Source organism: Canis lupus, chromosome 6 (genome assembly GCF_011100685.1).
Source record: "Canis lupus familiaris isolate Mischka breed German Shepherd chromosome 6, alternate assembly UU_Cfam_GSD_1.0, whole genome shotgun sequence".
Lineage (NCBI taxonomy): Eukaryota > Metazoa > Chordata > Mammalia > Carnivora > Canidae > Canis > Canis lupus.
Genome location: NC_049227.1, coordinates 47,368,005 through 47,512,183, shown reverse-complemented (window position 1 = coordinate 47,512,183; position 144,179 = coordinate 47,368,005). Strand labels below are relative to the sequence as shown.

The following is a 144,179-nucleotide window of genomic DNA, read 5'->3' as shown; positions in this document are numbered from 1 at the left end:
ACAATTAAGCCTCAGTAATTTGAATTCCCACTTCATATAAACACTAGTTAACACAAGCTATGTGCTTGTTCCCTTAGTACTTTGAATTAACATTTTGAACACTTTTAATTTTTTTAGGTTCTGGAAAAGGAACATTTTTAAGGTATTTTTGGCAGGTGCTTTGGCTAGCTTCACTGAATCTATTCATTAGTACAAGGGAGCATTTTCCACTGGTCGCAGACCAAACCTGAAGTGAAACTTACTGGATAAACATTTCTGTTTACCTGTCATGGTAAATTATTTGATTTATGGCTGAACTAGTTTACTATACACAATAGTTTTGTTTGATAAATAAATTAAGAAATAAGATATGCAGCCAATATAGATGGTGGGTAATATGTTAAAAGACAATATAACACTGTGAGGTTTTAAATAAAATGGATCATAATATAATTTGTGTAGCTATATTTCAATTTTCATAATTTTATTTCCATTTGAATATAAGATTCTACTACAAGATGAATATGAACATATTTCATATTTAGTAATTATTTTGTTTCTGGCCTTATATTAGGATTCTGCAGAAAAATAGAACCAGTAGGATGTGCATATATATATATGTATATATATTTATATATGTTTATATTTATATATATATATACAAAGAGATTTATTTTAAGAAATTGGCTTACCTCATTTTGGAGGCTGACGAGTTCAAAATCTGCAAGGTAGGCTGGCAGGCTGGATGCCCACTGCTACAGTTCAGGTCTGAAAGCCTTGTCCTGCTTGAATTCCCTCTTACTCAGAGGGAGTAGATCTGGTTCTATTCAGGCCTTCAATTTATTGAACGAGGCCCAACCACCTTACAGAGGGCAATCCACTTTACTCAAAGTTCGCCAGTTTAAATATTAATCTCATCCAAAAAATCATCTCAAACACATAGTAAAATGTATGACTACATATCTGGGTACCATAGCCCAGCCAAATTGACATGTAAAATTAGTCATTGTATCCCTCCTTAACTGTAATCAAATTTAATGAAGCTTTCAAAATTAGGCTAGAAGGATACATACCTGTGAGAAATAGAGTTGGTACAATAAGTCAATACCAGAGAGAAAACCTTCAATGCCCTTCCCCCCGCACCCCCAATCACTTCTGCTATGCTGGTAAATAAGTCGTGTGCAAAACATGCCACCCTGCCTGACTTTGGTCTCCATTCCTACCCTCTAACCCCTACCTCTAATGGAGGAGGCACCAATAATAGCCTGCCTTTGGCCCTATTCAAAAATCCTGTACTGTATTTCTCTTCTCCCTACTTCTCTCCTCCACTTTCCTCCTCTCCCCTCTTCTCTTTGGAGGTCTCCAAGCCTAGGGACTCCCTTCATTTTCCCTACACCTAAGTGGGTAATAAACCTTTGAATTACTTGTAATCACTGGCTCTGGCATCTATTTGTCATCTAATATCTTACAGAGGAGGGAATGCAGACATGACAACTGGTCCAGTCATGCAAAAACAGTAACAACACCAAACTGTTAAGATGAGTATTCCTAGACAAGAGTGCAGAGGATAAAATTTCTGGTTTCTTACTCAGTGGACAAGTGTGTTAACACAAATATTTTGTAATTAAAAAGTATATATTTATTTTTAAAAGTAGGCCATTTAGGGATACCTGGGTGACTCAGCGGTTGATGTCTGCCTTCAACTCAGGGTGTGATCTCAGGTCTGGCATCGAGTCCCACATCAGGCTCCCCACAGGGAGTCTGCTTCTCCCTCTATCTATGTCTCTGCCTCTCTCTGTGTCTCTCATGAATAAATAAATAAAATCTTAGGGGAAAAAGTAGGCCATTTAATTAGAGTAACTCAGATGAATAGTATATAGACCATGCATTTTTATGATACACACCTCAAATATAGTATTACCAATGGCATAAAACAAGAATGAAGTTTGTTCTCACACAAGTTAAAGGCCCTTGCTGTTATGGCATTGTGCTATACAAAGTAATCAGAGGGTCAGCTTCCTTCCAACCTGTGGTTTGTCCATCTCTGTGTTCCCAGATGGCTCATTAACACCTATACAAATTCTAGCTAGAAGTATAAAGGAAAGAAGGAAGGAAAGCTACTTTCCTTTCCTTTAAGGGTATTGCTTGTAGGTGGCAGAGATTATGTCGGCTCCTAAGTCATTGTCCAGTACCCAAGCACATCTAGCTTGAAGGGAGATTGGGAGTCTTTGTGTGTGTGTGTGGGGTGGGGGGGGGTAGAACTGAAAAGTCACAGGGTAATGATTACAGGAAGAAGGGAAAAGAACTGAAGCAAATAACTCAGCCTACCATACACGTAAAAACACCTCCATAGACCTAATTTCCCCCAAATACTGATCTTTTGGGGCATCTGAGTGGCTCAGTCAGTTAAACATCTACCCTCCACTCAGGTCATGATCTTAGGGTCCCGGGATAGAGCCCTGCACTGGACTCCCTGCTCAGCCAGGAGCCTACTTCTCCCTCTCCTTCTGCCCCCCTCCCACTGCTCGTGCTCTCCCTCTCAGATAAATAAATTAAGAATTAAAAAAAAATACTGATCTCTCTACATTAATATATAATCATATATGTCTAATCTTATATCTTATAATAAAAATAAACACATAAAATACATAAATATATTTAAAATACGTATTTAGTTCATATTATGTGATTTAGTGCATATCATGTGATAGGCACTATGGTATGTGTTTGGCTATGTTAATAAATATGTATTATTAATATACATTATACTAATTCCTACAGCATTGGGAATGTTCACTGATTCCATGGTCCACAATGTTAATATTTGTTTAGTAGTTATACTTTTTATGCCATTTTTCTATATTTTCACAGAATTAATTCATGATATAACTATGTAGATACATTAATTAAACCCTTTATTAAATTCTCAGTACCAATTTTGATGGTTTTCATTGTTGTTATTAAACATATTTATAAAGGACTCAGTTTTGTAGACTGACTTTAGTAAAGTTAAATACAGTAGCCATTAGGAGGACATCAATAACAACTAACAGGTTATATATTTGTGTTTTAGGTTCCAAAGAGAATAAGACTTTATCTTTGTATCACAAGGGGAGTTTGTTAACAAAGTATAGTCTCGGGTCTTATTCCAAGAGAGTCTGGTAGTATAGGTTCTGTTATGGGCTCAAAATCACTAAATAGAAATTAGCTAAATCGGGGTGCCCTGGGTGGCTCACTGGTTAAGCATCTGCCTTTGGCTCAGAGCCTAATCCCGGGTCCTGGGATCCAGCACCCATGTCAGTGCTCAGCAGGGAGTCTGCTTCTCCCTCTCCCTCTGCCACTCCTCTGCTTGTGCTCTCTCACTCTCTCTCAAACAAATAAATAGTTTTTTAAAAGATTTTATTTATTTATTCATGAGAGACAAGACAGAGACATAGGCAGAGGGAGAAGCAGGCTCCCTGCAGGGAGGCTGATCCGGGACTTCATCCCAGGACTCTGGGATCAGGACCTGAGCAGATAATCACTGAGCCACCTAGGCATTCTAATAAATAATTTTTTTAAAAAAGAAAATTGTTTAAATCATTCAATGCATATTCTAAAAAAGCAGTCAGGTGATACAGGTAGTCTTGGAATGCACTTTGAGAAACACAGGTTTAGGGTTTAGGAACTCCAGAGAAAAGATATGAAAATATCAGGTAACAGTAGACAAAAATGGTTCTAATTCTTGGCTATTTATTTTTCTAATGTGTACTTTGAACATAAAACAAAAATGCTCTAAGTGAATGTGTTTAAAGCACACCTGAATTGGGTAAATGAAGATGTAGGCTATTTTATATTTCCTTAGCATTTGCAATGATTCTGTGGATATTTAGTAAAATTTTCTAATTAAAAAAGTCATAATGAGATGCTTTTCCTTGATTTTTACTTCGAAGAATTTTAATAATTTGCTTTCTTTCTCTATTATTAAGATGTTCTTGAGTCTGATGACTGATAGCTCTAATTCTAAATATTTTCTAATATATCTAATTTGCTATAAAGAGTTAGTATAGTTGGATAAGCCAGGCAGGTTTTTCAGCTTCCTTGTTGTCAGCATTCTACAAAAGTGAATGCCAGCAATATTCTTAAATTGAGACATTTGATGTGAAAATCTGAAGTGATTACTTAATGAAATATGTAAATCCAACCTTGACTGGATATGCTTAGTGTCAAATTTAACTACAAGATTTAGCTTTCAAGAAAATTTGAAAGTTATAACAATGCAGTAATAACCAAACATTATTAAATTATGGTGAAGTTGATCATTCATTCATTACAATAAGAGTAGCTAACAGTTATTGAGCTCTTATAGGCACTTTACATACATTATTTCATTAAATCCTCAAAGAAATTATTCAGCTTGATATTATAATTATTTTACAGATGAGATTCAAAGAAGTGAAGTAATTTCTCATGATTACAGAACTAATAATATGAGTTTTTCCTTATCCGTTTATGCCTGTGGCTTAATATCATAAACATAAATCTGCTTTTCTTCAATTATCAAATATTTCAGGCAAAAATAATCCAGATTTTTTCCACTAAATTTTAACATCCTTAATTATTTATTCACTTATTCACTAGATAATAGTTGAGCAGTAACAATGTGTAACAAATTACCCTAGAAATTGTGGACACAGACATATAAAAGAAGATATGGTCCACTATGTTCATGAGTTTTGTTTGGCAATTTAATAAATATATACTGATTGATTGAATGGCTGACTAATGACAGTGGACCTACCCATTTTTCTCCTTCAAATTTTTGTCAACCATTTACTTGAAAACACAAAATGAAGGTTTTTAGAATTGTTCATAAACTAAAGATATGTATCTGAATAAAAAAAACTAAAGAAATAACCCAAATAAACTAAATCGATAAATTAGAATTCTTTTGGTTGCAAGTGACAGAAAATCCAACAAAGCTGGATGTTACAAAAAAAGGAGGGATACTGGCTAACATAAAGGAACACTGTTGGGGTAAATCTAACTCCAGGTCAGAAATAAAACTGCACCAGGATCAATTTTCAGTCTCTACTCCTTGTGGAGATTATTATCTTAGGCCATGCTCTTCCAGTGAACAAAATGCTTTACCATTACCAAGCCATTCATTGTCATATCAAGCCTAGTGTTGAAGGGGAGATTTGCCCTAGTATTCACAAAGTCTTGAAGTAAACTTTAATTGGACTGGCTCCTCTGTTCACCCCTGAAATAGACTCAGTGGCCAGATCATGACTGCCTCAAGCCAATGAGTCTAGCCCTGAAGTACCTAGATGTAACTCCATTGAAATCTCCAAGGTGAGAAATAGGAGTGGAGAGCAAGCTCCCCATATGAATATCAAGAGACTTTTGCAAGTATTTTTTTTTATTGGGTCTATGCTTTATTTTACATAAAATAGGTTGTCAGTTTGCTTGATTCTAGACAATTGAAATATTACTGAGTAATTCTACTCACCAAAATCATTCATTCAGCAAATATTGACTGTCAGACTTGTATTGGTTAAGTTAGACCATAAAAATTACCCTAAAGGGCTAAGATACTATCGTTAATCTTAAGAAATAGCTATTTTCTCTGACTTAATAACTGTAATAAACAAGCTAGCTGAAACTATCTAAAATAATCTAAAAATAATTAAAGCTATTTAAAACAGGATAGAAGCAGAACCCTTTAAGCTAGCCTTTCCTTTTTTTCTAGAAGTAGAGAAAAATTACTTTAAATGAGCCTTTGAGGGCAACCCCGGTGGCTCAGCGATTTAGCATTGCCCAGGGCGTGACCCTGGAGACCCGGGATCAAGTATCACGTTGGGCTCCCCAGGCTCCCTGCCTGGAGCCTGCTTCTCCCTCTGCCTGTGCCTCTGCCTCTCTCTCTTTCTCCGTGTGTCTCTCATGAATAAATAAATAAAATCTTTAAAATAATGAGCCTTTGATTATAAAAAGGTAAGTAAAGATCCTATTCTGAAATAAAAGTTTAAAAAGATAAAAAGTTAGTTTTTTAATGTAATTATTGTAAGTGCTTTCTTTACTCTGAAAGGATCTGCATTAATGTGGGTGGTTTTCCTTATGAAAATGGATCTTTGCTAAATTTGGATTAAGACAATGTCTCGGGATCCCTGGGTGGCGCAGCGGTTTGGCGCCTGCCTTTGGCCCAGGGCGCGATCCTGGAGACCCGGGATCGAATCCCACATCAGGCTCCCGGTGCATGGAGCCTGCTTCTCCCTCTGCCTGTGTCTCTGCCCCTCTCTCTCTCTCTGTGACTATCATAAATAAATAAAAATTTAAAAAAAAATTAAAAAAAATAAGACAATGTGTCTGAAAACTATTTATTTGGGGGAGATGTGATATCTATGTGTCTACCTATCCTTACCCAAACTTACTCATCGCTGATAAATTAAAACAAGACACTGGATAAAGGCAAGAAGAAAAAGTCTGACTTCAAAAACATAGAAAAATTGTATAGGGGCAGGACTGAGAGTGCTGGAGCCCAACATAGATTATTTAGCTGCAACTTGCTTACATGGTATGGTTCTATACTGGGGAATTTGCCAATGCAGAATGATCAATGTAGGCAATATTTTAGTTTAGAAGTGAGGTGGTAGATTCATGGATGTCCTTTTTATTATTACTAGGCTCTAAAACATTTATGTTAGAAATATTCTTTTATATTTATATAATACTATATTTTAATGTAAAATAAAGGAAAATAATAAAGGGATTGGTTAAATCCATGCATTGGGATCCTATAAAACATAATATGAAGAACAATGTATAGTTATTCAAACAGATGTTTGGAATACATTACTAAGAGTTACAAAGTAATATGAATGATAATCTTCAATTTTTACAAATACATGTATATAAAATGGGTAAAGGAGTAGAAGGAATATACTAAGATGTTACAGTTTATCAATAGATGTTGAGGTTAAATTTTTTCTTTCTTTCATTTGCCAATCAGTATAGTTTCAATATAAACATGTATTACTTTTAGAAAAGAGTAATACATTCAGTTCAAGTTATAGTTTAAAAAAATACATATATATATGAGTTCTCCGGGCACCTGAGTGGGTCAGTCTGTAAACCCAGGCTCTTGATTTCAGCTCAGTTCATGATCTCAGGGATGAGCTGCCTGTCAAGCTCCATGCTCAGTGGGGAGTCCACTTGAGGAATCTCTCTTCCTCTCTCTCTCTCTCTCTCTCTCTCTCTCTCTGCAAGCCCCAACCGCATGCATAGGTGAACCCATACATGCGTACATGCACGTGGATGCTCGCATTCTCTCTCCTCCCACTCTCTCAAATAAATAAGTAAATTTTTTCTTAAAGTGTGAGTTCTCAGGGTGACTGAATCCGGAATATTTGTGAGACAATCATATATTTGAAAATTTTACTTGGGGGATGCCTTCCTACTAAAATAGCTCAACTCATAAATTCTCAAGTTGAATATAAAATAATTTTATGAGTCAGGTTTGAAAGAGAATACAGATTAGGGAGGATGTAGGAATCAGTGCAAGACTCAGAATTCATGCCAAGTCTTCCCATAATATATGAAATCACTGTACTAAATTTTTTTTTCCCACTTTGAGTCATTTAAACTGAGAAAGATTATCAATAGGTGTGAATTCCTGCCAACGTTGCTTACAGTAGCAAAGTCTGGGTTAAGTTAAAAAAATTAATTTTAATAATTAAATAATTTATATTCCTTTCAATTTAAGCCATTCTAATGAAGAGAATTAAGTAATAGTCACCCTACTTCATAAGCAAAGAAGAAAAAAATCTTTTCTTCAGTAGTTGAGTAGTACTTTACTGTCTAAAAGTACTATTATTCATTTTTACATGTCCACATTTTGAATATATTTTAGTAAGTTTAATTTACCACAGAATATGCATACATCTTTAATCAATTTTAAATTATGGATATTTATAAAATTAATTTCCAGAATCTAAAAAATTTGATCATTTAGAAGTTACCTAATTTGTATGCTCTTCAACAGCTTCTTTTCTTTCTTTTACATCTGATGCCTGCTAATAATTTTGCTAAACAAAAGTAAAGTTGGACAAACACAATAACATTGAACCCAAGTTTCTTTTCCCAAGATGGTATCTTGATAGCTACAAGCAAACAAAAATTACGTGTGGTTCACATCAGTGAGTAACCAATAATCAGGATAAAAATCAAAGTTCTTGCTCAAGAATAAAGAATAAGTAGAAGATATAGAGTAACTCAAGACTCAGACAAAATCATAATGGAATTTTAGAACCAGCAGATATAGGGTTGAAAGAATTAGGAAACTTTTGTTAATAATGACTACTCTAAGAGAACTTTCAAAATACTGTATTTCAATAGAAAAAGCTATGAATAATGTGATAAAGGACTAGTAGAATGACAAATGCTATGCAAGAGATAAGCTAGTCAGAAGGATAGAACATATAATAGAATGAAAAAGAATAAAATATGGGTGATTCTTCTTATTTTATTATTAAACCTTCATCTTCCTATCATCCTGCCAACCTAAAAAAAACCCACATATATGACATTTCCCCCTATCCTGCACTTTCACTCCTTTTGTGAGGCTTAACCCCAGCAAGGTTTGCCTTGCTTAGGACAAGCTTGCCATCTAGTGCCAATCCCTGGTAACTACAGAATATGGGAAAACATTCAGTGGATACAAACAAACGTGTGTGCATTACCTCTCTCTCTCTCTCTTTTAAAGATTTTATTTATTTATTCATGACAGACACACAGAGAGAAGCAGAGACATAGGAAGAGGGAGAAGCAGGCTCCATGCAGGGAGTCCAATGTGGGACTCGATCTCGGGACTCCGGGATTACTCCCTGAGCCAAAGGCAAACATCCAACCACTGAGCCACCCAGACATCCCTATCTCTCTATTTTTTTAAACCATTCTCTTTTTTTTTTTTTTTAACCATTCTCTTTTTAAAGATAATTTGCAGAGTTCCAATTATGAGCTTCAGTCTGGAGATACAGTGGTGAGAAAAAAAAACTAATATGTTTCCTAAAAGTCTTATGGGGAAGATAGACATTACACAAATAATCATCAACTAAATGCAAAAGTGACAACAAATACAAATTCAATATACTGACTCTATGCCAGATTAAGTCATATAATACAAAAAGTATATATGGAAGACATTTTTTCCATTTTACAGATCAGAAAATTGAGACAGAAAGGTCATATAATTTCCCCTAAGTCACACAGCAGAGCAGGAATATAAACCCAGGCTGTTTTACTCTCAAATCTGTGCTTTTAATTGCCTCTGAATATAAAATTGAAACTTGGATATATGCAAGCAAGATAAATACATGATTGGAAAATATTTATTAATTCAAAAAAGTATTTGCTGATCTCCTACAATGTACCAGATACTATTTTTGGCCTGTAGATGAAGAAGTGAACAAGAAAAAGATAAGACAAATATACTTAACCTCGTAAAGCTTGTATCATAAACACACACATCCATGGACACACTTACATATATAAGCATAATGTTTAGGCTGTTATATGCTCAAAATTTAATACATCAGGATAAGTGATTACTGATGTGAAGGTAAGGAGGTACACTATTTCCAGAGCAGTAATGAAAATCTTCTCTGAGGAAAGGATATCCAAATAGATGTTGAATAAATGTGAGGCATATGAGCATCTAGCAGAATGCTAGAAGGGGAAAGAGCAAACACAAAGGCCACTAGGAAGGATTCTATTTTTCATTCTGTGCCTCTGCCCCACCACCCCTATCTTCCACTGCAGCAAGAATGATTAAAGGGGAGTATGTATAAGAAACAAAGTAATAGGATTATATGAGATTACAGAAGTACCTTAAAAGGCTTTAGAGGACAAGATAAGGACTTCGTTTTCCAAGAGTGATGGGAAACCAATTGAAATGTTCAAACAGGGAAGTAACATGATCAAATTTGTATCTTTTAAAGACCACACTAAAAAAATAATAATAATAATAAATAAAGACCACACTAGTTACTATGAGGAGAATAGACTACAGGGTTTATACAGTGGAAATGAAGATATTATTCAGGAGGCTATTGCAACCTTCCAGACAAAACATAATGATGAAATCTAATAATCAGCACCTGGCTGGCTCAGTCAGTGGAGCATGTGACTCTTAAACCAGGGTTGTGATTTTGAACCCCACATAGGGGGGAGAGATTACTTAAAAATAAAATATTTAAAAATTTGTTTAAATATCTAATAATCAAATCAAACTTATAAATAACTATAATACAAAGGAAACTATAAGTGGCATAATAGAAGGTACAAAATATATAGGTCATCAAAGTTTGTATTTGCATGAAGACCAAGAAAGTCATCACCAAGGGGCTGAGAGATGCAGCATATTTAAGTATACAGAGAAGATTATGTGAATGTGTTTGTTTTTTTTTTAAAGAGTAAATACTTCAACTTTCCAATAGCATAAAGTGAATGTAAGGGTAAAACATGAATTAGAGTCAAATAAAGGAGTAACTCAAGAGATTAGGGAGATAAAATTAGTCTCTATTTTCTCTGCTTTCTTACACAGCTTCCTGTAACAGCTCAGTTACATGCTAGTTTTCATTTGTAATGTAGTTGGTCTGTCTTTTTAAATTCATTGAGGGTGTTAGGCACAGAAAATGATGTTCAAAAATGATTAATGAATCTGCTCAAAGACCACGAAAGTATACCACATCTATAATCTGACAAACAGGTTTATTTGCTGCCATAGAAATTTCATATTAGCAGAACTGTGGGTCATTTTACCATAACAAAGGTAGAGCCAGTGGGTGGTCTTCCTTGTTAGTTTGGGGGCAAGGTGGAGTTTAATTTAAAAAAATACTTTTAGGGATCCCTGAGTGGCGCAGTGGTTTGGCGCCTGCCTTTGGCCCAGGGCGCGATCCTGGAGACCCAGGATCGAATCCCACATCAGGCTCCCGGTGCATGGAGCCTGCTTCTCCCTCTGCCTGTGTCTCTGCCTCTCTTTCTCTCTGTAACTATCATAAATAAAAATAAAAATTAAAAAAAATATATTTATTTATCTTAATTCCAGTATAATTAACATATGATGTTATATTAGTTTCAGGAATACAATATAATGATTCAACAATTTTATACATTACTCAGTGCTCATTTCCGTATGTATACTCTTCATCCTTTTCATCTATTTCACCTATCCCACTACCCACCTCCCCTTTGGTAACCATCAGTTTTCTATATTTAAGAATCTATTATTTCATCTTTCTTTCTTTGTTCCTTTGTTTTGTTTCTTAAATTCCACATAGGCACGAAATCACGTGGTCTTTGTCTTTCTCTGACGGATTTATTTCACTTAGCATTATACCCTATGGGTCCACTCATGTTGTTGCAAATGGAATATATCATTCTTTTTTGTGGTTAACATACCATTTTGTGTATATGCGTGTGCGCATGTGTGTGCATGTATATATATATATATATATATATATATCTGATATATATGTGTCTGCGTGTGTGTATATATATTTTTTTATTCATTCATCTTTTCATCATCCTTTTTTTTAAATAATAAATTTTTTATTGGTGTTCAATTTGCCAACATACAGAATAACACCCAGTGCTCATCCCATCAAGTGTCCCCCTCAGTGCCCGTCACCCATTCACCCCTACCTCCCACCCTCCTCCCTTTCCACCACCCCTAGTTCGTTTCCCAGTGTTAGGAGTCTTTATGTTCTGTCTCCCTTTCTGATATTTCCTACCCATTTCTTCTCCCTTCCTTTCTATTCCCTTTCACTATTATTTATATTCCCCAAATGAATGAGAACTTATAATGTTTGTCCTTCTCCGACTGACTCATTTCACTCAGCATAATACCCTCCAATTCCATCCACATTGAAGCAAATGGTGGGTATTTGTCATTTCTAATGGCTGAGGAATATTCCATTGTATACATAAACCACATCTTCTTTATCCATTCATCTTTCGATGGACCCCGAGGCTCCTTCCACAGTTTGGCTATTGTGGACATTGCTGCTAGAAACATTGGGGTGCAGGTGTCCCGGCATTTCACTGCATCTGTATCTTTGGGGTAAATCCCCAGCAGTGAAATTGCTGGGTCATAGGGCAGGTCTATTTTTAACTCTTTGAGGAACCTCCACACAGTTTTCCAGAGTGGCTGCACCAGTTCACATTCCCACCAACAGTGTAAGAGGGTTCCCTTTTCTCCACATCCTCTCCAACATTTGTGGTTTCCTGCCTCGTTAATTTTCCCCATTCTCACTGATGTGAGGTGGGATCTCATTGTGGTTTTGATTTGTATTTCCCTGATGGCAAGTGATGCAGAGCATTTTCTCATGTGCATGTTGGCCATGTCTATGTCTTCCTCTGTGAGATTTCTGTTCATGTCTTTTGCCCATTTCATGATTGTTTCTTTAGTGTTGAGTTTAATAAGTTCTTTATAGATCTTGGAAACTAGCCCTTTATCTGATGGGTCATTTGCAAATATCTTCTCCCATTCTGTAGGTTGTCTTTTAGTTTTGTTGACTGTATCCTTTGCTGTGCAAAAGCTTCTTATCTTGATGAAGTCCCAATAGTTCATTTTTGCTTTTGTTTCTTTTGCCTTCGTGGATGTATCTTGCAAGAAGTTACTGTGGCCGAGTTCAAAAAGGGTGTTGCCTGTGTTCTTCTCTAGGATTTTGATGGAATCTTGTCTCACATTTAGATCTTTCATCCATTTTGAGTTTATCTTTGTGTATGGTGAAAGAGAGTGGTCTAGTTTCATTCTTCTGCATGTGGATGTCCAATTTTCCCAGCACCATTTATTGAAGAGACTGTCTTTCTTCCAGTGGATAGTCTTTCCTCCTTTATCGAATATTAGTTGACCATAAAGTTGAGTGTCCACTTCTGGATTCTCTATTCTGTTCCATTGATCTATGTGTCTGTTTTTGTGCCAGTACCACACTGTCTTGATGACCACAGCTTTGTAGTACAACCTGAAATCTGGCACTGTGATGCCTCCAGCTATGGTTTTCTTTTTTAAAATTCCCCTGGCTATTCATCCTTTTATTTTGTGAGTCCCTTGCTGCATTCTTTTAGAGAAATATTCATTAGTAAAAACTCCTTTTGTGTTTCCTACCTTCATGTTGTCATTTTTAGGTGGTCTTTCCTTTCTACTCCAATAGCCCTCTTCAAATATTTCTTGCAGGGCTGGTTTAGTGGTCAAGAATTCTTTTAAGTTTTGTTTGTCTGGGAAACTATATCTCTCCTATTCTGAATGCCTTGCTGGATAGAATATTCTTTTCCCCCTTCAATATTTTGGATATATCATGCTGCTCCTTTCTGGCTGCAAAGTTTCTGTTGAAAAATCTGCTGATAGCCTTATGAGGTTTCCTCTGTATGTAACTATCTTCTTTTGTCTTGCTTCTTCTAATATTTGTTCTTTATCATTATATTTGGCCTTTTTAATTACAGTATGCCTTGGTGTGGATCTGCTTTTGTTGATTTTGTTGGGTGTTCTCTGTATCTCCTGGATCTGGATATCTGTTTCCTTCCTCAGATTAAGAAAGTTTTATTCCTTCAAGTAAATTCTCTGGTCTCCTTTTCTCTCTCTTCTTCTTCTAGGACTCCTATAATATGAATTTTAATGTCTGATGAAGTCACTGAATTCCCTAAATTTATTCTCATTTTGCATAATTCTTTTTTCTCTCTTTTGTTCAGCTTCATTGTTTTCCATTACTATCTTCTAGGGCATTAACTCTTTCCTCTACTTCTTCCAGCCTGCTGCTAATTCCATCAAGCATGTTTCTCGTTTAGTTTATTGAGGTCTTGATCTCTGTAATACTTTTCCTTACCTGTGTTAATGTTCTCACTCATCTCCTTCACTCTTTTCTCCAATCCAGTGAGTACTCTTATGATCATTGCTTTAAATTCTCCAACAGGTGTGTTACTTATATCTGATGTTTCAGTTAGATCTCTGGCCATGGCCTTATCCTATTCTTCCAATGGGACAAGTTCCTCTGCCTTCTTAGTTTGTCTAAGCCTCTGTGCCTGTGCCTATGTTAGGGAAGTCAGCCATAGCTCATTTTTGAGGGTAGCGGGTTTATGAGGATGAGGTCTTATAGTATGCTGCTGCATAGTGTCTGTCCCCTGTTCCCCACGCTTTGGCACTTTCAGAAATACAGCCAGTTCTGCTGCATGCACTTTGCTTTTCTATCATGGCTGCTTTATCCTTCAAGCCAATCATCTGCAGAGGTTTTCTGTCTGTTGTAGGCAATGTTTGGTCCCTGGCCTGAATGTGGCATGTTTTAACTGGGTGTGTTCTAGTCTGCTTGTAAAATGAGAACTGCCACTGGAAGCAAGATCCTATAAACTCCTGGACTCAGAGATGCTATGTTGTCAGGGGTTTTGGCTAGTTTTCTAGGAGAGGGGGTCCTCAGCACTGGGACTGAAGCATTCATGACTGGGAAGGGTGGTTCTTGCAGAGCATGGGGTACATAAGCAAATTAGGTAAGGAAGCCAGCACTGTACTGGTTCCTGTTCCTGGCTCTGTGTTTATGCTGAGGGACAGGGAGAGGAAAATGGTGCTTGCCAATTCCTTTGTTCCCAGAGGGTTCTCTTTGTGAATGCTGCTTCTTTGGGAAATGCTCCAAGATAAACAACTAACCTCCCCACTCTTCCCCAGGCACTCTTCAGATGCCTGTTTCTATGCTATATGTCTGTGGCCTGTTTGCTTGCCTTCTCTCCAAGAGAAGCCCCAGTGTTCTCGGAGGTCTCCCAGGGCCAAGCATGCTAACCTTTAAAATTCCAGGCTTTAAGCCCCACTGATTGCAGGAACTTAAAAAATTCGGACTCTCTCACTTTCCAAGCCAAATGCTACAGGGATTCATTTTTCTCATGTGCTCCTGAGTGTTAGTCTATCTCTTGACCTTCTCCACAACCATGGCTCCCTCCCACTACAGTGGCCACGATACATTTCTCTCCTAAGCCACATCTTTGTTCTTTCTCTTTCTTCAATGTGGCTTCTTTTCTATCTTTAGTTGTGGATTTTGTTCTGCCAATCTTCAGATCAACTTCTGGAGTACTTAGGATGGTTTGGTAGTTATCTAGTTGTATTTGTGGGATAAGGCCAGCCTAAAGTCCTTCTACTGCCAGAAGGAGGCAGAATAAGTCTGCTGCCATCTTCCCCCTCCAAAACATATTCTTATTATAAGACTAATATATGTTATAATATATAGTCTTACTATGTATAGAAATTAAATTTTAAAATCTTGTAGTACATAAAAATTATATATTCACATGGAGAAGATAGATACTAGTTTTGAGGAATTGACTCCTGTGATTATGGAGGCTGAAAAGTCCCACAGTTTTTCTTCTGTCAGCTGGAGATCTAGGAAAGCTGGTGATATAAATCAGACCAAATCTGAAAGCCTGAGAACCAGGGGAGCTGATGGCATAAATCCTAGTAAAGATCAGAGGTGAAAGATTTCAGCTTAACAGTGAGATAAGAAAAAAGAGGTAGACTTTTCCTTCATCCATCTTTTATTTTACCTAGGCCCTCAAAGGATTGTGTGATCCCCATCTATATTAGATTAGACAAGCTACTTTATTGAGTCCACCAAATCAAATGCTAATCTCATATAATACCACTTTCAGAGACAAACCAAGAAATAATGTTTAATCTGGGCATCCTGCAGCCAGTCAAGTTGATACATAAAATGAACCATCAGAGTGTATTTTTAATCATGATAGAATTAGCTTTGCTATAGTTAAAAAATATTAACCCTAAACTATTAGTGCATTTAACATAATAAAAGTTATTTCTTAATTATGCAAAGTTTGATGGGTATCCAGTAATTTTGTAATGCAGTTGTTATTGACATGGTAACTAGGTATTTTGTTATGTTTACCTGTCTGCCTATGTTTGCCTTATCTCTATAATCTCATTATGTGACCTCCATGATCACTGCTTTCACATCTACTCTTCCATGCTATAGTCTGGAATTGACACGTTACTTTCAGTAACAGCCCACTGACCAGAATGAATTACATAGTCCCACCTAAGAACAAGGGAGTTGGGAAATGAAGAACACATAGAATAACTGTTGAGCCTGATTGTGTCTGCCCAGGGGTCAAGGACAAAAGTAGCATAGCCATGAGGCTACTCCAATTTCACAAAGTTCATGGTGGCTTTGACAGAGTGGTAACAGTGAAGATGGAGAAAAATGGTTCAATTTATTATATATTTTAAAGGTAAAATCAGTATTTGCTGAATGAAGACTCACGGAATATAAAAGATAAAATCAAAATGGAGTTAGAAAAAGCTTCAGAGGGATCCCTGGGTGGCGCAGCGGTTTAGCACCTGCCTTTGGCCCAGGGCGCGATCTTGGAGACCCGGGATCGAGTCCCAAGTCAGGCTCCCGGTGCATGGAGCCTGCTTCTCCCTCTGCCTATATCTCTGCCTCTCTCTCTCTCTCTCTATCATAAATAAAAAAAAAAGAAAAGAAAAGAAAAGAAAAAGCTTCAGAGACTTAAAGAATATCAAGAGCTCAGTTTTAAACATGCTATGATTGAAATTATTATAGAACATGGAGGAGGTGTCAAAGTAAGCACTTAGATTTATGGTTTCAAGTTGTATGGAGAAGAGGTACAGGCTAGAGATATAAATTAGGAGTCATCAATATATGCATGTTTTTTAAAGCCATGAAACTTGTTGATATTGCCTGTAGGATGAATAGAGTAAGAAGAAAAGATTGAATCCTGAGAAATTCCTACATTTGGAGGTCAAAATGAGGAGGAATCAGCAAAAGAAACAAAGATAGTGACCAGAATGGAGGGAAAACATAGAAAGTGTGGTACCCAGCAGTTTTTCCAGAACATCTAGTCACCCAAACAACAGGATCCTTTGAATTGGGATCCAGAAAGGCTTCTATAACCTGTTAACAGGCTTGAGCATAAGATATGAGAGATTTAACAATAGTCAGTCATACTAGCATGAGACAACAAGGGATCAGTAGAAGGTTGTACACCAATAGATACTGGTCTGCCTATGACTATCTCACATGGTATGAGATTATACTTCCCAAATGGGGAACTTCTAACAGTCAGTAAGACCATGGGCAATACCTTAGAACAGGGAAGTCCAATAGTTTTGGCAAGTTTAGAAATGTTCAGTTTGAGGATCCCATTAATTCTCTCAACCTTGTCTGATGATTGAAGTGATAGGGATAGTGATAATTCCAAAAAGTTTTCAAGGTTTTCATTAAGGTTTATATGATTTTCCCAGTAAAGCACAGGTGTCTTGATCACTGGAGATCATGGAAAGTATACTAAGTAGGAAACACATTTTCTAACAGTTTTTTGCCACTGTGAGGACATTAATCTTAGAGTAAGGGAAATCTTCAACCCATCCAGAAAACACACATATAAGAATATTGAAAAAGGATGCCTAGGTGGCTTAGTTGGTTAAGCATCTGCCTTTGGCTCAGGTCATTATCTCAGGATCTTGGGATCGAGCCCCATATCAGTCTTCCTGCTCAGCGGGGACCCAGCTTCTCCCTCTCCCTCTGCCTGCTTCTCGCCCTGCCTGTGCTCTCTCTCTGTTAAATAAATAAAAAAATACAATCTTCTAAAATATTAAATTAAAAAAAAAAGAATAAGAACATAGTGGTAACCCATATTAAGTGACAGTTGAATGAAGTCCATCCAACTGGAGGTGATCAAAGGGACCAGAGGGAGGTGTGAAGCCTCTTGAAAAATAAAACAAAATGGTTTATCCAGGATTATGAATGTGAAATGGTTTATCCAGGATTATGAACGTGATGAGTCAGACATTGTTGGTAGACTATGTTTGCAATTTTATAAAAGTTTTCCCAACAATGTTTATTAATAATTTGAGTCACCTTGAATGCACAAGAGTATATGCAGATGTGTAAACACCAAAAATAAGCCTTGCCTGAGAGCCAGAAAGAACTGCACAGCCATCCTGGGTTTCCCATGGCCCTAACTGTTCATTTAATTTATAATTATTGTTTCTTGTTTCTTTGATTTAGAAGCAGACTGTTGCCATGTGACAAGGACATCAGGATGGCAAAAGTCTGGCACCAAGGGGTCATTTGCTGCAGAAGTAGAATAGATTTCATCCATATGTTCCACAATCTTTACAGATTCTGTTGCTGCTGCCTTTGCATGAAAGGCAGCTAAAGCATTTCCCTGATACTCAGATTTAGTCCTTTTAGTATGAGCCTCAATCTTGATGAAAACAACTTCAGAAGATAAAAGAATAATATAAAGTAATAATGTTATATCAAGTCACATGTGTCTAGGAATTTCACATAATTTCTAGAACTCTTACATACCGATACAAACACAAGGAAGGCATGGTATTAGTTCTTATTTGACAATATTTTCCATATAATTTACCATATCAAGTAAGTGTAATTTGCTTAACAAAACCTTTGGAATGTTAAAGGAAACTTCATCTAGGACAAAAAAAAGACTATTTAGAATTTGATTTTGGTAAGTTCGTCAAAATCACACACAAAGAAAATTTTAAAGTGCTTGTCTGAACAGTATCATAGATTATTATGAGACAATAATTATCTATTAGCAAAATTTAGCTCTTTTAATATTAAGAAGACTCTGTTTTCCTAGGTAATCAAAGAACTAATAAAAACAGCAGACATAGGAAATTATTTTTTAAAACAAAATCTTTGTTTTCTTAAAAGGTAAAGAAATTTTCATAATCTGTTATCAAAAGCAGACCAAAAGTCCAACACTTTGGAATGGGGCTCGATCCCAAGGACCCCGAGATCATGACCTGAGCCAAAATCAAGAGCCAGAGACTTAACTGACTGAGCCATCCAGGAGCCCCTGTCTGTTTTTCCTCTTTAGACAACCAGGCTCATTTTAGAACAAAATTACTTTCTTTTCTATCAACAAAAAAATGCATCTTGATTTCTCATACTTTCTCTTATTGAAAATACATGCTACTTTCTCGGTATAAGGATATGTTTCATTTATTATTTCTAGTAGTTTTAATCACACATATTAAAATTCTTAACCCTTAAAACCTTAATTTGTAGTGAAAATTTTAAGTTAGCAATTGTGAACCATTATACCTGAGAGTTGTAAGTAAGAAACAAGTGGGACCAGGTAGGAAAAGACAGGTAGGGGGCTACGTGACAAGCTCACAGAAATCCCAGAAATGCTGAAGTATACAGAAACCAGAAATCAGGGAATATAATCAGACAGCCTCGTTAAACATTACTGATGAGATATTCAAAGAAGTAATCATGGTGCTTTCAGTGGTGACATCAAGAAGATTTAAGTTCCCTGATCCATTTTCTATGGATCATTTTCTATGGATCCATTTTCTATGACCATTAAAGCCCTAGTGGCAACCCATTTGGGGGCCCTCTCACTCCAGTGGGCTTTCTTTGGGTTCTCATCTTCACTTATAAACTATCACTACACCCTTTTATGTCCCTTCATAAAAGGGACATGATTCATTTTTCAACTCCTAGAGACAAGAAAACTGCAACCCTGTAACACCAGCATTCTTTAGATTGGCAAATTTATGAATACATTTCATAATTTCTAGAAGCAGGTGCCTTTTTCAATAGAGCACTAACACATCCAAATATCTTTTAGTTTCTATGTAAGAAGAGTGGAAAATAGATAAATCTATCTTCAGTAATTAATGTTCCATTATTATCTTATTAGAAAATGATCCTGAAATTCAATGAATTTAACTTAACTCATCACTTAGCAAAACCTTAAGGTTTCAAGTTACTAAGATTTGGGGAAACTATTTTTTAAATGTACCTAAATTTTACTTATTCAATCTACTTGTTCTTAACAATTCTGTTTAGATTATGCATAAAAACTTCATGAGACACCAAAGTCAACTATAATTCTAAATTAGTTTTGCTGACAAACTGAAAATATTACATGAATTTAATTAGTAAATAAATTTAACTAGTAGAATAAATGTTGTTTACCAGAATTATATTCAATGTTGATAACTCTAAAGACATGCTTGTTTTAATTAAACCAATGAATTTATTAAACTCACTAATTTACTGAAGATAATCCCAGATCACAAGAACTTAAAAAACATTTAGGTTACTTTCTATTATATTTCTGAGAACTTTTAGGAATACTAATTTATGTAAAGTGCCTGTTTAAGCCAATTAAGCAGAGCTTTTTGAAATTAATTTTGGCAATACTATCTGGAGGTAGAAAATACCACACATCTACAACATAGATATAGATACACGTGAAATGTATGTTCAGATGCAACAGAGATTTTATAGCTTCTGTTTTAAAATTATTGCCATGAAATTGGTGCAAAATTCACTAGTTATAAAAGCTGGATCTAGGTTTGTTTTTCGGGTAAATGGAATAAGCTAAAATTACCTGTTTAGATGGCTAAAGATTTTTGTAGTATTTGTGGAGAAGACACCTAAGATTTGTTATTTATCCTTAACAAATCAAGTTCTAAATAATCTTTTTGTTTTCACTTTTTTCCTAATAAGAACTATCTCCCCAAAATTTGCTTTTTAAAAAGATGGTCTAGATAAAAGTTTTGGAGAAGACCTTGGGTAAAACATTTATAATTCAAAGGAAAAAATAAAGCAAGATGCTCTTAGAATGTTTGTTCCCTTTGTTCCCTTGTGGCCAGAGGTTTTACAAGTTTTACTTAGAATCTTTTTGAGATAAATAAGGGTGGTTTGGGGATAGGTAAAAAGAATCAGTGCACTGCAAATCGCTTCTGGACTCACACCATTGGTCCTATAAACACTAGATTTGTAAAACAAAGGCAACTATTTCAAATTCCTCAAACAATTAGTTTGGTTGCTACCAATGATATCACAGGACTGATGTACCCATCCACCTATGTTAGAATATCTTCTTTCCTTTTGGTTACATTTAGCCTATGGGAGAATGCCTAAAAAACTTTCTGTCAGGCTCTGAAGATCAGCTTCCACTTTGTCCAAATTTCTGATCATAGTTATTAAATCCTTCCAAGTATCTTGTTAGGTTTCAGCCCTGGCCAATCAATATTTCTGGCAGTATTAAACAACCTCATGGACCTATGAGGTGTCCTCAAAGAGGGTGCAAAGATTGTATCTTCACAAGATCTAGAGTTACTGTCAAAGATAGAGAAAGAACCAATAACCTGCACGTCCCAGGCAGGCAAAAAGACAAGTCAAATTCTTAGGATGCAAAAAGTAGATAAACAAAAAGGGAATAGCTATCCTGGGAGAGAAAGAATCAATAACCAATTGGCCTGGATTTGGAAAGAGAGAGACAGTGTGAAATTTTATTTTCCTCTGTTGACTGGGCTCAGGAGGCAATCTTTTTACAAAAAATTTTGAAGATCCTCCCTGGGTTTAAAAAAATCTTAATGATAGCCCTTAGTTTGGTCTTTGACTAAAGAGTAAAAGATACCTGAAGATTACCTGTAGCATTGAGTGGTCTTAATTTAAAAGGCAACTGTTTAATAGTCTCCTCAGAATGGATACAAATATTAAAATATTTTAGGTACCTTTTCTCTCTTTAATTTTTTATTAACCTTTTGCAATGAACCTTCCACTGAAATGATTTTGGAAGTTTGAAAACTTTTGAGGACTTCTGTGTGCAAATCAAAATAAGTATCCCGTTCTACTTAATTTGGGAACCATTAATTACATGTATTCTTCTTTTCTTTTTTAAGATTTTATTTATTTATTCATGAGAGACACACAGATAGAGAGGGTGAGAGAGAGGCAGAGACACAAGGTAGAGGGAGAAGCAGGCTCCATGCAGGGAGCCTGACATGGGACTCCATCCCAAGTCTCCAGGATCACACCCTAGGCTAAAGGCAACACTAAACTGCTGAGCCACTGGGGCTGCCCTACATGTATTCTTCTTAAACGTTTCTTACCTAATTGTAGCATTCCCCAAAATGGCCATTATAATTTCTGGTTGTTTTTAGTAAAATTGTTCCATCTTGCTAGATATCTCTAACTACCAAAACTATAGTTCTGAGTCACAAAATAAGCAGGTGTGCCAGAGGCAGTGTGCTCAACTCCCTAAAGTATCCTATTTCTTTTAGCTGGGCCTTTTAGCTACGTCTTTTGGAGGCAAACTAACATATATAAGAAAGATAGGCCAAGGGGTTGATATTTGTAGGGTTTTATAGTGTACCTCATTGCATGTAAATTTTCTTGAAGTTGGCAAGTAACCTACCATCAGTCTAAACCATTCCATAACCAACTTATCCTAACATGGGAGTTTCTTGAGGTGGCAAAACCTTTAAATGCTCAACCCATGCCCACCAGTGTTTGCAGCTTTATTTCTGGTTTCTAAGATTCCATTAGCAACTAGTTTTCATTTAAAATACCAAGACCTCACATTAAATGCAGTCCTGCTCAAATCAGACCCAGTTCAATCCCAGACCCATTCTGGTTCTTAGATCCAGTCTGATCCTGAACTCAGTCTGGTTCTTAAGTCCGACCCAATCCAGCTCTGGCTAGTTTAACATGGACTAAGCCAACAAACCCCAATAATAAAGACTGCAGACTGGAACTAGAGAAGGGATTCCAATATGGAATGGTAGTCTAAACTGAGGACTGACTGATGACCTGTTAGTGCTTCCTCTTAGTCTAGAGTGATCTGTTAAACCTGGACAAAAAAGCCAATTAGATCAGAAGCTCAAATGCAAAGCGTACAGAGTTCAAACTGAGAGGAACTCACCAACGGGCTTTGGAAACAGCTAGAAAGACCATGAATTAAAAAGGGTTCACAAGATGCTGTGCTTGTGTTTCTCACTCTCCCTGAATGTTGATGGAGATTTACTTCAGATCCCGTTGCTGCCACCAAATCTGTTAAAGAACAAAAATTCAATTGTTAAATTTAAAGATTCAATTGGTTTTAGTAAGTGATTCATAAACCAGGGAGTATCCCATCTAGCAAGTGGAGGGGAGCTCCAAGAAATAGTACAAAATAAAATGTTTTCATGGGAAGGAGAGTGGAGCAAGTTATTAGTAAAAGAAAAGAAAGGATTTTCCCTGGCAAGGTCACCTTCCCTTATGGGGGAATGGTAGGAGGGCTTATTAGGTAGCTTACCTCATCTTTATTTGGGGGCTGGAAAGGGCCCATCTGACAGATTACTTCACTGATCCTTAACAGGAAATTCCTGACTAATTAAGATTTTATGTCCAGGGGAGCTTGAAACTGTAATTCGGTTACATATTAAGCCTTGTTTCAGTGACTTGACCCAGTGATGTCATTTTGGGCCTGCAGGATTTTTTTCTTTTTAACAAATCTAAAGAAAATATGGGGGAATAAAAGGGAGACAACAAATACAAACCACTATTTCTAGGAGTTTTGCTATAAACAGAAAGAGATGGAGTGGTAGCTGGAGAGGAAGTGGAAACAAAAGCTTTTTTAAATCTGTATACTTGGTGCTATAAAATGTTGAGGTTTGGGAGAAAATGGTCAAGAAAGAATTCTTGAAATGTCCTTGGTGCAAAAAGGTGTTATTATAGTAGGAGGACAGAATCTGAGGGCAGAAAAGAGTTGCATTGGGAATGTAAAGAGTGATTGATTATATAAGACTTTTTATTCTATGGAGAGGAGGGTGATATTAGGGCTCCAGGAAATTGAGTCTATAGGTTTTTGGAGATCACTTTTTTCTTGTAAATCATTAAGACAATGCAAACTAATGGAGTCTCCTGTCCTGCATGACTGTGATCTCTATGAGCTAACCACTCGTTTTTTAATCTTTCCTTAGTTCTAGGCCAGCCAGGGGTGCCTGAGGAATGTCACACATCTTCCATAGGGGTGGGATTGGGTGGTTGGGTGTTAGCTTGTGCTTTGCCCTCATTTTGCCTTTTGCTCCTTCAATATGGGGGTAGAGATAAAGGAAGTTTCAAAAGGGACTTTTATATGTTAAAGAAGACTTATAGGGTTCTGGAGGTTGAGAGATTATCAAGCTAAGGTTGCCTTTTGCCTCTAGCAAAGTATTAACATTAAGGTAGTTGATTATCTGGAGGAAGGTCACTTTGCTTGTTCCAAGAATCTGCCAATGGCTATAGGTCACAAGGAAGTTTAATTTTTTTTCTATATTTCTTTTGCCTTTTCCCCCCCATATTATTCACTTTGCTTTTTTAAAAATCAAAATGATAGTAGCATATATACTAAATTGATTCAGTAGAGTACATGAGAAGGCAAGGGATCTACTTCTGAAGTGAGAGGTTGCCTTAACGAAGGAGGACAAATTCAAGTATAATTGATGGGTATGGAAGTCTTCAAGTTTTTTCAGTTAGAATAAGAAACAAGGTTATCATTTAAAAGTAAAGGTGGAAAGAAGGTTCAAAGGGGACAGAAGAGAAAAAAATGAAGTTGAAAATTTACCAAAATCAGTCCAAAGAGAAAGTGAGCTAGAATAAAAAAAGAGAAATTGTATGTTTTGTAAACCAAGGGAAGATGATGTTTCAAAAAGAATGTGGTCAAAGGTCTCAAGTACTACTGAAAAGCTAAAATGAGAACTGAAAAAGTCCAATCAATTTAGCGATTTGGAGGTAATTGTTAATCCTAGCAAGAATTATTTTATGGACTGATGGGATCAGGAGCCCCAGATGGAAATATATTCTGGATTGAGCAGAAGGTAAAGAAATAAGGATAACTTACTTCTCTTGATGTAGGAAAGATGTTGAGGTTCAGAGTGAACAGCCAAGAAGTCTTGAGACATCTTTGGAGCAAAAAGGTGGTTTTGTTAAAGCACAGAAATAGGACCCATGGACAGAAAGAGCTGCACTGGAGTCATGAGGATTGGCCGATTACATACTTTCAAATCGAGAGGGGGTTACGGACAGTGTAAGTCTCTGAGGAATTTTGGAAGCAAGGTTTCCAGGACCTTGAGGGGACCAGCTATGGTTAAAAAAGGTAATTTATTACTGTCTAATATAACCTGAGTCATGAGACCCTTTAGATGTATATCCATGAGTCATGCTTAGGGGATGACTGCCAAAAAATATCTTGGTAGGCACAGATAAAGGACACTTCCAGAGGTATTTTTAAAAATATTTTATTTACTTATTTGAGAGAGAGAGAGAGAGAGAGAGAGAGAGCATGAGCAAGAGGCTAAGCACGGAGCCCAATATGGGGCTCAATTCCAGGACACTGAGATCATAAAGGCAGATACTCAACTGACTGAGCCACACAGCCGCCCCTCCAAAGGTATTTTTTATGTTTAAGTAGACTTCTAGGATTCTGGAGATAGGCAAAGGCTGCCTTTAAACCTTAGCAAAGTATTAATATTGAGGCAGCTAAGTTCATACAGGAATGTTAGCCTGTTTCAAGGGTTTATTAATAGGCTGGCTATAAGTAGTAATGGAATTTAATTTTTCTTTTGCCTTTGCTTCCCATATCAAATCTTTAAAAGTTTGCTGTGAAGGAAGAGAATGCTTTAGCTAAAAATTAGGAAAAGAATTCATAGAACTAAATTGCAAAAAAAATATACAATAATAATTAAAAATGAGCAGAAAATCTAAGTAGACATTTTTCCAAAGAAGACGTACTGATGGCTAGCAGATAAACAAAAAAGATGCTCAACATTACTAAACTTCAGAGAAATGCAAATCAAAACCACAATGAAATATCACTCACACTTTTTAGAATGGCTATTATCAACAAACAAACAAGAAATAACAAGTGTTATAGCATGGATGTAAAGAAAATGGGACCCCTGTGCAATGTTGGCAGAAAAGTATACTGGTAGAGCCCCTATGGAAAACAGTATGGGGGCTCCTCAAACAATTAAAGATAGAACTACTATATGATCCAGTAATTCTACTCTGGGTATTTAGCTGAAGAAAACTAACTCAAAAAGATATGTGTATCCTCAAATCCACTGCAGCAGTATTTACAATAGCCAAGATATAGGCTAAACAACCTATGTATCCCTGAATGAATGAATGAATGAATGAGTATAATGAAATATTTTGAATTATTTTTCAGAAATAAAAATTTGTGGCAAAACAGATGGCTCTCGAGGGCATTTTGCTAAGTGAAATAAGTCAAACAGAGAAAGACAAATGCCATCTGATCTCACTTATATGGGACTCAAAAACAAAAGAAAGCAAAACCAAGCTCACAGATACAGAGAATAGATTGATGGTTGCCAGAGGCAAGTATGGAAGATGGGAGAAACTGGTCAAGGGTGTCAAAGACATAAACTTCTAGCAATAAAATCAATAAATCCTGGAGATATAATGTATTGCATGGTGACTATAGTTAAAAGTTGCTATGAGAGTAGATCTCAAAAGTTTTATTCATAAGAAAAAAGTCTTGTAACTATGTATGATGAATGTAAACTAGATTTATTGTGGTGAACATTTTGCAGTGTATACAAACATATCATTATGCTGTATATCTGAAACTAATACAATGTTCTATATCAATTGTATCTTAAGTAAAAAAAAAAAAAAAAGAAAAAGAAAACTCAGAAAAATAAAAGGAGTAAATTCTTTTCTCAGATTGGTTCTTCAAGGCATTCCAGAAATAGTAGAAACAGGGCCCAGGAGTTCTTCTGGCTTCATAAGAAAAAATAGGGAACTCAAAAATTGAAAGGAATGTCCAAATAGACACATGGCTAAGTGAGGTAAACTAGAGATATCAACTAAAGGCCAAAGAGGGGAAAGCTACTCTTGCCTGAAAGGGTATGCAGTGATAGAGGGGGAATTGATGAATATGAGCCCCCAAGAAACCACATTAGTAGAGGCTTCCATCACCAGAATCAAAATCAGAGTGAGATAAAGAACCAACATTTGGTCAATGAAGAAAGATACTCCCAGCCTCTAACTTTCTCTCCTACTCTGCAGTGAAGAAAATCAAAACTAAAACATTATATGCTAGTAGAGCCACAGTTTTGAGACTATGTGCTGAGGTATCCCAGGTGTCCCAGCTATCCCACAGGGGTGCTGTGGAATTTTTTTTTAATAGGGTTTGAACTCATGACCCCAAGATCAAGACTGAGCCAGCCAGATGCCCTGCTATGGAGTATTTTATATATTCAAGGGAAACAGCAATCCTATCTGCCAGACACTACATGAAACCCCAGCTTGAAATAGTTTTGGATTTAAAAATTTTTGCAAAGCTGGGTTTTGTTTTTTTTTTTTTTTTTTTTCTGTTGTTTTGATAAAGAACAAATGCCTCTTGAGAATCTGGGTGGAAGAGGAAGCAAGGAGGCACTAAGGGATGCTGTTAAGAAAGCAAAACAAAACAATACTACTAAGACAATAAATGCACCATTACCTAAGGAAGTTTGGGAACCTCTGTGGTATCCCAGGCATCCCAAGAAAAGACAGTGAGAAATGTGCAACACAGAGCAGACCACACTCACTTCTACTCAAAGGTGGGAGAAATGAAAGCAAATTAATCTCTCTCCTCTTAGGTGAAGCCTGATATGTGAAGAGGGTAAAAATTGAGGCCTGAACGTAATCCGGAGTCAACATTTCGAGCCCCCCAGGACTATTAACTGGAAATGACTAAGAAATCATGAAATCTATTGACAAGACAAGGGTAAGACAGATTTAAGTCAGTACAACTGAAAGTAATTAAGTGGAGAGAGAAAATTCTGTCCCTTTACTATCCCGATGAGTTGTGATGTCTCAATCATAGTAGAGAAGGACCCTTAAATTTATTTTGATGGCCTATGAAACAATTCTTGACCAAAAGAGGCAGTTATAAATATTAAAGTTAATCCATTCCCACATTCATTCGCTGAACATATATTTATATGTCTATTATATGCTAATCATTTTACTGATGGTAAAAGACATGGACAAAAGCCCACAGAGGATAGTGTTTAGCGTAGCATGCCTTCTCCAATCAGTTTATCCCTCTATCCTGTCTCTGCTTTTTTTCCTTCAAAGAATATATTAATCTCCAAAGGAATTTACTCACTTACTTACAGGTTACGGTCTATCTAGAGTGTCAGGGCCAAGAGAGAAAGGATTATTATCTTGGTCTTCCCCTCTCCTCCATCTCTCCACATTGGGATGCTTCATAAATCAATACTGGGTCCCTGTCTCCCTGCCTATAATACCTCTTATCTTTGAATATAAGTATTATATGTGTTGATGCTATACGTGTATCCTGTTGATACTACCAAATGTACATCCAGTTGCCTTCTTGAAACACAGGCACTGAATAGGTATTTTAGCTCTAATACATACTCCTCCCTTTCCTACCCTTCACTGCAGTCCCTAATCTGGCTCCCTAGTGCCTCTTCTCATGCCCAACAGAGCATCATCATCCACCCAGACGGTGACAGTCTGAGAGGCTCAAGCCAAAACCCCAGAATTATCCTTAATTACTTTTTTTCACCTACAAGTCTATCAATTCTACTTCCAAAATGTATCTCAATTCCAATTTCTTTTCTCTATATCCACAGTTACTAAACTATTTCAAACAATGTTTTTTGGCCAGACTACTGTAGTAGTCCAACTGTCTTCTGGCTTCTACTCTGTTTTTTGCAACTGTAACCAAAGAGAAATGTTCATGTCCAAAATTTAATCATCACACACACACACACACACACACACACGCCTATTAGAAAAATCTGTCCGTTTCCAATTACTCTCCAGATAATCAAGGCTCCAAACAAACCTACAGGGCCATCAGGGTCTGGCTTTACCTGACCTTTGGGGGTTTTCCCATGTTTTTATCTGTTTCTATTAATGTCTGTCCCTCCTTTGCTTCTCAAACAAGGCGCCACGAAAGCAGAAGTTTGACACAATGTTTACTGTAGCATCTTCAACATCTGATTAGGAAGAAAACCCAAAGCGCGGGCCGAGGCCCCGGGGTCTGCGGGCCGTGGCTACCCGAGCGCGAAGAGCCGAGGCCGAGGGGGCCTCCCCGGGCCCGCAGGCCCTCACTGTACCGGGCGGGGCCGGCTGCGCCTGCAGCTCCGGGGCGATCTCGGCTTCACCGCGGGCGGACACGAGGCGCAGGGCGGGCGGCGGCGCCGGCCGGTCCCGCTAGCAGCTCGGACGTCCTCCTGCCGCCTGCCGGCCGTGCGGCTCCAGGTCTCGGAGCGTCAGTATCCTCAGCGCTAAGACGGGGCCACGTCGGCGTCCTTTAAGGTTTCATGAGAATCAAGTATGTGAAGATCCATCTATCGATTAATTTATCCATAGGATTCTCTGGGCAGCCCGGGTGGCCCAGCGGTTGAGCGCCTGCCTTCGGCCCCGGGGCGTGATCCTGGGGTCCCGGGTTCGAGTCCCGCGTTGGGCTCCCTGCATGGAGCCTGCTTCTCCCACCGCCTGGGTCGCTGCCTCTCTGTCTTTCATGAATAAATAAAACCTTTAAAAAAAAAAAAGGATTGTCTATAGTCATTAGGCTGCCAGTCCGTGAAAGGAACACTGAGCTGAGCCTATTCAACGGCTGCATGCACGACGATTCTTGCTCCTTTAGCTGAGCTCGGCCTGCGGGGAGGGAGCCCGCCCTCTTGAGGCTCCACGCGGCCCCGACGGCGCCCCGGCCCTGCCCGCGCCCTGCCCGCGCCCTCCCCGCGCCCTCCCGGCGCCCGCCAGCCGCGGCCCGGCACCGGGTTCCGACCGACGCTCCGCCGCAGACCGGCCGCCGCGCCCACACCCTCCGCCCCGCCGGCGCTTCCGCTCCTCGGCTTCACAACCTTCTCCTTCACGCGGCCGACGCCCCCTCCTCCTCCCCTGACAGGGTTTTAAATCCCCGCGCTTCTCTGGGGCGACGCTTCCTCCCCAATCCCTGCGCCCGCTCCCTGGAATTTAAGTCACTTCGCGTTCCCACCGCGGTGCAACCTGGTCCTTCGCTTTAAGGAGACCGCCTCTGAAGAGGGGTCAGCCGCCCCCCGCCCCGCCCCGCCCCGCCCGGGCGCAAGTCTCGCGAGAAGGAGACCATCTATCGCGGTACTTCCTTGTTTCCAGAATCCCTAGCGCGAGGCGGAAAAACACTCTTTTCCCTCAGCCTCTGTGGCCGGGCGTGTTGTCGCTGCAAGCTCTTCTCGCGTCGCCGTCGCCGTCGCCGAGGGAAATGGCGGCTCCCGAGCAGCCGCTACCGCCCATGTCCAGGGGATGCCAGAGCTCCGCCTCGCTCTCTCCGCCGCGGGGCGACCGGACCCTTCTAGTGAGGCACCTGCCGGCCGAGCTGACCGCCGAGGAGAAAGAGGACTTGCTTAAGTACTTCGGGGCTCAGTCGGTGCGCGTCCTGTCGGATAAGGGACGGCTGGTAAGGGCGCGCCGGTCCCGCGCTCCGGAAGGCCCGCGGCTGCTGGCGCCTGGGGGGGGGGGGGGCGGGGGGGGGGGCGGCCGTGACAGCTGGAGGCCGAGCCGAGTGCGCCCGTGGTGCGGGGTCGTGCCCGTCCGCGCTCACGTCCAGACGTCGTGAGGCCGCGGGAAGCTGCGGGGGCTGGCGCCTGTGCTCGTCACGGCGCTGCCGGACCGGGCGGCTGAGAGTCGGGGCCCGAGGAGGCCGAATGGCGTCTTCCCTCCCCTCACCCCCCGGGAGAATCTCCACACTCCTCCGAGTTTGAGAGCGTTTCCTTTGGACTCCGAGTACTCTCGGGGATGAGCCACAAAGAAATGTCGATTCATTTATAAGCAGCTGTTAAGACATTCATTAAAGTAGAGGAGAAAGTACAGTAGAAACCTCAGTAAACCGGGTAACAGCATTTCTACTAGATTTTTTAGGAAAAAAAATTCTTCATGAAATTTCTGACGGAATCCGTTGGAATAGTATTTTAAGGTTTCTACGTAGGTATTTACGGGTTTATTCTATTTACTTTCATATCCGAAGATGTTTTAGGTGGATTTCTCTCCGTTACTCTAGTAATGAGGATGTTAAGTTTCTGCCAGATAGTCTGTGATTGTGCAAAATATTAGTGGTTTTAGTCTTCTCACGTGGTTCTGGTATGAACCAGCGTTGAGAAGTACCGGGAAGACTGACCACTTGTGATCAAAGTGTCAAGTACACCAGCAAATACTAATATTCTCTGTCGTTAATGTAAGTACTCTTAATGAGGTCATCTTGGATCAGAGTAGACGAAATTAGAATGTGATATAATTACTCAAGCAACTTGTAAATGCTTTAATAAGCTCTAGTAACATTATCTGTAGCATAATGATTCATTTACTCTCGACTTACCTTTTTTTTTTTTTTCTGATGGCTTTTACACTATTTACAATTTATATTTAAAAATACATTTCTCCCATTGAATCCTTATCACAGGGATAAAGCACAAAGGAACTATGCACTTAGGAATGCTTTTTTGTTGATAAACATTTTTAAACTTTGCATTTGGCTGTACAGAAGTATGCTTAAGATCTTTAGATGTATTATAAATTAAAGATCGAAATATCAGAAAGGGAGACAGAACGTAAAGACTGCTAACTCTGGGAAACGAACTAGGGGTGGTAGAAGGGGAGGAGGGCGGGGGGGTGGGAGTGAATGGGTGACGGGCACTGGGTATTATTCTGTATGTTAGTAAATTGAACACCAATAAAAAAAAAAAGAAATTAAAAAAAAAAAAAAAAGATCTTTTGTATATTGTGATAGTTTAAGGGCCATCCTCTGTGTATAGTAGGGGTTTTTAAACTTCTGGTCTGTTAAACTATTTGAAAACATATATAAAACATGCTGTATAAGTGTGTACACCTTTATTTTTTTTAAAGGTTTTATTTATTTATTCGTAAGAGACACTGAGAGAGAAAGGCAGAGACACAGGCAGAGGGAGAAGCAGGCTCCATGCAGGGAGCCCAATTCAGGACTTGATCCCAGGACTCTGGGATCACAAAGTGAGCCCAAGGCTGACGCTAAACCGCTGAGCTACCCAGATGCCTCTGTGTGTACCCCTTTATAGAAGAGCCTCCATAGCTATCAACTCAAGGAACTCTGATTCAAAAAAGATTCAGAACTACAGTGCTGAAATTAATGAGCAGTTACAGTGATCTCGATTTTCCATGACTTTATTAATTTGTGAAATAAATAACTGTCAGCTGGTAAAATCAGACTTCTTACGAGAAACTGAAATTGTATTAGAAATAATTTGTTCTGGATCCCGGGGTGGCACAGCGGTTTGGCGCCTGCCTTTGGCCCAGGGCGCAATCCTGGAGACCCGGGATCGAATCCCACATCGGGCTCCCGGTGCATGGAGCCTGCTTCTCCCTCTGCCTGTGTCTCTGCCTCTCTCTCTTTCTCTCTCTCTCTCTCTGTGACTATCATAAATAAATAAATAAATAAATAAATAAATAAATAAATAAATAAAAATAATTTGTTCCTTAATTCTTTTTCAGAAACATACAGCTTTTGCTACTTTCCCTAATGAAAAGGCAGCTATAAAGGTATGACTTTATTATTATTATTAAAGTTATCAACAATTTCCTATTTACTAATGTTTGGTCAAAAGTGAGACATTGTTGAACTATGGTTTTCAAAAGCAAAAGTTTCTGTATTTCAGGAGTTTATTCCACAGACTGCATTTGGTTTATTCTCAAATCTTCCCCAAAGTTTAAGTATTTAGATGTAAGAATAGATTAATTTAAAGCAAATTAAAATTGAATTGGAATTTTATATGCAAGTAAAGATAAGTTCTAAAGAATGCAAAGATTAATAACTCTTTAACTGCCACAGATGTTTTCAGTATTAAAAGGAACATACATTAAAAAATAAATCCTAGAGATTCGTTCACGAAGGAGGTGACATTTGAGGTAGACCTTTAATGATTAGTTGGATTTTGAGCAGAAAACAAAGGGAGATGGGCCTGTCAGGTGGAGAGAACACTAACTGAAGCTATAGGGCATGAAAAGCTGTAAGAGCAAAAACTAAGGGTTGAGATGGAACTAGGACATGGAAAGTAGGTTGAATTTAAATTTGGGTGGGAGGAAGGGATTGAATTTTTAGTAGATACTACTTCCGGCATGTGCATACATAGTCACAGTTTGAGCTGCACAATATGGTCAGGCCTGTGAAAGATGTGGTAGATTAAATGTGGAAAAGATGGGAGGTAGGAAGGCCAAGTAGAAATTCAAGATAAGAGAACTCTTATAATGACCAAGGCAAAATAAAGGATCCTAATAAATCAAGAAAAAGGCAAAGGGAAGAAGTAGGTATATACCTGATAGAGATTGAGTTTGCAGGCCTCGTGATCCCTATTGATACACAGCTTAAGAAAGGGAATACTTAAGATTTTTGGACTGAGGTATTGGGTTATTACATTAGCTGACAGGGCAGGATTTGGAGGATGTTTGCAAAGGTAGGTAATGAATTCAGGTGTTAACTTTGAAGAGTCATTGAGCTACTTCTATGGAAAAATTTTTTAAAGATTATTTATTTGAGATGGACTCATAGAGCATGAGCAAGGGGAGGGGCCGAAGGAGGGAGAAGCAGACTCCCTGCTGAGTGGAGAACCCTACATGGGACTGGATCCCAAGAACTGAAGTCAGCAGCTTAACCAACCGAGTATCCCAGGCACCCCAGAATATTTTTGATGCAGTTAAAAAATATGGCTCTATTGCTGAGATAAGGTCAAATATGAAGTATCTTGAATCAGATGAATGGATGTGGTTGTCCAAGGGAAGATGAGCCAGGAAAGGAGAATGAGAGGGAGAAATTCAAAAAGGAAGTAGAACTAGGAAAAAAAAAAATCATGGTTGAAAAGAGAAGAGTTTTTTTACAAGATGAGATCTTGTGATGACACAAAATAGGGAACAAATAGTGTATCAATAAAGGATTTTTTTTTTATTGTGAAACAATAGAAGTCACCCAAATTCTCATCAGTAAGGGGAAGGGATACCTTTATTCCTAGGCTGGACTACTGTTGGAGAATGAGGTCAAATGATTATGTATTAATAAGTAATGTAGCCTAGGTAAAGTACATGAATAAAGTTGCCACACATTATGTATGAGATGTAACATTGGCTTTTTGGAAATCCAGTAGTACGTATGTTGGTTTATGCATAGGAAGAAAATGTAGCAAAGCTGTATACCAAATGGTTAATAAATGTCTTTCTGTCAAGGAGGGATTATAGAAGACTTTCACATTATATGTATTTTTTTAACATACAGGCCCCGGCCCCCCCCCACCCCTAAAAGATTCTTATATATATAGCGTAAGATGTTATAAATAAAATATGGCAATGAAACCCATATTGTTTTATGGTCAAGATTAACTTAGAGGAGAGGGTATGGAGCCAGTGTCTTTGGGAAATGTTTATAGTAGAGAAGGAATGAGAAGATGATAGCATCAATATGGTGTTTAGGTTACAGTGCATGTGACTGATAGATTTTTTTAAAAACCAGGGTTTAAGAATAAAGTAGCTGAGAGAATTGAGGAAATTAGTTAACATTAAAAATGAAAAATCATATATCCTGAAAGAGAATAGGTGTGATACCCATTTTGCAAACAAGAAAGTTGAAGTAATTAGAGCTTAGATGCCTTTTATTTCAGACAATCGAAGATTCACTGATAATGAAGAGGTCTAGAGTTGATTTAGGGACTTGAAAACTATTGAAACATTTTATTTTTTTATTGAAACATTTTAAAATGAAAGAATCAAATAAGGATACATAAGCATAGTAAAACAAAATTATCGTCCCAATTAAGGCTTATAGTTCCATTTATTCAAAAATATGAAATGCTTACAATATGCTAGATGCTGCTTTAGGTCTTGGGATAAATCCATGAATAATATTTACAAAAAAATAGGTAAATAGATACTTATGTCCTCATTGGGGCTCACATTCTCAAAAAAAGATTATAAATAACAAACTTGTTTACTATTTTAGAACATGTTAAATACTGTGAGGTAAAAAGGCAAAAGAGCAATAGGATAAAGAGTATAAGATGGGGATAGTTAAGTTGCAGTTAAGGTGTTTAGGGTCATAGTTGAGTAACAATTTGAAGGAGTTGAAGTTAGCTAAAGAAATATATGGGGAAAGTACATTCCAGTCAACGTAATGACTGGAACAAGGGCACTAGGGTAGGAGAATGCCTGTCGTGTGCAAGTAAGCCAGAATGGCATAGGCAGACAGAATGAGGGGGATGTAGTTAGAATTTAAGGTCAGAGAATAAGAGACCATTTCATGTAGGTACTCTAAATATCCTGGATTTTATGCTGAATAAAATGGGGAGCTCTTGTAGTATAGGGTCATAGTTGAGTAACAATTTGAAGGAGTTGAAGTTAGCTAAAGAAATATATGGGGAAAGTACATTCCAGTCAACGTAATGACTGGAACAAGGGCACTAGGGTAGGAGAATGCCTGTCGTGTGCAAGTAAGCCAGAATGGCATAGGCAGACAGAATGAGGGGGATGTAGTTAGAATTTAAGGTCAGAGAATAAGAGACCATTTCATGTAGGTACTCTAAATATCCTGGATTTTATGCTGAATAAAATGGGGAGCTCTTGTAGTATTTTGAGCAAAGCACTAACATAATGTAACATCTTTTTTTTTTTTTTTAACATTTTTTTAAAGATTTTATTTATTTATTCATGGGGGAGGGGCAGAGGGAGAAGCAGGCTCCATGCAGGGAGCCTGAATTGGGATTCGATCCCAGATCTCCGGGATCAGGCCCTGGGCTGAAGGTGGCGCTAAACCGCTGAGCCACCCGGGCTGCCCTAATCTAACATATCTTTAAAAGGATGTTGTGTTGAGAAGAGATGGGAGACAGGGATGAGTAAAAACAGGGAAATCTGTAAAAAAGTTATGGTAATTTAGCTCAGAGATGATGGCCGTTTAGACTGAAGTGGTAAGAAGTGATTAGATTCTGGATATATTTTGAATGTAGAAGCAAACAATTTCTTGATGGCTTGGATATGCAATATGGGAAAGAAGTCTTACAGATGATTCCAATATTTTTGACAGGAGTAAGTGAAAGAATGGAGTTACCATCAACTGAAATATGAAAGGCTCCAGATAGAAAACATTTGGGGGGATGAGGAGAGAACATAGTGGTTCAATTTCTGAAGTGTCAATTTTGAGATGTTTGTTAGACACGTAAGGAGAGCTGTCTGGTATGTTTTCTTGGAGTTTAGGACAGGCTTGGGCTGAGGTTATAAATTAGGGAATTAGGAGCAATGTGGGCATGGAATTTAAATTTAGGATTAGATCACTAAGAGAGCTAGAAAGAGGACCAATAATAGAACCCTGGAGTATGTCAACTTCCAGACTTCAAGAAGGCACAAACCAAGAGATCACAGAGTAGAAGCCAGTAAGCTAGGAAGAAAATTGCAGGAAGTATGTGTTGACATCAAGCAAACAACATGTATAAAGGAGAGAGCTATCAACTGTATTAAATGCAACAAAATGAAGATGGAAAGTAGACCATTGCGTTGGCAGTACAGAATTTGTCATCTTTGACAAACAGTGCCAGTGGACTGATGATAAGACATAAGACTGATTGAAATGAGTTGGAGACTGCATGGGAGGAGAGGAGTTTTAGGTAAAAGACTTGGCTAACTTTTGTTTTTTAAGATTTTATTTATTTGAAAGAGAGAGTGTGCACATGCATTAGAGAGCACAAGCAGTGGAGAGAGAGAGAAGTGGGCTGCCCATCCAGCAGGGAGCGCGGTGTGGGGCTTGAAGACAGGACTCTGTGATCATGAACTGAGCCACCCAGGTCCCCCGGCTTAGATAATTCTTAAGGAGTTTTTTGTTTTGTTTTGTTTTTTTGTTGTTTTTTGTTTTTTTTTTTTTTTGTATTCTTAAGTTTTACTGCAACTGTAATTGAAAGGAGGGGAGCAAAATGGGATCAATAGATGAATAAAAACGAATTAGTATGGGAGAAGTTAGAAGCATATTTGTATGCTAATATGGATGATTCCGTACAGGACAGAAAATTAACAACGTACTTAAAAACACTCCCCAGGGATCTCTGGGTGGTGCAGCGGTTTGGCGCCTGCCTTTGGCCCAGGGCGCGATCCTGGAGACCCAGGATCGAATCCCACGTCGGACTCCCGGTGCATGGAGCCTGCTTCTCCCTCTGCCTGTGTCTCTGCCTCTCTCTCTCTCTCTCTCTTTCTCTCTCTCTGTGTGTGACTATCATAAATAAATAAAAATTAAAAAAAAAAAAAAAAACACTCCCCATTCGGAGTGGAAGAGAGACTCTTGAGTAGATGGAGGGTGGAATTTAGTATACAAGTCAAACAATTAGATTTAGGTAAGAATTTGGATAGTTAATACCTTAACAACAGAAGGTAGATTCATTTGCTGGTAGATGGGAATTATTGCAATCTGAAGTTCTCATCTGGTTATTTTGATTTTCCCAAAGTAGGAAGCAAAGTCCTAGGCTAAAAGGATGGGAAAGGAATGTTATGAGGTTAATAAACAAGGAGAAAGTACAAAATAATATTCTAAGAGATTAGAAAAAATGAACTAAAAATGTAATAAGTATGGCATCATTAAGTTTCACCCCCAGATTTGCAATTGTGATCATGACTTTAAAGTGAATCTAGGCTGATTATGTTTTTCTAACTGTTTTCAGTTGCATTCACTTTAAAGTGAATCTAGGCTGATTATGTATGTTTTTCTATTTTCAGTTGCTAACTATTTTCAGTTGCATAGGTGAAGAGGGGTTTGGGTTTATCCAGATTTTAGTTTTGCTAAGTGGTAGGAAGCAGTCCCTTAATAAATGACAAAGGCTAAGCATCTGGAGATTAGAAATGATTAAGAGATAGCCAGAGATATATTAGCAGTATTCACAAAGATCATGTATAAATTATTTTGGAGATATTCTCTAACAAATATTTTTTTATCGTAATTATCAAATATTTACTCTTGTTTTTCCAACTAAAGGCATTGACAAGACTACATCAACTGAAACTTCTAGGTCATACTTTAGTTGTTGAATTTGCAAAAGAGCAAGATCGAGTTCATTCCCCATGTCCCCCTTCAGACCCTGAAAAAAAGAAAAGGTATGTAGTTAGGTTTTCCTAATATTTTAAAGTGTTTTTAAATCAGTTGTATTGGGTTAATCAATTGGGTTTCATTAATTGGGTTGTTTTCATACTAGCAAGTAAATAACTTGACATAATAAATTATATATGTTTCTGTTTAATCTAGTATATTTATCTTGTTCCTAATTGTGCATTAAGAATCTGAGTGTTCATTTAATAGTAAGAATTAATCAGTGGGAAGTGGGAAGAGGGTGGGGTGAAAAGCATTCAACTTTAAGTGGAGGAATATAACTATACTTGTTGTATTACAGACAGCAAGGTGTCATGAATAGGCATGGCCTTTGGTTCCCAGCAGTGACTCTTTGTAATTATAAAGCCTTTACAAATTTGCCCTTCCACTAGTGGTTCTCATAGTAGTCCCTGGGCTAGCTGCATTATGTAGGATCTTGATTGGAATACAGATTTTTGGACCTTACCCTAGTTCCACTGAATTTGAAATTTGAGGGGTGGAAGGGGAAGATAAGGCTCACCAGTGTGAGTTTTAACAAACCTTCTTAGTGATTTTGATGCACATGAAAGACATTTGTGTATCACTGTTGTATACCATGTGAACTTCAGGGTTGATTTTTTTTGGCGTGTGTGTGTTTTTTTGTTTTGTTTTGTTTTAATTATTTTTTGTCTGTCAGTGAAATTTATCATACCATCTTCATAGGGTTTCATTGAAGAATAAAAAGAATTAATGAAAATGTGTGCCTTGTATGTCTGGAATAGAGAAGGAATAGTAAAGGTTGAATCTATTTCCCTTTCTTTTTTCTATTTGCTTGAGAAATGGTTTAAAGTTCTATTTATTATGGAACTATTTTCATAATACTCTGTTTAAAAAGATAATATGTCTTTTCTGAATGCAATTTTTTACTCTATTTCTAAAGATAAAATCAACTTTCATTCTGTATTTTCTAGATCTGATGACCCTGTGGAAGATGATAAAGAAAAGAAAGAACTTGGTTGTATAACCATAGAAAATGGAATTGCACCAAACCATGGGTTAGCTTTTTTTCTCTATTTTGTTGTTTCTGTTTTGTTTTGTTTTGTTTTGAGTACGTATATATAGATGTGTATATATATTGTGAATAAGATATTTCAAAGGATATTTTATTATGGCATGTATATTTTCAATATATTGATTAAACGTTTTGAGCTATTAGAGTTTATCACTGAATTTGGGTCCATTAAAATGTTAAGAGAATAAAATAAGCTCTAGTAAGAAATACCTTACTTTTCACTAGTGCAGTCAGAAAACAAGTTTCTTTTTCTTTTTTAAAGTTTTTATTTACTTGAGAGAAAGAGAATGCTCAGGCATGTGCACACGTACACAAACCTTGGGGGACGTGGGCAGAGGAAGATGAAGAATCAGACTCCCTGCTGAACAGGGAGCCCAAAGGCAGCTTGATCTCAGGACCCTGAGATCATGACCTGAGCCAAAGGCAGGCACTTAACCAACTGACCACCCAAGTGCCCCAAAGCAAGTTTCTTCTTAAATGTACTTATTTGGAATTATTAGGAACAAGGTAAAAGTACTGAATTATTTGAGCAGTTATATACTTCCTTAGGTTACCTAAAAATAAGTTATTGATATGAAACTTATTTAAAAGATAATAAGCATTTTAAATATATTTTTTAGGCTGACTTTTCCTCTGAATTCATGCCTCAAGTATATGTACCCACCACCTTCAAGCACAATCCTAGCAAACATAGTAAATGCTTTGGCAAGTGTGCCGAAGTTCTATGTACAGGTAAGTAGAATGCAATTTATTTTCCAAAAATAAATGCTTGAATAGCTTGATAAGTTTTTTTCCATGCTAATTTTTATACTTTTCATAATAGTGTTTGTTAATTAGACTAATTCAGTCAGGCAATGATATTAAAATTATTTAAGGATATCTTCTCAGCTTGAGCTGCTATAACTAAGTACCGTGGATTGGGTGGCTTATAAACAACAGAAAATTATTTCTCAGAGTACTGGAGATTGGAGCTCCGAGATTAGGGTGCCAGCAAGATTGAGTTCTGGTAAGGGTCCTCTCCTGGGTTGCAAATGGCTATTTTCTCTTTGTATCTTCACCTAGCTGAAAAGAGATGAGATAGCTCTCTGGGGTCCCTTTTATAAGAAACCCTAATCTCATTCAGAGGAGTCTATCCTTATGATTTAATTATTTCCCAAAGACCCTACCTTCTGATGCCGTCACATTGAGGGTTAGGTTTCAGCATTTGTATGTGGGTTAAGTCCATTACAAAAGGTAATGAAATTTACTGCAGTCAAGTAAATGTATATATAAACTATGGTGTCAACGTACTAACGTGTAGTATGTTAATACTAATAAACATAAGCTAATTTGGGAAATAAAACTTCTGGCAATTTTTGTTACTTGAGCATATACCTTTAACGTGGAGATTCTTTCTTAAAGGAAAAAACATAATAGATCCCTCAGCAAATGCTTGAAAGTATCAACAGTAGTAAGATACTTTGAAGTACAAAATACAGGTGTTAGTTTCTTGAATGTACTTTTTGTTTCATAATTCCGTAGTAATCAAGGGAAAGACAACATTTTGGTAGCATTTACATTGCAAGAACATGATATTTTTAATAATGAAAATAATGAGTATTTGTAGAACTGACAAACATTTTAGGAAGGGGTAATCTTCTGAGATATACAGGTGGTGGTAATAGCCCTTTTTTGTGATAAAGCGAGAAGTGGCCAGCCTTTGCACTAAATCAGGAGTGTTACTGCAAAGTTTTAAAGTACATAAAATCTAAGATGTGAGTTGAATTATCATTTTACTATGTGATTTCCAATGTTTTGCTGCTTTAAGGTGCTTCATCTTATGAATAAAATGAATTTGCCCACACCATTTGGACCAATAACGGCACGACCTCCCATGGTAAGAAATGTCTTAGAATTTTAAAGATTCATGGGGCGCCTGGGTGGTGCAGTCAGTTGAGTGTCTGACTCTTGGTTTCAGCTGGGATCGTGATCTCAGGGTCATGAAATCTAGTCCTACGTTGGGCTCCATCCTCACTCAGCAGAGTCTGTTTAAGGCCATCCCCTCACACACCCCCACCCCCTACCTCCCACTCCTGGTTAAATAAATAAATCTTTAAAGAAAAAAAATTTTTTTTGAAGGTTCAAAACTTCTCTTCTGATGTGGGATTATTGAGGCTGACCTTCACAAATATTGTGCCACTAACCTTTAATGAGCTTTGAAATTAAGGGACAAATTTAAGTTATTATGATAATTATAGTTGAAGACCTGCAACTGTAGGGGAAAGCCAGAACATGAAAGAGAGGCTTTTCGTAATAGAGGCTGTCATTTCTGCCAGTGTTGTTCAGTCCTTGACTCAGAACATTTTGCTATTTTATAAAATAATTACATTTAACTTAATTATGTAAAATTTCCATTGTTGTGCTTTTATTGCATATGGAGTTTCATTTGCAGAAGACAAAAGAAAGATAACCAATAATTTGTATTAGAATATACTATGCAGATACATCAATTTTAGATGGCAATCTGTGTCTGTTATTGAATCATTCTAGTTACTATTTTGTTATAGTCCTTACTACTTGTTTAGATAATAGCAATGAGAAAGTAATTTGAGTCCTGACACTTAAATAGAAAATTTGCTTTTCTATTATGTATTGCATATAGACTCCTTTTCTAATATATATACCATTGGCTTCATAATTTTTCTTGTATTCCCAACACCTCAATGCCTACCTAGTACATTACAGGAATATTCATTAAGATTAGCCTAACTGCTACAAACAAAAAACTCAAATCTTAGTCACTTAAGTATATATAGCAGTATAAGTTACTTGTGCATGTCAAGTCCATTCCAAAAGTAGAGCGGAATGATATCTTACTCTTAGTCATTCAAAAGACCTAACTTTTCTTCACTATGTGCATCCCCAGATTGATGAGGGCATTACCATATATCCTGCAGATCAAGAAGGAAGAGAAGACTATGGGTAGATTTTTTTTTTTTTTTTAAATGGGATATGCTTTTTATTTTTATTTATTTATTTATTTTTTTAATTTTTTATTTATTTATGATAGTCACAGAGAGAGAGAGAGAGAGAGAGAGAGAGAGAGGCAGAGGCAGAGACACAGGCAGAGGGAGAAGCAGGCTCCATGCACCGGGAGCCCGACGTGGGATTCGATCCTGGGTCTCCAGGATCGCACCCCGGGCCAAAGGCAGGCGCCAAACCGCTGCACCACCCAGGGATCCCTTTTTTTTTTTTTTAATGTTAGCATTCTGTTGGCTAAAACTCATTTACATGGTGAATCTAACTGTAAAAGAGGTTTGGAGATTTATTCCAGCTAGGTGCCAAGGAAGAATAAACAAGTTTTGTGATCAACTAGCGGTCTTTCTGTAGCAGGTGTTCCCTTAGTATGTGTTGAATGTGTGAAAGAATATCATTAGGGAGAAAGATGAGAATAACCTATCTGAACAGAAGTGGTTTTTCTATCCTATAAATATCATGGATTACCATACGAATACCATCTTCTTTTAATTAGTATGAAGACTATATGCCATTGCATGCACCTCTTCCACCTGCATCTCCTCAGCCACCAGAGGAACCACCTTTGCCAGATGAGGATGAGGAATTATCAAGTAAAGAATCAGAATATGAAAGCAGTGATGATGAAGACCGACAGAGGTTTGTAATATCAAAGGATATTTGTTTAGATTCTAAGAACAGATATGAGAAAAAGATTGTTTTTGCTCTTCTTAAATTTTGCCTGTAGTTCTTCATAATTTGGGGTCATTAGAATTTTTCCCCAACTCCCCCAACCCCTCAAGCATATATAATAGGAATAGGTATAGATTAAGATCTGATGGGGGACGCCTGGGTGGCTCAGCAGTTGAGCATCAGCCTTTGGGTCAGATCATGATCCCAGGATTCAGGATCGAGTCCTGCACCCAGCTCCTTGTGGGAAGCCTGCTTTTCCCTCTGCCTATGTCTCTGCCTCTCTATCTCTCATGAATAAATAAAATTAACAAAAAAAAAAAAAAAAAGATTAAGCTCTGAGACTATGCATCCAGACCTAAGGAAAATTTTAGATTATGAGTAAGTTTTTAGATTGATAATTATGGTATTATAAAATGCAGTTGATCCTCATAATTTGTGGATTATGTATTTGGGAATTTGTCTACATGCTAAAATTTATTTGTAACCCCAAAATCAATACTTGTAGTGTTTTTATGGTCTTTTGCAAATGTGGGTATGCACAGAATGGTGAAAAATTGGAGTCACTTGGCATGCACATTCCTAGATGAGGTAGAGCAGGGTGACATTCTGTCTTCTTACATTAGCCCCCATACTATAAACAAGTATCCTTTTTGTGGTCTGTTTAATACCAAGCCTTTCACATTTTTATGCTGTTTTTTGGTGATTTTGCTTTTTACAGTGGTCCCCAAGCAGTGGTCCCTAAGCATAGTGTTAAAAGTGCTAACGTTTCCAAAATCAAGAAGGCTGTGATGTGCCTGACAGAGAAAACATGTTAGATAAGCCTTGTTCAGACTTGAGTTATGGTGCTGTGGATTATGAATTCAGTGTTAGTGAATCAACGATACATAAAATAAGGTGTCCTTAAGCAGAGACAGATATGAAACAAGGTGTGTGGGGCACCTGGGTGTTCCAGTCGGTTGAGTGTCTGCCTTCAGCTCAGGTTGTGATCCCAGGGTCCTGGGATGGAGCCCCACATCGGGCTCCCTGCTCAGCGGGACCCCTCTTCTCCCTCTGCCTCTGCCGTTCGCCCTGCCGGTGCTCCCTGGTGCTCTAAATAAATAAAATCTTAAAAACAAAACAAAACAAAAGGTGTGTATTGATCAGTTGGTGAAATTCTAGAGCATAGGCTTGCAGGTCCCAATCCTGACTTTCCCCTAGGGGCATTGATTCATTATTCACTAATTATTTATGGAGATTTATAAAACACAACTATTTCAAATAATAAGAATAAGAATAGATTATATTCATATTTTTCCAGCTTATTCCCCTAAATTTTATTCACCTCAGAATAAATTTCCAGAGCATTTCTTTGGGATTTTATACAAATCAATTCGTACTAATGCAGATTAACTTTTTTATCAATGGTTCTTGACAACCTACATATATTTTATTTAAATATTCTGGTGGGGATCCCTGGGTGGCGCAGTGGTTTGGTGCCTGCCTTTGGCCCAGGGCACGGTCCTGGAGACCTAGGATCGAATCCCATGTCGGGCTCCGTTAATGGAGCCGGCTTCTCCCTCTGCCTGTGTCTCTGCCTCTTTCTCTCTCTGTGTGACTATCATAAATAAATAAAAATTAAAAATAAATAAATAAATAAACAAATAAATAAGTAAATATTCTGGTGAAAAGCAGTAAGTTATTAATAATGTTTAGATGTATAATCCACAGCATAGCCTAGAACAGGAATTGCTAAACATTTTCTGTATAGGGCTAGAGTTGTTTTAATAGGAAAGCAGCTATAGGCAATACCTAAGCGAGTGAATATGGCTGTGTTTCAGCAAAACTTTCTGTTTACAAAGAGGTAAACAGAATTCAGCTGGCTAAATTTGGTCCTAGGGCTATAATGATATAATTGATATCCTCTAGCCTAGAAGACTACTCTGGGCATATGAAGGGAATCCTTTTTTTTTTTTTTTTTAGATTTTTTAAATTTTTAAGTGATTGTTAGACCCAGTTTGGGGCTCGAAGTCACAACTCCAAGATCAAGCGTCACCAACTGAGCCAGCCAGGCACCCCAAATGATGAGAATCTTCGGTAACTGTATAGAAGTCAGATACAGGAAGTGGTTGATAGGAGTCAAAACCCAAGCAGAGAATCCAGGCAATATTTACAAATAATCAGCAACAATGTGGCTATTATCTCGTCACTGTTAACTTAAGCACTGGCTCAATAGACATTCCTTTTGGAGAAAGAGTTAAAAAATATAGGTGGTGCCAAAACTACAAAAATGGTGTGAATAGAGGCGTTTAGGAAAGCTGGCAGTTCTTGATAGACTGTAACTTTAACTTGTTTCTAAGTAAACAACATTATAAAGTATTGCGTTGGGTTAATTACATAATCTCTATGAATTTTACTTTCTTTATAAAAATAATGATAGTAATCAGGAATGCTTTATGCAGACTGGCCAAAATATTTTTTGTTTTGCTTTGTTTATTTGGGTTTCTGTTTAGGGATGTAGTGAGGAATTCTGCAAGTAATTCATCTTAAGTAATGAGAATAGAATCCTTGCAAGAAACAGTCTCTGGTTTCATGCTTTTCTACTATCTTCTGGAAATTTAAAAAACAAAACAGAATATTCAGCAAATATTTATCTTTGTTGAGAGACTTAGTATATTTTGGGTGAGCAATTCAGGAGTAGAAACATGTTTTGTATAATTGGATTTCTTCATAAAATTTTGGGTAAACCTTGATGGTTGAAAAGCCTTACAAATGTATAACGTGTTTACATTTTCTTTTGTCATTTAGTTTAAAGCTTATTTTAACCAAATTCATATGTTTAAAGCTCACTTGGGTTCCTCACTTGGGTTTAAAGCTTATTTTAACTACATTCTCCTTTCTTGCATTTTGTTTGCATGTTTATTTTGCTTTTAAATTCCACAAATGTAACAGAAATAGAGCTGTGACTACTGGTTTTGAGCTTGTGCTCAGTGGAAACACTGTATCTGATTCTGTGGAAGATACAAAAATGCCTAGACAAGATCTATTTGAAATATCATACATAATGAGGATAAACTGGGTACAATGTATTAATTATCACACCTTGATAATTACTTATAAAAAGCAACTTCAGAGTATAGTATTGAAAACTTTGTTCTTAAGTAAGTTATGTTGTTTGTGTATTGATTCATGTGCAACAATTCCGAAAATGCTTTAAAATAAAAATAACTTCAGCTTAGGCTCTTTTTAATTAGAATAAGAATCAAAATAATCATACTGTATTTGTGAGGTATTTTGAATATCAGTCAAGAAAAGTAATAAAGTTACATATGTTACTATATCCTGTTCAACTTTTTGGCATCAGATGCAGCCATTTTAGTTGGACAACTAATAATTTTCATAATAATACATATCTTTAACAGATAAATGGAGAAGCACCTGGGTGGCTCAGTTGGCTGAGCATCTGACTCTTGATTTCTGCTCATATCATGCTCTCAGAGTTGTGAGAAAACTTCTCATTGGGCTCCGGGAGGCTACTTAATATTCTCTCTCCCTTCTTCTCCTCCTGCTTGTGTTGTGCGCAGAGTGCCGTGTGTGTGTGTGTGTGTGTGTGTGTGTGTGTCTCAAATAAATCTTTAAGAAACAAAAAGATAAATTGAAACCAAGTAAATGACCAGTTCCTTTTAAAGTAAAATGAAAGTTGGCCAAGGAAATTTAGAACTTGAGCTTATTTTAAATTATCTTAATTGATGGTTTAGAAACTATACTTCTATGTAAATCCTAACTTACGATGTAAGATGTATAATTTATATTTATAGTTTAATTATACTATATGCTTCTACATGAAGAATTTCTGTTTTTACTTACTCTTTTCATAATGTAGAATGACCAAACTAATGGAATTAGCAAATCTTCAGCCCAAAAGACCAAAAGCAATAAAGCAGCACCATGTGAGAAAAAAGCAAAAAATAAAGGATATGTTGAAAACACCTTCATCTGCTTCACATGGGTAATTTTGTTTTGAATTATGAAATAAGATTTTTCTGTATAATTTGTCTATTTGCTTAACTTGTGTCGTTTATAAACAATTACGGCAGACATTTTACTTGCCTGTTTGCCATGGAATTCTATATACTTTAATAATCACATAAAATTAATATTAATTGCAATTTTAATTTCATTTAGCAATTCTACAATGTAAATTTCACTCGAACTTGTAAATAACTTCATAAATTGAGAATGGGTTTGTTAGAAATCTTTTTTCCCTTTTAAAGTAATGTCTTTAATCTGTGTTTTTTAAAATTTAACATTAAGTATAAATATGATCTATGTTTCTCATCTGTGTATGTCTTAATACTGCAATCCCATGCTTTTGATCTCTAGCAGCACTGAACAGTTAAAAATAATGTGAACCAAATTCAGTTTTCCAGTAGCCACATTAAAGGAGTAACCAAAAAAATAAAAAAATAAAAATAAAAATAAAAAATAAAAGTAACAGGAAGCAGATGAAATTAATTTTGATAATATATTTTATTTAACCCATTATATCCAAAATATTTCAGCATATAATTAATATAAAAATTATTGATATGTCACCTTTTTTTGTACAGAGTTGTTATAAGTCTAGTGTGTATTTTATGTACTTATATTTTAATTTAACAGCTATATTTCAAGTGCTCATTAGCCATACATGTGGCTAGTGGCAATTCTTTCAGAGAGATAGCTTTCTTATATAGTACACAGTACATAAAAATGCTTATATTAAACATAAAATGAATGTCTTTGTATATTGGTAAATATCCTTAAGTTTGGATTCAGTAGTCCCCAGGTACTGTTTCTGTCATTAGTGAGTGATATCCCTTAATCTTATAGTCTTCTAGTCTAAATAGTAATTTAACAGTATTCATATTAGAAAATTTGTTGGGATTTCTTGAAGTGGTAAATGTAAGTTTGTGCAATGCCTATAGTATTATGAATACTTTGTCAGTGTTAATTTAAGGTAAATATGAGTAATGTTTTACTCAAGATTTTATTTGCATTTGCAAAATAATGTTGTCACTATTTATAAACAGCAGTTTACATCCAGTGCTGTTACCTTCGGATGTATTTGACCAACCACAGCCTGTAGGTAATAAGAAAATTGAATTTCATATATCTACTGACATGACATCTGCATTTAAGAAAGATCTAGAAAAAGAACAAAATTGTGAAGAACAAAGTTATGGTAAGTATATTCTAGTTGTTTATATGCTATGTAAAAATTCTTCTCATTCTGCCTTTTTGTTAGAATTAAATTTTAAAAATACGCAGTTAGTCTTTTTTAATATGGAATACTGTCCATTTTGAACTTTTTCATATAACTAAAAAAATGCTTAATGATGAGACCATCACTGTTGCCTTTTGCTAGTCATGAACTTGAGGGTGAAATTTGGTCTGGTTTTTGTTGTTTACACTAAAGATGCAATAGAACAATTATTTTTTTTTTCATTGTTAGATGTCATATTCTGTGGCTTTATTAGTATATTTATATTATTGATAAGTAAACAAGCAGTGTGACTATTGTGTGTATTGTAGATTTAATGTAATTTTTTTTTTTTTTATCCAAAAGACATAGATTATTTACTAAGATACTATTCTTAAGTTTAAAGACAGCTTATTGGGCAGCCCGGTGGTTCAGTGGTTTAGCGCCGCCTTTGGCCTAGGGTGTGATCCTGGAGACCAGGATCGAGTCCCACGTCGGGCTCCCTGCATGGAGCTTGCTTCTCGCTCTGCTTGTGTCTCTGTCTTGGTCTCTCTCTGATTCTCATGAATAAATAAATAAAATCTAAAAAAAAAGAAGCTTATTAAAATTACAGGTATTTGTTTTAGGCATTAATTTGATACTATAGTGGCATTCCTTTGTTTAATTTTAATTTCATAAAACATTTCTAGAAACAGTAAAACAGGAGCTTATAGAGTAAAAATTTAAAAGGTTAACACCTCAAACCCCCCTTTCCCCTATCTCACTACCATTGTTAATAATTTAGAATATAGCTATTCATTCCAGATCTTATCCCTATACATGTGTAAACACATTTTCTCTTCTTGTTTTAAATGAGCATCATGTTTTGTGTAATGTTTGTCATTGACTTAATATTGACTTATTGAAATCATACAGCATAACAGCTTTGTGCTGGGCTCTAAAGGACAAGTTAGATGTGGTCTGTGATCTTTAGGAGTTTAAAGTTTACTTATCGATAAAAAATATATACCTTATTTTTTTAATGGCTGCATTATACTACATAATATAGCTACATCAATCTTTAATTATGCTCTGTTGATAGAAGTTGAGGTTATTTCTGTTTTTTTACTATTTGAGAAACTACTCGTTGTACATTTTGCACATATATCTTTGACCATTTGTGTGAATATGAGATTATAGAGTTCCAGTAAGTATTGCAAATGTAGCGAGTGAAAAACTAATTTTAATTTCTTTCTCATGGTTAGAATGCATTGCCTTTTCAGATAGCTTCTTCTTTTTTTCTCTTTCTTAGGGAAATAGATAATTTATTTAACAGCTAAACCTTATTTGTAACTTTACAGTATTTCGCTGTATGGTATGAGGCTGCCGTTTGTACTCTTGTCCTGGCCCTATTGGCATTAGAGATGGACTCGGGTCAGCCATCGGACCATAATCTCCTCCAGAGGGGCAGCATGTGCAGAACCTCTGCCCCAGAGCGCAGTGCCTGTGAAGCATATGACAAATATTGGCTGTGAGACAAGATGATCCAAGTAAAAATGCATGGTGCAAATGTCTAAATATTAGCTATTATTTGTTTTTTAAGATTTTATTTATTTATTCATGAGAGACAGAGAGAGAGAGAGAGAGGCAGAGACACAGGCAGAGGGAGAAGCAGGCTCCATGCAGGGAGCCCGACATGGGATTTGATCCCGGGTCTCCGAGATCAGGCCCTCGGCTGAAGGCAGCTCTAAACCACTGAGCCACCCGGGCTGCCCTATTGTGTGTTGAATAAATGAACAGTACATAGGGCACACAGATGACTCCATTTTTGTTTCAATATATATGTATTTTTTTTTCTTTTTGAATATTTTTCTTCATTTCATGTTAATCACCCTTAGACACAATATTTTTGTTTTTTTAAGCTTAAATTACTCAAGGGTCTAGGTGATTTTGGCAGGGTGACAGTCCTCCCATTCAACATCAGTGTCAAGTAGCAATGTTGAAGTAACAGTAGAAGCAGTCTTAAGTTTTTCTCTTATGGATGCTTTCAGGCTACAGGAAGGAGATCGGTTTCTATAACAATTTTTTAACATTATTAAGAGACTTACAATCTTAAGTGTAGCATGTTCTTTGCATCATGCTCATAGCTTTTTAGAGTGTTTTTTGTTTGTTTTTTGGTAGTATGACGAATTTTTCTAGTGAACATTTAACCCTATCCTTGCTGTGCCAGTTTAATTTCTGCAGTGTTTTTGAATTTTCCTAATTGAATAATTTCTTAAGTATAAATATTTGTTTTCCTTTACTACTTGTAAAGCTTTTATGAAACTTTTTTGGTATCGTCAAATGGAAATGACATGATTTCATCATAGGTCCTGATCTTAATCTTTCAATCATCTTTGATAAGATTGAAGGCTGTTTGATAATATTTTGATGTAGCACTCTGAAGTCTTCAGACCCATTGTATAAATAATCTTGAATGATGACATTCCATTACAGTAATGAAGTACAAATTTCTTTCATGTAGTTATTAATAATTCAAAGTGAATTAGGTTAAACAAAATATTTATTATTGACCCCACCAACCTTCATTCTGCCAATCTTGCCAATACATTTTATTTTTTTAGGTGCCCCTCTGGCACCTCAAACTAATAAATACGTTGAAAATGAATTCATTTTCTTTCCACTTTGCAGGCCCTATAAGTAGCATCACAAAGCAGCTGTTTGGCTGTTAGCTTATTGTGTGGCTCTTTTCATATTATTATGGCAGAGCTTGATAGCCATGACAGAAACCATATGGCCTACAAAGCCTAAAATATTTGCTATTTGACCTTTTACAAAAAAAGTTTGCCTACCCCTGTTCTGAAGCATTGAGAAAAATACCAAAGTTTTAGTGCCAAAAGATACCGACTTTTTTTTTTTAAGATTTTATTTATTCATAAGAGACACACAGATAGGCAGAGACATAGGCAAAGGGAGAAGCAGGCCCTATGCAGGGAGCCCAACATGGGACTCGATTATCACACCCTGGGCCGACGGGAGGTGCTCAACCGCTGAGCCACCCAGGGGTCCCCACCAAAGGATATCTTAAAGTTAAAAATGGAAAACAAAGCCTGTTTTAAAAAGTGGGAATTTTTAATGGCTTATGTTAATGTTAACTTTCAGATTTGCCTGCTCCTGAAGGTGATGCCCCCAATGTAGGATTTGGAAAAATCTTCCCCAAACCTAATTTGAACATCACAGAAGAGATTAAAGAGGACTGTGATGAAATGCCATCAGAATGTATATCTAGAAGGGAGTTGGAAAAAGGCAGAATTTCTAGAGAAGGTAACTAACTTCATGAAATGTTTATTCCATTTCCTTGATGTGTCAGAAACAACAAATTTCGTGTTCTTTATTTTGATTAAGGCATGTATTTCAACACATCTTTCCGGTTAATGTTTTTAATCACTGCTTTTGGTTTTAATACCCATATTTTGTAGGGAGGAAATTCTCTCTCAATACAGTGTTTTCAGTTTATTAAGAAAAAAAATTGTTTTCATTCCTAAAACTTTTTATATAACATTAAAAAAAAAATCAAGTGACCCATCGTCTGGAGTTTTGTGTTCCAAATACAGTGGATATATCATCATAGTTTTGTGTTTGAGATGCATGCAATGCAGTTTAAAAAAGAATAGTTTCAATTATTTGGTGGTTAAAAGTCTGTGTTTAAGGATTTTATATCCTTTTTTTTTTTTTTTTTTTAATTTTTATTTATTTATGATAGTCACAGAGACAGAGGCGCAGAGACATAGGCAGAGGGAGAAGCAGGCTCCATACACCGGGAACCTGATGTGGGATTCGATCCCGGGTCTCCAGGATCGCGCCCTGGGCCAAAGGCAGGCGCCAAACCGCTGCGCCACCCAGGGATCCCAGGATTTTATATCCTAACGTGATAGATTTTTTTACTTCTAAAGAAATTTTCTGGGCAGCCCAGGTGGCTCAGTGGTTTAGGGCTGCCTTCAGCTTAGGGTGTGATCCTGGAGACCCAGGATCAAGTCCCACGTCGGGCTCCCTGCATGGAGCCTGCTTCTCCCTCTGCCTCTGTCTCTGCCTCTCTCTCTCTCTCTCTCTAATGAATAAATAAAATCTTGAAAAAAGTAAAAATAAAGAAATTTTCCTGTTTTGTACTTTTTAGGAAGTTATTTAGAGATTGACATGTAACATTATAATTTTTCCCATAAAAATGGGGAATAAACTTCCATTTAGCATTTTCACATAGAACATCAGTTGCCAGGAACTGATTATTGAACTAGCAGTAGCTATATAGGGATCCAGAAGCCACAGTTTATATGAAGTACTTAATTAGGTTTGAGTAATTTATTCTCCTGTTTGACCGTTGGTGCCTGGTGGTTTGGGAAATTGACTTTAAGTTAAACAGTGACACAAATGGTTGATAAGTACTTATCTGCTTCATTTTTTTTTTTTTTTTGCTTCAATCTTAATAAAGTAAAAAGCTTTTATTGTAAAGGAGCTTCAATAGTAGATATTTTATTGAACAAATTTTAGTTATGCTAGATGGCCTGAAATTTTTAAGCTTATTTGCATATTACCAATTCAGATTTTTAATTAGTGTTTTTATTCATGACATTGCTATTAATGGTTATTATGGTTGTGACAGTTTCATAATGCTTAATTTATTTAGTGCTTGTATTTGAATGTTGTTAAAGCTTTTCTTTGAGAAAATTAATGAAAAAATCCTAATTTATATCCTCCTTTTGTTTTGTTTTTAAATAAGAAATGGAAACACTGTCAGTTTTCAGAAGTTATGAACCTGGTGAACCAAACTGTAGAGTTTATGTAAAGAATTTAGCTAAACATGTTCAAGAAAAGGTAAGTTGAAACTTGTAAATTGGCACTATTGTTTTACCTCTTTTTTCCTGAACCTTCTTACTTGTCTTTTTCTTATTAAAATTCTAGGACCTTAAATTTATTTTTGGGAGATATGTTGACTTTTCATCAGAAACACAACGGATAATGTAAGTAGGAGTCATATTCTCAAATTATGTTTTGTTTTTATCCGTTATGAATTAGCTCTTAAATCCCAGCACTTTCCCTTTAGAGATAAAAATTACAGGAAGAAATTGCTCTTATCTGTTACATGATTTTTAGATGTCTAAAGCAGTAGTCCGCAAAAATCTTTGTAAATGGGAAGATGGTAACCATTTCATATTTTTATTTTATTATAGGCCGTACGGGGTCTGTTGGATCTACTCAGTTCTATCTTTGTATCATGAAAGTAGGCATTAACAATATACACACTAACATTTATGGCTGAGTTCCCATAAAATTTTATACAAACAGCGTAAATTGCAGCCCTAATCCCTATTTCTAAATTAGTGGTTCTCAAACTTTAACCTGCATAAGAATCACCTGGAGAGCTTGGTACCATTTCCTAGGCACATCTAGGTTAAGGTAGGGCCTATGAATTTATATTTCTAAAAAGTTCATTGATCATGCCAAAAATGCTGGTTCAAAGATTGCACTCTGAAAACTACTGTTTTAATGACTCATTCAGCAGTATACACAGCAATCCAGCAGAATTTTTCAGATTCTTAACCTTGACAGTAACTTCCCTTCGTTTAATTAGTCTACATTAAGCAAGGCTCCCGATTTTATGAGTGCAAAAGATAGGAATATGATCTGTAAATGCTATAAAGCTAATATTTAGAGTTACAATTTTGTTCTTTAAAATGCCATAGTTAGTTAGCTCCAAAGTATATAAGATCCTTGGCCATATAAGTTAGAAGTAGAGAAAAGTAGAAAAGGTAGAGAAATAGACTTGAGTGGTGGTAAAATGGAGGAGTAACTGGAACTAGTTAGTTTTGTTTTAATCTTTTAAATCTTAGCTAGCCTGTTTATACTCATTAGTGGCAGAAATCTTTCCTTATCAGTCTACCAAAAGTTTCTTTTGCTAGGCATGCAAAATACTGGCCCTTTATTTTTGTTGCTACCTTTAAATCATGATTATAAGAAACAGAAAAAAAGTATATATGAAATGTTTTACATACATAAATACATACTAGTTTACGTCTGTTTTTTAGTATTGCTGCAATTAGTATTTGAGGGGGAAAATAATTTTATATGGAGAAAGCTATATACATCAAATGATAAATTATAGTTTTCCCCAAATTTTTGAAAAATGAATAATTATGGAATAATAGAACATTATACCTGGAATAAAAAAAAAATCTGGCTTGTATTTCTGCTCTAGTTTTAGCTGTCTGTATTACCTGGAAGCAGTCACTCATAATCTGTAGACGTCACCTGTAAAATGATGATTTTTGACTAGATGATCAATAAGGTCCTTTCCCTTTCTATTCTGAAGTTCTGTGTCACTTTTCTGAAGTTCCTTTCAGCCTTTCTATTCTTGGTTATTTGGTTTTTTGTCATGTGAGTAAACAATATTGAGTTGGCTGTATGAAATTTTTTAAACAGAGATATGAAATAAAGGTTTAAGTTTGCTTTTGTAATTTGCAGTAATTTTTAAATTACATAAATACATTTAACATAGCTTAGAAGGATAGATACTGAAGGTTATTATCAAACTTTTATTACTTAGAATCAATTTTAGAACAGAATACAGAACATAATTTTATAAAGTCTAATGTTTTATTCCGACACAGTCAGTTTTACTCTGAAATAGCAAGCATTGGGCAGCCCTGGTGGCTCAGCGGTTTAGCATTACCTTTGGCCTGGGGTGGGATCCTGGAAACCTGGGATTGAGTCCCATGTCGGGCTCCCTGCATGGAGCCTGCTTCTCCCTCTGCCTGTGCCTCTGCCTCTCTCTCTCTCTCTCTCTCTCTCTCTCTCATGAATAAATAAATAAAATCTTTAAAAAAAAATGAAATAGCAAGCATTTTAAATGTTTAGTACATTTCTATTCCCATGATCAGAATTGTTTGACATTCTTTAAATCAAAACCTCTTTTTCTTCCTTGACTTCTAGGTTTGATATACGTTTGATGAAAGAAGGTCGCATGAAAGGACAAGCTTTCATTGGACTTCCAAATGAAAAAGCAGCAGCAAAAGCCTTAAAGGAAGCTAATGGATATGTTCTTTTTGGAAAACCTATGGTGGTTGTATCCTTTAAATAATCCATTCCAAAGAAAATGTGTTTTTTAGTAGAAAGGTATACCTGAAACTAATTTTTATGTTATCTTTTAGAAATCTCAACCACTGGTATTCTAGCTTGAGATACTCCGTTATAAACATACTTAGCTGAGTGACATGGCTGTTGTTTAGACTTTTATTAGAAAATAAAAGAACCTTAGCAGCATGAGATTATTAGAATATCTAAACATTTCATTCATATAGCTCAGAAGTACATTTTTAGGCTAAGCCTAAAAGACTAAAGTATCTACAGGCACATTTGTAGTCATTAGAAAAGATACAGTTCATTGTAGTTTTTAATGTTTTATTGTAGTATAATTCATACTTCTATTTGGAAATTTTAACAACCAAAATGTATACTTGGATTAAAGATTCTGCTTCTAGTAGTTAATGCAGTTTGCAAACTAGAAATCAGTGGGATAGATGAAGTGAAGATCCAGGTGTAAAAAATGATTATAAATAAAAAGTAAATTTTTTACTTCTGCAAATCATGGGCAGCAGACAGGAGGCGCTCAAAAAAAAAATATTTGATAGATGGCTGAGAGTAGGAAAACAAATATAAGAGTTAAATTTTAAAAACTACTCCTATCCTACATTAGGAAATTCTTATTTATCTAGAGATTACTGTCATGTTTGTGAAGAAACCTTAATTTATAAATATTAGCAATTCGCTCGATCTGCTAGACCAAAACAAGATTCTAAAGAAGGAAAAAGGAAGTGTTAAAAATTAGTAAAGGTAAGTGTGAATCATAACAGAATAAAAGAACAAGACTTTCTTGAGATAAAGTTAAGGATAAACCTTGATAGAGTGGTAATTCAGGTATCTTCTGAGGTTTTTAAAAGATAAGATCAGTTGTTCCATCTATCCATCCATGTCTTTTTCACTCTATGTCACTATCTCTGCAATCAATTCCCAATAAATTTCAGAATTATAACTACAGAATAAAACCCATCTGTTTTTAAAAGGAAGTTTAGAGAATGAATTTATGAGGGAACTATATGTCTTTGTCTTAAAACTTTTTCAGTTTACAGTAAAGCAATGGTTCTTAAACTTTAACATGTCTTACAGTCACCTGAAGGGCTGATAAACCAGTTTGCTAGGCTTCCCCTCACCCTCACCCAGAGGTTCTGATTCAGTAGGTCTGGAGTAGGAGCTTTGGGTCGTCAACCATGCCAGTTTTCCTGTGCTGAGACTGGAAAGCCAAGACAAATTGGTTGCTCTTAATGGGGCCTAGGAATTTGCATTACTAATTACACATGTCACAGAAATGTTTACATATTTTTTGTGGAATGAAATCTTTTGCTTTTTATAGGAGTAATTTAAATGCATACTTATGTAATTTAATGATTAAAAATAATAGAATTAACCATTTTAAACTTCTAAGTTTGTGTAATTGACTTAAGAAACGAGTAGAAATATACTTTTTGTTTTATTTTAAATCTTTCTACCTTTATAAACTGGAAAAACATGAAGTAACTCAGTCAACAGTACTGATGTTAAGCTGAAAAAATTATATAACTAAATAAAGGAAAATTTTGCTTAATGTTATTCCTTTTGTGAAATGCCTTGAATATTTGAATTTTATGAAGTATCTATACTGATTGAATCAGAATTCTTACAAGTACCTTAGTGGAACAGTTAAAATAACAATTTTCAGTGTGTGTTTAAAAATATCATTTATAAATCTAATGTAAAAATTGAGAAAAAAATTAAACTGCATTCTGCTGTTCTTCTTTAGAAGCATTCCTGCGTAAATACTGCTGTAATACTGTCATACAAAGTGTATCCTTTCTTGTTGTATCCTTTTTGGGGCAGTGTTTTCTGTTTTTCCTAGAAATGTTTTGTCCCCCATTGATTCAGATTAAGCAATATTTTTTTATAATTTATTCAGAAGAGATATTTCTAAAATTATCAGTGTTGATTGGACAAATCATTTATCTCCTTTTTAGATCTGCTGTGAATTTTCTGTGCTATTCTTAGGTTATGTAATTTTTCCAGAGAAAGTTAGTGAATCAGGTCAACTTATTTACTTGGAGAATGTATTCATCTGTTTTAACACAGAATTTAGTCTTGTTTCTTATATTTATGTATTTCCTAAACCTAATTCAGTAACACATGCTTTCTGTTTTATGATGTATCTGGCTTAGGTGTTCTATATAACATGTTGTAAAATTTGGAAAAAGGACTTTTTTTCTTTTAAAAAAGTATATATACTGAAAAAAACTGAATTTCTTTGTAAATTCCAAGTAAGAGAGCAGACCTCACATCTGAGGTTTTATTATTGGTATCTCCTTTGAGATAACAAGTAGAAGTATTTTTTTTCCCTCTTTTTCTAAACAAAACTAAAGGAATAAGAAAAGAGGAACAGAGGGAAGAAGACATAATGTTGACTCAGGGTAGCACATTAAGTGGAACAAAAAAAAAACAGTCCTGGTAGGTATATGTAGTAACAATGGTTTCCAGACTGGTTGATTACCGGAATTCCCCGAAACCGTGATTCTTAGTCATGGCCACATTTTGGAATCACCTGGGAAACTTAAAAAAAAAAAAAAAAAAAAAAGATGAAATAAAGGCTAAAAAATGTACTAATGCCTAAGTTTCTCCCCATTTTGATTTAACTCGTCTGGTGTACAGCATAGATACTGGAATTTTTCAAACCTCCTAATGTGTGACGAAGGTTGAGAACCACTGAAGAAGGATTTTTAGATAGATTCCTGGACACTCTCCTAAAACTAATAAATCAGAATTTCTGGTAATGGGACCAAGAATCTAATTTGAAAAGATTTATTTAGTAATTCTAAGGGATGACCAGTTTGGATACTAGTTTGTTAGAGTAAAATGGTTAGATACTTAATGCCAACCTAGTCATTCAACCTCCTGTAAGTAGGAAAATCAAGAATTGGAGCCTCTGCACTTCTTGCAAATCCTGCTATTGCTAATACTATGAAAACAATGAAAAATTCTGTTAGTAATTATTGTCACATTAAGAATACAAAAAATTACAGATACTGAAATTGCTATTTTTATAGAAGTTAAAATGTTTTATTTTTTAATGTTTTAATCAGTTTCCTTATAAGCAATTTATTTAGACAATTAAAAGTTTGTAGTACTGACATGATTCACTAATTTTCTAAATATGAATGCTTTTAGTTATTTTAAAACCAATTAACTGTTTTATAATCATTATTATTTTTAATGAATTCTTATGGTGTTTTAGGTTCCTTTTGATTCCGTGTCTTCCAACTGCTTTCCAAATTTAAGGAGAAGAAAATGACACCTGGTCTATGGAACTGTGCGTAACAGCTTTTAAAGTATATTTAAAAGTTAAAATCTATATGCATTAAATCAGTTTATTGGAGATATATTACATGTATTTTAATCATCTTCCTCATATATAATAAATTATTTTCTTTCCAATAAAATATTGTTCTTAATTTTTCTTTATGTTGTTTAATACATTTAGAAAGTATAATTTGATAATCACATAAAATTTTTTGAGGTAATTTTATAATACTAAATAGAAATTTTCTCTTATGATTACAGATACTGCCCTTTTTCATTGCCTGGATACTAATACACTTAAACATAGTCTTTTATAGTAATGTTATTTCTTATATTTATTTATGCAGTTTTATTTGGCTATGAGGCTTTTGTTTTTTTGTTGTTTTTTGTTTTGTTTTAGTAGTAGGAGATTTTCCCCACTTTGGGAAATTTGTATTCCTGCCCTAATTTAGTCTTTTATTTTGGTGCTCCCAAATCTATTAGATTATCATGTAAAGGTGTAAGTGTTTCTCATACAAAAGTATTGGTATCTTAGTGAAATTAGTTTTAGCTATGTGTTAATAAGAAAACTTTGCATATTAATAGTGTCCTATGAGTATATAATAATTTAACCAGAATCAATGCCCAAAGATTTGGTCTTTGTGGGAATGCTGTTGTGAATCACAGCTTCTTCCTCATAGCACTGTGAAATAAGGAAATTGGGAATTTTAAAGATAGGAATTAGGAGTATGGAGAAGTGAATCCTGTAACAGCTCATTTTTAGATGTCAATATATAGACTGAGGAATAGGTAGAAACCAAATGAAAATATCTCAAGTAGGAAGGGGTGGTGAAATACGTCAGATCTGTTCTTGACAGACCTCTCCTTGACAAACTGGTTTGATGGAGGGAAGAAATGAGAGGAGATATTAAAGAAAATATTAGGAATTTAATATAGTGAGAATTGAAGACAGCCGTGTCAGAGAGCAGCCTTGTTCTCAGGGACATACAGTATCAAAAAGGTTTTTTTTTGTGTGTGTGTTTTGGGGTTTTTTTTAAAGATTTTATTTATTCATGAGAGACTCAGAGAGAGAGGCAGACACATAGGCAAAAGGAGAGACAGGCTTCTTGTGGGAAGCTTGATGTGGGACTTGATCCCAGGACCCTGGGATGGGCATGTAAACGGCTCATAATTTTAAAGATGGGCATGTAAACGGCTCATAATAGCAATGGGAGAAAGGAGAGATTGTGTAGGTCTAGATATTTGTAGTTTGCTAGGTACATAGTAGGGGCATGTAAAACTTACATTTTTTTCAGTGAAACACAAGCAAGGTCACAGAGGGAAAGAGTGTTGGATTGAGGAAAGAAAAGAAAGTGTAAAATAGATACTTGGGAAAGTGGTAAAGACATTCTTACAAGGATGGCTAGACAATACTTAAAGTGGTCATTGAAGTCTGTTGTTAATTTAAGTGATAGTAGACAAATTACTTTGTGTTTTTCTCCAGTTATGTTTAGCCTTGATGCTATCACTGAGTAGACAGTTGAATTTAATCAAAGTTGGAGTTTACCTAGATGAAGACAACAAAGCGGGAGAAAGGAAAGGGTGTTGATGTATTCAAGAGAATGATTAAAAAGAAAAGACATAGAGCTCTGGGTAAAGAGCAAGGTGAGAAAATGAAGGTTGAGATACAGTGGAGAAATGATAATCATCAGTTATAGATTGTAGTATGATTGAAGATATATTGGAATTATTTACTAGAGATAGGATGTAGAAATTTGGGAGATTGAAATAAGAGAATAAGGTGACAAATTGACAAAGGTAGAGAGAATACAGTAATTAATGACGAAGTTCCAGGGTGTGAACATGGTAGTTGAGTGAAAAGAGTCATGGAAAGAGGTGAAATTAAAGAAATTGAGAAACTTGAGTATTAAAAGGATCATCTAAGTGGATTTTGAAATTATTAAGAATTATGACAGGAATAGTGAGCCAAGATCTAAATAAAATTATTCCTTAGAACATGTAATTCTGTTAGGTATGCCAAAACCCGTATTTAAAAATATCAATTTATAAAATCCCTATGTGTCTCCCTCTTTCTACAGAGACAAGCAATTCAGCCTAATTTACTGAAAACTAGTGTATGACAGTGGTTTTGTAGGTGTAGATTCTAACATTAGATCTTGTTTCTAAGGTTTATTGCTTTGTGGCCTTGGGCAAGTTCTGTCAGTGCCCAAGGAGATAGTCATGATACTTATCTTAGGGTTATTGTAAATATGATTTGATGAATGTAAAATACTTAAAACAAGTATGATAATGTGTGTATGTAAGTGTGTGTAGTCAAGTTCTTTAGTAAATATTAGCTCTTGTGATGGTTGTGGTTGGTTCTCAACTCATACTAATTCCAAAGGTGGTATAAAGATTTTGGTGTCTCAGACAAGATTTCAGTCATTTTTCCACTGTGATGACCAGCACTTCTCTTGGTTCTGAGGGAGGAAAATTTTCCTTGATTATTCAAGGTTCTTCAGTCTAAAAATTAAACTGACATGAGATATAATTCATAATTTCAAGATATGTGCTTCTCCCAATAAATCTTTCAGTAAAGCACAAGAAAATATTTACTATCAGATCCAAATTTATCTTTAGTTTCTCTGCAATAATGAAGCCAAATTTGAACCTATTATGTTCAATAGTTAATGTTTGGGTTTTTATCATATTTGGAAGTGATCTGTTAGACTTCCATGAATTTAACTTACCACTTAGTAAAACTTTTAGGTTTCAGATTACCGAAAAGGTTTGAGATTCATATTTTAAAAGTTTACCCAAAACCTTTACATCTACTTAATTTACTTGTTCTTAGCAGTTATGTGTAGGTTACCTACAAAAACTTGATGAGACATCAGAGAAAGTCAGACATTATTGTAAATTTGTTTTGTTTGGGGTTGACAAATTTTGCTAGAGATAATTTGAACTTACTTTCAGTAAACCCAGGCAGAATAAAAGTATTATTTTAATGCTGATAACTCTAAGGACATGTCTATTTTAATTAAACCAACAACGTTGTTAGCCTTAATACTGAATATTTTCCTAGCACACAGGAACTTGAAATTCATTGAATTGAGTTTCTTTTTTTATTTTTGAAAAATTTTAAGAATTCAAAACTTTATATAAGTGCTTAATTTTCTTTAAGCCAATTAAATAGAACTCTTTTACAAATTAAGTTTAGCAATTCTAACCAGAGGTGGAAAAATGCCTAATATCCACAATAGACATACTGACAGATGCAGAAATCTTACTGTTATTAATATTTGAGGAGAAAAAGGGCAGGAGAACCTTTTGCAGTTCGTATTTTTTTTTTTTTTTTTTAAGATTTTATTTATTTATTCATGAGAGACTCAGAGAGAAGGAGAGGCAGAGAGACACAGGCAGAGGGAGAAGCAGGCTCCTCGCAGGGAGCCCGACGTGGGACTCGATCCCGGGTCTCCAGGATCAGGCCTTGGGCTGAAGGCGGCGCTAAACCGCTGAGCCACCTGGGCTGCCCTGCAGTTCGTATTTTTTAAAAAGACCTTCCATCTTTTTTTTCTTTTACTCAAGCAATTATGGGCTGTGTTTATACTTCAGAGATAGAAGATTTATAACTTTAAGGGACAGAGAAAGAATGTAATATAAGTTGTGGGGTTTTTTTTTCCTAAGAATTATAAGGTAATTGCTATTTAGAATTTACTTTCCTTAAGTACAGGATAATTTTGTTTCAGTAACCTGATTTTTTTGTAATATCTATAAGTGTTTTGAGACGAATAGATGAAGTTTTGGGATTGATAGAGATGTGGGGGGCTTTGATTTGCATTTCTGGTTTTGTAGAGATTTGCCAGGCAAAGTTGTTTCTAATTCCCACGAAGAGCTGATTTATAGCCTGAATATCAAGAGATTGATCAGCCTTTTTAGAGCAAGATTTCCAACTAATGTAGAGATCAGAAGGTTTATATCTTTGTAAAAAAAAAAAAAAAAAAAAAAAGAGGAATCTGTATAAAGCATTTTAACAAAAGCCAGTCCGGTCTTGGCTTCTATTCGCCCCTGAATATCAACCTAAGAATAAGAATGCCTAAAACTGGCAGAGCCTGATTATAGAGCTTTGGAAAGTAGGAATTGTAAGAAATAGCAAAGTAAGTCCTATTACTTGTCTTCAGTGCTTCTATTAAATTTACTTCATGAATTTTATTTTATTTATTTATTTTTTTAAAAGGTTTTATTTATTTATTCGAGAGAGGCAGACACACAGACAGAGGGAGAAGCAGGCTCCATGCAGGGAACCCAATATGGGACTTAATCCTGGGACTAGGATCACGCCCTGGACCAAAGACAGACCCTCAACCGCTGAGCCACCCAGGCGTCCCTCACTTCATGGTTTTTAGCATTCACATGAGTAACCTGTATACTTTAAATCTAGAGTTTAGGCCGGCGTGCTCTCTCTAAATCTTGTAAGGAAGGGTAAGTTAAAACAGGCAGATGGAGCTGGTTTTTAAGAAGCGAATTTACCTTGGATGTGAACATCAGTTTTTCTCTTAAGTCTAACTTCTGGTCTTTCACCTTGTCAAGGGAGTCCCTAAGGCTAGTAGATACACTAATAAGACAATTGAGAGCTCTGTATAAGGATTTTTTTTTCTTTGAAATGTAGCTAATTTAAAGGATTTATTGTCTGACCATTGATAAGTAGGATCTTACTAAATTTTTTTTTTACATTTTTTTAATTTAAATTCAATTTGGCAACATACAGCGTAACACCCATTGGTTATCTCATCACATGCCCTCCTCGTTGCCCATCACCAAGTTACCCCATCCTCTTCCCTTCCACAACCCTTTGTTCATTTCCCAGAGTTAGGTGTCTCTCATGGTTTGTCTCCCTCTCTGATTTTTCCCACTCCGTTATCTTCCTTTCCCTTTTAATCCCTTTCACTATTTCTTATATTCCACATATGAGTGAAACCATATGATTGTCCTCTGATTGACTTATTTCACTCAGCATAGTACCCTCTAGTTCCATCCACGTCAAAGCAAATGTTGGGTATTTGTCCTTTCTGATAGCCGAGTAATATTCCATTGTATATATAGACCACATCTTTATCCATTTATCTGTCGAAGGACATCCTGGCTCCTTCCACAGTTTGGCTATTGTGGACATTGATGCTGTAATCTTTGGGGTGCCCATATCCCAGCATTTCACTTCATCAGTATCTTTGGGGTAAATACCCAGTAGTGCAATTGCTGGGTTGTAGGATAACTTTATTTTTAACTTCTTGAGGAATCTCCACACTGCTTTCCAGAGTGGCTGTACCAGTTCGCATTCCCACCAACAGTGCAAGAGGATTCCCCTTTCTCCACATCCTCTCCAACATTTGTTGTTTCCTGTCTTGTTAATTTTCACCATTCTCACTGGTGTGAGGTGGTATCTCATTGTGGTTTTGATTTGTATTGCCCTGATGGCAAGTGATGCAGAGCATTGTTTCACCTGCTTGTTGGCCATGTCTGTGTCTTCTTTGGAGAACTGTCTGTTCATGTCTTCTGCCCATTTCATGACTGGATTGTTTCTTTTCTGTTGAGTTTAGTAAGTTCTTTATAGATCTTGGATACTAGCCCTTTATCTGATAGGTCATTTGCAAATATCTTCTCCCATTCTGTAGGTTGTCTTTTAGTTTTGTTGACTGTATCCTTTGCTGTGAAAAAGCTTATCTTGATGAAGTCCCAATGGTTCATTTTTGCTTTTGTTTCCCTTGCTTTTGTAGATGTGTCTTGCAAGAAATTGCTGTGGCCAAGTTTAAAACGGTTGTTGCTGGTGTTCTCCTCTAGGATTTTGATGGATCCTTATCTCACATTCAAATCTTTCAATCATTTTGAGTTTCTCTTTGTGTATGGTATAAGAGAATCGTCCAGTTCATTCTTCTGTACATGGCTGTCCAATTTTCCCAACACCATTTATTGAAGAGACTGTCATTTTTTCAGTGGATGGTCTTTCCTGTTTTGTTGAATATTAGTTGACCCTAGAATTGAGAGACAATTTCTAGGTTCTCCATTCTGTTCCATTGATCTATGTGTCTGTTTTTGTGCCAGTACCACACTGTCTTGATGACTACAGCTTTGTTTGTAATACAGCCTGAAATCCACCATTGCAATGCCCCTGGCTCTGGTTTTCTTTTTCAATATTCCCCTGACTATTTGGAGTCTTTTCTGATTCCACACAAATCTTAAGATGATTTGTTCCATTTCTGTGAAGAAAGTCCATGGTATTTTGTTAGGGATCGCACTGAATGTGTAAATTGCCGAGTAGCATTGACATTTTCACAATATTTATTCTTCCAATCCGTGAGCATGGACTGTTTTTCCATCTCTTTATGTCTTCCTCTATTTCTTTCAGAAGTGTTCTGTAGTGTTTAGAATGTAGATCCTTTACCTGTTTGGTTAGGTTTATTCCTAAGTGTCTTATGCTTTTGGGTGCAATAATTGTAAATAAGGTTGACTCCTTAATTTATCTTTCTTCAGTCTCATTGTTAGTGTGCCCAGTGGCATTTCTGGGCATTGATTTTGTATCCTGCCACACTGCTGAATTGCTGTATGAGTTCTAGCAATTTTGGGGTGGAGTCTTCTGGGTTTTCTATGTACAGTATCATGTCATCTGTGAAAAGGAAGAGTTTGACTTCTTCTTTGCCAATTTGAATGCCTTTTATTTCTTTTTGTTGCCTGATTGCTGAGGCTAGGTCTTCTAGTACTATTTTGAATAGCAGTGGTGAGAGTGGACATTCCTGTCGTGTTCCTGATCTTAGGGGAAAGGTCTCAGTTTTTCCCCATGGAGAATGATACTTACTGTGGACCTTTCATAAATGGTTTTTAAGATATTGAGGAATGTTCCCTCTATCCCTACACTTTGAAGAATAGGTGGTGAAATGGGTGCTGTATTTTTTCAAATGCTTTCTCTGCATCTAGAGTGGACCATATGATTCTTGTTTTTTCTTTTACTTAATGTGCTCTATCCTGTTGGTTGTTTTACACGTGTTAAAGCACCCTTGCATCCCAGGGATAAATCCCATTTGGTTGTGGTGAATAATCTTTTTAATGTACTGTTGTATCTATTGGCTATGTCTTGGTGAGAATTTTTGCATCCATGTCCATCAGGGGTATTATTCTATAATTCTCCTTTTTTGGTGGAGTCATTGTCTGGTTTTGGGAGCAAGGTAGTGCTGACCTCATAGGACAAGTTTGGAAGTATTCCGTCTCTTTCATCCTTCGAAACAGCTTTGTAGAATAGGTATTACTTCTTCTTTAAACGTTTGATAGAATTCCCCTGGGAAGCCATCTGGCCCTGGATTTTTGTGTCTTGGGAGGTTTTTGTTGATGGCTTCAATTTCCTCACTGGTTATACTGCCCTGTTCAGGTTTTCTATTTCTTCCTGTTCTAGTTTGGTAATTTGTGGGTTTCCAGAAATGCATCCATTTCTTCTAGATTGGTAACTTGTTGGCATACAGCTGCTCATAATACATTTTAAAATCATTTGTATTTCCTTGGTATTGGATGTGATCTCTATTCTTGTTTGTGATTTTACTAATTTGAGTCTTTTATGTTTTCTTTTTATTAAATCTGGCTAGGGGGATCCCTGGGTGGCGCAGCGGTTTGGCACCCGCCTTTGGCCCAGGGCGCGATCCTGGAGACCCGGGATCGAATCCCACATCGGGCTCCCGGTACATGGAGCCTGCTTCTCCCTCTGCCTGTGTCTCTGCCTCTCTCTCTCTCTCTCTCTCTCTGTGTGTGACTATCATAAATAAATAAAAATAAAAAATAAAAATAAAATATAAATCTGGCTAGGGGTTTATCTATCTTACTGACTGTTTCTAAGAACCAGCTCCTGGTGTGTTAATCTGTTTTACAGTTTTTCTGGTCTCTACTTCATTCAGTTTTGTTCTAATCTTTATTATCTCTCTTCTGTTTGGTTTAGGCTTCATTTGCTGTTCTTCCTCCAATTCCTTTAGGTGTGAGGTTAGTTTGTGTATTTGAGTTTTTTCTGATTTTTTTGAGGGAGACTTGTATTGCAATGTATTTCCCTCTTAGGATCGCTTTTGCTGTATCCCAAAGATTTTGAATAGTTGTATCTTCATTTTCATTAGTTTCTATGAATCTTTTTAATTCTCCTAATTTCCTGGTTGACCATTCTTCTTTTAGCAGAATGCTCTTTAACCTCCGGGTTTTGAGTTTCTTCCAAATTTCTTGTGATTGAGTTCTAGTTTCAAAGCATTATGGTCTGAAAATATGCAGGGGACAATCTCAATCTTTTGGTATCAGTTAAGACCTGTTTTGTGACCCAGTATGTGGTCTATTCTGGAGAAAGTTCCATGTGCACTTGAGAAGAATGTATTCAGTTGCGTTCGGATGGAAAGTCCTGTATATATATCTGTGAAATCCATTTGGTCCAGTGTATCATTTAAGGCCCTTGTTTCTTTGGTGATGTTCTGCTTAGAATATCTCTCCTTTGCTGAAAATGCCATGTTGAAATCTCCTACTATTAGTGTGTTATTATCTAAGTAATCTGTTTACATTGGTTATTAATTTTTTTTTTAAAGATTTTATTTATTTATTCATGATAGTTACACAGAGAGACAGAGAGGCAGAGACACAGGCAGAGGGAGAAGCAGGCTCCATGCAGGGAGCCCGACGTGGGATTCGATCCCGGTCTCCAGGATCGTGCCCCAGGCCAAAGGCAGGCACCAAACCGCTGCGCCACCCAGGGATCCCTACATTGGTTATTAATTGATTGATATACTTGGCTCCCACAGTAGGTGCATAAATATTTGTGATTTTTAGGTCCTCTTGTTGGATAGGCCCTTTAAGTATGATATAGTGTTCCTCTTCATCTCTTACTACAGTCTTTGGGATAAACTTTAATTTATCTAATATGAAGATTGCTACCCCAACTTTCTTTTGAGGACCATTTGAATGGTAAATGGTTTTCCACCCCTTCATTTTCAGGCTGGAGGTGTCCTTATGTCTAAAATGATTCTCTTTAAGACAGCATATAGATGGGTCTTGCTATTTTATCCAGTCTGATACCCTGTGTCTTTTGAAGAGATCATTTAGTCCATTCATGTTCAGAGTAACTATTGAAAGATACGAATTTAGTATCATAGTATTACCTATACTGTTCCTGTTTCTGTGGATTGTTTCTTTGGGCTCCTTCCTTTGCTTACAAAGTCCCCCTTAATATTTCTTGCAGAGCAGGTTTGGTGGTTACATATTCTTTCAGTTTCTACCTATCCTGGAAGCTCTTTATCTCTCCTTCTATTCTGAATGACAGCTTTGCTGAATAAAGTATTCTTGGCTACATGTTCTTCTTATTTAGTACCCTGTATATATCATGCAGCCCTTTCTGGCCTGCCAGGTGTCCTTTGATAGGTCTGCAGTTAATCTGATATTTCTCCCCATATAAGTTAATAATCTCCTGTCTTGAGCTGCTTTAAGAATTTACTCTTTATCTTTGATATTTGCAGTTTCACTATTAAATGTCAAGGTGTTGAATGTTTTTTATTGATTTTGGTGGGGGTCCTCTCTGTCTCTTGGATCTGAATGCCTGTTTCCTTCCGCAGATTAGGGAAGTTCTCAGCTATGATTTCTTCAAATATACTTTGTGGTCCTCTCTCAGCCTCTTCTGGAATCCCAATTAGATGTATAAGCTTCCTTCTCAGGCTATCATTTATTTCCCTAAGCCTTTCCTCGTGGGCTCTTAATTGTTTTTCTGTTTTTTCCTCTACTTCCTTCCTTTCCATCAACTTGTCTTCTTTGTCACTCACTCTCTTCTAACTCAGGAACCCTAGCAGAGCATCCAGTTTGGATTGCATCTAAGTTAAACTATTTTTAATTTTGGCCTGATTAGATCTCAGTTCTTCAGTAACAAAGTCTCTGGAGTCCTTTATGCTCTTTTCCAGAGCCACCAGTAACTTTATGATTGTGCTTCTGAATTGAATTTCTGACATCTAATTGAAATCCACATTCTGTAATTCTATGGCAGAGAGTATTGCTTCTGGTTCTTTATTTTGTGGTGAATTCTTCCTTCTAGTCATTTTGTCCAGTGCAGAGTGCAAGAGTGACCTGAGTCAAAAAATACCAACCACGACCTATGTAAAATACACCCTAGATGATTCCGAAGAGATCAGAGACCAGAAAATAAAAGAAAAAGAAGAACAGAAGAAAATAAAAGAACCACTAAAGTGAAAAAGTAGTAAGAATAAAAAAAATAAAATAAAATAAAAAAGAAAGAAAAAATGGGGGGAGATGGTTGTGGTGAGGAAGTGGTAGTGGAGAATGAATGTAGTCTCCCTGAGGGGATCTAGAGGGTGATCCTCTGGGTTCCAGTTGTGTTCTGTTTTGTATGTTAGAAGATGCTCAATCCTAAATTTATATAAACCAGCAATACTTATAAGAAAGCCCCTACATTGACCACAAAAACATAAACAAGATAAAAGAAGGAGGCAAGATGGGAAGGAAGAGAGAATTTAATCTCATAGAATGAACCAGTGTGGTGTTCCACTTGGTTCTGGGTGTGTTTTGGTCCTGTGTTAGAAGGTACTAAACTTTCACCATCAGAAAACAAGACAGAAAAAACAAAAACAAAAAGCCGTATCTGGTATATCTACCAAAATTAAATTGAATATGTTGAGGGGAATCCAGAAGTGCAAAATAAATATAAGATACGTAATTGTAGAAATATGAAAGTCAAAAAGGAAAAGAAATTAAAAATGCAGAGTTGGTAAAATATTGTAGTTAAGATGGGAAAAGAGAAAATATATTGGAAATTTTTAGCCTGATAAAAAAATTGAGTCATAATGGGGGGGGGGGGGAAGGGCCCTCAAGGTTCTATATACTATTTTCCCATAGTCCTGGAGCTTTCCAGTGCTGTTTCTTAAGTAAACTTGCTTTTCCCTTGTACTTTCTGCAGTTCTTCTGGGGGAGGGGTCTGCTGTGCTGATTCTCAAGTATCTGTGCCTGGGTGGAGATGCCCTGCCCCTTGCCAGGTGCTGGGCTCAGTATGAGCTGTTTATCATGTGGGGCGTTTGTTCCATAGATGCCCCTACTCTCCCAGATGCAAGGTGAATCGAAGAGGAAAAAAAAATGGTGGCAGCAAGAGATCCTGCTCTGGTGTGGAGTTTCCAAGAGTAATTAACTGCAGTCTTCCAGTCCACACTGGCCTAGCTGCTCCTGGGGGCAGGTGTGGGTCCTCTGATCTGCACAGCTTGCGGGGTGCCCTCAAATCGAGGGCTCTGTGCCATTGAACCCATACTCCTAGGGTCTGCCTCTCCCGAAGGGAATGGAGGGCAGCCGTCTCCATCGTTGCTGGGCTCTGGGGTAAAGGGAACTCCAGGAGTAACCGGTTTACTTCTGCAAATGCCCTGGAGGGCTGTGGCACTCCAGCCCTTTACTGAGATCGGACTGCAGTTTGGGGTGAGCTTTTTCCTGGGTGCCCCAGTCATACAGTGTCTCAGAGAATCTTGATACTTCACTGGCCCTCCTGCAGTTCTGCCCATTTTCCTGCTACGCGCTTTTCATCAGGTAACACTCAGGTGTGGATTTTTAAAATTTCTGTTCGTACGGGCTGGGCTTTTGTTCCCTGAAAGCATTCGCCACTCCACTTCAGCCATGCTAGTCATGGTTCCCCTCTGCCACGTTTTTTTTTTTTTTTTTTTCTTTTCCCTTCAAAAGTTTTTAGAAGCAAAAGCTTTCCTCTCTGTAGCATTCTAGCTGTTCTCTCTTCACATCTCACAGCGAATGCATAGGTATTCAGGATGTTTTGAAAGTTATCTAGGTAAGTGTGGGACCAGGTGAGTTGAGGACCCCTGCTCTTTTGCCATCTTGCCAGTCTCCTCGGATCTTACTCATTTTAATAACAACTCAAACCAGTATGCCTTTTTTTTTTTTTTTTTTTGGAAAGACCCAAAAGCAAGTTTCTAGGCTTAGACCATGGAAGTAAGAGGCATCCCTGGAGAGGACATGGATGATACAGTCCCCATGATCCAAAAGTTTACTCCCAAAAATAGTCTTAAGAAAGCAAAAGCCTTTGTTACACAGGCAGTAAGTATGGGTTAGTGAAAATCGTGTCTTTGATTACCCAAAAAATCCTGAAATGCCTCCAGTCGCAGATCTACTAATGTGTGGCATAAGGTGGGTGCTACTGGAATGGGACTTTTCAGTACTAATAGGCAACAAAGGTTGAGAGCATAAAAGTCCCTTATGGACTGGTACCTCTTATTATTTACCTTTCTGAGAGCTGGCATGGCTGGACAAAGAGTGCTGCTAGCAACTTTAGGTACCAAGGTGGATCCCAGTAAGTGCACTATCTGCCTGGTGGAGACCAGATAATATTTTCACTGGTCACTGGTCACAAAGCAAGTTCTCAGGACAAGGAAAAAACTTATCCAGATTTCATATGTGAGACCCACAGCAAGGTTTGTGGGAACATACTAGTCTGATAGGAACCATGAACTCAGCAGTCTATAATGTTAATTTGAACAGTAGGCATATAAGGGTCTATGCTGGTATTCTTTCCCTATAGTAATTCCTTTTTATAACAACACAAAAGACAAAAATAGTGACAATCTCTGGGTGGAAATGGATCAATAAAACCAAGATTACCAAATTTATCAGAGATGCTGAGCCAAAGGAACTATTTCCAAAAATATTTTCTGCTCATCTTAACTTAAAAAGAAAAAACACTCTTATACCACTAGGTCTTGCAGACAATTTCCAGGAGTGTGACATGGTAAGAAATCATACCTTTTGCTAGCTGTTTGTCAAATGTCCCAGTATTTCTTAACTACAGCGATCTCAGAGTGAGCAGTATTTAGCCATTTGAAGTTTATCCTGCCAACTAGCCAACTGTTAGGGCCGAAAAAAATTTCCTTCAAGATTCTTCTAACTGGTCTAAGAATTAAATTGACATGGGACAGATTAATAGTAGGAAAAAACATACTATAATTACATGCACATGGAGGCCTAATATAAATAGTCTCAACGAAACGTCCAAGTCTTGTGCTTTTATTGTATACATTTTAGACAGGTGAACTGGGGAGAACCTGGGCCCTGAGTCCTCAACCCAGCCCATCTTGAAGTAGTCATTAAAAGTTCTCTCTCAAAAAAAAAAAGTTCTCTCACGTCTTGAGAAAGAATTCAAGGACAGACATGTAACAGTGAATAAGTGACATAAGTGTGAAAGTTTAATAAAATGAAAAGTACACTCTAGAGATATGAGAGCAGGGGGGCTCGAGACAGCAAGAACTGCATGCCCTGAAGGTTCTTTTATTGACCATTGTTAACTAGAGGGTGGAATATTTATTACTTAGAGCAGGAAGCAGGGTTTTGTACTTTTTCTTCCTATTTTGGTCAGGGTTTCTTTTTTTTTTTTTTTTTTTTAAGAGTTTTATTTATTTATTTTTTAAAAAGATTTTATTTATTAATTCATGAAAGATACAGAGACAGAGAGAGGCAGAGACCCAGGCAGAGGGAGAAGCAGGCTCCATGCAGGAAGCCCGATGTGGAACTCGATCCCGGGTCTCCAGAATCGCACCCCAGGCTGCAGGCGGCGCTAAACCACTGCGCCACCGAGCCTGACCTGGTCAAGGGTTTCTTGTCATGACATCCATCATCTTGGGCCTGATTTGATCAGGTTTCTTGTAGAATGCTACCAGGACAGGCCTCTGACTTTCTTAATAGCTGGCCTCCAAGTATTTTATTAGAACCTAACTGCCTACTCCAATATGAGACATAACGAGGAATTGACAGGATAAAGAAAACTTGTTTGGGAGCTTTACATAGTAAAGGATTTTAAACAATTTGGACTAAGATTATAAATTATTAAAATTAATAGGCTTATTTATATAACGTTCTTACCTCTGAGTTTCCTGTCTTGTGATAAGGATATCTTAGGGAGAATGCCTTTCACGTGGGAGATTTATTTCCTGCTTTCTGGAAATGAAGTGGGAAGGGGAAGAGCATTCTTAATCAGTATGCCAAAGTGGCACATTTGGGACTGTCTATGCTCAGCCGCTACATTTCCTTGGCACAAATGGACCATGAAACTTTAACAAGGGTAAGAATGTTGGTGTCTAGGAATTAACTATTCGTGAATAATGCAAAACCATTCCACTCTATTTCATAAATTGAGAATGTGACCCAAATAGATCCAATTAGAGGAATTTCCAGGGCTTGTACAGATTTTTTTTTTTTTTTAACTAGGTAGAGCTATGCCTGGTGCTGCTAATAAACATTATCCTGATAATTAGGATGACAGTTCATTATCAGTTTTTTAAAAAAATTCATCATGAAGAAGTGCTAATAGCTTAAACCAACAGCATAAGCCCTAGCAGCTAGTGTATCATGGATTTTTTTTTTTTTTTTTTTTTTAGTTTAAATGAAGTAAACTTGAAATAAGTTTTTTTTTTCTTTTGCTGGAGGGATTTGGCATAGGCTAACTATGGGTCATATATGTCACCCTTACGGTATAAGGAGTGAAGTTTCATATGGACCACGTGAAGTGAGAGAAAGGCCTTGTTCCCCAAAGGAAAAGCATAGAGCTATTAAGAGAAAGTAGGTACTACACAACCAAAAACAAATGTGATACTAAAGTATATAATATATAAAACACGTATTTCCATGTAGTGGTTTTTCACTTGTGCCTTCTATAAGAGCTGGGAATGGTATGAGGCAAGTGAGGCACATATAGTATAAAATTTAAGAAGTAATTGTGAGAATAATGCAAGTGCTCTTCATCCCAGTCTAGCATGGCTCTGCCTCCTATACTGTTAGTAACATGAATAGAATCAGCATAATACTGATTAGATAAATCAAACAAAAGGCATTAGCATTCAGGTTGCTGCTTTAGATGATTTGGAAAGTATTTGCTATGCAAATGAAACTCCTTTAAAATCAGTATCAAGAAATATCAAGGCTTTTAAAGAAAGTAAGGGAAAATATTAAGCACCTAAAATTCAAAAGGCAGTGTACTGAGTACTTGTAGCAATTTGATCTTAACCACTCTATAAAGAAGAGAATACTTCCATTATGAATAATGGAGTTTTTTTAATAAACTTTATCTGTAAGTTAATAAAATACTTGGTTATATTTATAACTTATTAATTCATATGAAACAAAAAATACTGACCTTAAATGATTGTTTAGGATTGATGAGAGCCAACCACATCACTTTATATCCTACTTTGACATTTCCTAAAAGTAAACTATTGTAGAGGTATAGCATTCACATAAAGGCCAGTAGGTAATCTAAACAAATAAAACTCACTAAATTTTGAAGAAGAAAAAAATACTAGGAAAGAGAGACCCTGTACTCAACAAGCATAATCTTTAATGGCTTGAGGTGAAGCTAGGGGATCAAACAAAACTTCAGAACATCTGATTAAAAGGAGTTATATCTACTAAAACATTACATCAACTGAAATGAGAAAAGGTATTTGACTACACAGAAGAAATTTTAATTTTTTCAAATGATGTAGCACTTATCTTCCAGGATACTTGAAAATCTTAAGAATTCAAGAAGAAAGTCTGAACAAGAGATTATTGTATGAGGCTTCTCAGAGCTTAGAAAAAGATATACAAAGTACCATTAAATATTGTTTATGGAGACATTTAATATCTTGCTGTGTAAGAAACGGATGGAAGGGAAAGAAAGATTGAGGTTTGAGTGGGCAGCTCTGTATATATTGTACATTTCTTTAAAAAAATTATTTGAAGGATATTTTGATAAAATGTTAACATTAAATCTGGGTCTTGGGAAATGGGGCTGATAATTTTGGGAGGCTGATAAATTTTTCTGTATGACGTAAATCACAACTTGAATGAAAATAAAATAGTGGAACACCTCTAATCCAGTGTTTTGCAGCTATGTTTTCATATTGTCCCCCAAAGGAACATTTTTAGAATTTTTTTCACTACTTGCTCTACATGAAATTTTAGTATCACAGTGTATTTTTTTATTTTGAACTGTATGTGTATCTGTCTTTTTGGATAAAAATAGGAAGATTTTCTTCCACCCAAGAACTAAACGGTGAATACATGATTTGGTACCATAAGACATTAACAATTTCAGATCATATGTTCTCTGACCTTAGCTGAACTAAATTATAAATTAGGTGTCAGTAATACATTTGAAAAATGTTTAAATTTATGAATATTAAATAAAATTTCTAAATAACATGAAGCAGGGCAGAATTCTTAAGGGAAATTAGAAAGTTTTTAAACTGAATTAAAGTGAAAATTCATCAAAAATTTATGGAATACACCAAAGGAATGTTTAAAGGGAATTTGCTTATATTAGAAAAGAAAAGTCACAGATTGCTGATTCAACTTTAAGGAACTAGAAAAAGAAGAGCAAATTAAACCCAGAGCAAACAGAAAAAGGAAGTAAAGCATAAGTCAATGAATTTGTAACCAGAACAGTAGAAAATATTGTAAATAAAACTAGTTCCTGAAAAGATTGATAACATTGAAAAAGTTTTAGCCAGAGGGAAAGAAAAAAAACGCCCCTAAAATTGTAAGAAAATATTTGGAATATTTTGAACAAATGTATTTATATAAATTTCTAACTTTGATGAAATGGGCTAATATCATAAAAGTGACAAACTACCAAAGCTTGTTTGAGAAGTAGGTAACCTGAACAATCCTATGCCACTTAATAAATTTACTTTGTAGTTAAAAATCTTCCTGCAAAGAAAAGGCCTAGATAAATACTTTCACTGGTGAATTTTGCTAAACATTAAATGAAAAAACCAACAATTCTACAAGACAGTACTTCCAAATTCATTTTATGAGTCCTGTACCCTGATGCTGAAATAAGGTAAGACACAAGAAAACTATTTCTCATGAAAATAAATGTAAAAATCCCATCAAAATATTAAGTTGAATTGAGTAATATGTGGAAAGCATATTATAAATCATGATCAAATGCAGTTTTTATTGGGATATGCAGGCTAGTCCAACCTTTGAAAATCAAATGTAATCCATAGCAACAGACTAAGGAAGAAAAAGCATATGATCATTTTAATAAATGAAAGCATTTGATAAACATTCCTAATAACTCAATAATACAAGAATGGAAGAGAGCTTTCTTAATCTGGTAAATAGTATTTACAAAACTTACAGCTATCCTAATGGTTAAAAATGGAATGTTTTTCTACAAAATTGAGAACAAGTTAAGAAAGTGCACACTAATCCCTCCTATTCAACATCTACTGACAGCTAGTACATAAAACAAAAAGCCATTGTAATTAGAAATGAAGATGTAAAATTGTCCCCATTCAGAGATGACAATTGTTTATGTAGAAAATCCCAAAGAATTAAAATGACTCCTATAACTAGTAAGTGAGGTAAGCAAGGTTGCAAAATAAAAAGACAATAACTGGATATTGAATTTTTTTTCTAAAAATAGTACTTGCAGTAATACCAAAACAAACCTATATAGTCTACCAAAATGTGTACTAGACCTGACACCCCTTCACCAATTTTGATAATGAAAGGTGAAGAAGATCTAAGTGGGAGAGATACTGTGTATGAGTCAGAAAACTCACGATTTTTAAGAATATCAATTTTCCAAATTGACTCATTACTATTTAAAAATCTTAGCAGTATAGTATTTTGCTTTTGCCAAGCTGAATTAAATTTCTCTGGAAAAGCAACAACGAGAATAGGCAGCACAATTTTGAAAGAAAAAAAAAATTGGATGACTTAGACTACCTAATTCTAAGACTTACTACAAAGCTAGAGTGATCAAATGGATTTGGTATTGACGAAGAGATGGACACATAGAACACTGGAATGTAAAAATCCAGGAATAAACCCACACATGAACAATAATTTTTTACAAAAGTGACAAGGCAATTGGAGAAAGGATAGTCATTTTGACATATGATGCTAGAGTAATTGGATATCTATATGCTAAAAAAATAAAAGAAAAAACCCAGTATGTTGCTCTCATGCAAAAACTTTCAAAAATGAGTCGTAGTCCTAAGTATAAAGTGTAAAAGTATAGAATCCGAGGGAGAAAAAAACAGGATAAAGTCTGCATGACCTTAGACAAGTTCTTATATACAACACCATTAAAAATAAATGTGCCTTCATCAAATAAAAACCTTGAACTTTTCAGAAGACACTAGTAAATTAAAAACGCAAATCACACAGTGAGAAAAATCTTTGCAAAGTATGTGTTTCAATTTTATCCAGAATATATAAAGAACTTTCAAAACTCCGAAAATAAAAAGGACAATAGATTTGAATATAATTTACCAAAGACTTAGAGATAGCCAATAAGCACGTGACAAGATGCCCTAGCCCATTAGTCCTTAGACAAATGTAAAACAGCCACAATAATACAGCACTACACACCTATCAGAATGCCTTAAAGTGAATTCTGACAGTACCAACACTTGTCAAGAATGGAGCACTACAGTTTTCATGCATTGCTAGTGGAAGTACAAAATGGTACAGCTGCTTTGAAAACCAGATTGAAGAAGTTTGTTAAGGTTAAAAGGTTAAATATGACACTTATGTGTGACCTAGCTATCGCACTTCGGAGTATTTAAGAAGAACAATAAAAAAAAAAAAAAAGTTCACAGAAAAAAAAAAAAACTTGTACGTGAAAGGGTACTGGGAACATGGCATAGGAAGTGTCAGGAATCCATTAACCCACCTAGATAACAATTGCAGTGGTAGAATTTATTTGATGTAATTTTGGAACTGGAGTCATATTAAGGCTTTGCAATTCAACAGGGAAAAGCTTGGACAGTAAGTTGTTAATTTCATTCAAATTTGGCCCTTAACACAGCAGCTACCCATTTCCCAACTTCAGCCATGTAGCAGGCAACTGCGTGTGTTCCTTAAAGAGCTTGCGCACAGCCCATAGGAGCCAGGGTAGGCAAAAAGAACCTTCAACTCCAGATATTGGGAATCCGTGCTGATAGCTGACTTCTGCATTCGATTACAGAGGTGCAGAGTGGGAAACCATGGTGGTTCTACCTCTTTCCATTGTAACCACACACCCCTACACTTCGTGAAGTGACTTCCAAGGGTATAAAAGGACTGACATCCCCTTTATTTCCTTTCGGTTTCTTTTTTCTTTGGGGGGCCAGACATTAAAGGCCAGGCCATTCAAAAACAACTGCACATATGGGAAAAATTAGAAATTGAACATGAATGTCCGGGGAATGATCCAAACAAGATCTGAGAACTTGGGTTTTATACCTTTGATGATCATTAGCACAGAGGGGAAAAAAACAACCAGCAAACAATAGGGTGCCTGGGTGGCTCAGTTGGTTAAGCATCTCATTCTTGATTTTGGCTCAGTTCATGATCTCAGACTCCTGAGATCGAGCCTTGTATCAGGCTCCATCCACACTGGGGGTGAAGCCTGCTTAGGATTCTTCTCTCTCAGCCCCCTCCCCCACTCATGGGAAGGCATATGTGTGCACTCTCTCTAAAAAAATAACCCAAACAGCAAACCCCGGGAAAAGAAAAAAAAAAAATCTGATTTCCAGGATTAAGATACTGTTAAAATGTCACTTTCAACAGAAAACGATAACAAAAACAGGAATATATGACCCATTCAAATGGGAAACAAAAACAAACTACCTGAGATAGACCTGGTGGCATTTACTAGACACATAGACTTTTTTTTTTTTTTTTTTTTAGATTTTATTTTTTTTTATTCATGAGATACACACAGGCAGAGGGAGAAGCAGGCTCTGTGCAGGGATCCCAACTTGGGACTCAAACTTTGGACCCTGGGATCATGACCTGAGCCAAAGACAGATGCTCAACCATGGAGCCACCCAGGCGTCCTGACAAAGAGACTTTAAAACAACGTATAAAGATACTCAGAAGACTACAGAAAGATGTTCAGAAGGCTAAAAAAGCAAAAGGAATTCTGTAGCTGAAAATAAATGAAAAAAAAAAAAAATCCCTAGAAGGGCTCCAAGAAAGATATGAGTAGGCAGAAGAAAGAGACGACATTATTAAGTCTGAAGAACAGAAGCAAAAAAGATTGAAGAAAGGTGAACAGAGGCTGAGGGACTTATGGGACACCATCAAGCAGATGTGTACACATTGTGCGGGAGTCCCAAAAGGAGAGAGAAAGAGAATATTTGAAAAACTAATGGTTGGGAATTTTCTGAATCTGATGAAAATTATGAATATAGAGATCCAAGAAGCTGAACAAATTTCCAGTAGGATGAACTCAGAAACCCACATTCAACACTATACTCAGACATTCAACAGACAAAGACACACTGTACTCAGACATTCAACAGACAATCTGGAAAACAGCAAGAAATAATTGAATTGTCACATACAGGGGGATACTTAATGAGATTATCAGGAGATTTTTTTTTTTTTCCATCACAAACTTTGGAGAACTAGAAGGAAATGGGATGATAGTTACAAAGTGGTAAAAAGGAAAAAAAAAAAAACTGTCAACCAGGAATCCTATAAGCAAAACCATTCTTCAAAAGTGAGGGAGAAATTAAGATAATTTCGAAAAAAGTTTGAAAGTTTGTGAACATCACATCGGTTCTGCAAGAAATACTCAAGGGAGTCTTGCAGAGTGAACTTAAAGGACATGAGAGTAATTCAAAGATGTTTGGAGAAATACAGATCTCAATAAAGGGAAATATATGGGCAGTTATAAAAGTTAATATCGTAATAGTGGTTTATAACTACACCTGTTTTCTACATGACTGAAGAGGCTTATACATTTTTTAAACAATTATTAGTTTTTAAGTCAGAATTGTGATTGTGGCTAGTAACTTTATCTGTTGTTTTCTACATAATTTGAGACTAATGACATTTAAAATAATTAGTTTTATGTTTTGGGATACACATATATGAAGATGTGATTTGGGGGACTTCAACAATGAAAAGAAGTGAGGACATCAGTTAAGTCAGAGTTTTTGTATATTGAAGTTAAGTGTTAAAGCTCTAGGGTTGCTAAACCTAAACCTCATGATAACCACAAATGAAAGAGCTACAGAATAAACACGAAGGAAATGAATGAGAAAGTAAACATGTCACAACAAAAAAATTAACTCAGCATAAGACTATAAGGCAGGGAGTGAGGAACAAAAAAGCTATAGAGCATATAGAAAACAGGCAAATTGGCATGAGTCTCTCATTTTAAGTAAGTATAAATGAATTTAACTCCTTGATCAAAACAATTGGCAGAATGTATGAAGATACTTAATTCACCTACATGCTGTCCACAAGAAACACTTTAGATGGAAAGACAGATTTAAAGTGTAAGGATGGAAAAAAGTTTTTTAAAAAAGTGAAAAGATAGGAAAAGTTACTGCATGCAAAGAGTAATCAAAAGAAAGCAGGGGTGGTTTTACTGATATCAGACAGAAGAGTTTAAATCAAAAAGATTGCAAGAGACAAGATTTTAATAAAAGTTTCATTACAGCAAAATAATGTATTTATGAATTATAAACAAATTGTAAATCTAGAAATACATAAATTGTAAACATTTATGTGCCCAATGAATATGAAATGAATGAAATACGAAGCAAAACTGAAGAAGAGTGAAATAGACAATTTTAAATAATACTTCAAAACTTTAGTACTCCTTTTATGATCATGGATATACTGAGATAGAAGAGAAGGTAATAGATGACACAAACAATAGATTAACCACATCTAACATATACAGAACACTACCTAAGAACAGCAGCATACACATTCTTCCCAAAAGCAAATGAGACATTTTCTAAGACCTCATATCAAGCCACAAATTAAGTTTCAGTAGGTTTATGAAAAGAGGCATACAAAGTAGTTGTCTAAAACAGTAGGATTCAGTTAGAAATCAATTAACAAAGGAAAGTTGGAAAATTCACTTTACCATTAATATTAGGCAACATTCTTGAACAACCAATAGGTGAAAAAAGAAATCACATGGGAAATTAGAAAATACTTACAACTGAAAATGAAACAATGTACCAAAACTATGGAATGCAGCAAAAGTGGTGCTAAGGGGAGACAAAGCTCCCAAACCAACAAGCTAAATTTTACAATTTAGGAAAATAGAAAAAGTAAAATAATTAAATCCAAAGCTAGTAGAAGGAGGAAATGACAAAGATTACAGACAAATGAAATAGAATAGAAAAATAATAGAGAAAATCACTGAAACCAAAAATTGTGTTAAAGCATCAGCAAATTTGACACATTTAGAACTGGATGAACTAAAAAAAAAAAAAAAAAAAAAAAAGAACTGGATGAACTAGTAAAAAAGACTCAAATTACTGAAATCAGAAGTGAAGGTGGGTACATTACTACAGATCCTACAGAAATAAGAGTGTGAAGAACAATTCTCAAATTGGATAACTAGATGAAGTGGAAAAGCTCCTAGAAATACAAAACCTACTAGGACTAAATTACACACAAAAATAGAAATTCTGAATAGACCTATAACTAGTAAGGAGATTGAATCAGTAATCAAAAATCTGACAATGAAAAATCCTGGAAATGACAGCTTTACTCTTGAGTTCTACCAAACATTCAAGGGAAAAATAATACCGATCCTTCCTTTAAACTGTCCTAAAATTTGAAGAAGGAATAAAAGGAAACTAGGAATAAAAGGAAACTACCTCAACATAATAAAAGCCATATATGGAAAATCACAGTGAACATCATACTCCATGCTGAAAAAGTAGGGAAATGTTTTCTTGTGCAATCAGGAGCAGGTCAAGGAATCTCACTTTCACCATTTCTCTTCAACCTAGTTCTACCAAAATTTTTGTATTTATGTCATCACCAGTCTCATTTAATCTTCTACTCTCTAAGTTTGACTTCTTCCCTCTCTTTTTTTAGATTCTACTTACAAGTGATACTATACAGTATTTTTCTTTCTCTCTGGCTTATTTCAATAAGCATAATGTTCTTCAAGTCCATCCATGTAGTCACAAATTACTGGCATTACCATATGGTAATTCTGTTTTTACTTTTTTGAGGAACCCCCTTAATGTTTTCCATAGTGGTTGTATTACTTTACATTCACATCTACAGTGTACAGGTTCTCCTTTTTCCACATCTTTGCCTGCATTTGTTATCTCAGATCTTTTTTATGATAACTATTCTAACAGGTGTGAAGAGGTCGCTCTCTGTGGTTTTGATTTACATTTTCCTGCTGTTTGGTGATATTGAGTACCTTTTGTATACCAGTGTCCTATTTGTATTTCTTCTTTGGAAAAATGTCTAGTTAGGCCCTTTGTCCACTTCTTAATTAAGATATTTGGGTTTTACTTGAGTTGTAAATATAATCTTATATATAGTAAACCCTAAAGATTCCACCAAAAAAAACTTGATAGAAAAAAAATTTTTCAGAATAAACAAATTCAGCAAAGAAGTGGGATACAAAGTCAACATGCATTAAGTCAGTTGTATTTCTGTAAGCTAATGAACAATCTGAAAAGGAAGTTATGGGAAAAAAATCCATTTATAATAGCATGAAAATGAATAAAATACTTAGGAATCAGCCAATGAGGTGAAAAACATGTACAATGAAAACTATAGAATATTATTGAAAGATATTAAAGAAGATATAAATAAATTGAAACATTCCTATTTTCATGGGTTGGAATACTTAATAGTATCAAAATGTCAGTTTACCCCAAATGATCTATAGCAGTCTCTATCCAAATCCCACTGACTTAAAAAAGAAAAAAGAAATCCTATCCTAAAATTTGTTTCTCAAGGGATCCTGAGTAGCCAAAACAATCTTGAAAAAGAACAACAAAACTGGGGGACTCTTCTGGTTTTAAAACCAATTATAAGCCTATAATAATCAAAACATTGTGGTACTGGGATAAAGACAGACATAAATCTATGGACTAGAATAAAATCCAGAAAACTGTCTTCTCATATATGGTCAAATGATTTTTTTAAGATTTATTTATTGTATTTATTAGAGAAAGCCTGAACAATTGGGAGGGGCAAAGGGAGAGAGAGAATCCCAAGCAGAATCCATGCTCAGCATGGAGCCTGATTCGGGGCTCAACCCCAGGACCCCGAGATCACAACCTGAGTCAAAACCAAGAGTTGGACACTTAACCTGTTGTGCCACCCAGGCACCTCTGGTCAAATGATTCTTGACAAGGGTGATGACAGGACCATTTATTGGGAAAGGACAGTCTTTTCAAAAATGGCTGTGGCAAAATTAGATATCCACACACAAAAGATTGAATTTTAACTCTTACCTAAGACTGTATATAAAAATTAGAATGGATCAAATATCTAAATTTAAGAACTAAAAAACCTCTTAGAACAAAATTTTCACAACCTTGGATTTGACAAGTGATTCATTAGATATGATACCATAGACATGGATAACAAGAAAAAATAGACAAATTAGACTTAACAAAAATTTTTTTAAGTTTGTACATCAAAAGATGTATACAGAAGGAAACTATTTCAAATCAGAAACCTGATGATATTGATACCTAGAATATATAAATACCTAACATTCAACAACAAAAATCAACCTAATTAAATAATGGGCAAAGAATTTGAGGGCAGCCCCAGTGGCCCAGTGGTTTAGCATCACCTTTAGCCCAGGGTGTGATCCTGGAGTCTTGGGATCAAGTCCCACATCGGGCTCCCTTCATGAAGCCTACTTCTCCCTCTGCTTATGTCTCTACCTCTCTGTGTGTGTGTCTCTCATGAATAAATAAATAAAATATTTTTTTAAAAAAGAATTTGAGTAGAGTTTTCTCTAAAGAAGATGTATAATTTATCAAATGCATATATATCAACTCACAGAATGTTTACTATAAAAAAAAAACAAGAAACAATGCTTTTGAGGATGTGGTAAAATTGAACCCTGTGAATTGTTGGTGGAAAGGTAAAATTGTATAGCTGTTGTGGAAAACAGTGTGGCAGTTTTTAATGAAACTATAATAGAATTACCATATGATTCAGCAATTCCACTTCTAGATACACACCCAAAAGAAATGAAAGCAAGTTCTCAGTGACAGTGATGCACCCATGTTTATAACAGCATTATCACAGTAGCCAAAAAGGTGTAAGCAACACAAATGTACATGAACAGATGGATACGTCACATGTGGTAATGTTCATACAAGGGAGTATATTAATTGCCAGTGGCTGGGGAGAGGGAGGAATGGAGAGTTTCTGTTTAATAGGAAAAAAGTTTCAGTTGTATAAGATGAAAAAAACTGTAGAGATTGATAGTGGTGATGGTTGCACAACAGTATGAATATATTTAATGACACTGCACTATGCATTTAACAAAATTAAAATGGTAAACTTTGTTACATGCATTTTACCACAATATAAAATTTTTAATAAAAGATAACATGAATAACATGATGTGAACATTTATAGTGGTTTAAACATCATTCTCCAAAGTGAAAATAACCCAAATGTTCTTCAACTATCATATCTCTATATGAAATGTCAATGACATACATGTGACAATATGGATATATCTCAAACAGATCATAGGTAAAAGAAGCCAGACTCACAAAGTCACACACTGTGTGACTCCATTTTCATGAAATTATATAAAGACTAAACTCATTAGATCTTCTAAGTGGTTGCCAGGGGGTAGGTGAGTGGATGAATGGACTACAAAGGGATGAGGGTATTTTGGGGTGTGATGGAATATTGTATGTGGCGGTTGAGGTGAGTCTATGCTATGCATTTATTAAAGCTCAGATTTCTACCAAAAAAAAAATCTTACTGGATTACTTGTAGATTGCTAGTGGGAGTATGAAGTGGTATAATCACTTTGGAAATAGTTTGGCAATCTTTATACATTTTACATACAGTTACAATAAGAACCAACAATTTTACAACTAGGTTTAACCCATGTGATATGAAAATACATGTCTATAAAAAGTCTTTATTCATGATTGCCAAAAAACATAAACAGCCTATATGTCCATCAACATATTAGATAAACAAATGATGGTACATGCATATAATAAACTACCATTCAGTAGCAGACCACTGTAATATATTTTCTTACAAATGCTTTCTGATCCAATTTTGAGGCCCTGACTACAGATCAATCTGACCTTCTTGGGCATCTGGTTATGTCCATATCCCAAACTACTCTTATCAGACTTTCGCACTCTGAGTCAGTGTATTGCCTTCCCTAATCACCCAAGGACCAGGAATATCCTTGTACTCCAGAGCCCACTAAAATTATTTAGACATCCTAAACCTGCCTACCCTTCCTCACCCATTCCTTCCTATGGAAACCATCAAAAAAGGAACTTGCACATAATTTCTTTCCCTTCCTCTGTTGAGTAAACAACCTTGATTCTTCTTTTGAGTGGGCCTGTGTGGTGTCCTGTTTCTCCTCAAGAGACTGTAAGCATAACACACTGCAAAATTTTCTGGTTTCTCTCTCTTGATCTGAGTCTGACATCACTATACCAAACCCACAATAGTAAATATTTTTGAAACAACTACTGAAGTACAAAGAATACATATTTGTATTAGTTTCCTATCACTATTGTAACAAATTACTATAATCTTAATGGCTTCAAACAACAGAAATTTATTTTTTTTACAGTTCTGGAAGCCAGAAATCCAAAATCTTCTTCTCTGATCAAAATGTCAGGGCCATGCAACCTCTAGAGGCTTTAAGGAAAAACAAGACCTTCCTTTCAGCTTTGGTGACTGCCAGCATTCCTTGGCTCTTGGCTGCATCACTTCAATCTATGCCTCCATGGTCATATGATTCATGCCTTTTCTATTTCTATGTGTATTAACTCTTTCTTCCTCTTTCTTATACATTTGATGATATCCGTGACCCAGCCAGATAATTCAGGTTACTCTAGTCATCTCAAGATCCTTACCTTAATTACATCTACAAAGACTTTTTCCAAATAAGGAAACATTTATAGGTTCTAGGGAATAGGGCCTTATGTCTTTTTAACAAAATATTTATTTATTTAAAACAATTTAATCATCTTTATTATTTTTTTTAAGCAGTTTTAGGTTCACAGCAAAATTGAGAGAAACTACAGAGTTCCCAGATAATACCTGCCCTCACACATGTACAACCTTGGCTCCTGTCAACATTCTGCATTATAATAATTTACCTACACTGACACATTGTTATCACCCAAAGTTTACATTAAGATTTACTCTTGGCATTGTATGTGTTGTTCTTATAAATGCATAATATATATCCACCATTATCAGACAGAATAGATCCATTGCTCTAAAGACTTATGAGCTCCACCTATTTATCCCTCCTTCCCTTTAACTTCTGGCAACTACTAGCCTTTTTACTGTTTCCAAACTGTTGCCTTTTCCAGAATGTCATATTCTGTTACAGTATGTAGCTTTTTCATACTGGATTTTTCACTTAGTAATATGCATACAAGACTCCTCCATGTCTTTTCATGGCTTGATAGCTCATTTCTTTTCAGCACAGAATAATTTTTCACTGTCTGGATGTACGCAGTTTATTTATCGATCCACCTACTGAAAGACATGTTGCTTTGACATTTGGAGATTAGGAATAGAGCTGCTATGAACATCTGTGTGTACAATTTCTGTGAACATAAGTTTTCCATTTATTTGGGTAAATACCAAGGAGCAGCGTTGCTGGATTGTATGGTGAGTATGTTTAGTTTTACAAGAAATTGCCAAATTGCCTCCCAAGGTGTTTGTACCATTTTGCATTTGCTCCAGCAGCAAAGGGGAATTCCTGTTGCTTCACATCCTCAGCATTTGTTGTCAGTGTTCTGTTTTTTTTGTCATTTTAATCGGTGTGTAGTGGTATCTTGTTTTAATTTGTAATTCCCCCCCCCCCAAAAAAAAATTATTTGTAATTCCCTAATGATAAATGATGTTGTGGATCTTTTCATATGCTTGCCTGCCGTCTTCATATCTGCCTCATTTTTTGTTTAGATCTTTTGCTCATTCTTTAATTGCATTGTTCATTTTCTTATTGTTGAGTTTTAAAAGTTCTTTGTATATTTTGTATAATTATACTCATCAGATATGTCTTATGCATATATGTTCTCCCAGTCTATGGCTTTTTTTCTGATTCTCTTGACATTATTTTTCTCAGAACAGGTTTAAAATTTTTAATAAAGCCAAACTTATCAATTATTTCTTCCATGGATTGTCCTTTGATATTGCATCTAAAAAGTGATTCTCAAACCCAAGGCTATCTAGATTTTCTCCTGTGCTGTCTTCTGGGAGTTTTATAGTTTCACATTTTACATTTAAGTCCATAGTCCATTTTGAGTTTATTTTTGTAAAGGGTTTAAACTCTGTGTCTAGCATTCTTCACCCTCACCCTGTTTTTGGGCATTTAGATGTCGAGTTGTTCCAGTGCAATTTGTTGAAAAGATGGTCTTTTCTCAAATATATTGTCTTTAGTACCTTGTGAAAGATCAGATGACTATATTTGTAGATCTATTTATAAGCTCTTTATTCTGTTCCATTTGTTTGTCCCTTTTTTACCCTTCTCCCCCAAATATCACTCTCCTGAATACTGTAGATTTATTTGGTCTTAATGTCAGGTAGGCCTGTTATCCTGTTGTTCTTTAATATTGTGTTAGCTATCTGTCTTTCGAATCTCCATGTAAGCATTAGAATTTGTAGATATCCACAAAATAATTTGTTAGTATTTTTACTGGGATTGTATTGACTCTATAGATCAAATTGATATCTTGATAATATCAAGATTTTGATAATATTGGCTCTTTTTACTTTTGGACATGGAATATCTCTCCATTTATTTAGTTCTTTCTTGATTTGTTTATCAGACTTTTGTGATTTTCTTCATATAGATTTTGTATATCTATCTTGTTAGATTTTTAACTAAATATCTTATTTGGGGAGGCTGCCAATAATAAGAGATGAACAACATAGGAGAGAGAGTTAAGTGACAGGGTTGATAGAGTGATAACTATCACATATTCAATTGTAGCTCCAAATAAATAAATGAATTGTGGAGATAGTTGTATATAAGGTTATGCTCTTAGAATTTTCTAGATCTGGTAAGGAACTCACACACACACACACACACACACACGCATGCGCGCGCGCGCCCAGAGTTCCAAGAACATAAGATGAATATTTTAAAAACCTGTATTTAGACAGAACACAGAGATAATATTTTTAAAACAGTTAAAAAAATTTAAAAGAGAGAAAAAAAATATTTCCTCCATGGAATGATGTCAGTTAGACTGAGGTCTGTTTCTTTCTAGTTACAAAGGAAGCCAGATCTCTAGAATATACGCAAAGAAGTAAAACAAATAACTTCTATAATTTTACACAAAGAAAGTAGTTTCAAGGAATGAAGATAAAACAAAGACATTTTCAGACAAGCAACAAAGAAGTTTGAAAGATTGTATATCAACTATATTCAAATTTTAAAAATATATATATTTAACTTAAACAAAAGAGGATATATGAGCAGATATTCATCAAAAGAAATTATAAAGAAAATATTTTAGACATCTATAGTTACCGCAGTTAGGAGATCTCAGATACAAGAAGAGTGAAGAACAAAGTAAGTGGTAAATATCTCAGTAATCTAAATAAAAGTGTCTCTATTAAAAAAAATAATGTTTTGTAGGATTAAAAATATAAGACTGATTTAAAAATGAAAACAATGAGTATTATCTAGAATGAAATAGAGTTGAATATTTTCTTTGACAACAGACATAGTCATTAAGTTTGAACTCTGAAATTACACATGGTGTTATTTCCATGTTAAGCATCAATAAAATAGAAAGCATAATAATTTCTACTGTGTTAGTGAACACGAATAAAAAATAAATTTATAAAAAAAGAAAAATAATTTTAAAGAAGACAAGAAATATGAAAAAAATTTGGCAGGCCAATAAGGTGGTAGATTTAAACTTAAATTCAGTGTAAGTGGACTAAAAGTTTCTTATTAAAAGACAAACATTTTCACACATGATTAAAATAAGTGGGTAGAAGTAGGTAAAGGTAAAAGGCAAGTACAAAATATACCAAATTCTAACCAAAGGAAAAGTAGTATAGCTTTATCAGAATTAGATGAAATAGATTTAAGGCTAAATCAGTACAAAAGATTAAATGGTTATATGTCATAATAAAAATATTAGACTTTATAATTATAATACATTGACCAGAGAGTTAGTAATTTTAAGGTTTTTGCCCTCTACAACTTACATTTAAAATAGATAAGCAAAATATCTGATGAAATGTTAAGAATAGGCAATTCTATATATAATGGGAGATTTCAAATGTACCAATCTCAGTAGTGGAACAGGCTGATTTAAACAAAAGTTTTAATCAACTTGACCAAATAGACATTTAGACAACAGAATTATATATATATAATTATCTACATCCTGAGTCATAAGGCAAATCTTTTCAAAGGATTGAAATAATACAGAATGTGTTAATTGTACTAAGATCACATAACAGGCTCTTATTTAATGGCTTATGAAATTAATTGCTACATCTATGGGGAAGTATTTTTTTCCTTTTTTTTTAAAGATTTATTTATTTATTTATTTATTTATTTATTTATTTATTTATTCATGATAGACAGAGCGAGAGAGAGAGAGAGTCAGAGACACAGGCAGAGGGAGAAGCAGGCTCCACGCAGGGAGACCGATGTGAGACTTGATCCTGGGTCTCCAGGATCACACCCTGGATCAAGGAAGGCGCTTAACTGCTGAGCCACCCAGGGATCCCCGAAGTATTTTTCCCAATGAAAAACATTATTTATTTAATATATGTATATTTTGATTGTTCAGAATTGTTAAAACATTACAAGTTAAGCTTCAATTCAGTTGAGCATAACCCCTGATCTTGGTTTCATTCCTACTTCCTCAAAGATAACCTCTGTTAAATAGGTTTTTGTATGAATGTACATACAATTTATCTCTATACACGTATGTACACATATTAATATGCAATTTTTGGATTTTATTTATAAATGAAAACATCCATTATGTATTTTTTCATTCAAAATGACTTCATGTTGTTTCAACAAAATCTGCCTCTTTAAAAAATAAAAACAAACCATTTTACCTGTCAATATGGCTGCACCAGATTTTACTTAGCCATTTTCCAGTGTAATGACATTTAAGTTTTTTCCAAAGATTTTGTTGTATGACAAATGTTGTAAGGACCTTTTGTGTTTATACGTCTCTCTGTACACATGGGTGAATATTTCTGTAAATAGATAAGTAGAAGTACATTTTAAATACATTTTTATATTTTAATATTACACAAAATTGCCCAGAGGCATCAATTGAGTATAGTATATTAGAGTACATTTTATAACACTCTCACCAAAAAGTAATATTATGAAGCTTCTAATTTTTGCTTTTCTAATAGATGGAAAATTATTTCTTATTTTAATTTGTATTTTCCAATTTGCTAGCTAGGCTGAACATCCTTTCACTTTTTTTTTTTTTTTTTTTTGATATTTGTTTTCCTCTTTTGAGGTTTGTCTGTTGCTCCTGTTTCCATTTTTTAAAAAACTTTTTTCTTCTTATTGATTATCTGGAATTGTTCTTATCTTCTTGGTATTGTTTCTTTTTTATATAAGTACATTCTCCCAATGTATCACTTGTTTTTTGAATAGTATTTCTAGTACAAGTTTAAGAATTCACAGATGCTACTAAAAAGCCAGGATGGTGCCAAAGATATGCCTGCTTCGTTTTTTTTAAACTATTTACCATGAAAAAAGTATTTGTTGCTATTTAATGTATTTTTAATTGAAATATATGTGATATAGAACATTATCTAAATTTAATGTGTACAATATGTTCATTATGACACATTTATATATGCAACATTATAGCATTAATTAGCATTCTGACATGTTGCATAATTATCCTTTTTTTGTGATTGGAATAATTAAGTTCTAGTTTCTTAGCAAGTTTGATCATTGTAATACAATATTGTTGTCTACATTCAGTATACTGTGTATTAGATCTCTAGGACTTATTTACTACTCAGTGTAAGTTTGTAGACTTAAACATCTATCATACCCCCCAACCCCTGCCATCCACTGACAGCTACCCTTCTACTCTGTGCAAATTTGGCTTCTTTAGGTTTTACACATATGTGATATTGTGCAGTACTTACCTTTCTCTGTGGCTTATCTCAAATACATAATGTGCTAAAGTTTCATCCATTTTGTCACAAATGGCAGGATGTCCTCCATTCTCGCAGATGAGTAATAAACCATTGTGTATGTATGTGTGTGTGTATGTGTGTATATATATATATATATATATATATATATATATATATATATATCTTCTCTATCCATTCATCCATTGGAGGAACTTAGGTCATTTCCATATCTTGGCTCTTTTGAATAATGCTTGCAATAAATATGGGAGTGCAGATATATATGTCTTGGAAATCCTGTTTTTTTAAAAAAATTATGTTTATTGGAGTTCAATTTGCCAACATATAGCATAACACCCAGTGCTCACCCTCATCAAGTGCCCCCCTCAATGCCCATCACCCAGTCACCCCCACCACCTGCCACCTCCCTTTCCACCACCCCTTGTTCATTTCCCAGACTTAGGTGTCTCTCAAGTTCTGTCTCCCTCTCTGATATTACGCACTCATTTTCTTTCCTTTCCCCTTTATTCCCTTTCATGATTTTTTATATTCCCCAAATGAATGAGACCATATAATGTTTGTCCTTCTCTGATTGACTTATTTCACTCAGCATAATACCCTCCAGGTCCATCCAAGTCAAGGCAAAAGGTGGGTATTTGTCATTTCTAATGGCTGAAGAATATTCCATTGTATACATAGACCACAGCTTCTTTATCCATTCATCTGTCGATGGACACCGAGGCTCCTTCCACAGTTTGGCTATTGTGGACATTAAATGCTTTCTCTGCATCTATTGAGAGGATCATATGGTTCTTGTTTTTTCTCTTGGTGATTTGATCAATCACATTGATTGCTTTACGAGTGTTGAACCAACCTTGCATCCTGGGGATAAATCCCACTTGGTCATGGTGAATAGTTTTCTTAATGTATTGTTGGATCCTATTGGCTAGTATCTTGTTGAGAATTTTTGCATCCATGTTCATCAGGGATATTGGTCTATAATCTCCTTTTTGGTAGGGTCTTTGTCTGGTTTTGGAATTAAGGTGATCCTGGCCTCATAGAACAAGTTTGGAAGTACTCCATCTCTTTCTATCTTTCCAAACAGCTTTAGTAGAATAGGTATGGTTTCTTCTTTAAACATTTAATAGAATTCCCCTGGGAAGCCATCTGGCCCTGGACGTTTGTGTCTTGGGAGGTGTTTGATGACTGCTTCAATTTCTTCCCTGGTTATTGGCCTGTTCAGGTTTTCTATTTCTTCCTGTTCCAGTTTTGGTAGTTTGTGGCTTTCCAGAAATGTGTCCATTTCTTCTAGATTGTCTAATTTATTGCCATATAGCTGCTCATAATAAGTTTTTAAGATCGTTTGTATTTCCTTGGTATTGGTGGTGATCTCTCCTTTCTCATTCATGATTTTATTAATTTGAGTCTTCTCTGTCTTCTTTTTAATAAGGCTGGCTAATGGTTTATCTATCTTCTTAATTCTTTCAAAGAACCAACTCCTGGTTTTGTTAATCTGTTCCACAGTTCTTCTGGTCTCTATTTCATTGAGTTCTGCTCGAATCTTTATTAACTCTCTTCTTCTGCTGGGTGTAGGATCTATTTGCTGTTTTTTCTCCAGCTCCTTTAGGTGTAAGGTCAGCTTTTGTATTTGAGTTCTTTCCAGTTTTTGGATGGATGCTTGTATTGTGATGTATTTCCCCCTCAGGACTACTTTTGCTGTATCCCAAAGATTTTGAACAGTTCTATCTTCATTCTCATTAGTTTCCATGAATCTTTTTAATTCTTCCCTAATTTCCTGGTTGACCCTTTCATCTTTTAGCAGCATGGTCCTTAACCTCCACATGTTTGAAATCCTTCCGAACTTCTTCTTGGATTTAGTTCTAATTTCAAAGCATTATGGTCTGAAAATATGCAGGGGACAATCCCAATCTTTTGGTATCAGTTAAGACCTGATGTGTGACCCAGTATGTGGTCTATTATGGAGAAAGTTCCATGTGCACTTGAGAAGAATGTGCATTCAGTTGCGTTTGGATGTAACGTTCTGTAATATCTGTGAAATCCATCTGGTCCAGTGTATCATTTAAAGCTCTTGTTTCTTTGGAGATGTTGTGCTTAGATGATCTGTCAATTGTAGAAAGTGCTACGTTCAAGTCACCAAGTATAAGTGTATTATCTAAGTATGTCTTAACTTTGGTTATTAATTGATTGATATACTTGGCAGCTCCCACATTCGGGGCATAAATATTCATGATTGTTAGGTCCTCTTGTTGGATAGATCCTTTAAGTATGATATAGTGCCCCTCTTCATCTCTTACTACAGTCTTTGGGATAAACTTCAATTTACCTGATATAAGGATGGCTACCCCTGCTTTCTTTTGAGGACCATTTGAATGGTAAATGGTTTTCCAACCTTTTATTTTCAGGCTGTAGGTGTCCTTATGTCTAAAATGAGTCTCTTGTAGACAGCAAATAGATGGGTCTTGCTTTTTTATCCAGTCTGAAACCCTGTGCCTTTTGATGGGGTCATTAAGTCCATTCACGTTCAGAGTTACTATTGAAAGATGTGAATTTAGTGTCATCATGATACCTATTCAGTCCCTGTTTTTGTGGATTGTTTCTTTGGACTCCCTCTTTCTATTACAGGGTCCTCCTTAGTATTTCTTGGAGAGCCAGGTTGGTGGTCACATATTCTTTCAGGTTCTGCCTATCCTGGAAGCTCTTTATCTCTCCTTCCATTTTGAATGAGAGCCTTGCTGGATAAAGTATTCTTGGTTGCATGTTTTTCTCATTTAGGACCCTGAATATATCCTGCCAGGTCTGGCCTGCCAGGTCTCTGTGGAGAGGTCTGCTGTTATCCTAATGCTTCCCTCCGTAAAAGTTAGAGATTTCTTGTCTCTTGCTGCTTTAAGGATCTTCTCTTTATCTTTGGAATTTGCAAATTTCACTATTAAATGTCGAGGTGTTGAGCAGTTTTTATTGATTTTAGGAGGGCATCTCTCTATCTCCTGGATCGGAATGCCTGTTTCTCTTCCCAAACTAGGGAAGTTCTCAGCTATGATTTGTTCAAATACATATTCTGGACCTCTGTCCCTTTTGGAGTCCTTGGGAACCCCAATTAAATGTAGATTTTTCCTTCTGAAGCTGTCATTTATTTTTCTTAATCCATCCTCATGATCTTTTCATTGCTTTTTCTCTTTTTTCCTCAGTTTCCCTCTTTGCCATCAACTTGTCTTCTATGTCACTCACTCGTTCTACCTTGTTAACCCTCGTCGTTAGGAACTCTAGTTTGGATTGCATTTCATTTGAGATTGATTTTTAATTTCTGCCTGATTAGATCTAAATTCTGCAGTCATGAAGTGTCTTGAGAGTCCTTTATGCTTTTTTTCTAGAGCCACCAGTAGCTTTATAATTTGCTTCTGAATTGGCTTTCTGACATTGAATTGTAATTCAAATTTTGCAACTCTGTGGGAGAGAGGACTGTTTCTAATTCTTTCTTTTGAGGTGAGTTTTTCCTTCTATTCATTTTGCTCAGTGCAGAGTGGCCAAAAACAAGTTGTACTGGAAAAAGGAGAAAAAGAGAGAAAAAAAAAAAAAAAAGGAGGAAGAAAAAAAGAGAGAAAAAAGGGGTGGGGGGAAACAAACAGAAAACAAAAAACAAGGGGGAGTATCCTCTAATTCTATATACTGTAAATCCCTCGACTTCCCCTGGAACTTTCCAGTGCTGCTTGGTCAATAACTTGCTTTTTCCCTGTCCTTCTAGGTGGTCTTCTGGGGGAGGGGCCTGCTGTGGTGATTTTCAGGTGTGTGCACTTGGGGGAGCTGCTCAGCCCCCTGGCAGGTGCATGGATCAGTGGGAGTTGTTTATCCTGTGAGGCCCCGGCTCCGTCCCAGGTACAAGGTGACTTCAGGAGGAACAACAGTGGCGGCGGCCAGCTCTCCAGCCCTGGAATCGCGCTCCCGGCCGCGCAGCCCCCTCCGCGCGGAGCCGCTGCCCGAGCCCCTCCGAGCTGCTCCCGCGTCCAGCCGAGCGCGCTGCAGCCCTGTAGGGAGCTCGGCCGCGGGGTGGGGCGCGCTATCACCGGGGGCAGGTGTCTGTTAGTGCCCCAGGGAGCCTGAGGGTGTCCCCGCCCTCCTGGGGTCCTGCTCCACCTCCCTGCGAGTGGTGAAGCTCCTGCTTCTCCAGGCGGGGCTCTCCTGTCCTGGGGACGCTTGCCCAGGCCCTAGCCCGGCTCCTCGCGGGGCCCCACCCCCTTGGAGGCTTTTTATTTATTTTTTTCCTACCTTGATAGAAGCGCGAACTCTTCTCACTGTAGCATTCCAGCGGTTCTCTCTTTAAATCTCAGGCCGAATTCGTAGGTTTTCAGGATGATTTGAAAGTTATCTAGGTGAGTTGGTGGGGACAGGTGACTCGGGGACCCTGCTCCTCCACCAGCTTGCCCCGCCCCTCGGAAATCCTGTTTTTATTTCCTTTGGGTATATACCCAGAAGTGGAATTGATGGATCATATCATAGATTTATTTTTAATGTTTTGAGAAATTTCCATATTGTTTTCCACAGGGGTTGATCCAATTTGCATTCCCACCAACAAGGCACAAGGGTACTCGTTTTTGCACATTCTTACCAACACTTACTATCTTTTCTCTTCTTGCTGATAACTATTCTCACCGGTGTAAGGTGATAGCTCATTGTGGTTTTGATTTGTATTTCCATGTTGATTCCTAATTTTGACCATCTTTTCATGGACCTGTTGACAATTTGGATGTCTTCTTTAGAAAAACACCTATTGGGATCCCTGGGTGGCTCAGCGGTTTAGCGCCGCCTTCAGCCCAGGGCGTGATCCTAGAGTCCCCGGATCAAGTCCCAATCAGGTTCCCTGCATGGAGCCTGCTTTTCCCTCTGCCTGTGTCTCTGCCTCTCTCTCTCTGTGTATCATGAATAAATAAAATCTTAAAAGAAAAGAAAAGAAAAACACCTATTTAGTTATGCCACAAAATTTAATTTAATTTAGTTTAATTAGATTGGTTTTTCATTATGGAGTTATAGGAGTTCTTCATATATTATGAATATTAAATATATTTTGAAAAATAGTTTGCAATTTTTTTCCAATTCTAAAGTTGTCTTTTGAATTTTGTTTATTGTTTCTTTTGCTGTGCTCTTAAGTTTGATGTAATCCCATTTTGAGTTTTGATTTTTGTTTTTGTTTATGATTTTGGTGTCATATCCAAAAAATCATTGCCAAGACCAATGTTGAGGGGATTCTTCCTTAATTTATTTTAGTAGTTTTATATTATCAGGTCTTTGTTTCAATCCTTGATCAGTTTTGAATTAGTTTTTGTGCATGGTATAAGGTAGGGGTCCAATTTCATTGTTCTGCATACATTTCTCCAGTTTACCAGTACCATTAGCTGAAGATTCTATCCCTGCCCTTTTGGGTATGCTTGGTTTGCTTGTTAAATATTAAATGACCAAAAATGCAGGGGTTTAATTCTGAACTTCCTATTCTGTTGTGTTAAGCTGTGTGCCTGTTTTGGGGCCAGTACATACTGTTGTTACTACTATAGTTTTGTTATATAGTTTGAAATCAGGAAGTCTATTTCCTGCTTTGTTCATTTTCCTCAGGATTATTAGACTATTCAGTGTCTTTTATGGATCTATACAAAGTTTGGATTATTTTTTTATCTCTCTGAAGAAATGTCATTGGTTTTTGATAGGGATTACATTGAACATATAGATGACTTTGAATAGTATTAACATTTTAGCAATATACTTTCTATCCATGAAAAAAGGATGATTTTCCATTTTTCTGTGTCATCTTCAGTTTTCTTCAGGAAAGTCTTGTAGTTTTTGTTGTACAGATCTTTCATTTGGTTAAATTTATTCCTAAGTGTTTTATTGTTTCTGATGCTACTTTGGATAGGATAGTTTATTTTTTTCTCAAATGTTAATTACTAATTTCTGCATATTTATTTTTATCCCATAACTGTATGAAACTGATTAGCTCCAACAGTTTTTGGGTTGAGTCTTGTGATTTTTTATATATAGTCATATCATCTGTAATAGGTGACAGTTTTACTCCTTAAATTACAATTTGAATAACTTTTAGTTCTTTTTCCTGCAGGACTAGCCAGGACTTCTAGTACTATATTGAAGGAGTTGTGAGAGTGGACATCCTTGTCTTGTTCTTCATCTTAGAGAACACATTTTCAATTTTTTCCTCATTGAGTGTAAAGTTAGGTGTAGGTTTGTCATATATGGTTTATATTGTGTTGAGGTTTATTCCTTTTAAACCACACCTGCTGAGGATTTATAATCATGAAAGAATGTCTGTCATTTTAAGAATGTGATATATTATGTATTGATTTGCATATTTTGAACCATGTTTGTACTCCACTTGGTTGTAATGTATATTCTTTAATATGTTCTTGAATTTGGCTCTCTATTTTGTTAATAATTTTCACATTTACATACATCAGGGATATTAGTCTATAGTTTCCTTGTGGTGTCTTTATCTAGCTTTGGCATCAGAGTAATTCTGGCCTCATAGAACATGTTTAGAAGTGTTCCCTTCTCAATTTTTTAGAAGAGTTTGAGAAAGATGGATAATGATTCTCCATTAAATATTTGGTAAAATTTACCAGTAAAGTCATCTAGGCCATGGTTTTTCTGTGTTGAGCGGTTTTTGATTATTGATTCAATCTTTTTGCTCATTATTGGTCTGTTCAGATTTTTTTTTTTTTTATTTCTTCCTGATTCAGTCTTGGAAGCTTGTATGTATCTAGAAATTTACTCATTTCTTCTAGTTTACATAATTTGTTGGTCTGGTCTCTACATCATTTATTTCCACTCTGATCTTTATTATTTCCCGTCTTCTGCTACTTTGAGCTTAATTTGTTCTTCTGCTTCTATTTCCTTGAGATATAAAGTTAGGTTGTTTATTTGACATCCTTTAAATTTCTTGATATATGTGTTTATCACTATAAACTTTCCTCTCAGAACTGCTTTTACTGTATCCCATAAATTTTTATATATTGTATTTCTATTTTCATCTGTTTTGAGATAATTTTTATTTTCTTTTTTGATTTTTTGACTCAATTGTTCAGAAGTGTGTTGTTTAGTTTTCACACTTTTGTACATTTTTTCAGCTTTCCTCTCATTGGTTTTATTTTAATAATTTGTGATAGGAAAGGATAGTTGGTATAATTTTGATCTTAAGCCTTTAAAAATTCTTATTTAATTTCAATTAATTAACATACCATGTATTATGGGTTTCAAAGGTAGAAGTCAGTGATTGATCAGTCTTATATAATGCCAGGTGCTCATTATAACACATGCCCTCCTTAATGTTCATCACCCAGTTACCCTTTCCCCCACCTCCTTCCCCTCCAGCAGCCCTCAGATTGTTTCCTATGTATAAGAGTCCTTTATGATTTGTCTCACTCTCGGATTTTGTCTCCTTTTATTTTTTCCTCTCTTCCCCTATGATCCTCTGTTTTGTTTCTTGAATTCCATGTATGAGTGAGATCATTTGATACTTGTCTTTTTCTGATTAACTTAATATACTTAGCATAATATCGTCTAGTTCCATCCATATCATTGCAAATGCAAGATTTCAATTTTTGATGGCTAAACAGTATATATATATATATATATATATATATATATATATATATATATCTTTTTTTAAGATTTTATTTATTTATTCATGAGAGACACAGAGAGAGAGGCAGAGAACAGGCAGAGGAAGAAGCAGGCTCTATGCAGGGAGCCTGACGTGGGACTCAATCCTGGGTCTCCAGGATTACGCCCTGGGCTGAAGGCGGTGCTAAACCACTGAGCCACCTGGGATGACCTTATCACATCTTCTTTATCCATTCGTCTGTCGATGGTCATCTGGGCTCTTTCCATAGTTTGACTCTTGTGGACATTGCTGCTATAAACATTGGGGTGCAATACCCCATGGGATCACTCCATTTGTATCTTTGGGGCAAATATCCAGTAGTGCAATTGCTGAGTTGTAGGGTAGCTCTATTTTCAACCCTCTGAAGAACCTCCATACTGTTTTCCAGAGTGGGTGTACCAGCTTCATTCCCACCAACAGTGTACAAGGATTTTTCTTTCTCTGCATCCTTGCCAACATCTGTCATTTCCTGACTTATTCATGTTAACCATTCTGATTGGCGTGAGGTGGTATCTCACTGTGGTTTTGATTTGTATTTCCCTGATGCTGAGTGATGTTGAACATTTTTTCATGTGTCTGTTGGCCATTTGTATGTCTTCTTTGGAGAAATGCCTTTTACCCATTTCTTTCTTTCTTTCTTTTCTTTTCTTTCTTCTTTCTTTCTTTCGTTCTTTCTTTCTTTCTTTCTTTCTTTTTCTTTCTTTTTTTTCTTCATTTATTTATTCATGAGACACACACATAGAGAGACAGAGACAGGCAGAAGGAGAAGCAGACTCCCTGCCAGGAGCCTGATGCAGGACTCGATCCTGGACCCCAGCATCATGCCCTGAGCCGAAGGCATATTCTCAACCACTAAGCCACCCAGGTGTCCCTCTTTAACCCATTTCTTGTTTGGATTATTTGTTCTTTGGGTATTGAGTTTGATAAGTTCTTTATAGATTTTGGATACTAGCCCTTTAACTGATATGTCATTTGCAAATATCTTCTCTCATTCTGTCAGTTGTGTTTCAGTTTAGTCAACTGTATTTCCTTTGCTGTGCAAAAGCTTTTTGTCTTGATGAAGTCCCATTTTTGCTTTTGTTTCCCTTGCCTTTGAAGACATGTCTAGCAAGAAGTTGCTGTGTTCTGTAGTTTTCAGAGTACAGATCCTTTACCTCTTTGGTTAGGTTTATTCCTAGGTATCTTACGGTTTTGGGTGCAATTGTAAATGGGATCGACTCCTTAACTTTTCTTTCATCTGTCTCATCATTAGTATATAGAAATGCAACTGATTTCTGTGCATGGAGAGCAATAGAGCTGGAGAGAGCAAGTTGGGGGAAGGGCAGAGGCAGAGGGAGAGGGAGAAGCAGATGCCCCACTGAATAGGTAGCCTGATGTGGGGCTTGATCCTAGAACACCAGGATTATGACCTGAGCCAAAGGCAGACACTTCACTGACTGAGCCACCTGGGCACCCCTGTTTCCACGAATTTTTAAAATTCTTCAATTTCCTGGTTGACCCATTTATTCTTCAGTAGGATGCTCTTTAGCCAGCCTTATATTTGAGGGGGTTTTGTTTTGGTTTTCCAAATTTCTTCTTGTGATTGAAGTTTCAAGGAATTGTTGTCTGAAAACATGCAGGGAATGATCCCAGTCTTTTGGTACTGGTGGAGACCTGATTTGTGACCCACTATTTGATCTATTCTGGATAATGTTCCATGTACACTGGAGAAAAATATATATTTTGTTGCTTTAGGATGAAATACTCTGAATATATCTGTGAAGTCCTTCTGGTCCAGTGTGTCATTCAAAGCCCTTGTTTCCTTGTTGTTGATCTTCTACTTAGATGATCTGTCCATTTCAGTGAGTGAGGTGTTATAGTCCTCTATGGTTATGGTATTATTAGCAAGTGATTCTTTAATTTTGTTATTATTTATCTATATATTTGTTGACTCCCAAGTTAGGGGCATAAATATTTGCAATTGTTAGATCTTCTTTTGGGATAGACCCTTTAATTATGATATAGTGTCCTTCATCATCTTCTATTACAGCCTTGGTGTAAAATCTATTTTGTCTGATATAATCATTGCCCTCTCAGCTTTCTTTTGATGTCCATTAGCATGAAAAATGGTTTTCCACTGCTTCACCTTAAATCTAGATGTATCTTTGGGTCTCAAGTGAGTCTCTTGCAGATAGCATATGATGAGTCTTGCTGTTTATTGAGTCTTTACATGTCTTTTGATTGGGGCCGTTAGCCCATTTATATTCAGACTAACTATTCGCAGATATGAATTTAGTATCATTGTATTACCTGAAAATTGTCTGTTTCTATATTGTCTCTGTTCCTTTCAGGTCTATGTTAACTTTTGGGCTTTCTCTCTGCTTAAAGGATCCCTTCGAACATTTCTTATAAGACTGGTTTGATGATCACAAAGTCTTTCTGTTTCTGTTTGTCCTAGAAGCTTTTTATCTCCTTCTGTTTTGAATGACATTCTTTCTGGATAAAGTATTTGGGGCTGTGTATTTTTCTGCTTTAGCACCCTGAATATATCATGCCAATCTGTTCTGGCCTTCCAAGTCTCTGTGGATAGGTCTGCTGCCAGTCTTCTGTTTCTATCCTTATAGGGCATGGACTTCTTGTCCTGAGCTGCTTTCAGGATTTTCTCTTGGTGTCTGAGATTTGCAAGTTCCACCATCTAATTTTATTGATTTTGTGGGGCATTCTCTGTGCTTCCTGGACTTAGATGCCTATTTCCTTCCCCAGATAAGGGAAGTTCTTCACTGTAATATGCTCCAATGTGCTTTCTGCCCCTCTCTTTTTCCTCTTCTTCTAGAAGAAGAATCTCAATTATTCCAATATTTTTTCACTTTATGGTATTACTTATCTCTTGAATTCTTCCCTCAGGAGGCAGTAGTTGTGTATCTGTCTTTTCCTCAGCTTATTTATTCTTCATCATTTTGTCTTCTATACTACTAATTCTCTCTCTGCCTCATTTATTTAGCAGTGAGAACCTCCATGTTTTATTGCATGTTGTTAATAGCCATTTCGATTTTGACTTGATTAGATTAGATTTTAGTTCTTTTATTTCTCCAGAAAGGGATTCTCTAGTGTCTTCAGTGCTTTTTTCAAGCCCTGATAGTATCTTTATAATTGTTATTCTGAAATGCAGTCTGACATCTTACTTATGTCTTTACTGATTAGGTCCCTGGCAATCAGTACTGCCTCTTGTGGGTTTTTTTTTTTTTTTTTGGGTGAATTTTTCCATCTTGTCATTCTGTCCAGAGAAGAATAGATGAATGAGAGAAGAAAATACTAAAATAGTGACAATGACCCTAGAGAAATATAATAAAAAAATTAGAAGAGACCTGAAATTAAAAAAAAAAAATAAAAATAAATGAGAGAAAGAGAATATAGTCAAACAAGTGTACAGAGTAGAGTAATACACTTGATCCTGTATGTATTTTGGCCCACTTGTTAGAAAACTAGATCCCAATATTTTAAAAAAAGAAAAACTTATATACGTATAAAAAAATTTCAATGCAATGAAAGGATAGAATGTAACTGTAAAAATGTACATTAATAGACAAAAAAAAAAAAAGAGAGAGAAATAAACAGAGAGGTGAACAGAGGAGCAATACACCACATCCTGAGTGTATTTTAGTTGGTTTGTTAGAAGAAACTACATCTCAAATTTTAAAGAAAGAAAAAATATATATACAAAAATAAAAAATACACCGAAAGGATAGAATATGAGTTTAAAGATGAACATTTCAAAAAGAGTTTAAGAAAATGAGGAAAAAAGTAAAAGGGAGAAAACAGGGAGAAAAGCAAATATGCTCAGACAGGTGAAGAGAACAGAACCATACACTAGATTTTGGGTGTATTTTGGTCTGGTAAAAGAAACTACACCCCAAAATTGTAAAGAAACACACACACACACACACACACACACAAACATAAACATAAAAGTAAATGCAATGAAGGGATACAATGAAACTATAATGTAAAAATTAAAAATGATTTTCAAAAGGTTGATAAAATAAGAAGTTGGTTGACAAATGAAAGAGAAAAAAGTTAAAATTGAAAGACTAAAGAATTGTGGAAGGGAACCCCCATGAAGTCTACATGCTATATTCCCCTAATGCTGGATTTTTGCAGTTCTCAATGATCAGGAAACTTGGTCTTGGCTGGATGTTCTCGCTGGCCTGGGGGAGGGGCCTGTTGTGTGGATTCTCAAGTGTCTTTGCCCTAGCCAAATTATACTGCCTTTGCCTAGGTGGCCAGGCTAAGTAAAATGCTCTTGATTGTTCTAAGTGGTTTTGTTTCCTAAAGGCCTTCAGGGCAGCTTTAGAAGATGAGAGTGAAAATGGTGACCTCCCATACTCCATCTCTGGAGCAGAAAGCTCAGGGCCCCACTCCTCTGGACACCCTCAGGGAAAGCAGTCATTCACTTCTGTCTCCTTGGTCTCTCTCTGCACTCCATGCTTATCCAGCCTGTGACTGAGCATTTCTGTCTCAGGCACAAGACCTTGTTTTGAGTCCCCAAGTTTAGCAGATTCCTGTGGCATACTTCCACACTGCTCCTCCTGGTATAGGAAGGGGGGTGTTCCCAGTTCTGCCACTTGCTGGGCCCCTATTACAAGAGCAGTTGTGCCAAACGTGCAGTGGTTGCCAGAGCTGAGAGCCCACTCCTGAGCTTGCTGATTACAGCTCAGATCTAGGATCTCTTCTGGTAGCTGCCTAGGATCTCTTCTGGTAGCTGGCTTATGGAGGTCCCTCCCCCATTTTATATTCCCATAACACTTTGATTCACTTCTCCACACCTTATACATTGCAGAAAGTGGTCATTTTCTGTTTGTAGAGTTGCAGCTATTCTTTTCTTAGATCTCCAGTTGAGCTCTCAGGTTGTCAGAATGATTTAATATCTATCTAGTTGAATTCCTTGCACCAGACAAAACTAAGGTCTTCTACTCCTCCACCACCTTGAACTATCCCCTCGATCTTAAGTTTGCTAAGATTTGTTTTGTGACCTATTATACGATCTGTCCTGGAGAATGGTCCATATGTACTTGAGATAAATGTGTATTCTGCTGCTGTTAGATGGAATATTCTATATATGTTATGTCCATATATTCTAATGTATGATTCAATTCCAATGTTTCCTTGTTGATTTTCAGTCCAAATAATTATCCATTGCTGATTATGGTGTATTAAAGTCCCTTACTATTCTTGTTATCCATTTGCCCCTTTAGATCTCTTAATATTTGCTTAATAGAGTTCAGTGTACCAGTGTTGGGTGTATATGTATTTACAATTTTTTTATTCTCTTCGTGTGTTGGCTCTTTTCTCATCATATAATGCCTTTTTTGGTCTCTTTTCAGTTTTTGGCTTGAAGTCTATTTTGTCTGATTCATGTATGGCTACCCCTACTTTCTTTTGTTTTCATTTGCATGGAATATCTTCTTCCAGCTCTTTACTTTGAGCCTGTGTATGTCTTTAGAACTTCAATGAATCTCTGATAGATAGCATATACTTAATTGGGACTTGTTTTTTTTTTTTTTAATCTATCCAGTCACTCTCTGTCTTTCTATTGGTGAAATCAACTTATTACTCTTTAGAATGATAATCGATATGTAAGAACTTACTGCTGCCATCTTGTCATCTTGTTGTATATATATATTTAATTTAAATTCAATTTGCCAACATATAGTATAACACCCAGTGTTTATCCCATCACATGCCCTCCTTCATGCCCATCACCCAGTTACCCTATCCTCCAACCCACATCCCTTTCTGCAACCCTTTGTTTGTATCCCAGAGTTAGGAGTCTCTCATGGTTTGTCTTCCTCTAATTTTTCCCCACTCATTTTCCCTCCTTTCCCTTATAATCCCTTTCACTATCTCATATTCCACATATGAGTGGAACCATATGATGATTACTTTTTCTCTGATTGACTTATTTCACTCAGCATTATACCCTCCAGTTCTATCCATGTCAAGGATGTCATTCATCCTTGCTGATGGTTGCATAATATTCCAGTGTGTGTGTGTGTGTGTGTGTGTATCTACCATATCTTCTTTATCATTCATCTGTCGGAGGACATCATGGCTCCTTCCACAGTTTGGCTATTGTGGACATTGATGCTATAATGTTTGGGGTGCAAGTGTCCCATCATTTTACTACATCTGTGTCTTTGGGATAAATACCCAGTAGTGCAATTGCTGGGTTATAGGTAGCTCTATTTTTAACTTCTTGAGGAATCTCCACACTGGTTTCCAGAGGGGCTGCACCACCTTGCATTCCCACCAACAATGCAAGAGGTCCCCTTTCTCCACATCCTCGCCAACATTTGTTTTCTGTCTTGTTAATTTTAACCATTCTCAGTGGTGTGAGGTGATATCTCATTGTGGCATTGATTTGTACTCCCTTGATGGCAAGTGATGTGAAGTATTTTTTCATGTGCTTGTTGGCCATGTGTAGGTGTTCTTTAGAGAAATGTCTGTTCATGTCTTCTGCCCATTTCCTGACTGGATTGTTTGTTTTTTCGGTGTTGAGTTTGATAAGTTCCCTATAGATCTTGGATATTAACTGTTTATCTGATATGACATTTGCAAATATCTTCTCCCATTCTGTAGGTTGTCTTTTAGTTTTGTTGACTAACTAGTTTCCTTTGCTGTGCAAAAGCTTTGATGAAGCTTTGACGAAGTCCCAATTTTTGCTTTTGTTTCCCTTGCCTTCATAGATGTGTCTTGCAAGAAGTTGCTATGGCCACATTCAAAACGGTTGTTGCCTGTGTTGTCCTCTAGTATTTTGATGGATTCTTGTTTCACATTCGGATCTTTCAACCATTCTGAGTTTATATTTATCTATGGTGTAAGAGAATGGTCTAGTTTCACTCATTCCTGTCCTGTTCCTTACCTTAGGGGAAAGGTTCTCCGTTTTTCCCCACTGAGAATAGTAATCACTGTAGACTTTTCCTAAGTGGATTTTATGATATGGGGAAATGTTCCCTCTATACCTACACTTTGAAGAGTTTTAATCAGGAATGGGTGCTGTATTCATTTTGTCAAATGTTGTCACTGCATCTATTGAGAGTATCATACGATTCTTGTCTTTTGTTTTATTGATGTGATCTACCATGTTGACTGTTTTAGGAATGTGGAACAACCTTTGCATCCCAGGGATAAAACCCACTTGGTAATGGTAAATACTGCTCTTAATGTTCTGTTGAATTCTATTGGATACTATCTTGGTGAGAATCTTTGCATCCATGTTCATCAGGGATACTGGTCTATAATTCTTCTTTTTAGTGGGCGCTTTGTTTGGTTTTGGGAGCAAGGTAATGTTGGCCTCATAGAACAAGTTTGGAAGTATTCCCTTTGTTTCTCTCCTTTGAAAAAGCATTAGTAGCAGGTATTATTTATTCTTTAAATGTTTGGTAGAATTCCCCTGGGAAGCTATCTGGCCCTGGACTTTTGTGTTTTGCAAGGTTTTTGTTGATTGCCTCAATTTCCTCACTGGTTATTGGTCTGTTCAGGTTTTCTATTTTTCTCTGTTCTAGTTTTAGTAATTTTTAGGTTTCCATGAATGCATATGTTTTTCCAGATTAGCTCATTTGATAGCATATATTCATAATATGATTTTAAAATTGTTTGTATTTCCTTGGTATTGGATGTGATTTCTCCTCCTCCATCCTTGATTTTATTAATTTGAGACTTTCCTCTTTTCCTTTTAATAAATCTGGCTAGATGTTTATTTATCTTATTAATTATTTTGAAGAACTGGCTCCTGGAGTTGTTGATCTATTTACAGTTCTGGCTCTACTTCATTGAGTTCTACACTAATATTTAGTATCTCTCTTCTTCTTCTTGATTCAGGTTTTATTTGCTATTCTTTCTCCTGTTCCTTAGGTGCAAGGTTAAATTGCGCCTTTGAGATTTTTCCATTTTTTTTAGGGAGGCTTATATTGCAAAGTATTTTTGGCTCTTAGGACTGCTTTTGCTGTATCCCGAAGATTTCAAATAGTTGTCTAATCACTTTCAGTAGTTTCTATGAATCTTTTTAATTCTCTAATTTCCTGGTTGACCCATTCATGTTTTAGTAGGATGCTCTTTAACCTCCAAATTTTGAGTTTCTTCCAAATTTCTTCTTGTCATTGCATTCTAATTTCAAAATATTGTGGTCTAAAAATATGCAGTAGACTATCCCAATCTTTTAGTGTCAGCTGAGACCTGATTTGTGATCCAGTATGTGGTCTATTCTGGAGAAAGTTTCATGTATACTTGAGAAGAATGTGCATTCAGTTGCATTAGGATGGAATGTTCTGTATATATCTGTGAAATCCATTTGGTCCAGTGTGTCATTGAAGGCCCTTGTTTCTCTGGTGATGTTCTGCTTTGAATATCTGTCCTTTGCTGAGGGTGCTGTGTTGAAGCCTCCTACTATTAATGTATTATTATGTATATATCTCTTTACTTGGGTTATTAATTGATTGATACACTTCACTGCTCTGACATTTGGGGCATAAATATTCATAACTCTTAGGTCTTCTTATTGGACAGATGCTCTAGTATGATATAGAGTCCCTCATCAACTCTTACTACAGTCTTTGGGATAAATTCTAATTTATATGATATGAGGATTGCTCCCCAGTTCTCTTTTGAGGACCATTTGAATGGTAAATGGTTCTTCACCTCCTCATTTTCAGTCTTGAAGTATCCTTAGGTATAAAATGAGCTCTTATAGACAGAATGTAGATGGGTCTTGCTTTTTTATCCAATCTGATACCCTGTGTCTTTTGATTGGATCATTTAGCCCATTCACGTTCAGAGTAACTATTGAAAGATATGAATTTAGTGTCATAGTATTACCTATACTGTCCCTGTTTCTGTGGATTGTTGCTTTGGGCTCCCTCCTTTGCTTAAAGAGTCCCCCTTAATATTTCTTGCAGAGCCAGTTTGGTGGTCACATATTCTTTCAGTTTCTGTCTTTCCTGGAAACTCTATTTCTTCTATTCTGAATGACAAACCTTGCTGGATAAAGTATTCTTGGCTGAATTTTTTTTCTGGTACCCTGAATATATCATGCCAGCCCTTTCTGGCCTGCCAGGTCTCCATTGATAGGTCTGCTGTTAATCTGGTATTCCTCCCCATATAAGTTAAGGATCTCTAGTCTTGATTGCTTTTAGGATTTTCTCTTCATCTTTGAAATTTGCAAGCTTCACTATTTTGTGTCAGGTTGTTGATCAGTTTTTGTTGATTTGTTTCAGAGAGGGCAGGTCCTCTCTATCTCTTGAATCTGAATGTCGGTTTCCTTCCCCAGATTAGGGAAGTTCTCAGCTATGATTTGTTCAAATATACTTTGTGGTCCACTATCTCTCTCCATCTTCTGGAATCCCAATAAGACAAATATTATTCCTTCTCAAACTATCATTTATTTCCCGAAGCCTGTCCTTAAGGATTTTTAATTGTTTTATTCTTCTTTCCTCAGCTTCCTTCCTTACCATCAACTTGTCTTCTATGTCACTCTCTGTTCTACCTCATTAGCCCCAGAAGTTAGAGTATCCACTTTAGACTGCATCTCAGGTAAAACTTTTTTTTTTTTTTTTAATTTCGGTCTGATTAGGTCTCAATTCTACAATAAGACAACGTCTAGAGTCCTTTGTGGTTTTTTCAGGTTTTTTCAAGAGCTACAAGTAATTTTATAATTGAACTTCTGAATTGTATCTCTGACATGCTACTTAAATCCATATTCATTAGGACTATGGCAGACAGTATTATTTCTGGTTCTTTCTTTTGTGGTGAATTTTTCCTTCTAGTCATTTTGTCCAGTGCAGGATGGTTGTATGAACGAGCAGTGTCAAAAATATCAACCACAACCTAAGTAAAATACACCTTAGACAATTCCAAAGAGGTCCAGGGACCAGAAAATAAAAGAAAAACAAAAACAAAAATCAGAAAGATCATGAATGTGAAAAACAAGTTTTAAAAAATTGTAAAGTAAAAAAAAAAAAAAAAAAAAAAAAAAGGTGGAGAAGAAGTAGTGGGGGAGAGAGAATATAGTCCCACAGATTGGACCTAGGGGGTGAACCTCTTGGTTCTGAATGTATTTTGTTCTTCATGTTTGAAGATGCTAAATTCCAAATTTACATAAAGAAGCAAAACTTATAGAGAGACACAACAGCAACCAAAACAAGATAAAGGAGGGGGGAAGAATGGGAAGGAAAAGAGAATATAATCTCACAGAATGGACCAACATGGTGCTCCACTTGGTTCTGAGTGCATTAGAAGGTACTAACTTCCACAATTATAAAAAAGGAAGACAAAAAAAACCTACATAACTTATATATCTACAAAAATTAAATTGAATACATTGAAAGGAATCCAAAAATGAAGAATATACCTAAGACATAGAATTGTAAAAATATGAAAGTCAAAAAGAAAAAAAAGTCAAAAACAAAGAGTTGATGAAATATTATAGTGAAGGCAAGAAAATAGAAAAATACTGGAAATTTGTAACTTGACAGATAAACCAATCATAAGGGAAAAAAACCCTCAAGTTCTAGATACCATTTTCCTTCAGTCCTGGAGCTTTTCAGTGCTGCTTGGTCATTAATCTTGCTCTTCCCCTGTTCTTCCAGCTGTTCTTCTGTGGGAGGGGCCTGCTGAGCTGATTCTCAGGTTTCTGTGCCTGGGTGGGGATGCCCAGCTCCTCACCAGGTGGCCAGCTCAATGTGAAGCTGTTTGTCCTGCGAGGTTTGTTCCCTAGAGGCTGTGCCTCTCCCAGATGAAAGGCAAAAAGAAGAAAAAAAAAAAAAAAAAAAAGGTCAAGGCCTGATCTCTAGCCCAAGAGCCAAGAGTTCCCAAGTATACTGAACTGCTGTCTCTCAGTGCACAGTGGCTTAGATCCTCCTGGGTGCAGCTGTGAGGGCACTGATTTGTACAAATTGAAGGGCACCTAGGGGCAAGAGAGCTTATATGGTCATGAGCCCTTCCCAGTTCCACCTGTTCTGGAGGGAACGGAGGATAGCACTGTGGTGCCCTGGGACAGAGAGCACTAGCTGCTGGACTTGCATTTGGGGGTTGCCTCCCGTGGAGGGAACCATGAATAACCTGCTTCTGCCACTGCCAGGCTCTGGGGTAAAGAGAACTTAGGTGCTGGCCTGTCACCAGGCCCTCCTTTCCAAGATGCCCCAGGAGGGTTGCTGCTTTCCAGCCCTTTACCATGATCCCACCATTGTTTGCCATGAGCTTTCTCCCAGGCACCACTGTTCTTACTATGTCTTGGGGAATATTTTTACTTAACTGCCCCTCCTGCAATTCTGCCCTTTTTCTCCACTGAGCACTTTTCAGTCAGGGAAGACTCTTTCAGGCACAGATTTCTAAAGTTCTCGACTGCGCTACACCCCTTTCCTCCAGCAGCTTTCCAAGCCTCGCTTCCTGGTTGTCTTAATCTCCATTGTTTCTTTTATCCTCTGTTTTTGCCTACATTTGTAAATTCGTGTTTTTTTTTCCCCCCAGTGATTCAGGCTCTCCTTTTTTAAATGTTTATGACTCTAGTCTAGATTTCTTTTTGTGGTTATCAAGAGGCTTACATAAAACATCTTATAGTTAGAATAGTTCTTTTTATACCGATAACTTATCTTTTGGGGGGAGCATTAAAATTTCCACCCTTTTACTCCTCCCCTTTTACATTTTTTTTCTCGTCACCCTCCAGCTTTAATTTATTTTTCCCTTTTACATTTTGCTGTCACAGTTTGCTTCATTTTATGTTATGAATTCATTAATACATAAGTATAATAGCTATAATTATTTTCCCTTTACATTTTGATATCACTGTTTACCTCATGTTGTGAATTCATTAACATATAACTATAATAGCTATAATTATTTTAATATTCTAAGTTTTTATCCTATAGTTATTTACTCATGATTCTAATAGAGTTACAGTCTTCTAATTCTGTTATTCACTTTTACCAGACTGTTGTGTGCTTTCATATGTTTTGTGTACTCTCATAAGTTTAGCATCTTTTCATTTTAGTTTGAGAAACTCGGTTTAGCATGTCTTACAAGGCACTTCTAGTTGTAGTCAACTCTTTCATCTCATCCTTTATTTGTCTGAGAAGTCTTTCTCCTTCATATCTGAAGGATATCTTTGCCAGATAGCACATTCTTAGCTATTAATTTTTATCTTTTAATACTTTGGATATTTCATTCTCACCTGTCTCACCTGGAAATTCTGCTGAAAATTCCATTAATAGTTTAATGGGGATTTTTTTTTTTTTTTGGTAGATTACTTTCCTTTTTACCCCCAGCTGCCTTTAAGATTCTTCATAATTTATTTTTTTATAACTGGTTTTTTTGACAGTTTTGCTCTAAAGTGTCTTGGAAATGGTCTTTTTGTATTGAAATAATAGGTTATTCTGGCTTTGTGGACTTGTATGTTCAGTTTCTTCTGCAGATTTGGGAAGTTCTCAGCTATTATATCTTTAAATAGCTATCTACCCCCCCTCTCTTTTCTGATTCACTAATAATTCCATTTGCTTTTCTGATAGAATCTGATAGTACTCACAAGGTGATTTCACTTTTTAAAAATCTCAGTTTTCTCTCCTCTTTGGAATGAATCATTTCTAAATTCCTGTCTTCCAAGTCACTTATACTTTCTTCCATCCTATGTGCCCCATTACCTATGCTCTTCAATGCATTCTTCATTTCATTCTCTGACTTCTTCAGCTCCAGAATTTGTTTGTTTGTCTTTTATGAATTTCAGCCTCTGGTAGAGAACTCCTTCTTTTCATTAATTTTGTTCCTGAGTTCATTTAACTGACTTTCTCAGTTTTTTATAGCTCATTAAATTTCTTGATACTAGTTATTTTGAATTCTCTTTCAGTTTCATCTCAATATTTTGTCTTTGAGTTCAGTATATGAAGAATTATTTTCTTTTCATGGTATCATATTACCTTGATTTTTTATTGTATCTGACAATATATGTCTCTGATTTTACATTTGAAGTAGCAAACAATTTTCTTACTTAAGAATTTGTGTGATTTGGCTATTACAGCTCTACAGACCCGCAATTAGAACACTTTCTTTTGTGGGATCCCTGGGTGGCGCAGCGGTTTGGCGCCTGTCTTTGGCCCAGGGCGCGATCCTGGAGATCCGGGATCGAATCCCACGTCAGGCTCCCGGTGCATGGAGCCTGCTTCTCCCTCTGCCTGTGTCTCTGCCTCTCTCTCTCTCACTGTGTGCCTATCATAAATAAAATAAAAAAAAAAAAAGAAAACTTTCTTTTGTAATACAGAAGGTGCACTGTAGCTCCAGCTTTTGGTTTTTCCTATGGGAGATGACTCTCGGGACAAAGTGTGCAAAAGAACTAGCAGCAGGGATCCCTGGGTGGCACAGCGGTTTGGCGCCTGCCTTTGGCCCGGGGCACGATCCTGGAGACCCGGGATCGAATCCCACGTCGGGCTCCCTGCATGGAGCCTGCTTCTCCCTCTGCCTGTGTCTCTGCCTCTCTGTCTCTCTCTGTGTGGCTATCATGAATAAATAAATAAAATCTTTAAAAAAAAAAAAGAACTAGCAGCAAAGTTGAGGGAGATGTGGACTTAGCATCTGGGACTTTGAGGTTATTTACAGCCTATTAGGTGGAACCTAGTGTAGGGAATTTCAAGAGATCCACAATCAGACCCACAGCTGAAATTCTGAAGCATAAAGATGCAATAATTTCTATCAACATCATTTGATATTCCTTGTCTGCCTCCTTCCCTTCCTTCTCTGTCCCCCAGGTCATGGAGGTTCTCTTTGAACTGTCGTGTTACAGGAGAGAAATGAGCCCATCCAGCTGCAACCTGCATGCAGCTGGGCAGTGTGTCACTTCTTTCACTTATCACTTCCTCTGCCAGAAAGATAACTCTTTCTGTTGCTCAAACTCCAGAGTGTTGGACTTTTGCCATAGATGGGGAGGCTGCCTCCGAAATCCTCTGCATCCAAATTCACCTCTATTCCACTCTGATGATGTGCCAGGTTCTCCTGTCAGGCTAACTGGATCTCCACAGATTCTCTATCTCTCATGAGTATCTGTCTACTTGTGTACTCTCCAGGTTCCTCTTCTCTAATCAGGGCAAATGCTGGTGAACCAGGTTCACTAACATCCCTGAATTCACAGTCCCCTCTGAGATTCCATCTACTTACTTTTGGGTGCACAAGTAGAAAAAGATTTCACAGGTATCCTGGTGTAATGTGGAGGCACCTTTCGTTAGGTATAGGTGACTAATTAATTATAATAAAAGAAGAGAGGTAAAAGGAATCCACACCACCATGATGCCGGTATCATAGTCAATTTTTTAAAAATTGTCATTTGTTCAAAATAAATACTACTTGCCTCAGTTATAGGTCTTATTTTTTTATCACTAAAATAATTAGATTTAGATAAGTAGTTCCAAATTAAAAGATAAAAAGTATATGTTAATGGTAGATCTTTTATGAAACTGAATTTCATGACTTTTATATAAAAATATGTATTTATATATTAAAAAATTCTACTGATTACTTAGGGTTCAAAATCTAGAGACCACTGGACTGACTTATTCTATTTCATATTAATGTTCTCAGATCTTATGATTTATTCTCTATTCCTACATTCCAAGAGAAGAGAAATGTCATATAGTATATCTAAGAATCAAAGAACTTAAGGGAACTTAATGGTTATATCAATCATGATAGAATAGGATATGCCACAATAACAAAAAAACCTGAATTCTCAGTGGCTTACAGTAGCCAAGTTTATTTCTCATTTATCTTGGATCAACAAGGAGACTCTTAATTTTGGTCACTTTACAACCTGCCACTGAAACTTCATTTTGACACATGCTTTAACAATCACAGAGACACCAGAGTAAAACTTCTTACTTCTGTTTTATTTCATTGCCAAAGCAAATGACATGGACATTCCCAAATTCAACAGGATAAGGTGTGTATTTTACCTGTAGAGAGGAGCATGGCATATTTATGAATCATAATATTTCTCAGGGTGTGAGATCAGGAATAAAAACTTTACCAGAGACGGGTGCCTGGGTGGCTCAATTGTTTAAGCAACTGACTATTTCGGCTTAGGTCATGATCTCAGGGTTGTGAAATCAAGCCCTGTGTCAGGCGCTGCACGAAGTATAGAGTCTTAAGATTCTCTCTTCTCTTCTCCCTCTCATGCTCATGCTCTCTCTCTCTTTCCAGAAAATCAAAACCAAACAAAAACAATTAAGCACCACTACAACAGAGAACTATTAATTCTGTTTAGTGTAAAAAATTTGAAAAACAGAAAGTATAAGACAAACTCTTACTACTTTTGCTATTTTCTAAACATATTAATATTAACTAAACAGAAAAATATCTTCACATAAAACATTTTAATAGAATTTTTTTTTTTTTTACAACTCAGTGCTGGAGACTGATAAGCTTGAGTACTGGCTAAGAACTCACTATAGTGTTAAACTACTTGGTTTTGAATCTTGGTCTCAGCATTTACTGTAATTTGACTATGGACAAATTACCTTTCCTAATGTGCTTCAGTTTCCTTCTTTTGAAACTGGGTATCATCATAATTCTATCTTGCATTTATGTTTGTGTGAGAAATCAAAGTGATAATACACTGACATGGTTCATAGTAACACTCTTAATGTTTTTATTTATTTTCAGTTAGTTTTGCATTTTTGTTATATTTATCAGTAATAATATTACCTCCATTTTCCAGCTGAGACCTAAATACAATCATACAATCTGTAGGTGGGGACTCTGGGTGGCTCATTGGTTTAGCACCTGCCATTGGCCCAGGGTGTGATCCTGGAGTCCTGGGATCGAGTCCCACATCAGGCTCCTTGCATGGAGCCTGCTCCTCCCTCTGCCTGTCTCTGCCTCTCTCTCTCTCTCTCTGTGTCTCTCATGAATAAATAAATAAAATATTTAAAAATAAATAAATAAATAAATACAATCTATAGGCTTTTGTTTTCTCTAAGGTTCACATAGTAGGTGACAAAGCTCAGATTCAAAATTATATTTAGGGTTTAGAGACTTTGTTTACATCCTAGTCACACTTACTTAATTTAACACAATCATTTTAATCTATGTCTTTAAGCTTATTTTATCAAAAAATTTCTTACAGCTTGATATAAATAGTTCAGGAAAACAAAAAACTAACTGAGATTGGGAGAAGATACTGAGAAATTAAAGAAGAAAGCAAGCAAAGAGAAAGTGAACTGAAAATGTACAGTGTAATTAGAAAAGGCAGCAGCGCGGCACGTTGAAAGCAGAGAAGAGAAGACAGTGGTTCATGCAGGAATCATTATATGGCTCACATAAGACTTTTTTTTGCAGATTAGATTTGGGGAATTGGAAAGGGTTCTAAGAGCACCTATTGAAAAGGATTATAGAAGATCTATGCAGTTCTAAATTCAGCATTTTCCTCCATTGAAGAGAAAGCAAAACAAGAGCTGTGTGGTTTTTCTGATTTTATAATTGGAAAGGCTGACCTTTGGATTTGAGAGTTTGCTGATTTAAAGAAATTACTGTGGTGAGTTATTTTTTAATGTTTATGACTATCATGTAGTCCCTATACCTGCCTTCTAGTTTTGTCTTGAAATAATTGGTTTCTGTAATATGGTTTGATATTGTTTAGAGTTTCCCAATCTATTTTAGGTTTGTTGACAACTCAAGTTTCAGTTTCCAGCAGGACAAAATGTACTATTTGTGTCTGAGCCTTGGCTTAACATGTTTGTCTCACTTAAGAGATCTCGTAGACAAACTTGATTATATTTGCCTCTGTTTCTCTAATCTTCACATGTGACTTATTATCCGGTGCTCAGGTTCATTTTCCTGTTTTTCTTTTCTATTTTTTGGTGGGGATAGACAGCTGTAGGGAGACAGTTTTGCGGGAAAATTGTACATTATTCAGTGTAAAATATAGAGGAATTATGACTTTTTTCAGTATGAGAAATGGCTAACTTGACCAAATACTGGAGTAATAATACTACCCTGTGCTCTAGAATATTGAAAACTATGAAAATAGAAAATAAAACACTTGGAGATAAAGTGACAAAATAAGCATAGATGTGACATTTAAATGTTTAATGATACTTTAAACAACTTGCTATAAAGATATTTAACTATGAGGGTTCTAGGCTAATAACTACAAATGATAAGAGTAGATAACTAGTCTCTTCTTGGTTAATGTTAAATTATTTACATGTTAAAAAAATATATTGCTGTCTGCCTGAGATGCGAATCTTTGGTGGGGGGAAAGTACATTGTCATAGCTAATACTTATGTAAGTAACTGATATTTACATACGTAGGAAGGAAGCTATAAAAATAGATACTAGTTTTTTGACTACTACTTTTTACCTAACATTTTAATAGAGCTCCTTTATTTTATTTATGACATGGTACAATTAAGTAGACTTTAAGCTAAATAACTAAATGGTATTTCATGCATTAAGAAAAATCCTGAATTTATTCTAGGGCCTTTCCCCTTTGTTGTCATTTATATTGTGGACATTAAATAAAATAACAAATATCTCAATACCGATTGAGAAAAAAAAAACTTGAGAACATCAGAACCTAGCAAATTATGAAGTCCGAATTAGTAGTATTTTTTTCTCCTTAACATTGCATATGTTTTATTGGTACTTCAAATATAAATACTTCTTAAGGAGTATTGCTTTGTTGATAGGATAGTACCAAATGTTGCAGTTTATATTTTTAAAGAACTCCCAATACATCTCATTTGACATATTATAGTAGTCCTTAATGCATTAAAATAGAAGGAAATTTCTCTTTATAAGGCAATCCAAGCATTATGAGATGTGGGCAACAGAGCATTGATAATAGTATTAATGACTGTGAATATCTTCTCTGAGCCGAACAATTTTAGGAAACCAATAAAGGGAAGTAGATATTTCAACTGTTTCAAGTTCTTATTTTTTTGTTTTATTATATTTTTTAAGGATTTTATTTATTTGAGAGAGAGAGGGCATGAGACAGGAGGAGGGACAGAGGGGGAGGGAGAAGCAGGCTCCCCACTGAGCAGGGAGCCCACCATGGGGCTTGGTCCCAGGACCCTAGGACAATGACCTGAGCCAAAGGAAGATGCTTAATTGGCTTAGCCACCCCGGCGCCCCGCTTTTGTTTTGTTATTGATGTCAAAGATGTCTGAGAAAAAAAGAAAGATGTCTGAGATTTGTTTGCAGAATTTACTTCACAAGATATAAATGTGTTAATTATTTTAATGCCTTTCCTAGGGAGTTTATTATTTTTGTTATTATTTTTTTATATTGATTGAGGTGAAAATTAAGATTACATGAGAAAATCTATGACAATGCGTGACCCTTGATAGAAGATTATCATATATTTGTGTACATCCACCTAAGCTAGTAAAATTTCTCAATTTATGTCTGCAAGTTATCCCTTATTTTAATAACATCCTAAAATACATGTGAAAGTATTTAAAACAGTTTAGAGTTAATTGTTGAGGCAGTGATGAGAAGTTATTTCAAAATCAACATGTGATCTCCTAGAAACTCAGAAGAGATTAAAACAAAAAGAAAAAGAAAATAAAGTGTGGAAAACATTGCCAGTTCCTTCTTATCACTATTCCTGGGGGAAGGGTATGTAAATACTTCTAAAAGGTAGAAAGTATTATTAGAATTTGGAAAGAGTGGAATGGAAAGAGAGAATGTCCAAGTGACAGTAAGTGAAGTGGAAAGAGAGCATGAGTTTAGGGTAGTTGGAATAGTATCAGTGATAAAAATAACAAAACAGCAATAGTAACATTACAGAAACCAAACACATTGAGTTTTTAATGTATCATGCATTGGGGTAACAGTTTTATTGCTGTTAATGCAGTATATTCTGATATTAGTTCTTCAGTTTCCCTAAACCAAGTCTGCCTTTGGATTGCACTATGAATGATAATGGTGTTGTCATTCTACCATTCACTAAACTAAATAACTTTCTTCCTTTTTCTTTCTTTCTTTCTTTCTTTCTTTCTTTCTTTCTTTCTTTCTTTCTTTCTTTCTTTCTTTCTTTCTTTCTTTCTTTTTCTTTCTTTCTCTTTTTCTTTTCATATTGTTATTATTTTTTTCTTTAAGGTTTATCTAGTTATTGTAAGAGGGATAGGGGTGGAGAGAGTTTTAATCACACTCTATGCTGAGCACAGAGCCCCATATGGGTCTCAATCTCACAACACTGAGATTATGACCTGAGCTGAAACCAAGAGTCAGACACTTAACCAACTGTGCCACCCAGTCACCCCCTTTCACTAAACTTTAAACCTCTGTGTCCCCTTTGTTTCTTTCTTTTCATTTTCCCCCTTCATCTCATTAGCTACCATTTCCTGTAGAATTGGCCTCCACCAAATCTATTGCATCTCTCCTTTCTGTATTAGTTAATTATTGCTGAATAGCAATAATATACATTCCGCCTCACAATTTAATGGGTTGGCTAGGCGGTTCTTTTGCTGGTTTAGCCCCAGAATAATCATTCAACTACAATAATCATTCAATCATTCAACAGTTAGTTGGTAGATCAGCTCAGCTGATTGGAATGTGTAGGGAGATATACTCTAAAAGCTCTAATCATGTTACTTGCCTTTATAAAAACAAAACAGGGATCCCTGGGTGGCGCAGCGGTTTAGCACTACCTTTGGCCTGGGGTGGGATCCTGGAAACCTGGGATTGAGTCCCATGTCAGGCTCCCTGCATGGAGCCTGCTTCTCCCTCTGCCTGTGTCTCTGCCTCTCTCTCTGTGACTATCATAAAAAATAAAACAAACAAACAAACAAACAGAGGAATAACATTCTTCTGTAGCTTCTTATAGCTCTAGGAAGAAATTCTTTCTTCTCCCTGACTTAGAAACCCCATGTAACTTTCTTACTTTAACTCCTGTAGCTCCCTTAGACCTAACGTAATGTTCTACAAAACTATATTATAGTTGCCCATTCTTCTTTCCCATTTCCTACATTTTTTTTAAAGATTCTATTTATTTATGAGAGAGAGAGGGACAGCATGAACAGGGGAAGGGGTAGAGGGAGAAGGAGAAGCAGGCTCCCTATTAACTAGGGAGCCTGAATCAGGGTTGGATCCCACGGCTGCTGGATCCCAGGACTCCAGGATCATGACCTGAGCTGAAGGCAGATGCTTTACTACTGAGCCACCATGGCTGCCATTTTTTTTTTTTTTTTTTTTTTTACATAAAAGCTACTTCACTTTATTTATTTATAAAAGATTTTATTTATTCATGAGAGACAGACAGAGAGAGAGAGAGAGAGGCAGAGACACAGGCAGAAGGAGAAGCAGGTTCCACGCAGGGAACCTGACGTGGGACTCGATGCCGGGTCTCCAGGATCAGGCCCTGGGCCGAAGGCAGGTGCCAAACCACTGAGCCACCCAGGGATCCCCACCTTATCTCTTTTAAAGTCAAACCGGAATGCCTGGGTGGCTCAGTGCTTCAGCACCTGCCTTCGGCCCAGGGTGTGATCTTGGAGATCCAGGATCGAGTCCCACATCGGGCTCCCTGTGTGGAGCCTGCTTCTCCCTCTGCCTGTGTCTCTGCCTCTCTCTCTCTCTGTGTCTCTCATGAATAAATAAATAAAATCTTAGAAAAATAAAGTCAAACCTATTCTTTGAATTGACTATATCTTTTTCTGTTCTCATTCAGCACAAATTGCTTTTTTTTTTTTTTTTAAGATTTTATTTATTTATTCATGAGAGACACACACATACACAGAGGCAGAGACACAGGCAGAGGGAGAAGCAGGCTCCAGGCAGGGAGCCCGACGCGGGACTCGATCCCAGGACCCCAGGATCACGCCCTGGGGCCAAAGGCGGCGCTAAACCTCTGAGCCACTTGGGCTTCCCACAAATTACTTTTTCTATCAATGAAATCCTCAAGCACTTTACTCCTACCTTTCTTAAAATGGTAATCATATTCTTCATTTTATTATTGTCGCTTGTATTTTTATACAGATATGCCCTTTCTTTGACTTAACATTATCTCTAGAATGATACTCTCCAGTAGAAATATAATGAAAACCACATATGTAATTAACAGTTTTTAGGAGCAATATTAAAAGAGGCCAAAGAAACTTGGGAAATTAAATGTCAATAATAAATTTTATTTAGCCTAATGTATCACAGTTTTTTTTTTTTTAAGATTTTATTTATGTGACAGAGAGCAAAAGAGAATGAGCTATGGGGGAGGGACAGAGAAAAAAGCAGATTCCCTGCTGAACAACGACCTGATATGGGGCTTGATCCCAGGACTCTGGGATCATGACCTGAGCCTAAAATAGATGCTCAACCAACTGAGCCACTCAGGCCCCCTCAAAATATTATTTCAACATAAATGACTTAAAATTATTTTTATATTAATTTTTCATACTAATTCTTCAAAATTTGGGGTGTATTTTATACTTTATAGCACATCTCTGTTCAAACCAATATTTCCATTTCTCAGTAACCAAATATTGCTTGTGCTACCATATTGGACATTACCCCTCTAGAATTCTATGATAAATATTGGTGTATGACAGAGAATGTTGATTTATGGTAGGACCTATTATCAAATTCTTGCTTCATTATTTACCTTATGAGCCTGGACAATTTATTCACTTTGTCTGACTTTAGTTCCTTCAAGTATACAAATGTTTTACAAAGATTAGATTGTATGACATAATTTCTCTGGTGTTTGTTTACTTTAAAAAATAATTGCAGACATAACCCAAGTTATGCCAGTGTCTTGTACAGTGCATGGAATTTAGAGTCTTATGTTACAGCAATTTACTGATCACATAAGCCATTGGTCTCATAAGCATAATGGCTTATGCTAGTTTCTAAGAATATTAGTTTGTTTTGCTAGTTTCTAAGAATATTAGTTAGGAAGTCTACCTTTAAGAAGTTTGGTACAGAATGATGGACTTGTGAATACTTAGTTATTTACAATATATTTATCATGTAAATCAAATACATCTTAATAATGTCATATAAGATAAAAAGCTATAATACAGAGGATTTATTAACTATGCCTGGGAATTTCAGGATAAGCTTCAAAAGATGTTGCTTCAGCTGCATCTGGAAAGAGGAATGTTTCCTAAGTACACCAGGATGTTAAAAGGTGATCCTAGAAAGAAGGAAAATACTTGGAAAATCATGGTGTAATGAAATTGCTTGTGAAATGTGAGGGAATTCTCATTTTGCAACGGATGAGTGTTAGGGACTGCACATTTGGGTCTCCTTTCCTCCAAATTTACATGTTGAAACCCTAACTCCCAGTGAAATGGTGGGGCATGTGAGACCGTGGGGCAGGTGAGAAGTAATTCAGTTGAGATAAAGCCATGAGAATGGAGCCCCATGATTGATTAGTATCCTTATAAAAAGAGAAAGAGACTAGAGCTCTCTCTTGTTATCCACCATATAAAGATACAGGAGAAGATGACTATCTGTGAACTGAGAAGCTTGTGATAATTTTGGCATAACAACTTGAACTGACTAAGAAAGCAGGACACATAGTGTTTACATGGTTGGCTGGAGGAAGGACCAACAGAGATGACTAGGGTTGATAGAGGAATAATTATGGACCATAGTGCTCTACATAACCCTTCCCCAAACTTCCTTGTTTTTCCTCATCTTAATGAATGGTATCACCAAATATCTTTCTGTAAGTTTTCTCTTCCCCTCATTCTTTAGCTCTCATTTATCCATAAGCCTATAGCCTCTCTGCCTCTGAAATATAATATATCCTGTCAGTGCCCTTAGTCCAATCTGCTGACCTCTTTCCTAGACCACTAAAAAGTCAGACTGATCTCCTTACCTCTACTCTAATCTTCACATAATCCAATTTCTTCACAGCAGCAAGAGTGATGTTCTTTTAATGTATACCAAAGTTTCCTAGCTTCCATTTTTCAGATTCAAAGGTGCTCTCGTTAAATTCTACAAGGTCCTTCATGACCTGGCCTAATAGATATCTTATCATTTTACCTTTCCCAGTAATACACGTTGTTTAGCTACCTTGACTTTTTTTTTTTTTTTAAACATATCACTTGAGTCTTTTCTTTCCTTGAGCTTTTTATCTTGTACTTTCCTCTAGATTGCTCTTTCTCTGATCTTCAAAGGACTGGCTCCGTCTACTCCTTCAAATGCTAGCTGAAAATCATTTCCACAGAGAAATCTTCCGACTATCCAGTTTAAAAAACCCTGATGGCAAAGTAACTTTCTATTTTATTACTGTTAATTCATACTAGTTCTTATTGATATCTTCAGTTGTTTTATTATAATTTACTCATATATTTTCTTTTTTTCCAAATTTTTACTTAAATTCTAGTTAGTTAACCTATATTTTTTATTTTATTTTATTTTTATTTATAATAGTCACACACAGAGAGAGAGAGGCAGAGACATAGGCAGAGGGAGAAGCAGGCTCCATGCACCGGGAGCCCGACGTGGGATTCGATCCCGGGTCTCCAGGATCGCGCCCTGGGCCAAAGGCAGGCGCTAAACCGCTGCACCACCCAGGGATCCCCTAGTTAGTTAACATATAATGCAATATTGGTTTTAGGAGCAGAATTCAGCATTTCATCACTTACATGCAACACCCAGTGCTCATCATAAAAAGTGCCCTCCTTAATTACCATTATCCTTCTAGCCCATCCCACACTCACTTCCGTCAACCCTCAGTTTGTTGTCTATCATTAAGGGTCTCTTAGGGTTTGGTTTCCTCGCCCCTCTTTTTTTTCCTCTCTCATATGTTCATCTGTTTTATTCCTTAAATTCCACTTATGAGTGAAATTATATGGTATTTGTCTTTTTCTGACTTAATTTATTTAGCATAATACACCCTTGCAACATGTTGTTGCAAATGGCAGGATTTCATTTTTTAAAATTTTATTTAAATTCAAGTTAGCTAACATATAGTGTAGTACTGGAGCAGGATTTAGTGATTGATCACTTACATATAACACACAGTCATCATCCCAATATGTGTTCTTTTAAAAACCCATCACCCACTTAACCCAATCCCCACCCATCTCCCCTCTTTAGTTTGTTCTTTTAAATATATAGTCCATTAAGGTGACTCCCCCCTGTTTTTAACTTATTTTATTTTTCCTTTCCTTCCCCTGTATTCATCTGTTTTGTTTCTTAAATTCTACATGCAAGTACAATCATATATTTGTCTTTCTCTGACTTATTTCACTTGCATGATACATTCTAGTTCCAACCACATTGTTACAAATGGCAAGATTTCATTCTTTTTAGGCTGGAGATATATATATATCTATCCATATCCATATCTTTCCTCATATCTCTATCTATCTATCATCTATCTATCTATCTATCTATCTATCTATCTATCTATCTATCATCTATACCACTTCTTTACCCATTCATCATTTGATGGATGTTTAGACTTTTTCCACAGAGTTTGGCTATTGTTGATAATGCTGCTATCAATATAGAAGTTCATGTGTCCCTTTGAATTAGTATTTTTTATACTTTGGGTAAATACCTAGTGGTGCAATTGCTGGATCACAAGGTAGCTCTATTTTTAACTGTTTGAGGAATTTCCAAACTGTTTTCCACAGTGGTTGCACCTGTTTTTATTCCCAAAAACAGTGTAAGAGGTTTCCCCTTTCTCCACCTCCTGACCAACACTTGTTGTTTCTTGTGTGGTTAATTTTAGCCATTCTGGCAGGTGTGAGGTGATATTTCATTGCAGTTTTGATTTGTATTTCCTTGGTGATGAGGGATATCTAGCGCTCATATAATTTCTTTCCACAATAGAACGTAAGCTCTTTGAGAATATGATTCCTGTCTTATTCATCACTGTATCCCAAATATCATCTGAATGCTTAAGCAAAAAGCAGCATTCAGTTAATGCTTGTTGACTTAATGCATGAAGTCCCCCCCCATACAATTATTCTCTTTTATAGGCTTTTACTTAGATTAAGAATGAAGCAGTGTGTGAATTCATCAATTTAGTATCTTATAAGGTAGTAAAAGAGGTATTTAGCTAAAAGGAAAAAAAAAAACACAAAACAATCTACACTATAGCCATTGCATTAAGTACATGATTTGATGAGGGTGGGGAAAGGGTGTTTCCTCAATTCGTGGGCATTCAACTTTCCAATAGTTTCTTAAATTGTAAAGTAGAAACTTCAATAACTAAAAATGAGACTTGGTGGTATAAAAACAGAACTGTATTGAATATCCTGTTTCTTTTTGAAAGTGAAACATTATAATGGTTACAAATAGTTAAGGCAAAGTTTTGACCATAAATTCAGTTGGCTTTAATTGTGATTTTCCTTCTATTAGTGAAAGACTTCAGAAATAAAAGTTAATCCTAATTAAGTAATACATGATTAAGGATTCTTTATATATAAACTGCCAGATGTTTAAAAAGGTTAATATTCCCTCAATAAGGAAAACATTAAGTCTAAAAGGTCACTTAGATTATTTTTCTGGAAAGTTCTTTATAGATATTCTTCACCTGTTAATATTATTATTGATAATCCTTTTTCTGATTATGAATAAACACTTTGTGCTCTATGTATTTATTCATGGTAACATTTACTTAGTAAAATATGTCTCTTACAGGAAGATAAATAGTTCCTGGGAAGAATACTACCAACTCAAAGCAAAATGAAGTTCTTTCTATTGCTTTCAGTCATTGGGTTCTGCTGGGCTCAGTATGCCCCAAATACCAAACCTGGACGGACATCTATTGTCCATCTGTTTGAGTGGCGCTGGGCTGACATTGCTCTTGAATGCGAACGATACTTAGCTCCAAGAGGATTTGGAGGGGTTCAGGTGAGTATTGTTCAGAGCATAAATTGCAGTTTGCTATACTTAGAGGAAATGGTATTATGATTTGTATCTGTGAAGCTGGAGCATTTTACTGAGGACAAAAGAAATGTAGTATTGTTGACAACTTTATGTTTCATTCCTGATATAACCTTTCTTTGGCAGGACATTTCCAGTATGCTGTTAATATTTTCATGTGGTTGTTAAAAATGTAGCTGTATATGCAAAAATTCAGAAATAATTTTAGATTATTGATGAGTTTCTAGAGTAATCTGATGATATAAACTAACCCATAATTTGATACTTATTAAGATTTTTTTATTTATAGATTTCTCCACCCAATGAAAATGTTGTGATTAATAACCCTTCAAGACCTTGGTGGGAAAGATACCAACCAATTAGCTACAAGTTGTGCACAAGATCAGGAAATGAAGATGAATTCAAAGACATGGTGACTCGGTGTAACAATGTTGGTGTAAGTGAATTAAAGTTTCCTTTAAAAAATATTCAGGAAAACAATGTCTCCTGTCTCCTGTTACTCTTTAGCAGAATGTTTTCCATATTTATTTTATTTTAGTTTAGTTTACTTTACACTTAAGCCATAACTAAAGCTTAATTGTTACCTTATGTTCAGCTTTTGTAAACTTTTGTATATGTGCTATTTATCTACTAAAGGAAATTTAAATCGAAGTTTCAAGCTGAGCTTATTTATAAAGAAAGTATCAACTTTGAACCCCATAACTATACACATTTCTGGGGAATACTTTCCTAGTTAGGAGTTGGAAATTCCAGGTGCAATATTTGCTTGTAATTTTTATGTGACTTGTATCTCCACCTATCATTTCTGAGTCTTCTTCCCCATAGGTGTATAGTTATATTCTTTAATTGATGATATATAGTTAAATCATTTTTGATGAAGAGCATAAGAGACAATAATTAAGTTCAGATGTTAAGTAGATAATAGAGACTAGCATTCTAGGATAATGCATGGAAATTTTAAAAACTACTACTCTTTCTTGCCTCAGCTGATTCCTACCTCTCCCTAAAAAGGCTGTTTGCCTGGTAGCTTTAGTTCTATCAGTTTATCATATATGTAAATATTTTACCAAGATGGTAGAAAGCAGATAGGCATTTAGTTCATATTGATTTCCCTTCATGCTTGACTTTTGGTTTACTAAGAAGATAAGTTAAAAAATAGCAAAGACCTATTTTGGAGTGTGATTATCATTCCATAAACTTTTTTTTTTTTAATTTTTATTTATTTATGATAGTCACAGAGAGAGAGAGAGAGGCAGAGACATAGGCAGAGGGAGAAGCAGGCTCCATGCACCGGGAGCCCTACGTGGGATTCGATCCCGGGTCTCCAGGATCGCGCCCTGGGCCAAAGGCCCGCGCCAAACCGCTGCGCCACCCAGGGATCCCTCATTCCATAAACTTTAGTCAATAATACTATAAATTTCTACCTTTCTATGAGTCAAACAAATAGAAACTTTGTTTTTCAGGTCTATATTTATGTGGATGCTGTAATTAATCATATGTGTGGGAATGCTGTGAGTGCAGGAACAAGCAGTACTTGTGGAAGTTACTTCAACCCTGGAAACAGAGATTTTCCAGCGGTCCCATTCTCTGGTTGGGATTTTAATGATGGTAAATGTAAAACTGGAAGTGGAGACATTGAAAACTATAATGATCCGTATCAGGTAATTAAATTTAAAAACCACAGTGATGCGAATAAAGAGCTATCTGTACCTTTAATTATTTACATGTAGTTTATCGATCATCATTTTACATACTGGAGTAGATTCCTAGGAAAATAGAAATCAATATTTAAAACATTTTTCCCAATTTAATTTGTCCCAGTTGAAAAGCTCTTCTAATTTATTTCCTACATACTCCATTTTTATACTAGAAAATATTTCAAAGGTATGTCCATACTAGAATGTCAGTATCTCCAGGTGCCAATGCAAGGAAGCACTACAGAAATATCTGTTAATGAATAAATGAACGCATAATGAAATGGATTCTCAAGTAAAGATGATGTTTTGTGTATCAATCACAAAATTTTTGCCTTCATAGGTCAGAGATTGTCGTCTGGTTGGTCTTCTTGATCTTGCACTGGAGAAAGATTATGTGCGTTCCAAGATTGCTGAATATCTAAACCACCTCATTGACATTGGTGTAGCAGGGTTCAGAATTGATGCTTCCAAGCACATGTGGCCTGGAGACATGAAGGCGGTTTTGGATAAACTGCATAATCTAAATACAAGGTGGTTCCCTGGAGGAAGTAAACCTTTCATTTACCAGGAGGTACATTAATACATATATGTATCTATATTTCATATGTACATAAAATAATATCACTTAATTCCTTAGAAAATAGTGGATTTAATTAAAATATAATTCTGTTGTTTAATGGCTGAATCATTTATATAGAATAGTGTTCTTGAATTCTTTTTTTTTTTTTAAGATTTTATTTATTTATTCATGAGAGGCACAGAGAGAGGCAGAGACACAGGCAGAGGGAGAAGCAGGCTCCATGCAGGGATCCCAAGGTGGGACTCGATCTGGGAACTCCAGGATCACATCCTGGGCTGAAGGCAGGCACTAAACTGCTGAGCCACTCAGGCGTTCCTGGTGAAAAGTCTTTAAAGTTTTTATTTAAGATAATCTCTCCCCTGTATTTCTACTAGGTAATTGATCTGGGTGGTGAGCCAATTAAAAGCCAAGAGTACTTTGGAAATGGCCGTGTGACGGAATTCAAGTATGGTGCAAAACTAGGCACAGTTCTGCGCAAATGGAATGGAGAAAAGATGGCTTACTTAAAGTAAACGAGATATGTTTTGTCTTTTAAATTATTTCACAGATGTATTAGTCTTATTATCTCAATCTCCGTTATCTTAGGAACTTATTTAGAACTTTTAAGGATTCAATGAATAGTAACAAGGGTTAAACTTCCCAAAATTCAAATTTATCATCTTTATTATTTAGCTTGTCAATCATGAGGATGTCTGGAAACCCCAATCATAACCTAGAGACTTTAATCTGTGTATTATATAACTATTTTAGATTACTAATGTTTGCATATAATGTGAAGGCCACATTGTTATTAAAATGATCGTGTCATTTATAAAGCATAACCTACAATGTGGTTATACTATTCAATTTATGAGTATTATCAATTAATTATTTTCAAATATTAGACTATTTATATTATAGCAATATAATATTGAAACTTGCTTTTAATCCCAGTATTCTATTCTGTATGCTATGATATGGATGTTGATAAATTCTGAAGTTTTTTCTAAATTATACTGAAATCTCTAAAAGGACTTTTTATAGCATAAATCTTATAACTGTAATATGAATATAATCGAAGTAATTCATACATATATTCATACATGGAATGCATAATATATCTATATATAGTTTATATATATATTTTTAAACTCTTATAGAATAATCATTTAATTAGAGAATTTCATTTGGGCCTGCTCTGCCAAAATAAATATACATTTAGGTTACCCTAAAGCTACTGGGAAAGAATACATGTTTGTGTGTTTATGTGTGTTTTAATAGGAACTGGGGAGAAGGATGGGGTTTCATGCCTTCTGATAGAGCACTTGTCTTTGTGGATAACCACGACAATCAACGAGGACATGGAGCTGGAGGAGCATCTATTCTTACGTTCTGGGACTCTAGGTAGGAAACAAAGTGCCCCCCTTTTTAATCTACCTTTTAATGATACTAAACATACTGTTTACTTCTATGATGGTATCATTTTGTAACTTTTAGACTGTACAAAATGGGAGTTGGATTTATGCTTGCTCATCCATATGGATTTACACGAGTAATGTCAAGCTTCCGTTGGCCAAGATACTTTGAAAATGGAAAAGTAAGTTTTGGTGTTATCTAACATGTTTGTTTCTCAAGAGAGAAAAGAAAGTGTTGTAATTGTACCATGATGCTATTATATTTACTACTTATCAAATATTGAAGTGTAAACCTGATACAGGAATGCTTTTAGCAATGCAGTAGATATTAAAGAATTAAAATTCATTGTCTCTGTTATCAAAGAGTATGCAAACTATATCAGAAATATGATAAACATACACCCACCCCAAAGAAAAGCTTAAAAGTAAGGATATAGTAAGAAAAATATGTATTTTTCATAAGTACCTACCTCATAGGGTTGATATAAGGATTACAAATTAACACGTTGAAATAACTTAAAACAGTACCTGCCCATAATATGAACAATAAAAATATTTGTTAAATACTTTGGAAAAAAGTAATATGGAATGGAAAGAAATTATTCGATTGAACTGGGGTTAAATAGGGTAAATATCTTATAAGAGGAAGGAAAATAGATGTATTGAAGAAATTTGAGACTATTTTGGGAAAAGTAAAGATGAGGAGATTATTTGGGGTATTATATGTGGTATTGAGTAGCAATTTTATAAGGGAACTAAGAAATAAAACTGTGAATGTATTTGGAAATTTAATGGAAAATTTTTTTAATTGAAGAATTCACATGCAGCATTGTACAGCAACTTCTTACATAAAGTAAAAAATGCTTTTCAGCATAAACCAGACTGATATTTACATAGTTTCTTCCATTTTTTTCTGTGACTGTTGTTAAAAGTATCAATCAGAAAAGCACAATATTAAACCTCTGATCAGTTTAGTAAAGAATATTGTTTTTTTTTTTAGAATATTGTGATGTATTGATTAGCACATTTATCCAGAAAGAAGACTGAAAGAATTGAATACTTATTTAGCAATTGTCACATTCAAGGCATTTTCACATATATCATTTAATTTTTTTAAAAGATGTTATTTATTTATTCATGAGAGACACACAGAGAAAGAGAGGCAGAGACACAGGCAGAGGGAGAAGCAGGCTCCATGCAGGCAGCCCGAAGTGGGACTTGATCCCAGGTCCCCAGGATCAGGCCCTGGGCTGAAGGCAGGCGCTAAACCGCTGAGCCACCTAGGCTGCCCTATCATTTAATTTTTATAGCAACTATGCATTATCCCCATTTTACAGGAGAAGAAAATTAGGCACAGAGAAGTTATGTATATCAACTAAGTTTTCTTAACTAATGGTAATAGAATCTTTGTTTTCATTCTGCTGTTTCTGACACTGAAGTCTGCCATTTCATTATCATTGCACTGCTGACAGTGATATTAAGAATTCCATGGCAATTTCTTAGAAAGAAAATTAAAGTGTATTAAAAAATCTTGCCCTTAAAATATGGTACTAGAGAATGAGAAATTGGGGATAAATAGCGAGGACTTGGCAAAATGCTGTAACAATGCTGAGGGAGTTACATTCTAAATGAAGACAATGCAGAGATACAAGACATACTGGTTTTGGTGTACTGGAGAAGAAATAGACAAATATGTGAAATGTCAAAAATCTGAGCTTTTTAAACTTTTTCTTTTTTTCTTTTTACTTCAGGATGTTAATGATTGGTATGGGCCACCAAATAATAATGGGATAATTAAAGAAGTTACTATTAATCCAGATACTACTTGTGGTAATGATTGGGTCTGTGAACATCGATGGCGTCAAATAAGGTGGGAATTCTTATTTAGAGATGTCCTCTACTAATAAACATTCTTAACATTTTATTTTAAGCTGTTGATGTATTCATAAGCATTTTATGTTGTATTTTATTTTTAGAAACATGGTTATGTTCCGTAATGTAGTTGATGGACAACCTTTTACAAACTGGTGGGATAATGGTAGCAACCAAGTAGCTTTTGGAAGAGGAAACAAAGGGTTCATTGTCTTTAACAATGATGACTGGTAAGTAGATATCAATTAGAAATAACGTTTTATTCTAACATGTTCTTGGTTTACTACTTTCTCTTCTTGCACATTTATTTTTTTTCATATCTGAAAAATTCTTTAGTCAGTGGATTAAGAAAACACAGAAATCAGAAGAAAAATGAAAATGGCTCTTATTCATAAGGGCTCTGTGTTCTAAGTGGAGATATGTGCATCCTGGCATATCATGTACATATATGAGGCACACGTATAGACTCACCTGTATATATACCCCACACAAAATACGCAGAGTAGTTCATATGAAGGGTGTGAAATCACTAGAAGAACATGTCTTATAGCCCCCATTCCATTTTGAAATGTTGGAAAAATACTACCTCAATACTGAAGTACATTTGTTTAGCTCTTTTTCCAAGTACTCTTGTAGCTGGTTCTTTTGTCTCCTTTTTTCACTTCCCTGTCTCTCTGATGAATGATGTATTTTTTGAGGCATTGTTTAAAGAACATGTATCTTAGGGTTGGTCAGGGATTCACATCAGGAGTTTTCAAGTTTTAGTTCTGATACTTCTTACTTTCATTGGTATATTCACATCCTTTGCTTCTAGTATATTGATTCCCTTATATATAAAACTATGGCTTAGGAGATGTCTTTGCAAGCAGCTGACAAATTTAAAATATTAAAAGGAAGTGCTTTTATCTAAGGGTGATAATTCGTTCAAATCTTCACTGAAGTTCTAAAACTATAATTTTGTGATGATATTCACTGTCAACTAGGGATTTGCTAAGTCTTCTGTAAGATTACCATTAGCTTGTAAATTGTTCACATCTGCTGGAGAGGTCTTTGTATTTTCTTCTCACTGAGGCTTTGACTGCTTAGAGTTCTATTGCACAAACTTAAGCTTTTAGAGGTAGTCTGAATTCTTGCTTTTAATTGTACTGAATTGAAGTTAAATCTTAAATTTTATTTTTCAGGCCATTATCTTTAACTCTGCAAACTGGTCTTCCTGCTGGCACATATTGTGATGTTATTTCTGGAGATAAAATTGACGGCAATTGTACAGGAATTAAAATCTATATTTCTGGGGATGGGAATGCTCATTTTTCTATTAGTAACTCGGCTGAAGATCCATTTATTGCAATTCATGCTGAATCTAAACTGTAAAATTTGAAATAAATACATACACGTACTCAAAGCAATAACCAAGTGTATCTCTTTCTTTTGTGTGTATGTATATATTATTATAGTTCATTAATTTTTGATAAAAGCTGTAAGTAATCAAGTCGAAAAACTGAGAAAGGCATAAAGATCACTTATAACTATATAATTATAAGATAGCTACAATTAACATCATGATATATTTTAGAAGACTCTTGATGACTTATTTGTCAAGGGAATTTCTAAGAATTCAGAGATGTATGTTAACTAGTATGTTTATTGCCATTTATACAATTTCCCAATATGTATTTATGTTATTTCTTCCATCAACTGTTTCTAACAATTAGTGAGGGATAGTTGATTTAATAATTGCCATACAGGGCTATAACATGTGAGTGATTTCACTTTGTGAGAACCCTTTTATGGTCAATCAGTTAATAAATAAAATAAAATCATGCAAGGTATGATTCTTAATTATAGGGATATAATTATATATAATTATATTTATAATATATATAAATATAATTATATATATAATTATATTTATAATATATATTATAAATATAATTATAGGGAACTCATAGGAATCTTCTATTTTATCTGTATTTTTTCTCTCCTTGTAATGTCTTTAAGTTGATGTTGATGTAAGGGTTTTTTTTGTTCCATTTCTTAACCCCCAGTATGGATGGATGTAATTATTTGGGGCTTTCATCATACCACTTGGTCTAGATTTTCTTTCTAATCCTCTACTTGTTCATCCTTCTTCACTATGACCTTAAATACGAAATTTGGTAAGGATCTCATCTGGATCTCATAACTCTCAGTAGTTTTTCTTATGCTTGGCATCATCATTCATTCAGTTCTGCAAGTAAGAAATCTGAGTCTCATCTTTGAAACCCCCTTCTATTATATCTCTTAGATCCAATCAAACATCATATTTTTATTTTACCATCCAAATATTTCTATCATTTTTTCTCTCAATTGCCACTATTTATCCTTTTATTAAATGACAAAAGTCTCTTACTTTACCTCCATTATTATGAGAAAAAGATCACGGGTGCCCACCTTAAATCCAGACTTTAGTGCTTATAACAAATACATTGTAGAATGAAAACAGGGAGAGTAATCACAAGCCAGGGGCTGGCATTCTCTACCAGTTTTGTAAAATATCAGAATTACATGCTTTTATTTTATTATTTTTTACATGCTTTTTTTTTTTTTTTTAATAAAAGATTGTACCTAAAGAACTCCTTTAAGAATTTCCTGGTGGGAGGTGCTTTGGTGGCTCAAGCAGTTAAGTTTTGGCTGAGGTCACCATCCCAGATTATGTTTCCAGGGTCCTAGGATCAAGCCCTAAGTCAGGCTCCTGCTCAGCAGGGAGTCTGCTTCTCCCATTTCCTCTCGTCTCCCACCCACTCGTGCTCTCTTTCTCATATAAGTAAAATCTAATATAAGTAAAATCTTTAAAAAAGAAAAAAAAAGAAGAACTTCCTGGTGGTTCGCAGGGGAGTAGGATGTCCGTGATACTCAGGTAATGATGGGATATTTTATTTTATTTTATTTATCATGATGGTAATGATTTACTCAGGTAAATAGTGGAGAGTAATGACATCTCAGTTCCCAGCAAGGGAGGAGAAGATAAACATTAGGAACATAAGCTAGGAAAATTAAAAAGAGGTTCTATCATGGGATTAACAGTATTTTTATTAGAGCTTGCCCAGGAGCATGAAACATCAGAGATTTCTGTTAGTTGAAATCTTAACTTTTACTATACCAGACCACCAGAGCTTCATGTTCTATTGATTACAGACAGTCTGACTGCAGCATCAGAATTACTTTGCCCTTTCTCCCACCATCCCAGTCTCTATCATGCAGTTGGAGTGATCTCACATCAGAAATCCACCACTAGCACCACCACTACCACTTTCCCAAAATTCTATCAAAAGACCAAAAGTCTTAAGTTAAAAAACCAAAATTCATAGCAGCATTCTAAGATTTGTCTGTATCTGAAGCCTCCCCTCACAAAACTTTCATCCTTAACTTTTTTTGAGCCATACTAATGTTTTATTTTATTTTATTTTTTATTTTTTTTATTTTTTTTTATACTAATGTTTTAGTTACTCACCAAGCCTCTTTAATCTCCTCAACTTCAACTTAAGGAACATTCTGCTTCTTCTACTTGGAAAGTGTTTTTTCATCTCTTCTGATGAACTACTGTTCATCATTCAAATCTTAGTTCAAAGCCCTCTTCACCATGGACATTTAGCAGTATTATGTCAAGTCCTCCTGTTATGCCATGACTTTCTGTACTTTTGTTTTTATCACCATCATTGTACTATGAGACAGTGTCTATTTTGTTTTTCATTGAACCCTGAGTCAAGATACTGTTTGGTACATGTTATGTAAGAGCTCAATAATTATTTGTGAAATAAATTGAGATAATGAAAGAAAAGAAGAAATATATCAATATTTGAAAAAGAATGCTAGTGATTCTTCTCATTTCCTCCCCATTTCTTCTCAAATTAAATTAATTCCTTTTAACCCTGATGTATTAAGTCCTAAATGTCATGGAATTTCAACGGAATCAAAAACGTTTTTGACAAAATTAAACAACTTGTGATAAAATCTCTCAATAATTAGGTAATAAAGGAATGTATCTCAACATAATAAAGGCCACATATGACAAGTACACAGCTAACATGCTCAATGGTGAAAAGCTGAAAGTTTTCCCTCTAAAATTAGGAAAAAGACAAAGATGCCCATTCTCATCCTTTCTATTCAACATACTACTAGAAGTCCTTACCAGAGAAATTAGGCAAGATATAAAAATAAAAGACATCCAAATCAGAAAGTATTAAGTAAAATTTTCTCAGTTTGCAGATGACATAATCTTATTTATGGAAACTCCTGAAGACTCCACAAAGTAACTGTTAGAACTAATAAATTTAGTAAGTTGCCAGATACAAAATAAACATGCAAATATTAGTTATTTCAATACATTAACAATGAACTATTAAAACAAAAAATTAAGAAAGCAATCTCAGTTATAATGTCCTGGAAAACAAATACATAGGGATAAATTGAACCAAGGAGATGAAAGATCTATACACTGAAAACTATAAGACATTAATGAAGAAAATGAAGAAGATACAAACAAAAGAACGATTTCCTGTGTTCTTGGATTAGAAAAAAAAATGATGTTGAAATGTCCATACTACCCCAAAAGGTGTATTAATTCAATACAATTGCCATCAAAATTCCAATGACACCTTTCCAAGAAATAGAAAAAAATCCTGAAATTCATAAGAAACCACAAAAGATTCCAAATAGCTAAGGCAATCTTGATAAACCCAAACAAAGCTGGAGGCATCATACTTTCTCATTTCAAACTATACTTCAAATGTATAGTAATCAAAACGGTGTGGTACTGCCATAAAACCACACACACATAGACCAGTGGAATAGAATACAGAGCCCCAAAATAAATCCATGTATATACAGTCAACAAATCTTTGAGAAGAGTGCCAAAAACACACAATAGGGAAAAGATGCTCTCTTCAATAAATGGTGCTGAAAAAACTATATCCATATGCAGAAGAGTGAAACTGGACCCCGTCTTACAACACCCACAAAAATGAATTAGAAATGAATTAAAGACTTAAATGTAGAACCTGATACCATAAAACTCCTCCTAGAAGAAAACATAAAGAAGAAGCTTTACGACATTGGTCTTTGAATAATAACACTAAGAGTACAGACAAGAAAAGCAAAAATAAGTAAGTGAGACTACATCAAACTAAAAAGCTTCAGCATAGCAAGGGATATAGTCAATAAGATAAAAAGACAACAAAATGGGAGAAAATATTTGCAAACCATATATCCGACAAGAGGTTAGTATTTAAAAAATATAAGGAACTCTTACAACTCAAAAGCAATAATAACAATAACCATTTTTAAAATGGGTGAAAGACCTGAAGAGACATTTTTGCAAAGAAGATGTACAAATGGCCCATAGGTTCATAAAAAGGTGTTCCACATCAGTAATCATCAGAGAAATGCAAAACAAAATCATAATGATATGTCACTTTACACCTATTAGGATGTCTATTGTTGAAAAGATAACAAATGTTAGCAAGGATATGAAGAAAGGGATTCATTGTATACTGGTCTTAAGAAGGTAAACCGGTACAGCCGTTATGGAAAACAGTATGGAGGTTACTCAAAAAATTAAAAATAAAACTACCATATGACCCAGAAATCTCACTCCTGGCTCTATATCTGAAGGAAATGAAGTCACAATTTTGGCTGATATGTGCCCTCCCATGTTCATTTCAGCATTATTTGTAATAGTCAAGATACAGAAGCAGTCTAAATGTCAACAGATAAGTGGGTAAATAAAATGTATTTTTTATACAATGGAATAGTATTTAATCATAGGAAGGAATAAAATTCTGTAATTTGTGACAACATGTATGAACCTGGAGGCCATTATGCTAAGTGAAATAAACCAGGCAGACACATACTGTATGATGTCACTTATATGTGAAATCTAAAAAGCAAGTAAAGCTGAACTCACAGAAAGTGGAAATGATGACAGAGAATGAGATGTAGGGTACATGATATCAGCTTCTAGTTATGAGGAAGTTCTAAGCTTCTAATGTGCAGCAAACTGACTAGAGATGGTGATATGGTCTTGTATTACTTGAAATTTTCTGAGAATAGATCTTAATAGTTCTCACAAACAAAAAAAGTTAATTATGTGAAGTGATGAATGTGGTAATTAACTTAATCTTGGTAATCATTTCACAATGTATATCAAAGCATCACATCATGCACTTTAAATATATACAATGTTGTCAGTATTTCTCTATGAGTTGGAAACAACATCATGGAGAAGTTAAGTACTTTGGCAAAATCCCATCATATTTTCGGGATGTAAATTGTAAGAGTAGTCAAATTTTTGTAAGCTATGCCCCTCTTATGTCAACACAATATTCTTAAAACAGGAAAAATGATCCCACATTGGTCTGGATATAATACATTTTAAACCCATTTACACTGTGTCCTTAGTGATTTCTTATACTTAAGAGTTTGTTAACAGATTCTTCATTTAGATATTTCATTTTATGTATTCAAGGAACTCTGTGAATACTGAGTTATTTCTCTTCTCATGGAAGGGAAAGTATGTTGAAGAATCCTTGTTTATGATTAGGCTTTCACCTGCAAGTCAAAGTGAAACCACTAAACATTATCATAGAATATGATCAGAGAGAATGATTGAGACAAACTCAGTCCCCTTCCAGAGTAATCTCAACATTATGATTATTAGTATCATTATTATTATTAAACCCCGAAATGAAGTGTATCTAGATATTGGACCAATAGATGATAAAAGCTTCCAAAAAGACACTTACGTTCAACCAATCAAACCTCTAAAGAAATCACTTTCTGTTGTGTAAAGAAACGAATGAGACAGTTTGTGCAAAGGATAGAAAAATCTCTATGAGTATTTAAACCAAAGTTTTGTAACATTTGTATTTTGTTCTTATGTATATGTTAAAGCAAATTCCTTATTCCAATTTGGAATGGCTGGAAAAAATTTCAAGGGCTTAAGTCAGGGCTAGTTTACCTGAGTTAGCCTCAGTTTTTCTTCTGTTTCTTTTGCCCTTGCAAGTATCTACACACACACACACACACACACACACACACACACACACACCACACGTACATATAAAGCAGAAAAATCTAGATATGTCAGATACAGCTTACAATTTGTTGCAGAAAATCCTAAGGTTTTAGAAATAATCTTCTAAGATCCCCGATAAAAACATAACTTAAAAAACGAAGGTAAAGTAATATATAAAAAACCTTTAAACTTCTTTCACATGAAATGGAACAGATGGGCAAATACATAGTGTGTTTGCTCTTTCTGCCCTTGAACACAAAGTCCAGGGTGAGGGGAAAGTATGGCTTGGAGCCAGCCCCTCATACAACCTATTTAGGTAGAAATAGTTGTGTTGAAAGAGGTTAGGTTCAGCATGACTTACATTAGAATAAAAGGTGATATTTATTATTTCCCTAAATTGCAAATCTGTCAAACCCAACTCAATATTTTTCTTTGATAATTTTAAGGATTTCTTTTGAGTCATGAAATAATTATATTTTCATAATTAATTCAATGGAACATTTTAAAATCACCTCTCTGAACCTCAGTTTCCTCATCTGTAAAACAATAGTAATAGCTACTTTTTTCAGTTTGGTGTACTGAATGAGAAATTGTATATAATACACTAACCACTCTTTCTGATTAAATGCACATTCTTCATCTCTTTAGTAAAAGTGTGTCTCTTAATGCTGAGGGTTAGTAACTTGATACTCTTCTACAGTCTAACTGAAAAAAAGGAGAAAAAAATTCCCACAAAACATTGGAATTAGAACAGAAAGAACATCCATTCTAATCTGAAATTTTGCCAGGTTCAAGTGATGCGTCATTTTCTGAAAGTTAGTTGACAGAAAATCCTTGTCTTTGAGTATAGTGTCTAATTCAGTTCTAGGTCCTATATAAGATCTGTGGGAATTCTTCTATCAGAAACTTCAGCCTCGGCTTTGTATATTGCCATCTTACATGTGCTATAAGAGCTACAAACAAAGATTAAACACATCTGTTATAATGAAAAAGCACATCAACCAATCTAATATATTAATTAAGTGTACTGGACTCTTTCAGGTACTTTGAAATATGTTATCCATGTTTCAGTACAAAGTATAGTTGGGAAAACAAAATATAACTACATGATACATTAATGAAATTAGAGGGAAATAGTTAAAATTATGCATAATAAAATATGGGATAGACCGTTGTTTGATTCAAAGGAGGGAGATAATGCATGTCCTGAAATGGTCTGAGACAATTTTATGGAAAATGAAGGTCTTGATAAGGGTAAGGATGATTTGTAAGGAAGAGCAAAGAGGCAGAGATAAACCAGGAAGAGACAAAGGCATGACTAAAGCACAAAGGAATGAGACCGCGTGGCAGCGAATAGAGTAGTTGATTAGTGCTCAAGAGGGGAACTCAGAGGATACTACTGGGAAGGTTGGAAAGTAGAATAAGGCCAACAACAGAGTACATTTTTCCTATTAGGTTTAATATATTGATACCAGCAATGACATTTCTGAATATAAAGGATATCACTATGCAAGATAGTGAAATTTTAGGAACCATCATTCCTTATATTATACAGAATTAGTTTATTACATTTTAGTGTATATTACCTTTGTGGTTTGCTTCTATTGTCATATGCTGAAATCATTGATTTTGAATGACAACCTGCTTCCTACTTACTATTTTTACATCAGTGGGGATGGAAATAATAGAACCATTCCTTTGATTTAACGGTCAGGCAAGCGGCACCTCAAACATACTCTAAAACTAAACAAAGCCCCTCAATCTTCTAGGAACTAATGATTTTTGTAATATTCCCAGATTTATAGAAGAAAGTTCATATATGTAATGTTTCCCTGTAACATAATGAGTATGAATATATTTTAAAATTAAAGTATGGCATTATATCCAGCAAAATTTCCCTTCAATGAGAATAAACCTATAATTTTCATTTGAGAAGAAAAGCACTTAGTATATTGTCTGCCTTTTATTCTAAAAGTAACAAATGAATGAAGAAATGTGTACGCATTTAACAAAAATGTCTTAAAAGGGGTAGAAAAGGGGATCCCTGGGTGGCGCAGCGGTTTGGCGCCTGCCTTTGGCCCAGGGCACGATCCTGGAGACCCGGGATTGAATCCCACATCAGGCTCCCGGTGCATGGAGCCTGCTTCTCCCTCTGCCTGTGTCTCTGCCTCTCTCTTTCTCTCTCTCTGTGACTATCATAAATAAATAAAAAAAATTAAAAAAAAAAGGGGGTAGAAAAAAAGGACTAACCTCTCAGTAGAAATTTTTATGAGAAAGTGAAACTTTCAACAAAATGTGGTTTTATTTTTCAGAGGTTTAATTTTAGAGATACTATAAGGAAATATTTTAGAGGTATTGTAAGCAAGTTTAGGGGCTTCCTAATAATATGTAGTATGTTTTTCTAGGTCCTAGGGTCAAACTTATTAAAAAGCAAGCAATAATAAAGAAGATGGAAACCAAAACACAACTTCTATTAACAAGCTGATATAGGAGAATGCAATTTGTATCAGTGGGCAAGTGGCATTTCTAATGGTGAACCTAACAATTAGATTGGAATTCTCACTCAGCAGCCTGAAACGGGGCAGGACTCTCCCATAGAGGGGAGCAGAGCATCTTTAGGGAAAAAAAAAAAAAGGAAAAAAAAAAGCAGAATATCTTTATCAGCATGTAAATCACTCCCAAGGGAAAGAGAAGAGGAGCTGGGCTACCTGTGTCCAACACTTCTTTCCAAATACCAAGAAGATGTTATCCTCTTCCTCTAGTGAGTGACATTGCACATTGAAACCAGAATGTTCTGTGAATCTAGCTATTCTTCAGGAAAAGAAACAATGAGTAGGAAAAAGTCACCTTCATGCTTTTTGGTATTTGAGAAGGTAATAAGTACTTTGGTTAAAATCAACAATTTTAAAGGATAAAATCGACAATTTTAAAGGAGAAAAGAAGGAATGAGAAGAAAAAGGATATGAAAAAATAACTTCTGATTTATAGTTTCATTCTATATTCTTTCACTTTTCTTTCCTAGTGACATTTTAATAGAGTTTCAGAGCTTTCTAGAGTAGTAAATTTGCTGTGGAATTCCGTTGCATGCCTTATGATTTTCTTTGGTCTTCTTTTCCTCTTTGGAACCCTCCTACCCTTATGGAACAAGAAGAACATCCTGCAACTATACAATTTTGCTCTCTAAAATTCTTTCATTAAAACTTTATTTTTCCGGGGATTCCTGGGTGGCTCAGAGGTTTGGCACCTGCCTTTGGCCCAGGGCGTGATCCTGGAGTCCTGGGATCGAGTCCCGCATAGGGCTCCCTGCATGGAGCCTGCTTCTCCCTCTGCCTCCCTCTTCTCCCTCTGCCTGTGTTTCTGCCTCTCTCTCTCTCTCTCTCTCTCTCTCTCTATCGTGAATAAATAAATCTTTTAAAAACTAAAAGAAAAAATAAAACTTCTTTTTTCCCTTTTTGCTAACTAATCTCAAAAAGTAACATGTTTGTTATTCAAAGCATACTCTAACTTCATTATAGTAAATATAAAAAAAGTTTACTGGGGAATGTTACAAACATATATTTTGAACATTCCCTTATTCCACTGAGCATTATGCTTTGACTAGCACATCTGGAATGGGTAACCACAGAAAGTACTCCAGTAAAGAAGGGTCCTCACTCCTACAGTGTAATATAGCTATGGAGAGGGAGCAATAAATAAGTGTCTCTGTTAGAAAAGACCTCTTCTGGAGCCCAGCTTCTGGTAATACCTGTTCTCCTGTTGAGGTTACTCAGACCTATGGTGTCAGCTTCTTGGTAAGTTACCAAAACAGAAGAGGAAATAAGTCTTTAGAGAAAATTGAATTTATCTTTTTTCACTGCCTCAAAGATTTAGTTGATGTCATTGGCTTAATATAGATTTTATTAACTTAAAATTTTTAGCTGAACTAAATTTTAGTAACTATTTAAAAATCTGCAGATAATGTCTTAACTGAAAGGTGTGACTGCGGTGATGGTTATTCTCAACATCATAATGGAGAAGATATAAAAGTAGGCTCTGGGTAGTCTTCCAGCCTCTAATTGTCAATCACTGACTAGTATTTCATTTCTCACTTAAGGTTAAAGAAAGCTTTGAATGTCAAAATCTGCCATAATCATTTCTACCCATACATCAGCTGAAAAGTGACATGAATTTTTTTTTTATTTTCTACTTATTAGTAGCATACCTTTAAGAGTGCAAATTACAGAGAATGTTTCATTTTTTCCCTCAAGAGTTCCTTCCCAAGGAATAAAAAAATTTAAAATAGACCATCTCTAATATGAGACATATTCTGGTAAAGGCATGATTAAAGGGGTGATAAGAAAAACACTTGTATTTCATATTATGATTATTTAGGCAGTAGGGGAAAGGAGTATTTCCTCTGTGATGCACAATTTAGCATAATTATTTATTATTTTCAATTATTTATAGTTGGGTTTAATTATAATATATATCAACAAATTACTTTTAGGAGTAAGAAAATTTGTCTTTTTCTAGATGACTGTGTAGTTAATAGATTACAAACCTGTTTTTTATCTTAACAGAAGAATCACCCCCCCCCTACTTAAAAGCTGTAACTTTATGTGGAATCTCACTGTATAAAAATCTAGCAATGAGGTTTCTCTAAAGTTTCAGTGGGATGGGGAGAAGGACAGGATTGCTTGCCTCCATCATCTGCTACACTTGAAAGCACCTAGAGGGGCATGGTACATTGTTTCTAAACTTAAGTATGGGAAGAAATCTTTAAAAGGTTATATTTTTAAATATTTTTACATTTCATTATCATATATTAAAAATGTTTTCAACAGTTTAAGAGTTAAATTTTTGTACAATGTGCTATGTTGAAAATAAGTGGAATATAACTCACAAGTAGAATAGAAAGTTTAATATTGAGTTTTCTGCTGCAATAATGCTACACAATCAGCTATTTCAAAGTCCCAGTGACTTAAAACAACAAATATTTATTTTTCTTGCTCCCAAGTCTGCAGGTTATTTGGGGAGACTGGTTCATGCTGCAGTTATCTGGGCTTGACTCCAGGCTGAGGGGTAAAGTCAAATCTGATCCATTTTCTTCAATCAGTGGCTACTCAAGGTGTGTTCTTTAGTGCAAAGCAAAACTACAGTGAGCCATGTCATTAAAAGGACATTAAAGTCTTTGCTTGCCTCAATATGCAAAAATTCCATTGGTCAAAACAAGAAACATGGACAAACCCAGTATCAATTGACTGAGTGGGAAAATATACTCTATATATCCTAATAGGAATTGCAAAGTCATACAGCAAAAGATGTGGATGTATATTCCTTTAACACTGACAAATAAAGAGAGTGGAATAACAATCCAAATGAAAAATATCCAAGGCAAATAAATTAAAAAACTAAACTCAGGCTTTATCATAGACACTTCAGGACAAATATGATTCTGAATTCTGAATCAGTAACACATTAGACAGCATTACATCATGTGCACACTTTCTGCTCTCATAATTCTAAGATTTTATAGTTTCCTTTTATAATTAATTATTTTGGTTGGCAATAATTTTTAGTGATGGTATCTTCTAGGGTCACCTGAACCAGAAGATTTCAACATGTGCATGTGATGAATATTTATTGTTTATATGTGTCAAGCATCCTTTCCTCCTTTATTGGTAACAGTACACCACCTTCATGTTAAGAAACCACCCAGGGACCATGTTTCACCCATGCTGAGAAGGCACAGTTAACTTCATTTCCCATCTCCAGGAAATGTTATGTAAGAATGTGATCTATGCTGATTGCTATCACAACACTCCATTCCCCTGTCACAATGTTTGGATTCTGGGATGGGCTTATAAATCAAGCCAAGTCAATTAAGAGTCACCTTGGGGTCTTTGACTTCTACTGTTGGAAAAGAGGTGTTTACTTATTTCTCTGAGTTTGCAAATCTGTAAGGAAATAAGCTCGGCACTATGCTTGACAGCTCTGCCACTGCATGGGAAAAACTTGCTCAAACATAGCCAGACCTAGGAAGGCAGAGCCAAGAGATGGAGAGACAAAATGTTTTGAGGTTTCTCTGAGCTACTAATTTCAGTCAGAGGCCACCTGTATCCCTGTACTTCCCAGTTATAAAACTAACAAATTTTCATTGTGCTTTAGTCTATTTGGTTGTCACTTGAAATCTACACCATTCATGCTAACACTGATTGCTATTTTTTGTTCTGTAGTTTTTCTTCAAAATCATCCTTCTCTGGATTCACTTGTCCTATCACCTTGCTTGCACACACATGTCCCCACATCTTTTAAGGATCATCTACTTTCTTTTGATCTTAATTTTTCACCATATCCTGACTCCTAATTCATCTGTTATTTTTTCTAAAAGTGCAGACTTGCTAAATAAAATGGCTAAAATGTTTAACTGACATTTTTGTTTCCTCAGTTAAGCATTCATATTAACCCTAGATCTCAGTGAGGTTGTTTCCGAAATTTTATGTATTTCATTGCATATTTTAGACTTTGACTACACCTATTGCTGTGTCATTAACAGCTTTCCTTCAAAGTCTCCTAAATTCCATCTGTCTGGAAGACTTGATGTTATATCTCACGGCTGAATGTATTCTTCTAAACCATGTGGCACCTGCCATTTTTCTCCTTCATATTATGGCTTCCTAAATACCTGTTAAGTTACCATGTGAAATTGCCTTTTGACCAATATAGATTGCCAGCCCTTCCCTGCTGATGCTAAGTCTTCTTGTAAAAATCCCAAGATGTAGTGAAGTCACATTCCATGCTAAAACCACTTAATAGAGCTCCATGTACTTACTGACATATGGGAGCTTTTGATGTGCTAAAGTCTTGTTTTGAATCCCTTTCCCCCAACAACAATAAACATTAAGTCTCAAATCAATGTTGCCTTTTAATTCGTATATATCACAGATTATCAATTTGTATGCATAGTTTCCTTCTCCAGACCATACCAATAAATCTATGGGTACCTGCCAAAAAAAATTTGAGAGATGGAGGCAATATTATGGTACTCAAAGTTATTCCTTTCCTTTAACCCTTTGATCAGATTTTGCCTTTCTTTTTCTTTCTTAAGATTTTATTTATTGAGAGAGAGAGAGAGAGAGAAAGCAGGGGTAGGGGCAGAGGGAGTGGGAGGGAGACCATCTTAAGTGGTCTCCATATCCAGCATGGACCCCAGTGTAGAACTCGATCTCACAACCCTGAGATCGTGACCTGAGCTGAAATCAAGAGTCGGATGCTTAACCGACTTAGCCACTCAGGTGCTCTAGGTTTTGCTTTCTCTTTCTATGAGTTATTTCCTCAAGCTTTCTTGATTTTTTGGGAAAGAGAGAGGACTTGGCTCTTACAGTCTTCTTCATTGGTAGAATTCTATCATTATTACAGCTTCTGATCATGTTGAGAATCCTACCACAAACATTAAAACATTTCAGATTGGATATATTGGGTTCATGGATTCTTATAGGCATTAAACTCATAGACTAAATTCTCTTCGTTATCTCATCTTGTTCTCAGAATAACAAACAAACCGATCAATGCAGGTTAAGATCACAGAAGGTTAACACTAACACAGAAAGGAATAAACCTTGCAGGCATAGGCAAGCAGGAACACAGAATTCTCAATGGACCT

The 144,179-nt window shown here is 35.9% G+C and overlaps 2 protein-coding genes and 1 long non-coding RNA gene across 8 annotated transcripts; 2 read left to right on the top strand and 1 right to left on the bottom strand.

Moving 5' to 3' along the window:
- Window positions 1–26,335: 26,335 nt before the first annotated feature.
- LOC102152658 lies at window positions 26,336–30,260 on the bottom strand. Its single transcript, XR_005361133.1, has 2 exons — window positions 29,672–30,260; window positions 26,336–29,340 (listed from the first exon to the last, which is right to left on the bottom strand). It is a non-coding gene; the product is annotated as an uncharacterized LOC102152658 (long non-coding RNA).
- On the top strand, window positions 29,935–124,366 carry RNPC3 (RNA binding region (RNP1, RRM) containing 3). Of its 6 annotated transcripts, XM_038541174.1 has the most exons (18): window positions 29,935–30,243; window positions 32,307–32,354; window positions 37,804–37,922; window positions 38,865–38,948; window positions 39,586–39,697; window positions 40,773–40,841; window positions 42,477–42,619; window positions 46,512–46,637; window positions 47,701–47,852; window positions 51,012–51,173; window positions 52,624–52,718; window positions 52,806–52,864; window positions 54,834–54,966; window positions 55,662–55,733; window positions 58,216–58,290; window positions 114,430–114,625; window positions 123,698–123,910; window positions 124,233–124,366. In XM_038541174.1, exons 1-14 carry the CDS (start codon window positions 30,049–30,051, stop codon window positions 55,719–55,721), a joined length of 1,557 nt encoding a protein of 518 aa, XP_038397102.1. In that variant the 5' UTR covers window positions 29,935–30,048; the 3' UTR covers window positions 55,722–55,733; window positions 58,216–58,290; window positions 114,430–114,625; window positions 123,698–123,910; window positions 124,233–124,366. The 6 variants fall into 6 exon arrangements, with proteins under 6 accessions (XP_038397102.1, XP_038397106.1, XP_038397107.1 ...); XM_038541178.1 differs by lacking the exons at window positions 114,430–114,625; window positions 123,698–123,910; window positions 124,233–124,366 and adding exons at window positions 56,737–56,780; window positions 57,347–57,431 and having other exon boundaries at window positions 30,049–30,243; window positions 58,216–58,432; XM_038541179.1 differs by lacking the exons at window positions 114,430–114,625; window positions 123,698–123,910; window positions 124,233–124,366 and adding exons at window positions 56,737–56,795; window positions 57,347–57,431 and having other exon boundaries at window positions 30,049–30,243; window positions 58,216–58,420.
- Window positions 123,700–130,895, top strand: LOC607460 (pancreatic alpha-amylase). Its single transcript, XM_038541180.1, has 10 exons — window positions 123,700–123,910; window positions 124,233–124,379; window positions 125,407–125,604; window positions 125,981–126,211; window positions 126,595–126,728; window positions 127,481–127,603; window positions 127,697–127,796; window positions 129,366–129,484; window positions 129,591–129,716; window positions 130,668–130,895. The coding sequence occupies exons 1-10, from the start codon at window positions 123,743–123,745 to the stop codon at window positions 130,855–130,857; spliced, it is 1,536 nt and encodes a 511-aa protein (XP_038397108.1). The 5' UTR covers window positions 123,700–123,742; the 3' UTR covers window positions 130,858–130,895.
- The last annotated feature ends 13,284 nt before the right edge of the window (window positions 130,896–144,179 follow it).

Coding starts and splice junctions, on each gene's coding strand:
- RNPC3 (XM_038541174.1), top strand. CDS start 30,049: ATGGCGGCTCCCGAGCAGCCGCTACCGCCCATGTCCAGGGGATGCCAG. Junction 30,244..32,306: donor TGTCGGATAAGGGACGGCTG/GTAAGGGCGCGC, acceptor ATTCTTTTTCAG/AAACATACAGCTTTTGCTAC. Junction 47,853..51,011: donor TTGTGAAGAACAAAGTTATG/GTAAGTATATTC, acceptor GTTAACTTTCAG/ATTTGCCTGCTCCTGAAGGT.
- LOC607460 (XM_038541180.1), top strand. CDS start 123,743: ATGAAGTTCTTTCTATTGCTTTCAGTCATTGGGTTCTGCTGGGCTCAG. Junction 123,911..124,232: donor GAGGATTTGGAGGGGTTCAG/GTGAGTATTGTT, acceptor TTTTATTTATAG/ATTTCTCCACCCAATGAAAA. Junction 124,380..125,406: donor CTCGGTGTAACAATGTTGGT/GTAAGTGAATTA, acceptor TTTGTTTTTCAG/GTCTATATTTATGTGGATGC.